The sequence below is a fragment of the Malus domestica genome, chromosome 04, assembly GCF_042453785.1.
Source record: "Malus domestica chromosome 04, GDT2T_hap1".
Classification (NCBI taxonomy): Eukaryota; Viridiplantae; Streptophyta; class Magnoliopsida; order Rosales; family Rosaceae; genus Malus; species Malus domestica.
This window is the reverse complement of record NC_091664.1, coordinates 3,430,636-3,574,814: the sequence shown is the minus strand read 5'-3', so window position 1 is coordinate 3,574,814 and position 144,179 is coordinate 3,430,636. Positions and strand designations below refer to the sequence as shown.

Genomic DNA, 144,179 nt, shown 5'->3' with positions numbered 1-144,179 from the left:
GCCACCAACTATGTGATGAAATGTACAACCCGTACTCTTCTTCATGCCACCAACCAGGTGATGAAATGTACAACCCGTACTCTAATATCATTTGGAAACTTGCCACTCATGCCACCAACCAGGTGAAGAAGGAACTCATCTTCATGCTATCAACCAGGTGATGAAATGTACAACCCGTACTCTCCTTCATGCCACCAACCAAGTGATGAAATGTACAACCCATAGTCTAATATCATTTAGTAACTTGCCATTCATGCCACCAACCATGTGAAGAAGGAACTCATCTTCGTGCCACCAACCAGGTGATGAAATGTGATGAAAGGTGATGAAGGAACTCACATTCGTACCACCAACAAAGTGATGAAAGCAACTCACCATTCATTCCACCTACCAGAAGACAAGTGGTACAACTTGTACATGTGAACTCCTAGCATTCACAAATAATCAAAAACCCTCAAGCTTGACAACTCAACTAGGGGAGCACTTATGCCCAACAAGAGTTATAGTCATCAACAAAGTCTTATTGCAAGCCAACAACAACTTCAGTGCATGGCATACGAAGATCAAGCTATTCAGTTCTCTTGCATTTGCTTCAGACATTTCCCCTCTGTAACAATGCAAACACTACAACTCGTAGAAAACTTCACACACTCTTGATCAAGACAGTGTGAAGCAAAACCAATTTATGGTGCCAACAAGAGCTTCATCAAAGGAGTTCAACCACAATTCTCAAAAGCTTCACACATTCTTGATCAAGACAATGTGAAGCAAAACCAATTTATGGTGCCAACAAGAGCTTTATCAATGAAGGGCAACCACAATTCTCAAAAGCTTCACACACTCTTGATCAAGACAGTGTGAAGCAAAACCAATTTATGGTGCCAACAAGAGCTTCATCAATGGAGGGGAACCACAATTCTCAAAAGCTTCACACACTCTTGATCAAGATAGTGTGAAGAAAATTCAATTCGTGGTACCCAACAAAGTTTCACCACAAAAGCTTCACCAACAAAAGCTTCATCAATGGAGGACAACTAAAAATTCTCAAAAGCTTCACAATATCTTGATCAAGATAGTGTGAAGCAAAATCAATTCATGGTACCCAACAAAAGCTTCAACTCCAAAGCTTCACCTACAAAGCTTCAACTCCAAAGCTTCACCTACAAAAGCTTCACCCACAATAGCTTCACCCACAATAACTTCACCCACAATAGCTTCACCAACAAAAGTTTTACCCACCACAAAAGCTTCACCCATAAGCTTCACCCACAAAAGCTTCACCCACCACAAAAGCTTCACCTACAAAAGCTTTACCCATAAAAGCTTCACCAACAAAAGATTCACCCACAAAAGCTTCCCCCACCACAAAAGCTTCACCCACTACAAAAGCTTCACCCACAAGCTTCACCCACCACAAAAGCTTCACCTACAAAAGCTTCACCCATAATAGCTTCACCTACAAAAGCTTCACCCATAAAAGCTTCACCCATAAAAGCTTCACCAACAAAAGCTTCACCCACCACAAAAGCTTCACCCACCATAAAAGCTTCACCTATAAAAGCTTCACCCATAAAAGCTTCACCAACAAAAGCTTCACCCACCACAAAAGCTTCACCCACCATAAAAGCTTCACCTATAAAAGCTTCACCCATAAAAGCTTCACCACCACAAAATCTTCACCCACAAAAGCTTCACCTACAAAAGCTCCACCTACAAAAGCTTCACCTACAAAGCTTCAACACAAAAGCTTCACTTACAAAAGCTTCACACTATCTTGATCAAGATAGTGTGAAGCAAAATCAATTCATGGTACCCAACAAAACTTCAACCTCAAAGCTTTACCTACAAAGCTTCACCTATAAAGCTTAATATATATATATATATATATATATATATATATTCGGAAATTCAAAAAGTCAAAAATTCGGAAATTCAAAAATTCAGAAATTCGAAAATTCAAAAAAAAAGAAAAAAAAATCGAAAATTCAAAAAAATAAAAAATAAAAAATTTGCCAAGGCCTCATCTTCTTTGGGCCTAACAACTTTCATAACAAATATATATGAAAGAGGAGTTTTGGGCTACCACTTAGAAAGGAAAATGGTTTTGTTACTTTGGAAACTTTGCTACTAGCAAAACACCTCATTCGTCGACTCCCTCGACCGAAGACTTAGGAGACTCCTACCATATGCTACTGGACCTTGATACTCGAAAGTCTCACGACCACTCAGTGACTTGGATTTTTTCAAGTCTCCAACCGAGAAGTTTTCCTCACTCGGGAAATTAAGGGAGCACAACCTCAACCTACATGTTTCACTCACAAATCTTCAACATACAAGCTTCAACAGAAGAAAAAATTCAAAGAATTTAGTGAAGAAGGCCTTGGTGTATTTAACACAATATGTTGAAATGAAGCAAAGCTTGTTTATTGATATCTCCGATAAGTTACAAATGTGTACATATACATGAATCAAAATAAACAAACAAGAGGGAGCCTTCATAAAGGTTGCTCAGGAGAAGTCTCAGCAGTTGGCAGAGCCCCAGAAAGAGGAGGCACCAGAGGGTGATTATTCGGAGCCTCAGTACTAGGTAGAACCCCAGAAGGAGGAGGCACCGAAGGTTGATCATTTGAAGCTTCATTACGTGGTACAGCCCTAGAAGACGAAGGTAATAAATGATTTTGGAACAAACACACAAACCTCTGATGATCAAGTAAAATATGACCATCAGATTCCTGGAGCTGGTCGAGCTTCCTCTTCATATTTGTAGCATAGTCATGTGCGAGCCTATGCAACTGTTTATTCTCATGCTTGAGCCCTTTGATCTCCTGTTTGAGACTTATCACTTCAGCCGCCAATGATTCAACTTGGTGGGTTCGAGCAAATAGGCGCTGGGCCATATTAGACACAGAACTTGCACACTGAACACTGAGAGCCATAGAATCCTTAACAGCCAACTCATCAGACCGTTTGGAAAGTAGTCTGTTATCTTTAGGAGTGAGAAGGTTCCTGGCCACCACCGCAGCGGTCATATCATTCTTTATCATATAGTCCCCAACGGTAAGAGGACTAGTAGGGTATAAGAAGGATGGGCGTCATATGTTGTCTTGAGAAGGCATGGCTGCCTTTACCAAAGTTCAAGTCAAAACGACGGTCGGATGGGCCAGACATTCTCAGAAATGATGAAGGAGAAATGAGATGCAATAAATCTCTGAAGTAAGGGAAAATTCCTACAAGCAATAACTCTTTGAATGTACTTCTTGCACACAATTGGTGCCCTTATAAAAGAAAGGGCAACAGGGTCGTTGGTTCAAAAATCGAAGAGGCACCACTCTCCTGATTCCGAAGAGGCAATACTTTCCACACTCAACATCAGCTCCTCGGGTACCACAGATAACTTTGCCAAAGGTCTCTGACAAAGTTTACACACATAAATTTTGAAGGTCCAGCTACCCTACTATTACCCACAATGGTAAGGGAACAACACCACTGCTTGATAACTAGAAAGTCCATATGTGTGTCAACCTCGGTGCTCCGTGGCAAAGCAAACTGGCAAAAATGTCCAACCTTTACTCACATTTGAGAAAACACTTCCAACAAGATTTCTTACTCAAAAATCGAAGATGCACTGCTTTCCGAATCTCGAGAGCCATACTCCCAACAGGATTACGTGTTCAAAAATCGAAGAGGCATCGCCCTCCGAATCTCGAGAGCCAGACTTCCTACAGGATTTCTTTCTCAAAAATCAAAGAAACACTGTTCTCCGAATCTCAATAGTCAAACTCCCAACAGGATTGCTTTCTCAAAAATCGAAGAGACACCGTTCTCTGAATCTCGAGAGCCAGATCCCCGACATGATTGCTTGTTCGAAAACCGAAGAGGCACCGCTCTCCGAACTTCGAGAGCCAGATTTTCTTGGATAAAGCTTGTCTGCAATCTTTACATGCAACATCAGCTTTCCAGATACCACATACCACTTTTTCAAAGTGCTCTGACAAAGTTAAAACACATGAAGCTTGCAACTCCCACTACATTGCTATGACCAAGAATGGTAAAGGAATAGCACTAATACTTGTTGTTAAGGAGACTCCTATATATGTCGACTTCCATCCTTCATAACCAGGCAGACCTGCAAATAAAAAAAATGCTCAATTTTTCTTCACATCCGAGAGGGCACTTTCAGCAGAGTCTCTCGAAATACTCAGCTTTTTTTCCTACTGATAATACCTCTGCAAACAAGCCACACCAGAACAAGTGTATCTCATATCATTAAGGTTAAAAGCAAGAGTATCCCATATCATGCTTTTTCCCTGTCTTTTCCTTTGGCCTTATTCTTACCTGCAAGACAAAGAGAAAGAGAGCAATCAATCAACACTTGGAATCAAGCTTCCAGTCAGGAACTGACTGCCTGGAACCCCTTGCCTGATTACTTACCTGACATTGCTCTCGAGTACTCATCTTCAACATCTTATGCTTCCAGAGAAGATACCACATCTGCCTGAAGAACAGATATGGCAAGTGAGAAGGATACAAGGAAGCATGTTTAGACAAGCGTCACAGAACATGTGCCGATACATCCACTACTTTGTCAACAGCAAAAGTATCCCATATCATCAGGGTCGAACGTACTCTAGATTTGATGGACTTGTTTTGACCCTCAAATTCTTGAGTCGGCCTTATACTCTGGAGGAAACCAGAAAACCCTCTAGCCCAGTTTAAGAATAAGCATGTGGAAAGTTACTTCTGCAAAAGCAAAAGTATCTCATATTATCTATTCTCCATTTGCTTCTCCTTATCATTGTTGCTGTTTACGACACAAGGAGAAGGAGAACAATCAACCGGAAGCCGAAGTCGAACCTCCGATCCAGGTTGCTTTCTTGGAAGTTTGATTGCTTACCTTGTCTGTTACCTCATTCGGCAAATTTCCTAGCTCGACGACTTGGGGGACTCCTACTATAGGGTTTGTATCGCACTTGACCAAGTCCGAAACTACAAGTAAGCTTCAAGTGAAATTGATACATTACCTTGTGCATCTTCATCGGTTAAAGATATCACCCTTGGATAGAGGAAAAGTGCTTCTAGAGAAGATGCCACATCTACATATGAGACAGATAAGGCAAGTGAAAATGATACCACACTTCGGTACTTAGAAGTTTCATGATTACTCAATGGCTTGGATCTTGCAAGTCCCTAACCGAGAAGTTTCCCTTACTCGGGAACTTAAGGGAGCACTGTTTGTACCATACTTGACCAATCCCGAAACTACTGAGCACCGGTCAACGTTATACAGACAAGGACCCAGAAGAGTTTCCCTCCAACCAGAAGGTTAATCACAACGCGACATGTGTCGACATCAGAAGCCAATCATAGCGCGACACATGTCAACATCAGAAGCCAATCACAACACGACACGTGTCAATGTCAGGATGAAACTAGAAACTCTCTTCTATAAATAGATATCATTCTCCCACAATATTTCATAATATCATTTGTACTAAATCATTCACTAGTACTCACTAAAGGAGAGCTTGAACCTATGTACTTGTGTAAACCCTTCACAATTAATGAGAACTCCTCTACTCCGGGGACATAGCCAATCTAGGTGAATCACGTACATCTTGTGTTTGCTTCCCTGTCCCTATCCATTTACATACTTATCCACACTAGTGACCGAAGCAATCTAGCGAAGGTTACAAACTTAACACTTTCTGTTGTACCAAAGTCCTCACTGATTTTGTGCATCAACAGATTCAAATAAAATCAAATTTGATCACTGCAATATTTTATAACACAAAATGCGATTTTATTCGTGTAAGGTTTTTTTTTTTTAGATCCCGTTTCCATCACTTGCTCCGCTATGTACGCTATAATTTTCTCTTAAAAAAAAGTATACCGGTGCATTCCATGTGCAAATGGTACATAAATGAAGAAATATAATTTAAGATGATCAAAATAGACTATTCTATGCGTACACATTGTGTATCGCATTGGTTTTTTTTTTCAAATAAAGAAAGATTATGTTATATTAACTCTTCGATGATAGTCGCACGTGAGACACTTATTCTTTCTCCAAAGGGAGAAGAAAATTACACCTAGAACCTACCCACCCATCCCTTCTCCACAAAATTTATTGATAACAATGAAACTAAATGAAAAATACAAGCGAGGGACTATGTCGAGACCCGCTGACAAAATGATCCACGAAAACGGTAATAATGACAAAACAACATGTCACAAGTATAGGAAGAAGTTACAAAAATTAAAACGTAGACCACTAATAATAAGCATAACTATCTATCCTGAATAAAGTTTAGGCATCTACAACCTGATTCGTTTGTGTATTGACTTGCTGTTATTCCATTGAACTCGGCGGCAAATTTCAAAGCTAATAAAAAACGTCGCATTCGAATGATATGGATTTTTCCTAAATCAGATTGCATTTGTTGGGAAAAGTCTAATCCGTATTTGAACCCGCAGCTTTCTATCGTTGCCGGAAACTCAAAGATGAAGTAATTAGATGTCTTAATTGATTTAATCATCTAATTTATTTGATTTCTCAATATTTGGTTGACCTAATCATCTAACATTAACTTAATTATATTTGACTTTAAGTATAGCCACCACTTAAACAGTACTAGATTATTTATGGTTAATCGCTTCTCTCTGTCGGGGAAGGATCTTTCTTCTTTAAATCTCATTCCCTTCAGTCACCTCCTCTCTCTCTCTCCCTCTCTCTCTCTCCCTCTCTCTCTCTCTCTCTCTCTCTCTCTCTCTCCCTCTCCTTAAAAAAGCCAATACTAGATGTTGACGCTACTTAATCTTGATCATTCAAATACGAGATAACTAGAAAAAATAAGAAATTAGAGAGAATAGAATAATCATATTTCCTCTCTGTCGGTATGAATTCATGAACACTCTCCCTCTCTCTCTCTCTCTCTCTCTCTCTCTCTCTCTCTCTCTCTCTCTCTCTCTCTCTCTCTCTCTCCCTCCCTCCTCAAAAAAGTCAATACCAGATGTTGACGCTACTTAATCTTGATCATTCAAATACGAGATAACTAGAAAAAATAAGAATTTAGAGAGAATAGAATAATCATTTTTCCTCTCTGTCGGTATGAATTCATGAACAAATCTCTATAGTGTCATGAGAAAATTCTCCACCGAGGTCAAGTCAAGCATAAGTGATCACAATTATTTCAGGAAGTATATCAAAATTTGGGGGCTAAATACTATAATCATACTAAAATAAACGTAAACAAATATTAAAATCTTAGCTTAAAACTTTTGATGACCGCTTAGATTTGTGAGCAATACGTAACTTAGTTATATTATTAAAAAGTGTCATGGATGGAAAATGCTGGTCTTTGAGTGGAGACATATATGTCCTACGTTTGTATAACACTTTTTTTAACTTATTCTAAAGATCAAACAAAGAATTTCAGGTTATTTTCACCGGCACTCGTTCTAAGTTTGAACTTATTTTAAACGATAGTTAAGGCTACTTTTTGGTGCGGTACTTTGTAGTGACGCATTCAAAAATTCATGTTTAAAGAGGCTCTTTCGACTTTGTAAAATAAATGGACATAATAAAGAAAAGTAACATTATAACAGAAAACAAAATGAATGGAATTTCTTTGGATATATAGAGTAGTTTTTTTTTTCTCCTTTTGATTAATAGGTTTACAAATAAAGGGAGGCCAGAAACAGAAGATGAACATGCCCTCGATCAACCTATATTGTAATGATCATAGGTTTTCAATAACTATTTGTAAATGACTCATTCTTAGGTCTTTTTCATATATTTTCGTAATTCTCAAAAAGTGCATTTTTAATCTCCTCATTCTATTTAATATTTTGTAACTCATTCTTTATTGATTTGATATCAATCCTTTAGGACTCAGAAGTAGCCATTGTTCTTTGTTTTATTTTAGTTTTTGTTTTTGTTATAGATAAATGTGACATATGTGGGAGAAAGAAGAGATGCTGAAGAAGGGAGGAAAGAAAACGGGAGGAAACGAAAAAAAATGTATATGAAATGATACACAAAATGAAAAGTTAAAAAACCATTTTCATTACTTTTCTTTTCAAGTTTTTATTTGATAAATAACAACTTGAGATCTCCATTGCAACAAGGTAACAATAAAAATATTAAGAGCGGTTTGAACTTAGATGGACCAAACTAATTTTGATACCATGTTAACAAATTAAAGAACAAGAAAAAAAGAAAAAACTAATTCCAAACGTTGATTTTATTCCTATGACTTAATTCATACGGAGTTTCAATTTTATACAAAGATCTAATCCTATAGCAAATAAGAAAACAATCATAATCTTTATTCTACTAGAAAATCCTACATTAATATAAAAGTTAATCAAACTGCTACCCTATTTGCATTGTTCAAACGCTTTCATACTACGGTCGATGTCGAGCACGCATGTTGGCTTCAATTGATTTAGCTAAACTCAGGTTTGCGAATGTATACATCTTGTTGAACAAGCATTTAACGTATGATAATATCTTAGGACAGTACAATATTATTTAGGGATAACTAGATTTTAATCCTTGAATAAGATTGAAATTCTATTAAAACCTAGTGCAAAATAGAAAATTGATTCTAGTCCTCTGACTACATATCTACACGTCAGCATAAATAATAATAATATCATATTTTATAGTTATTTAACACTTAAATATTTCTTTTCATGCCCTAATTAAATGTCCTCGGATGAGGCCAGAATTGCGAAAAATTCTAAGGTAAGGTGACCGAATCAGATCATTCATACGGTGATAGACACAAAACACCCTCCCTACTTCACCGCCCCCCTGATGTGTCATGTTGATCATGTTCCACTTGTGGTCTCACCTCCTCTCAAACTCTCTTGATCCGACTTCTCCAAAATAGCACCAAAGAATATGAGAGCAACAAGTAACACCCTCCCTACTCCACCGCCCCCCTGATGTGTCATGTTGATCATGGTCCACTTGTGATCTCACCTCCTCTCAAACTCTTGATCCGACTTCTCCAAAATAGCACCAAAGAATATGAGAGCAACAAGTTGCATGTGGATAAAATAATAATAAGTCCAATTGGTACAAGACAACATCCCCGTTATATATAAATTAAGCATTTCTAACGGTCAAAGAAGGGAGATCATCTAGGGTTGACATTCACGTCACGTGTTTCATTCATGCGGTTTTTGGTCGGTTTGCATATGTTTAGACTTCAATTCAAGAGTCCGCGTATCTGAATCTGCTATACGTTTTTTTTATCTCTTTTCCATTTTGCGACCCAAATTTTTGGAGTGCATTTCTTGTCAGATGTCACAATCTTTCACTTTGGTGAATGGTGAGGGACTGAGGAGAATATGGACTGCTACGCTTTCAAAAAATATGTGCTACGTGGATACTTGCAAGTCTCTATCGGTTTCACCAGCTCCCTAGCCCCACCCTACTTTAGTCCATCCATCCAAATGCTTTACCAATAAGATAGAGATAGTTTAAATTCAGAACGCAATAGATTAAAAATGAGAATGCTATATTTATTAAGACAATCGAAAATGGAGAGAGTTTAAACTCGGAACGCAGTAGATTGAAAAGGAAGGCTATATGCACTAAGACAATCCACCCCTTAATGATAATTTGTTTTTACTAATATTTACAATTTGCTTAATGAAAAAGAAGTCACGAATTCAGTAATTAAAAAAAATTACTTTTACAGGATGTGGTTATGGATGAAGAGGCTGCATCAAGGGGTTTAAGTCCACTAGCTGGTTTGGTATTGCTGTGCTTTGAACAAAAAACTGCTTTTGCTGTGCTATGAGAATAAACTCATTTTTTATGCTTCACGTTTTCAGCTTTTTTTCACCCAAAACTGTGAAAATAAGCTGTTTTTAAGTGTTTACCAAAAACATTTTTAAGCTCAGCTTTTTTTTATACCCACTTTTTATAAAAACACCTAGTACCAAACCAATACTTCAATTAGCTCAAATCAGCCGATTTATGCTTCAAAAGGTTCAGGAGGATCCTGGGGATCCTCTAATCACGTCCGTTTATCGTACATCATGTGATAAAAAATTATTGTTAATTTTTTATTTAAAATTGAATATAAATAGTACCTGACAAAAATTGGCCGCATGATGTATAATGAACGGATGTGATTGGAGGATCCAGTGAGGATCCTCTCTCTCAAAAGGTTGTTTCTCCTTCTCAAGTTAAATGCCAGTTTTAATTGTTTGTGCGAATCTTGTCCATTTTAGTTTAGTTTTGCGGAGTTGTTTTACGAGTATATTGGGAGTCGTATCTTATATATGTTTATGATGTACTATTAAAGTTATGTTTAATGTATAAGTTTTTCAATTGTTTGTGTTTTAGATGGAATTTTTGTTCGTTTTCTAACAAGACATTTTATAAGGATTCAAGTTCAGCTTTCGTGGTATTTAAAGTGGCAAAAATACTTTTGAAAAATGCTCATGTGCACATATACATTTTGACTAAGAGGTGGTAAAAGTCGAGAGAGGATCCTCACCGGATTCTTTTTGTGAGGATTTCGGGGATCTTTTAATCACATCCGTTCATTGTACATTGTGCAACCCGTTTTTGTCAGGCACTATTTATATTCAAATTTAAATTAAAAAAATTACAAAGATTTATGACTGCACGATATATGATGAACATATATGATTAGAGGATCCGGCAAGGATCCTCCTTGGTAAAAGTCATACTGAAACATGAAGTTGGATTGTAAGTAAAAAAAAATTAGTTCAACTTTGTTATAATAACGAGTTCAATATCTAATTATTACTGTCTCATTTGACTCAGTTACCATCCCTCACATAATAGAATATCATATCCTTATTAAAAAAACACAATATCAAATCTGCTGTATAAAAAGTACACAATAGTTTTCTGTCACACATATCTTCCCCTTAATCATAATTGCTAGGTTTCTAACCATGATTACCTAGTTTTCGTTTTTCTTTCCTTATTTTTAATCCCAAAAAATACGATGTCTGTGAAATCCTGTCCCCATATTTCACTATTTAAAATTATGTATTTCGTATTTTTAGTTTCGACGCTTTTATAATTACAACATATAGTTTTTTTTCAATAAGTAAAAGGACCAAAACGTCCTTAATGAACTAATCGAACTTTTCGAGGACGTATTTAATTCCTATTTGATTTGTCACTTTTATTTACATATTTGGATAGAGCTTGACCTCATGAGTGCGTAGACGAAAACCATTCGTGAAACAGAGTTTTAACGAATGAGAAATTAGCGGTTAAATGCAAGGGTAAAATAGTAATTAACCAATAATATGGAAGACTCCATATTTGCTGGAGTAGCAATTTGGGTGCCACGTGTACGGCTGAGATGGGAAAAAGAGAAGAGAAAAGAGGGAAAGGAGGGGAGAAACTGTAACATCCCACATCGCCTAGGGGAGGGGATCATGTAAGCTTTATATGTATATTCCCATCTCTACCTAGCACGAGGCCTTTTGGGAGCTCATTAGCTTCGGATTCCGTAGGAACTCCGAAGCTAAGCGAGTTCGCGTGAGAGCAATTCCAGGATGGGTGACCCACTAGGAAGTTCTCATGTAAGTTCTCATAAACAAAACCATGAGGGTGTGGTCGGGCCCAAATCGGACAATATTGTGCTACAGTGGAGTTGAGCCCGGAATGTGGTGTGGGCTCGGGCCGGGATGTGACAATTTGGTATCAGAGCCAATCCCTGGCCAGATGTGTGCCGACGAGGATATCGGGTCCCTAAGGGGGGTGGATTGTAACATCCCACATCGCCCAGGTGAGGGGATCATGTAAGCCTTATATGTATATTCCCATCTCTACCTAGCACGAGGCCTTTTAGGAGCTCACTGGCTTCGGGTTCTATCGAAACTCTGAAGTTAAGCTAGTTCGGGCGAGAGCAATCCCAGGATGGGTGACTCACTGGGAAGTTCTCGTGTGAGTTCCCAAAAACAAAACCGTGAAGGCGTGGTCGGGGCCCAAAGCGGACAATATCGTGCTACGGCAGAGTCGAGTCTAGGATGTGGTGGGGGCCTGGGCCGAGATGTGACAGAAACTGGCCAATCAGAAAGGAGAAGGAAAAGCAAGGAGGGGAAATGAGGGAGGAGAGAATGAGCGAATTGGATCCCTCCCTTTAACTAGAGACGCAACCCGACGGCACCATGTTTTTTTAAGCCTTTTCAAGCAATTTTTCCGACGATTCGTAGCCACCCATCACCTAGAAACAACTCAGCATCAACTCCTCTTCTATTTCCACCAAAAACCCAAGTTGATTTAATATCTTTACATGAGAATCAAAGTCGAGGGCTTTGTGGGTGCAGGCGACAAATCTGCCATTTCTGAAAGGTTTTCCGTCAACCGCCACCACCCTCAGGCATCTCTTGAGTCCAAGAACATAGCCCTAACAAGTCTGGGGGCGACGGAGTTGCGTATTCAACTAATCGAGGAGCACCCATTTATAAGGTTCTGACGAATCAAGGGCATTTTCAAGCATTTCTCGGCTGAGTTGGACTTCAGCCTAGGTATGAAAGTTGTTCCCTTGTTGTGCTCTACAATCTTATAAAATTTGGTAATTTTTGGAGTTAGTTGGAAAATTGGGCTTTCGTTTGCCGGACACCTTCGCATGCGGCGGTGCGGCTCCAATAGGCCAACTTTGTCTTTCTAAACTAAATTCAATATTCTAATTTCATATCTGACATCCGATTGATGAAATTCCATCGTTTGAATCTAGTTCCATTAAGGTCTGCCACTTGACTAATGTAGCAAACGATGATTCAACCGTTAGATCGTTACCAACTTTAATATGTTGTTATACGTAACATTTGAGGACCTCAGAAACTTACAGATTGGGAATCTGACATACAGATCTTCCTGAATTGAATTTCTAGGTTTGTAAAACCAAACGTTAACTGCCACTTAATTTTAGTGATTGGCGAAGATCTGACCATTTGATCATCCCAAAATTTTAGAATATTATTCTATAAAATTGTTATTTTTATATTTGGCCATTTATCTATTTTTATTAAATATGATTTGACTTGTGCATTGAAAATATTTGTGAAATGTGATTTGAAGTGCTTGTTGAATTGTTTGTGAAATGTGAGGGCTAGTAGTGGACCGTTAACCCATTGTTATGGGGATTCGTTGCTTCGATATCGTTTCATTCCTTGCTTCGTTGATCCGTTCTAAATTTAGTACTTGACCTTGTTTCATTTCGTTCAGCCTTCGTGAATTGAGTAACTTGATTCATGTCTTGTTTCTTCGAGCTGTAGTTATGTTTCTTGGACTTCCGCTCAGTTCTGTTAAGTGGTCCGGAACTGGGTTCCGCTGGGGTTCCTTTGAGTGGTCCGGTTCCCTGCTCTGTCTGGATTCTGTTGAGTGGTCTGGAATCCTTCATGCTCCGCGATTCTGTTGAGTGGTCCGAAATCGTATCTTGCTTGGATTTCGTTAAGTGAGTCCGATATCCATTGTACTCCGCGATTCCGTTAAGTGGTCTGGAATTGTATCCTGGTTTGGATTCCGTTGAGTGGTCCAGAATCCCGCTTGGTATTTTGGTTCCGTTGAGTAATCCGGAACCCGATGTTGTTGGATTTCGTTGAGTGGTCCAAAATCACATTCTTGACTTCGTTGATTCGTTGGATTCAATCTAAATTGAGAAAGATTCAGAGATGTAGGCTTCGGCCGAATTGTGTCGCTCTAGCCCTGCATTTTGGTGTATTGTATGATTTATAAATTGATGTGATTGTGGAATGGTGTTAGAAAGCATATGTGTGTGTAAATGGCAAGATGACAACTCTTGTTTGGCTTATGGTTGATGTGTAGTGTGGTACTCTATGTTTTCTGCTAGGATGTGTTTTACGAAAAGTTCAGAGTTTAACAAATGGTGAACTACGAATGACTTGATCCCGTTTGAGGGTACGTAAGCAGTCTAATGAGGAGGTTAGATGCAGCCATAAAGTATACGAAAATTACTATGCAATCCGAATCTTGAGTTGTGCTTTGTTCGTATCCCAGAGACGGGATATGTTAGATATACAGGTACTTGGTGACGTCACATGTTGATCCAGGACATATGTCGGGATCGGGACTTGACAATGTCGGGGGAAGTGGAATTGTTGACATATATGCCACCTTGACTACTTGCATAAAATTAACTACACTACTTGTTAAGAGTATCAATCTCACATCGGCGAAAGAAGAAACAGTGCATGTACTTAAACGTAATCGGACTATATTGCCAATTGGTTTTATGGTGAAACCTCAACTACTTTCTTCATAATATTAGAGCATGTTGTCATGTGTGTGAAGCCTAACAGCCACACGTGCTCCATGACACACGATTTGTTTTGTTCACATGCTAGGCTTGAAAATTCACCACATGTAAATAACCGTATTGAAAGTATCAATCTCACATCGTAAAAAGAAGGAAGCTCAACTTTTTTTCACTACCATCTATTGTAACTTCATACACTAGCTTCATGTAAAACATGAAGAAATTAACAAGACTTCAGTCAAAACTGTCTTCTGCCAATCCAATTAAAGACATATATATGCATGTACTAACACTACTCTTCCCGCGTATATATACTGTTCTACTATTTTGGAATTTAAGAAGTGAAAAACGTTTAAGGAAGAAAAGTTGGACAATTAAGTAGTAGTATGATGGTGTGATTAAGCCTAATTGCTTTTGGACCAAAGGTTTTCACGACAGTATATGCATGGATTTCCGATTCGCATCCTGTAATCTAATTTCTGCAAACAATTAGTTTAGCAATCATTTCTGCGTGTCTATGTTTATTTGTTGATAATTAATATTAGGGGTTAGTGTCACTATTTAAATTCATTGTTTAATCATATATGATAACACTCAGTGAGTCATTATTATGTTCCTAGAATATGTTCCACACCTTAAACACTCACTGAGTCATTATTCAAACTATGTTCCAAGAATATGTTCCACACTTTAAACATGTACAACACAGGAACAGAAATCATCAGACTATTCTCATAGCTATCGAAGACGTTCACTCAAAACTGTTTCCCTTATACCCCGGACTGTATTTCACAATATACCGACAAGACATTCTTAATCCCTCATGAAAGCAATGTCTTTATCCCACAAGCATTATACGTACTAATGTTCTTGTCTTTTACGTGAACACTGGCCAACTAACGAGCAACATTTAAACTTGGTAAAATGACAAAATGTCTTTCCTAAGCACTCATGTCAATACTTGACATGACCGCTTTTTCCAGACACACCCCTTTGAATGGTAATGATTGATGACCACCCTCAGATAAGTATGCTAAACTTGCAATCCTCAAGTACCCTCTTTCTGATAGTCTCTTTCTCTTAATATATGTATGTGAAATTCACCAAACTGCTGATTCAATGAACAGCCTAAAATTCAAGATGAAATGCGAGTAGAGAGCATTTGGGGGAGTCATCATTACACAGTTGAATTCTGATTAGGCACTTAACATAATTTATGTGATTTGAATATGAAGTCACTTCACCCGAAAAGTAAATGGGGAAATTATTCACCTGAAAGTAATGGGGAAATTATTCTGATTGATTGAGAATAACCGAATACAGTACTTTGTTTGCATAGAGAACTCTAAAGCATATCCGAAGGGACAAAAAGTTGAAATTTCCCAATTGAAATAAAATCAAAACTGTTAAATAAAACAAAGTAACAAATTTCAACATCTTCATCATACTCATCGTGACAAACATGAGTTTACTAACAATAAAATCAACAAGTAGACGCGTGCAAATTCCGTTAGGCGGACATGAAACATCAACAACAACGAAGCAATTCAAGCTAGCAAACAAGCGAGCGAGCTAATAAACAAGCGAGCAAACGAGCAATCGATCAATCAATCAAATAATCAACCAAAGCCAACAACCAAGAAAGCAATTTCTGAATCAAAATCTCCAGTCATCTATTTAGGATGTCGAACGAGTTGTGGTAGCCGACACAAGTGGATAAAATTCATCAAACACAACCTTACGTGATTCATTTAATACCTATAGTTATCCATGGACACCGGTATTGAATGATTGGGTCTTTGAAAAGATTGGCGTTGGTTCTAGAGACTGAATACTGACCGATCGGGCTCTAGAAAAAAATTGGTGTTAGCTCTGATATAATGACTTGACCAGTTCATGAATGTGGGAATTGGTTTCCCTTTTGACCTCGTGTGGGCCACTCGTGAGGGATCATGTTGGAGAATACGATCTTATGTCGGTCATATAACAAAATAATATATTTTTAGTGTATGAGAGTTTCCACAGCTAATATCGTTGATGTCTTTTGTGATAAAATCCAACAAATAGAAATAAGTGATTGAGTAGGGACATATCAATGATATTGGTGGTGGACCTAAGCCTACAAAGTTTATCAAACATTTCATGCAATACATCAAATATAGGACCTTGCAAATTAATTTTTTCTTACCTCTATGAGGTTTCTTTTTCCCTCATGTTACAAGCATGTTGAGGGTGGAGGGTTTCTTTTTCCCCTCTATTTTTCCATGATTAATGAGAGAATAAATTACCTTTGTATTTTTGTAACCCAAAATACCCTTCACCCATGTAATGAATTTAAAAAATATATATTATTAAATTTTTTTTGACAAAAAATACTGTATTAAACCACGGGATGTGGATTCGAACACAAAACCTCAAGTGCAAGGGTTAATGTTTTTAATTAACAACTGAGCTCCCAACTGACATACCTCTAGTATCACATATAATGAATTGACCATGTGGGAATTGGCTAACATAACTATTAAGCTGACGTACCTATAGTATCACATAAATTAAAAAAATTCAACCATGATCACCACCTAGTTAAACTGGTGAGCAAATTCACGCTCAAGAATTCTTACATTTTTTTTTTAAGAAAAATTAATGAAAATGATTTGAAAATTTTGAGTTTTAATTAAAATGATAAAAAAGTGTTGTAAGTGAATAGTACTAGGAGTGACTTTTTAGAGTAAAAATGTTCTTTTTCATTAAAATGAATAGTACCGAAAGTGTTTCGTTAAAATTTTTTTTTTTTTTTAATGTCTCATTTTAGTGGGGACTAAAATATTTGCTGTACTTTCTTCATATAATAAACAATCCATTTCTGTGATATATATGCAAAAGGAATATTATTTCACCGTAACTATATTATGGTAAGATAACAGACTTTTCTCGGCTAAAGCTTTAGCACATGAAGTTATAGCGGCCTGTCAATAGCTGTCGCACAAACCAAATCGTACATAGAACGAGGTGAGAAATGACGAAAGTCCAAAATCATTTGATCATGAATCAATAACATAAAAAAAAAAAAAGATGAATATAATATTATTTCTTTTAAAAAGAACCAAATGTTCATTGCGATAATAGAGTGGTTAAATCTGAAATTCAACGTGACCGCTTTACTTTTTGAAATTTCGAAGTCATCATTTTACTTTTTGGAATTTTATTTCGATCTCATTTTGGAGAGATTTTTCAATGTGATTGGTACACGAGATGGTACACCACATGTCACAGTACAAATGGTGGAATATATGTGCTAAAAAGTTAATAACTTAAAAAATGAAATTTTTCACCACTTCTATTAAAACATGTGGTGTACCAAAAGTCATTACTTCACTCCCTGAAACTCTATTCACTCAACTTTGGATTGTTTCTATGTATTCCATTAAATAACCATTAAAATTTACTTATGTGGCATAATTAGGGCCAATTTATAGTTGATGTGGCACAAACAAGTATAAAAAGATCCAACAAGATCCTCTCCGGAGCCTTTTGATGAGGATCTGTGAATCGTATTCGTTCATCGTACATCGTACGATCAATTTTTGTCAGGTACTATTTGTATTTAATTTCAATTTTTATCAGGTATTGCTTGTATTTAATTTTAAATAAAAATATTTAAAATGATTATGACAGTACGATGTATAATGAATAGACAAGATTCACGGATCTCTAGGATCCTCATACAGAGAATCCAAATGCTAAAAAGATCACATATCCAATCAAATTGTGTCATATAGATTGAACAAAAAGAAAAAACTAAAGAAAATTTAATTTTCAAACATTATATAACGTATTAAAAAAAACTAATGAAAATAACTTAAAAACTTTGAGTTTTAACGATAAGGCAAAATAAAGGGTAAAATAAATAGTATCAGGATTTACTTTTTAATATAAAAATATGATTTTTCGTTAAAGTGACACCGAAAACTTTTCTTTAAAGTTCCTTAAAAGAATGAAAAAGTAAGAAAATAGCAAAAACAATTCCTCAGTTTCATATCTTTGACCCCTCGCTCTTTAATCATTGTCTACATTTATCCATTCTCCCTCCATCTCCAGCCACTTTATCATTGGCTCCTTTGATTTCTTATATTCTTAATTGACGTGGCTGGTGAAAAGAGAAGAAGATGGTTCTTTATTTCAAGAGGAAATTTAGCATATTACCATATAACTATGAACTTTTTATAAAAAATGGAAATAAGGAAAATTCAAACAAATTATGAGTTTCAGGATGTAAAGTGGTGAGTTTTGAAGTTTAGGGAGCAAAGTGGGATCAAAATCAAGTTTCAAAAATAAAGTGACTACTTTTGAATTTCAAGGAATAAAATGGAATCAAAAGCGAGTTTTAGGGGAGCGTAGCAAAATACAAGCCTTTTTTTTTTTTTTTTGTGCTGATGAACTAAAATGGTTTGGATTACTCAGGGCTAGCCCTGAGAATTTGGGAGCCTTAGGTGAGTCTTCAAAGTGGAGCTCTAGAGTTCTCTGACTCCGGACCCTTTGTACATTGACATGTGTAAAAAAAAAATTACTAAATACATAAAAAGTCTATTTCTACATCAAATATCTTTAAAAATTAATATTGAAAAAAGAAAGATATACAAACATTACTCAAATATTACTCGTCTCACGTTTTTAGATGCAAATGCACTTATTAGGTTTACATAATCTAATTTTTCAACCAATTCAAACCGAAAGAGAAGTCCCTACCCGGTACGCCAAATTCCAATCATTTTTCTATTGTTACAACATTACTTATTACATTCAATAAATGAATGAATGGTTGAATTACAGAGACAACATCTTACAGCTAGGGAAAATACTATAGTGAAGATGATAGTAATTTTCATATACGCGCCTAGGCGGACGAGGTGGATTTGAATAATTTATTATATATTATATAAACTAATTAATTTGAACATTAAATAATGTCATTTTTCAAAAAGGTGAGTTTTAGCCTTTTAGGTACATAATAAAGATATATATGGTGTGATATTAAAATAGCGTAATAAAATCCCATACAAATAAACATAAATGTGATATTTAAGAGAGAAGCAAAAAAGTAAAAATAAGATGGTGGGGACTATTTAAAAGGGACAAGACGTGCATCTATAAAAAAAGATAGTGGGATCATCGTAAGTAAAATCGTGCAATTAAAATGATGTTGGGAATATGGTTGTCTTCTTTCTCGCGCGAGGCCAACCCTGCAACAAAAGATTTCCAGATTCCAGCGTTTACATATAAGCCTACATAGCTCCCGCCCATCCCCGTCTAAACCTACCTAGCTCCGCCTAAAAATTGGGGGCCCTAGGCGGACGCCTACTCCAGCTACCCTCAGGGCCGACCTGGGATTACTGAACCTTATTCTAGGGAGTACCCCGAACAATAGAACCTTTTCAACCATTCTTCCAAAAAGTTCTTCTTAAGAAGGGATCATATATAACGCATTTTGACATCAGTTTTTGTCGGCCAATTTCATAATGTTTTTAATGATCCAATGGGTTAACTTTTATGTTTTATTTCAAAGACCATGTCTAAAAAAAATCACCCAAATCCAAAACCATATGATTGTTGGATTAATTTAGTTTTTCTTTGTAAAACTATATTCGTCCATTTTCTTCACTTCAAATGAATGTCTTAATGGTTTTGGATTTGTCTAATTTTTTTGCAAGGATGTTCTAAGAATAATGCACTATAATATATATAGTTCAAATCGTTGAAATACATTTTGAAGTGGATTCTACAAAATAAGTGTCAAAAAGCGTATGTTCATGGATGCTAACCCTATATATATTCATATAGTAGTTTCATTTGATAAATCATATAGTAGTTTCATTTGATAGCAAAACTTTTAACCTCTTGATCGATTTCTTTCCAGAGGTTATCAACTATTTCCTAATGTACAAGCTTATGCATTAGATCATGACTATTCTAATCACAAACCCCTTCCTAAACAAAAATTACAAGGGTGGGGATGAAGTTGGTATACATATAAATACCCTAAACTTTATGAACAATTATGTTCTTTGCGATTGAACCTGAAGGTTCACCATGTTGCTGGTGGGACTGCTACCAGAAGCACTTCTCCATGGGATCGGCAGCTGCATGTTGAGATTTCGAGCACTCATATCCATTTTCAAGAGCAGTTCTCTAGCTCTGTTCATCAAATCCGCTCCCTCCTTTTGAATCTGGACTCTCTTTGGACATTTGAGCAAGCTAATATAAGTCCCCAAGTCATGAACACATGAAGGGTTTTGCATGTTGAAGAAATCAAGTACTAGTTCAACTCCCACATGTGCATAACACGAGCAACTCCATGGGAACTCAAATGACCCCTCACCTGCCAAAACCCTAAAATTTTCATGATTGAAAACAACCCCAGGCATCTTGGTAATGGGGTCATTCACATTAACTATTCTCAACACCTTCACACCCAATTCCTCACACCTTTGCTTGAACCCCGAGTTTCCAACCCTTGGGCCTCCGAACGAGAACACTGTAATCGGTGTTTTCGTTCCGGAATTATCTCGGTTTAACCCGAGCTCTGCGATGTCATAACCAAGAAGAAGAGCCAATGAACTCCCCATACTATGTCCTGCCATAGTTATGCTTAACTTCTCACCTTTGTACTTGTTTAGCAACCTCGACACCTCAGAAAGAAGCTGTTCCCGGCAACTTCCTAGTCCAAACTTGCTTTGGCTTTCATCTGACGTGTACAAGCTCAAAAACCCAGATTCCACTTTTACATCATTTCTTGGATTATGAGGATCGAGCCTTGCGGGAGTGAGTGAGCTCATTAGGTTTGCAACCCACTCAGGGTTTGTAACAGTGCCTCTGAAGGTAACAATAATATCTCTTCTTCCAAGCCTCTTAACCGCAGCATCTGATGAGACGGCGACATATCCAATCCAACGGCCGCACGACTCTCCATTTTGGATTGGGATGTTGATGTCTGGAGTGGCGTAGATGTACTTGGTGACTTCATAACCGCAATTTTCCATTCCAACCTCTCTGAACATGTTTTTCTTTCCGTATTTGCAATTGAGGTAGCGTTTGGAGTTGGGGTCGAGATCAAAGCCCTTGTAACACGCTGTGACAAAGTCTCCGTATCTAATGATCTCTTGCCGGAGAAGTGGGTGCAATGGTTCCACCAGGTTTTCCCAGTTGTTTGATCCTTGTATTTCTCTCCATTGATCAGCCAAACTAGTGCTAGAGCTGGTATTGTTAATATTGGCTCCAGTAGTATTTCTTGTTACCACTTCAGCGACTGCTGCTGCGGACATAGAAACTGCGTGTCTCGTGGCAGCTGCCACTTCAGTTTTTTTTGCCAGACAAATTTGCCCAAAAGTAACCGAGCGTATCCCAATGTTTTTGGGAAACGTCACATGTTGGTTCATGTTTGTGGTAGGCATTTGAATCATGGAAGCCATTTCTATAGCTCTACTTCAAAGAATTAGAGAGCTATAGAGAGAGAGAGAGAGAGAGAGAGAGAGAGAGGAAGAGAGAGTGGCTGGCTGAATTATGTTGTGAGATGAGAGGCAGAGGTATATATACAAATGGAGAGAGAGAGAGAGAGAGAGAGAGGTTATGGAGGAGGAGCTGAGAGGGGATGTGTGATAAACTTGTGTCATGTGGGTCATAAGAAAATAATAGTGAAAGAAAAGTAAAAGCATGTTTGGCGAGTATTTGACTGGGAACATCAAAATTCCCAAGGGCTTAATTTAAGTGGTCGGTTGGCTTTTAAGGCCACGTACACTCTGTTTCTCTGTTGCGGCTATGTTAGAAAAAGAGCCCCTTCTTTTATTTTTAGCTGGTTCCCTTGATGTTGACTTCAAAGTTTCAAATATATGGAGTTTTTCTTTTTCTTTTTCTCTTCATTTTTTGGCCGGAAAAAGCAATGTACATATAAATTGACACTAAGGTCAAATCGTGTCATATCATGTTTAGGTTATGTCTCTCTATTCTAAGCCAATTAAAAATTAAATTTCGACAGTTATAATTAATTAAGTTACTATATCGAGAATATAATCTCGTGTTTATAATGTCACTTTAATTTGAAGATAAGATCGTTAATATTCATATTTTTAAATTGTCAACGTTCACTCTGAGACACAACCAATAGTTTAAAATGAGAAGTTGACAATTGTCTTGTGGAACTAGAGATTACATGGATATAAATGGCTAACTTAATCCATTTATTAATTATTTCCTAGTAATTATGGACGTCGTTTGAAGGAATGATATTTTCATTGCATAATGGATGTATGGATTATCAAGGAACATGCATGCTCTTGAAGGGAAAAAGGAGCAAAATTAAAAGGTTTTCAATGTAATACACTCGGTAGACTACGGACTTGGTGAACCAACTTATATCAAATTTAGCTATCAAGTTAGCATTAACATATAAAGTTTTGTCTTTTTAGCTAAAACTCTCTCTAAAATTGATATAGCTCCTTAATTGGTTCTTGAAATTTAAAATCAATATAACTAGTCCCTGACTTTTATTCTGTGAAAATTTTTCGTTGAATAAAGATAAATGACAAAAATTGTTTAGCCCATTGTTTATTAAATTGAGGGTATTTTGTTATTTTGGTCTTTATTTAACAAAGATTTTTCACAGAATGACCAAAATGATCAACGGTGGGCAAACTGAGAAATCACTTCTATCGATTTCAAATCTCAGGCACCAAAATGAATGTCAACCTCAGAGCAATTTTGGCCAAAAATGTTCGGCTTCGATATGTTTGGTTACAAGTATTCATTAAGAACATACAATAATTGAGCTATTAATGTTAGAATCAAAAGGGGACGAATGGTTAGATACTCTTAGATACTACTGAATTAATGATCGATGGTACATATATAGGTGACAATAAAAGGACTAGTTGATTGGTATGTATGAATGCAGAGAGTTCACATGTGTACAGATTAATTAAGCAAACGAGTGAGCAGTTGCTATCTTATGATATGAAGCAAATTTGTATTCAACCACAAAAGAAGAGGCTATAAAACAATCAAAACATACCAGCTAGTCTTTAGTCTAAAGCAATCAAACACACTTAGTTTTAGTCTAATCATACATAGTTGTCTTATGTTTTAAAGAAGATCTTCAGCTCGACTCACATTGATGCGAAAACAATGCAAGAACAGTATATATTTGTGGCTAGCATAAATATAGTGGTACAACTTTATAATGGTACAACTTTGTTGTGGGTGTGTTAGCCCTGCCATATAAAGCGTTGATAAACTACTCGTGTTATGATACCATTAACTTAGGTCACTAAAATATCAAGGGCAACAACAAAAATGTGAATTTTGAGAGATTGCCTTATACCATTTTATTAATAAACATGTGATATACCAATACATAACATCTCAAAATATAGCCTCCTCAGTATTTTTCAAATATCAATCGTGCTATCTACATTATTACCGTACTTCAAAAAGATTAATTATGTTTGAGAAATTCCCCTTTTCACACTACAAAGAATCCTTTGTTGTGTTAGAGCTTGTTGAGAAACCGTTAGCCGTCAGAAACATCAACAAGGTTAATAAACCGCGCCGACTATTTTCTATTTGGTTGTCCATCTTTTGTAAAATTGCATGCAGGCCCCAAATAGAAAAGGCACTCGTACGCGCGCTTCATATTTGACGCACGCCTTGCGCGCTCGAGAATTGAGAATTGAGAATTGAGATGGTTTCTGTGCCGAGTGCCGGACATTCAACGCGGCGATTGACATTTGTACGTGGCCCCCCCCCAGAAATCTATAAATCTGCTCTCTCCTCATTTGCAGACATTGACTGCCCTTTTCCTCTTTCACTCAGCAATAGCCTCTCAACCTTTAAGGGAATTGGAACAACATTCCTTTAATTAAAAATATGTGATTATTGATATTTTAACTCATCAAAGCATGTAATTATAATTTTTTTTGTCAACTTCGTTAGAACTTCTATCAAAATAAGTCACGTGTCACGCACGTGATGCTGAATCAAAAGGCAAATATGAAAAACCAAATGAGAAAATTGTAGGAATGATCTCTTAACTTTAACTCAATTGGATAAATGATCATTCGATTGGAGTAATGATCATTCCACCTTAACCAAATTGTTGCAATGGTTCTTCCAACACCACTCATTTTGGCGGAGTTGACGAAAAAGATTATAGTTGCACGTTTTGATGAGTTAAGGAACCAATGGTTACAGATTTTTAGTTGATGAACCACTGTTCCAATTAGAATAAAGTTAAGGGACTATTGCTACAATTTTCTCATTGAGCTTTAGTTGAGAGATTTCTCAAATTAACGTACTTGAGTGATGACTTTGTAGGATTCACATTCACTTCGTTTCATGTCTATCTTTAGGTCTTTCTTTCATTTACATCGTAAATCTAATAAATCATATGACTGCTAAAATAAATGGTGATTCGTTTAATTTTTCTTTGAATCACCGTTTTCGTCTATTGTCTTTCTTACAATAGGATCCCTTAACGATGTTGGATTTGTCTAGTTTTTTTCCAAAGATAATCTATACATGATGAATTAGAATATACGATGTAGATCATTGAGACTATTTGTACCATACTTGATTAATCCCGAAATTACTGAGCATCAGTCAACGTTATACCGTCAAGGACCCAGAAGAGTTTCCCTCCAACCAGGAGGCCAATCACAGCGCGACACGTGTCGACATCATAAGCCAATCATAGCGCGACACGTGTCAACATCAGAAGCCAATCACAACACGGCACATGTCAATGTCAAAATGAAACTAAAAACTCTCTTCTATAAATAGAGATCATTCTCTCACAATATTTCCTAATGTCATTTGTACTAAATCATTCACTAGTACTCACTAAAGGAAAGCTTGAACATATGTACTTGTGTAAACCCTTCACAATTAATGAGAACTCTTCTACTCCATGGACGTAGCCAATCTAGGTGAACCACGTATATCTTGTGTTTGCTTCCCTATCCCTATCCATTTACTTATTTATCCACACTAGTGACCGGAGCAATCTAACGAAGGTGACAAACTTAACACTTTCTGTTGTACCAAAGTCCTCACTGATTTTGTGCATCAACAGAGACCTTTACAAGGTGTCTTTGGATGATGAAAAACAATTATATGTATGCACCCTAGTGTCAGTTTGATTCTCACCAATCTCTCCCCTTAACAACTAATAATTTAACTCACACTACCGTTTGCCAAAACAATATTATATATATTATCCACACATATGATATACTGCCACTTCGAGTTTTTCTTAAATGCACAGAGCTTTATCCACTTTAAGATACTATTATAATGCTAGTAGCCACGCCTTCTACGGTTGCCATTCTTTGAATGCACACCCTTCCGCTCTACGGTTGCCATTCTTTGAATGCACACCCTTCTGCTCTTTTGTGCCCTTACCAATTTTTTAGTACGGTATGTGCTTTTGAAGCAAGACCAAGAAAACAAAAGTAATTTCAGTATATTAGGGAAAAATCCTATTTCTAAATTTGTATGATCTAAAGAAAATATATAATATTTGTTCAAAAAAGAAAATATATAATAAAAAAACTTTAGAGGAATGACGCTTATACCGTCATGTGATTTACCAATTCAAGTATCAAAATATGAGTAGATTCTATGGTCACTTTTTTTTCACCATGGGATTAGCTTTGATTTTCTCTCCGTAATAAATAAACTATTACTTATTCAAGTCTCCCTTCTGATTTTCTAGGCGAGTATTAGTAATTTAGTATTTCCTAATCAATAATATCCGAACATTTTTTTCTAGAAAAAGAATGATAGTTAGGTAGACTATGCTTTGTAGGTACATCATAAAATTGAACACAAACCTTATTTCTCATAAAAAAAAATTAAACTATTACTGGTGGAAATTTTAATAATAATAATAACAATAATACGTATGCTATTTTTCAGGTAGAATAAGAAGTGGGTTAACTGCCTAGCTAGCTAGTAACATGCATGCTATTGGTTCATGCATGAGATATTTCTTGCTTAGTTTTTTTGGTTTAAAAACGGGGCTAAAATCAAGAGCCCAAAAAACCTTACTCAATAATAAATTTAGACCGGGACATCTCAAATCGATTTTCATGAATAAAATTAACTGAACAAGAATGAGGAGTATCAAAATAAAAAGGAAAACTTTGGATGCGGTCCCTAACTAATATTCTTTGACTAAAACCTTATTGGTTTTCAATTTTTGATCAAAGTCCCTGAAATGAATGTGATCATTTATTTCTATGTACATTACTATATTTTTTAAATTAAAATTTTATATTTATATTTGTTTATATTAATGAGATTTTAAATAAAAAAACCATAATTTGTGGGATTAAAAATATTAAAATATAAATATACTATTGTGTGTGTGTGTGTGTGTGTGTGTATAAATATGGGTACATTCATCAAAATTAACCAAAAAATTATTGTATCAAAACATGAGTACATTCTTCAAAATCACAAAAAAGAAAGAAAGAGATATTAAGCTTAATAATATTAGTAATTTTTTTCGATTAAACTTAACATGGATACATTCTCAAATCAAAGAAAAAAGAATGTACCGATATATGTTTAAAAATGGATTAGAAAAAAATTGAATAGATTTTATATATAAAAAAGTGGTACATTTTACATATAACAAATTGGTACATTTTAAGATTAAAAATTTGAAAAAATTACATGAATGGGTACATATAATTAGCATGGGCACATTTAGCAAAAATAAAAATGGGTACAAATAAATAAAAAAATATGGGTACAAATACAAATAAAACTTTAAAAAATATGGGCACAAAAAGAAATTTATATATGGGTACAAATTAAAACTAAAAAGAAAATTGGTACAAACTAAAAATGGGCACAAACTAAAAATAAAAATATATGATAAAAATATACTAATGGTAACATTTTTAACATTAAATGAATATATTTAGAAATAAAAAATATTTTATTATTGAAATAATTAATGATGTTATTAATACCAAGGACCTTGATCAAAAATTGAAAAAGAATAAGGTTTTAATCAATGGAGTAGCAAAGATAAGGATGAGAACCTAATTTCTCCAAATAAAAATTACCTAAATCTAAATCAAGACTATGGGTTACTAAATTGTCTACCACAAAATTCTTATCTCTATAGACATGCCGAAGTTCGCATTGTCAAGATCTTGAAAGCAATTCTCGGAAGGCCAAAACAAGTGGACCTAAAAAATGATTATTGCCGGCACCTTGCAACACCAAATGAACTGTGAATGGAAAGTCTGATTCTACTAGCAATTTATCAATCTATAATCTCCATGCCAATTATAAGCCCAAGTAAGCACCACATAGCTCAGCAATAAGAATCTCACATGTGCCTAAATTAGCGCAAAACCCATAAATCCATGTATCATCAGAATCTCTTAAAACACCACAAGCTCCAATTGAATTATTATTTCCCTTTCTTGCAACCATCAACATTAAGTTTAAACCAATCCGAAGGAGGAACTTTCCAATGGAGCAAAGATTCAATCCTATGGGGTTTTTCAATCTTGAGAATATTAGCCTTCAACTATTCGCGAACATATATACAATAACATTTGTAGGCTCATAATCATTGCAAAATCCTGCTAAAAAATGAATATAGTTCGCCAATCCATTGAAGGGAATTGAACCTAAACCTGTTCTACCAAGTTTAAGCTCAAGGCTCCTCTTAACGTCCCCTAAGGTCAAATATGTTAGGGAGAGATTTTTTTTTTTTTAATGTATTTATAAACATGAAAATAGGACAGGCTGTTAAATGGAATTTCAACATCTAAAGCAGAAGTCCATTCTCCATTATATTGGATTATTGAATAGTCTTATACAAATTTCCGTGGAAAATATTTGGACATATACATATATACCGGCTCTATAAGGGAAGGGATCTCTATTTTTTTTTTCAGAAAAATAGGAATTAGTTATGGGACCTACTTCACATGGATCTTCAATAATCCGAACCATCTATTTTTACAAGGCTACATATTTCTAGCTTATGCATAAGAGCAATTATCTAAGCTACAAATTTATAAAACTTTGTTTGTCAATAAATAATTAATAAAATTATTACTATACCCTTTTATACATAACTAAAAAAAATATTAGAAAAGAAAAAATATGGGCTTAGAGATTGTCAGAAGAAAGTTGGGGCATTGCGTGTGTAACGATGACAAGAATTATCACATTATGAGTAGACTTCCATAACATTTGATGCTTCATCCCTTGGTTTTGTATTTTGAAATAAATATTCCCTATGTCAAGGAAGTAAGCTTTGGCAAACTCAAAGATATTTTCATGATACATAATTATATATTTAAAATTATTATCATGTTCGCCAGATCAAAAGAATTGAAAAAATAAATCTTGGTTTGCAATCTTGGTTTTGTTGGGGCGCAAGTGATACCACTAAACCTATTAGTTTCTCAAAATGAATCAAATAATATAGGATGATGTAATCCACACACCCATTTTTACTTGTTCAGATCAAAACAAAAGAATTGAAAAAAAATCAAATGACAAAATTTAACAAAAGTGTGTATGAGGTAAAAATAGATGTGTAAATAACACTGCCCATAATATATATATGTCTTCCAGCAAAAAATAAAAAAGCAAATATGTCACCTGTATCTGCAATAATTCTGTATATGCATGCCACACACACGAGCGGCATTATCTGCTGGCAGATTGTCGAGTATAAACACAACTTGTGCATAAAAAAATGGAAATTTGGTGGCAGAAGTTGTTGATTTTATTTTTATGTGGCCTCGGCTGAATGAAAATATATGCATTTTGACAATTATGATATGAATCAAGAGTGTTTCTTGTCAATAAAGCTGCAGAAAAGTCACCTACGACTTGAAAATTAGGGTTTATGTGGAATACATAAACATTGACTAGGGTTTATTTTTCTTGTCAAACATGGAATATTAGGGTTTTTTTTTTTCTCTTTACATGATGTAAAAAGAAAAAAAAAAGGTGTCAAGCAGCTGGGGATGTCTCGGCACTCGTGAATCGTGAGATTTTTAACCCTTGGTGAAATGTGACAGTTAACTAACCTTGAATCCATGGACATAAAAGACGACATGCATAATATTGTGTAATCACTGAGATATTCACATCTTTATATATACTTGAAGATCTCTAATTGCAGTTATTTATAAATTAAATTGCATATATATTATTGATATCAAATCCACTTCTTATTTTTTTAGAACATTTTGGTCATTTTAATAAGAGTTACATTTATACAATCGTTTAGTACCATATCTGAAATTAAGATACAATTAATTTCTTTATTATCTGATGATGTGGGAACGAAAAATGAAAGCCCAACAACTTGTTAATTATTTTGAATGATGCTGAGCTTTCCATGCAATCATGCACAAACCGCCAATTATATTCATTGACCTGGAGCTCGTAAGCTTGAAGGAAATAAATTAGCTTTATCTGTCGACCAATTTCTTTTGAAAAACATCTAAAATATCATCCCTATAAGCTGGCCTCGTTATACTTGTTATATGCAATCTTCTTCAGGTTGATATGTATCAGCTTCTCTTGTTGCATAATTATGCAATTTGCTATATATATCGAATTGTCTAGTTTTAATTGTGCTGGTTTGCTTTGTTAGAGGTTTTTGTGCCAGCCGTTATCTGTTCTAGTTGTGATCTTGCTATTATATTCCTATTTGCTATTGAATAGTCTTTTTTTTTCTTGATTGCCGATTTTTAACTCAGGTGGAGGGGTGCTAGTTGGTTAGGCCAGAAATCAGTCAATTATGACGTGTGTTGGGCTATGGCTTTGATCTCCATGTTATAGTAAGGGGGAATGATCAGTTCATACTTTAAGGTATAATATTGGTTAATTCACGTGTTATAATATAAGTGAACTGGTAATTACTGCATGAATGTTATAATCCCACTCTTCACACATGTTGTACTTGCCTTTGTACGTAGTTTTTCTTTTTTCTTGTATTTAATTTTTTTCATTTTGGGAACTTTTCCATGTAATCTTGTGAATTTAGTTTTTCATTTAGCTTTTACTAAGTGATTTTAATATAGTTTGAGCGTCAAATTTTTAGTACAATTGACTAATATTTTTCTCTAATGTATATGCCACAAAGTTTCCACAAATAAAGTAGCCATGCAAGCTGTAAATATGTTGACACATTTTGAAGTTCGAAAACAAATGCTGATTCGCTGCTGTATCTCAAGAGCACTTTTTTGAATGCTAATGCTGGTCTTCCAATACCAAAGTCTTGGACTTCAATTTGGTATCTGTTTTGCTTTTGGATTTAGCTAGTAGCTCAAAACCTAAACCAAGAGCTTCATACTTTGACCTAAATTTGTGAAGATATATTTATTGAATATGTAGCCTTGAATTGAACTCAGCAAAGACAATGGCTTTACTTTCTGGATGTAGCCTCCTTAATATTGCTTTTTTTTCCCAGTTGACAATGGAATTCGTAGGTTGCATGCATTTCTTTCTACTTTTTCTTTGTTTTTTCAGCACGCATGTATGGTCCCCCACGTATTAAGATGGCAGTTAGAATTTTAATGGCTTTATTACTTGCTTTTGCTCCTTCCTCCCCTTCCTTGTTCTTTGCTATGTAAATTTTGTTAAGGATATTAGTGCAAGGGCCGGCGATTTGGTCATTGGTTTTACATTACCAGGCAACTTGACTTATATATACGTACTGGACCCAAATACTTGCTTAATTAACTAGTTTTGTTGCAATATGACCAAAGCAATATCGTAGGTAAATGCTGTAAAAGTGTAAGACCTTAATATCTTATTTGAAGTCATCACCCACTTACAACGAACGTATTTCAGCTTAACTAAATGAACAGAAAGCATTGATCTAGAACTCATAGTGCTGTAATACATGACATCGTGGACAAAATAATCTGCATGCATAATAACATGTTGAATGTGAACTAGAAACATGCTATGGTTTAAATTTAGGAGATCGAATTTTCTCACCACCCTTACTAGCTAGTTGTGAACGTTACCATCGCCTAATTAAAAGAGTGTCACATGATTCTTTAGGCTCCTGGTAATTCTTGAACTCGTATGATTTTTTTTTTTTTTTAGAATGATTTGTAGTGCTTTTTTGGGGAACGTATTAGCTGCTAAATTATATATGAATGTGGTTAAATCTAATTTGCACGCATATTTACTTCCATACATAATTGAATGTTATAGAGACATATTTAAGAGTCACACAGTGCTAGTTTCATTGATCAGGGATAGAATATCATCCGCATTCGTTACAGTAGAATTATATATGGCATAGCCACCATTACTTGAAATAGTTGCTTCTGTTTAGAATCAATTTCACATTGACGAGAGTATGGACTTTGCATCTGCTTATAAATAATTCGACAACTACTCCCATATTGTTAATTGGTTTTATTTTGAAACTTCAACTTTCTTTATGGTATTATAACATGTTGTCTGGCATGCATGTGAAGCCAAACAGCCACACACATTCTATGTCACCCCATTTGTGTTGTGCACATGTTAGGCTTGGAAATTAGTCATACATTAAGGGCTATGTTGAGAATAAATCACACATTAATAGGAGAATGGATCTTGCATGGGCTTATAAGTATCGTTTCTTCAATTTTAAGTTTTTCCACCATTTTGGATATCCATGCAATTTAAAGCAAGATTCGCATCCATACTTTAGAGCTCCACAGTAAGTGCAACCTCCCTCAGAAGGAGGAGACAATATTTGTCTCAACTCTGAGTTTGGCTTTGCCAGCTGCAGACGAAAGGACAACAACATAGGATGGACCTGCCTGCCAAAAAGAAGTTTGCCAAGTGGGTCTTTTGTGCTAGAATATGATCATGGAGTATGTCTCAATGCAAAGAGATGAAGCCATCTTCTTCGCTGCTGCTGGTTTGTTTTTCTTCTATTTTTGTTGTCAGTTCATCGATTTAGTTATTTGTAGTTTATCGATCTTGTACAGGCTTTTGTATTCTGATATTTTGGGAGTCGACCGGCCGGCCGGCTAACATCTTTAGAAGCAGCGGTTGAAGCATGAGGAACAATCATCGTCAGATTCCTGCTATAGGTGAACTCCAATTAGAAGTAGAAGAATAAGTAGGTGACGACATGACATGGGTTTCATCCCCCATGGCCATGCAGGTGTAGGAGGTATTAGGGTTTGCTAGGTGACGACATGCATGTTGTTAACTTGAGATCAAAGCTCACGAAAGTAAATACAGATCAAGTTTTGAGAGAAAAGGAAGAACGTTAAGGTTTCTGATTCTGTAGATGAAACGGCTAATAACACCGAAAACATGCATAGTTTTAACTGACTTTGTTGAGTCGATAGAAGGGTGAAGCACGCGGAGAGAATCATAAAGTTCAGTTGATGTTTCAGACGTGAACGTAGCCACACTGACGAGCAAATCCCCGAATTTTTAAAATTGATTTAAAGTTAACGTTATTTGTAACACAACCAAATTTTTTGGGTCGCAATATTTACAAGTAGCAAACCTGTGTCGTTAAGCTGTACAACAAGGAGCTTAATGACGAAAGAAACAGGAAAAAATGAGTCTCTGCGGCCAATGTCTAATACTACTGTTAATCAAGCTTCTTCGATTTTCAATAAAATGAGTTTCCGCTGCCTCTAGCTCCAATGCTGCAAAGCTAATAGTCAAAGCTACGAGATATCCAAGCCCCCCGAAGATTTTTGGATGTGAAGCAAAAATTATGGGTTCAGGTGCCGTCGAGTTGAGGTGTGAACAGCCCAGTTCACATAGATGATCAGGGGACATGACGGTTTGTAACAACAGTGATCAAGATATAGCCATGCCAGTTCCAGTTAAGAAAATAAACTCCAACGACAAAAGGGAGCCTTATGTGAATCTCGGGGCACATAAACCAGTCTCAGAAGATTTGATTAGGAAGAACCTGGGAACTTCAAACTGGTGAACTTTGGACCTGAGAACTTTGAGCTTGCAACAACTTTTTCATTGCATCGTGACATCTGAAAATACACAACCAAAACAAGGACATGAGACGCAACTTCATCTCCAATAAGAACTCAAAGAGGAAGATAACTTAAAGGTAACTGTATTTGGATACCTCCAAGGAAGATGGTCAAGAAACATTGACGGTGACACAATAATATCTTTGAAGCTTTCTCTATTTGCAATATAAGCCTTATGACATTGTGTCTTTTTGTGTACTCTCCCGCTTTTAGATGGAGACATATCGAATCTTCTTGGTTGTGGTACTATATGAATTACAAGGCCAGGCAGATACATCTCTGGGGGATCCCTAGCTGTCAAACTTCCAGATTTTGGGACACTTTCCATAAATTGGGACACAAGGTCATGGTCTGAAATAACGTCACTAGCAAAAGGGTTGGTGAATTGATCTTGATCACTTTCAAGAACTCTTTCCTCCATGTCAGCATCATTCCACAGGATGAAATCTTGATGCTGTTCCTGACAAGCTGCAATAGAAAAGTAATTTTTTTCAAGATCCTTCACCCGCTTCATGACAGGAGTCACGCCCATGATTATATGATAACATAAATCATGCGGGCCTTTGTCAGAAAAATTTTTAACCTCATGATACTAAAAAAGTCGATACCTGCCGCATCATCCTCATACTGATTTTCATATATTTGGTGGTTTAGTTTTTCATCTGAAGATGAATCCTTTACGTCAGTCCCATCTTGCTGGCACTTGTTCACATGAAGGAAATGGCGCACAAGCCTTAGTATCATAGCCGTATCAGTTTCTGAATCTTGTGACATTGATGTAATTGCAGCCGCACGAAGCCGCATGATGGATCCAACTGATAAGCGTGCTGAGAATTCATTGTTGTATACAATGCTGCAGAGAAGTCAAGGACTTATTATGTAGAGAGGACAATATAAAAATATGAAAACAAGTCACTCTGTTTTATTTTTTCTTTCAAAAATCAAACTATCAGTGGTGTGAGCGAGAAGCAAATTTACCTTGTAACAAATTCAGAACATGCATTTGCTACAACTGAGTCCACACATGGAAGGGCCCCATATGTATAGACATGCATATCTGGGTATCGGTGGTATAGCTACACAAATATTTTGAGAATAAAATCACAGAAGATTTTCATCAAAATCAAAATGGATAAAATTGAGAATAAAAGAAAAATGACTCGTAAAGATACTCTAATTGCATCAGCTTGTCTATTTGTCACAGTTCATGTGAGCATCCATCAATACCATCGAAGAGTGGTAGATTATCTACAGTACACTCAACAACCCATGGAGCTCGTGAACACTAAGACTCACCTATATGGACTTTCAAATTCTTCAGCCACGAACTAGAAAAAGTATATCAAAGAAATGAATAAACAGTCACATTATACTTGTATACAGGAAAAGGAAAATAATAAGATACTTGCATACAGGAAAAGGAAAACAATCAGGGTACATTCCCAGTAAAAAATGACATACTCTGAGCCCAAGCAATGCAGCAATAGCACCTCCTAGGGAATGGCCTACTATGCGTATGCTGTACCCCTCACACTCACATCCAACTCCGAGCAAAGAAGAAAGAAGGCCACTTGAACCAGATCCTGCAATTCCATCACTATTGACATTGTAAGCGAGTGTATAATTTGCCCTAATTCCAAAATTGATCTGCATAAACTCCTGACTATAAAATCATTTACTTCAAACACTTGAGATATGGAGTATTGGATACTGATGTGCCCCCAGAAAACCTGAATGCATATCCAACACTCAACATGAGTGTCTGATCACTTGTCGTTTTGACTTTCAGAACCGAAAGGACGTGCCAACATGGGAACCGTTTGTAATTTTGAAAACATAAAGGTCAAAATAAAAATAAAACAAAAATGACATAACAGAAAGGAAGAGTGAGAAAGTAAACACTCTCTTCTGTACTTGCTGTGAAAAACAGCAGCAGAGGAGCTATGCTCTTCCTGGTTGTAACCTAAAAAAGAGAATGGCAGAGAAAAAGGAAGTATTTTTGCTCACCACCCTAAAGTGATGGTGATGCTCACCACCTTATTGATTACTGTTGGATGAGTTTGATTTAATCTATCTACTACACAAATCTCGATTCTCTAGAATTAAAGTAACGAAACGGGGATTAATAGGGTGGCGAGCAAAAATGCACTCGTGAAAAAAAAAAGGAATAGATACAAATAACATAAAAGATCGATTGTGGATGTCCATCATCCGACCTGTGGTCTAAGTTTTGTAGGTCACCTTTTAGGGATCATCTCCACAAAAGATCAGCCAGATTAAGAATCATTTAGCCACTTGATTACCAGCACCATCATTAATATTTTATCCAACAAACCACATTTTGCTTCATAATATAGATGATGAAACAGTTTTCAATGATTTTTGTATTGCTTTTGCAAGGGCAATGCTTCAAGGACTGAAAATATGGATGGTTCCAATTATTGAGATGCAGGCAGCCGAACAGTGAAAGTCTGCACTTTTCACGGTTTGGAAACGCCCGCTCTTTAACCTATCTAAAATACATAACTTATAATTTTTTTCAATCCACTTTCTTGGAGAGTTCTTGTATCGTCGTATCCTACAGTGTTTGCATCAAGTATCCTCTATCCTGTATCAGTATCTATGAACACTGCTCTTAACAATATGTAGGAGTAAAATTAATAAACGAAAAGGTTTCAAAGATTTTTATAGTGTAATGTCCACTTGTCAGAATTTTGTTGGCAGATACTTAGTTTCCAGACTGAATCTGGACCACGCATTCAAGCAAAGAATCACCTAACCAATGACCTACATTCATAGTCTAGCAAGGGAACATTTCCCAGGTTTTCTAATATATCTTTAAACTACAGTGTTCCTGCAGCACACAAAAGCTCCAATATCTACATAACGAGTGACATAAAAGTGATAGATAAACAAAAAATAATAAATAAAAAAGTTTTAGCATGTCACAAGTGGGCCTACATATCAAAAAACTGAATTGCCAAATTGTGTTCGCTCATTGATAATAGATATTGATATGGAGACCAACTTATCTAAAGCTTATTGTGCTTAAGTCTATTGGGAAACATCTTATCCCTCAGCTCATTTGATTTAGACATAAAGGACGGTGCTGTAAAACAAAAGCATAAAGAACTCAAAGACAATATTCTGAAAACTAATAAATAGATATCAATTAAAGATAATAGAAGTTCAACGTATACCAAAACAGATTTCAAAATAGCCCAATAAGTTCGAATGGGAGAAAAAACAACAAGAAGGTCATCTAATTACCATCATCTCTAGGGCTGCCTTCAATTTGCATGAAAAGATCTCTAGCAGCCTCAACAATACCAGAGTGCCCATGGTGCGGGAAAGATGAAATCACAGCTTGCCTCACTTCAGGATGAATATTAGTGCTACTGCCAACACAATAGATAATAAAAATCTGAGTGCCAAATGCAAATACAATGTTGATGGTGACAAAACAGAGCTCCAAGTACTAAGGAGATGTTATTACTTTATCTTCATTGACATGTTTTCTTTTCTCCTTTTTTTTTTTTTTTTCGAAGGGGTGGGGGCGTGGCCCGGTGGAAGGGAAAGCAGGGTTTGCGTTATAGACTTTTCAACACTGTAGTTTATAGTTGAACTTCCATGATAAAGTTTTCAGACTCTAAGAAGAACCAAATTATCATACCATAGCACACATAAAAATAACCAACAGAGAGAGAGAGAGAGATACTTTATCAATGCACCCAAGTCTTCTACAGACAGAGCACATTCCCTACATAAACTGTCGGTTATTAGATCTTCAGGGGTCTCAGTTCCCCGAACAGCAATCACCACAGATCTTAGATGATGCAGCACAAGAACAAAGTATGCAGCTTTACACTTTGCCTGAGACAGAAAGTATATATGAGAGATTTTTAGATTATAAGCATGCTCTATACCCCAGATTCCTTTATTTAAGGTTTATGGTGATGGAAGATGCTTTTGTTGCATACAATGAGAAGATGATATGTGCTATTTTATGCAAGACCCATGGCTACAAAATGGGGTATAGTTTTGGAATGGTCATTTTTTCTTGGGAAAATAGATGCAATAAACATATTTTGATATTTAGTTTACAGAAATGCGATAACATATTGATCATATATCGACAACAAAACGATGACATAACAACAACACAACGATGATATAATGAAAACATAATAAACAGTTATCATTTCTGCAAAAAAATGCCAAAATATGCTTATTGTAGCTAATTGCCATTTTTTCTTTTACTGTATAGGATCGGTTGGAGGTACCATAAAACTCACTGCACATGATGCATTTTAAGGTATTAAAAACAACCAGATACAATATAACCTTTTAGGTTTAAAATGACTAAAACTATGTATCACTTGAAAGTTGAAATCCATTGGTCAAATATGTTCTTTAAGGGAAAGAACTCTTTCTTCCCTTCATCTCATATAGATCCTAATTTTCATGTGAGTTTATAATTCATAAGCTATTTTATTAAAATCAACCAAAACATCTTGATCTAATCTCATGATGTAAGTTCATTAATCTAATATGTTCAAGCAATGCCATTAGGATGATCTCACCTGGTTAACACGCCCTTTCCTAAGTACCTCTGGTGACAACTTAACGTATTTTAGAAAAGCTGCTGCATGACCTCGCAACCAATTATCACCATCAAGTACGGGTCGCCTACAAAAGAGAAAAACATAATTACTAAGTAAGATTAAATGGTAGCAAAACTATGTTCTTTTTTTTTTTAACTTTTCATCAACTCAAAAATTCCAAATGTCTACAATTATATTTGCAGAAAAAAATGGTGTATATCTATTATACATGTGCATGAGTAAGATACCCGATTAATTAACGACCTGTTCCGAGTCCATGGGGTCAAAATCCCTTGCCTATAAAGCCACGCACATGGAAATAAGAAAGGATTTCTTCCAAAATCAAGTAATGGTCCCTGCAGCATGCAGTGCCTATAAATATAAAAACCTTTGAATAATGAACCCAATCAAAAAAGAGGAAAAAGTAAAGCTACTTAAGAAAGTACTTTATCATAATACCGTGTACGCAGCTTCTGCAAATTTATGAAGATCAGCAGCCTCCCTGATCTTCTCTTCAGGTATATCCATGCAATCTTCAAAGGATTTAGGTGATTGTGTCTGGTTCCTCAATAGTGCTAGACCTGGAAAAATTATAGCAGTGTCATGCATGCCAAACAAAAGGCATGAAACTGAAACGGGAAAGAGTAAGGTAGGGTACAATCAAGTATAGATGAATTAACAAGTGAAACTATCAGAACAAACCTGCCATGAGTTCCAGATGTCCTGTGCCTGCTGCACGATAGGCAACAAGATCACCGAGTAATCGAGCTACTGAGAAAACCTCATCTTCTTCCAATACACTCCTGGATATATGAGAGACAAGCGAAATAGAAAACAAGTAGATATCTATTTTTAGATATAAAAATAAGCATGTTACTGTCCGTGTTTGTTAAGTATCATGTCTTCAACTAAATATGCAGGACGTACAAGTATTTGACGCGTCCCATACAGCACAAAGCCTCACGAAGGCCATGATCAAATACCTCCCTGTAATGAGCTTTCCATGCATCATCTTCAGTTGCATAAAAAGATCTCCATCTTAAAATATCAGTTCCTGTGAAACACTGTAGCAGTGCGGCAAAACACACCGTGAGCAAAAAAAAGCCCAGTAAATGTTGCTTCCACGAAATATTGTTTGAAGTTGACCCTGCATTATAAGCATTACAAAACTTCTGAAATTCCACACAAAATCAGGAATATGAAGAATTCTTGAAAAACAAGGAAAGTTTTATATTGCCCACGAAAAAGAAATGGAAAACTTCACATTATCTTTTTCTTTTCAAAATTTTATTTATAACCTTAAAATGGAAATCCTTGTCATTTAACAAAAGGAATATGTCTAGAACATGAATGAATTGTGAATACAAGGAGGAAGACGCCTTACCAAAATCACAATGACTTGATGTTCCATTGTCAGACATATGGCTAGCCATATTGTACAGAAGGTAAGATGCACCAATAAATTGCAGTACTGTAATAACTGTGGCAAACCGAGTCCACCAAAGCCATTTTTTGTACCTCACCTGTTCATTCAGAATGTTTTTTTTTTCACTGTTAATACAAGCATTGTGACACAAAGAGGTGTAAAAATAAGAAAATAAAATCACATGCATATATATTATATAGGGCAATTGTAAATCCACTTGCATATCTTCTTGAAGCTTACATAACATTCACAAACTATTTCATTAAAAGACACAGAGCCCATGTATGCAAGGAGTGTAGCAGATTAGGAAAAATGAAAAAAAAGAAAGTAAATCAAGAAACTTATAAAAATTTCCAAAGAAGATGAGATGAAGCTGGATTCTTTCTCTAGCTCACTACTTGGGATTATAATTCGCAGCCCTAGTGCTAACTCATCCAGTTAACGTTAAGCATGACGTGAAATGGCATTTGACAAGGTCGTGGTGGCACCAAGCATCAGGTGGCACACCCCAACCATATCCATAGAGTTCTGATGGCGCACTCCAATTCACCCATTAGGAAGCAGGAGGTGGTGTTAATTTATTTGGAGTGATTTCAAATTTCAATTCTTGGTGCGAGGCCAAGAACTGGTGTGAGGCCCCTAGAGCGATTTCAGTTTTCTGTGTTTACACTTCCACTAATCTTTCTAAGTTCTGCTGCCTTACTCTGCCCTACATCAACATGTGAAGCAAAAGTATAACAATCTGGTATAAGTAACCATCATATTCCTAACTCACATCCATCTAGTTTGCAAGAATTGTCGTCAAGAAATCATCCATATCCAAGAGCCTTATTTCCACTACTTCCTGCCAAAACCTCTTCCTCTTCATAAGCCTATCGACACACTCTATCCTCCACATTAGATCAAGAACAAGGATTAGGCAATGTATAGAGCTTCATGTAAAACCATAAAATTCCTTGACTAATTTCACCCTTTCCAAAATTCGAAAAAACTTTTTGAAGTGTGTATCCTCCTCCTCCTTAGCTAAAGGAAGATTTGGCGCAAAACCGTGCGCAATAGCGTTCTAGATTCATATAGCCAACTCCACTTAGTGGGATAAGGCTTGGTTGTTGTTATTGTATCCTCCTTCTCCTTGAACACTACAAAACTACGCAATGTTTGGAAATGTAGCTGGAGAATACGTTTTCATCGGACCTTATCCCCAAGCACGCATTCAATTCGTTTCACTTTCTCGGCAACCAAACAAGAACAAATAGATAAACAAAATCCAAATGGGGGAAAATGAAATGGTACAATTACCAATACGTACCCGTGTCTCGTGGCGAAAAGCGACGTCGACGGCGGCGGGGCTATTCGCGGGAGAATGCTCGAGAATGGTCATGGCGGTGGCTTCCTGGGCGAGGCCGGTGTTGACCATGGTGAAAATTCTCACAGCGGCCAAACAAGGAACGGCCATGAGAGGAATGGTGACGTGGTGGTCACAGGAAGGCAAAGCCATTAAGAGAAAGAAGCAACCGAGAAGGAAAACCACGGCGTTGGCGACGCCCAGGACGACGGCGGCCGATCGCAGGTTCTTGAACTTTGAGACCCACATCGCCCTCCACTTGAAACGAATTTCATAAATTAAAACAAAGTTGCAAACTTGCAATCAAATAGCATCATCCCCGGAAAATTTTGGATTTCGGATTTGTAATTTGATTAAAAATGTGCCAATTCTTTTGATTCTTAGCCTGAAAAACACACAACCCAACGCAGTGTTTGGGCGGGCTGAAATTCCCAAGTTGGATTCGCAACTTTAGTCCATGGAGAAATGCTGACTCAAGGTGGGACTCTAAATAGATTGTCTGCCTCTGATGTTATTTGCACCATATTTTATAGTTAAGGGTAGAAATTAACGCTAAATTATGAAGTGACAAAGAGCTTATCAAGACTCGAGTCTCATGAGAGCAAGTCCACCTCAAGAAATACCCAGACTATTGGGCAGTCCAATCCCCCTCTCGAAAATCACCCCAAGCCTACCCGATCCACCGTGGGACTGAAGTCAGCTACGTTTTTCTTTTTTTTGGCGTCGAGCGTGTGAAATACACGCATGATCTAAGGCACGTCGCCCGACAGAAACGTGTCAACTTTTGAACTGTTGGTTTTCTGATTAACGTCCTAGATTATTAGGCTTAAAAAAATCATAAAGTTCCAAATGTTTATGTTGGCATACGTGTTAAAATCTGAACTATTAGATTACAATTTCTTTTTATAATTCACCGGTCTGTATTAATTAAGTTAAAAAAAATATTTAAAATATATATAAAAATTAGTCAATGCCACTATTGAGCAATCTATAAAAATTGCACTTTCGAATAATAAAACGTGACGTGACGAAATTGGCTAAAATCCTATCTGAAAATAAAATTATCTTATATTATTTTATAAAAATAATAATAATATTTAAGTACGAATTGCCTGGACTATTAAGGGTGACGATGCACTTATATAGTTACTGTTCACTAAAATGAGTAATTACCTTGCTCAATAGTCTGGGCTGTAATAACCTGAACATATGTTACGGTGGAGTTGCTCTAGAGAGTTTCCTTGGCATTTCTCTGGTCCATATACAACAACACTCTATCCAATGATAAGGTTATCTCTCTAATGCATTTCTCAAAAGTGCTTTCCCCAATAATGTAGCTTTTAAGTACCATGAAACTTAAAACGCACCAGGACATGGCTAAATCAAGTCAAACTTTGGATTTACTCATCCCAAACAAAGATTACTCATAACCAAAACTAAAACTTAAAGTCACGCAAGAGCGGTTTCACACGTAGATATCATATTTACTTATCTAAATTACAGCACTAATGAAAACCAAACATGGCATAAGGCATTTGCATGGCCGAATTTGTAGACGTTCAGTTTTCTAGGATATTAAAAACAAAACATAAAAAGGGGGACTTCAAGCCAACAAGGCTCCCCGCCGCTTTGCAAGGATCGGAAGAGGAATGTCTATCGTACACAACATAATCCTTGCTTTCCAAGAGTTGGTTGGAATTAAGTTTAAAGTGAGTGGAGATATTGGCAGTTGGGGCAACAAGGAGAAGACCTGGAAAGAACAAGAAGGAGATGGCATTTCCTGCAAGCCAAAGCTACCGTGTTATTGTTATTACTATTGTCTCAGCTGCCATCATACTTGCAGTTGTTGTTCTTGTTGGATAGTGGCCAAATTAGTGGCCAAGTGGCCAAAAGTATATAATAAAAAATGAAGGACATAATGATGTGGGAACATCATTATGAATGATGTGGGAACATCATTATGAGGAGAAAAATGAATATGTCTGCTGAAAAGAAAAAGGAAGGTCATGATGATGTTTGTAAATGAATGATTATTCTTTACTTTGGATTTTTTATTGGATGATTTTGTAAGGATAAAGGTTGCAGCCGAATGTGGGAGGTGTGGGGGAGCGGCATCAGATGAGAGCCATACTAGGGAGAGCGTTCGGCTCTCCCATTTGAAATAGTGCTTCTCCTTCCCATTTGTTTGTAATCCCCTTTTGTTAGTAATCCCTCAACCAAAGATGTTGTTGCTACATGTTGTGTAGCTTTTGGGAGAGATGATATTTGATGTGTGTCCATCTTCTCCAATTGTTCTTTGTGAGAGTGAGAGCTATTGGGTGTATGTGAGATTTGGGTTTGAAAGTTAAAACTCTATTTGTAATCTCCTTTTGATATTAGTGGAATTTTCTCGCCGTCTCGGAACTAGACGTAGGCTTACGCCGAACCAGTATAAATCCTTGTGTCATTTGGATTATTTGTCTTATCATATTTTGCCGTTGTAGCTTATTGGTTTCATATTTGACGCTTCCGCACAACAGTTCTTGGCCTCATCGATTGTCTCGGAGCTTCGGTTGAATCGCGAACCAGAACTTGAACCTGAGAGCGTTGAGATGTTGAGCTCAAGGTTCACAGATGCCTGGTTGATAGGCCAGTTCCACCTCTTTCTCGAGGTCTTTCTGTTCAGATAGTACATTTTCCCGGACTGCACCAAACAAGTACGTACCAGACAATAATATCAATTACAACAAATAATTAAGACAAAACCATATCTTAACCTTGATTAATTAAGAACATGTGAAGTTATTAGTTGAAAATAAATAGATCATAATCAAACATATTCTCATGCATGTACATTACTGTTTAAAATGACTAAAGGTGACCCCAAGCCAACAACGCTCCTCGTTCTGCGAGATTCAGGAGGCATCTACAATACACATCCTTACCTTACTTTGCATATAGGTTTTTTCACTCAAACATGTGACCTTTCGGTCACAAAAAAGTAACATTTCCGTTATGCCAAGACTCGCCCTCTATCACACTACTCAAATATGCGGAAAAAAAAATTTCTACTAGGTATTAATCTTTGTATTACTGCACCAAACAAAAATATTAAATTTCTTAATCTGAGATTTAATATTTCTCTTTAAATCAAAATACTCAAACCAAAAAGATTTCAATCTAAGATTATTGCTCAATCAAGATCAAGGCACTGTTCCCAATCCAATGGAAGGGGGTCTTTAAGTTGAGGATCAACGCTTGTTTGAAGTGATGGAGATGGAGCACTACTCTTCAGGTGGTGATCTTGGAAAAACTTCCTCTTCCTACAAGTACCTTTGCTTTCTGCAGATTCCACTGGACTACTGCTACTGCTACTATTTTTATTAAAACCCAACTGTGTTGGACCTAAAGAGAGCTCTGGAATTTCCATTTTCTGGAAACTTTCACAAAGCGGGAACCTTGTTAGGTTGAGGTCGCCCTCTTAAAAAAACCTAGGATTTGATATCACAAGAAAAGAGAAAGTATAAGTATATAAATGGTGGGGTGTGTAGGGCAAAGTATTGCTCTCTACCTATCTGGATTGCAGGAGTCATGCAAAAGGTGCTTCTCTACTTAAAGAGTGCTCTTAAATTGCCCTCATCAAACGTACATTCATTAAAAGGAGGAAGACGGGCAAGCATTTAATGGTGGCAAGTAGATATCACTTTTAATCCATCAAAAACCAACTCTCTCTACCAGCATTTAAGGTCAATCTACACATACCATCTCTCTATCGAGAGTAATGTACTCGGAAGTTGGAACACCGCCGCGTAGCATTACTAGAAGTGGGACACATACAAACCATGTCATCCACTCATATTAGAACATGTGTAATAGTCACGAAACGTGATGGTAATCGAAATACACCTAAAAATTGCTCGTCCGTATCCATCTCTGCGCTAACATTTTCGCTTTTTGTTTTTCGATTTTTTTTTATTGGAAAATAAAGACATCAAATAATCCATCTCACTTGCTCATCTCTCATTTACAACTATTACCAACAGAATCTGAATTCATATGCATTTAAAACTTATTTTGTTACACAACATTTTAAGTGTGATGGATGATATGCTACCCAGTACTACTAGTCTCTTTCTTCTTTTTCACTCATCTGATGATGGAATCTTAAACCCATGAGAAGCCAGTTGCTTAGACCTTGTTCGGCTTCTGAAGAATCAGGAAACCCTGTGAGACACGAGCTGTTATATAAGTAGACGTCAAGCATCACTGCCCTGAAGTTGATCAAGAATCTGCAAGACATTAGAAGATGATATTAAGTTCATGGCAATTCCCATCCACAAACTTTTGGGATTGGATTCTCTGCCTGATTATTCAAGGCTTTCAATCTTCAACCATACATACATACATATATATGCATACAACTATACCAGACCATTCCTTGTCTTGAATCGTCCATCCAAAACTTTTGCAGCGAGATTTCATTTTAACAATCATGTCTGCCATATTTCTTTCATCAGAAAGAGTACATGTGACTCGATGAGAATAGACTGAATAGTCAGTGTATAGTTTGGTAATGTTTAGAGCGGGTAGAGGCTACTGGTCCAAACTTTTAACTTTACAAGCACCTCACCCTTAAAATCCTTAGTCTTACAATGTATTCACTATTAGGAATCGTGAGTACGTGATCAATGTAAATTTACGTACCTGCTGGTCCATAACAATTCTGAAATAACTTTTGTCACAAAATATTTTCCACAAGAACAAGTAGACGCACAAAGATTTTCATTTTTCATGTGTAGTGAGTGGGAGAGAGAGAAGGAAGTATTTGCGAGTCTCAGCTGTCACCAAGTGAAGCTACAAACAATTCTTTTACAGGGTAACAATTGAACTATGGTGCGAGGTCAGAACAACCATTTCAAATAAAACGGTTTGGAGCATTAAGCATCTTGAACAATAAAACAAGACAAGTTCAACTCACCAGAATAGAAACCTTATGATCCATCCCAACATGGGAACTTCATAGAGGAATGCCTTCACAGATGGCCAAAAACGACTGCAAGAAAACAAGAAAAAGTCAATACAACAAAATTAAATATAAAATATAAGAGGATGCAGTTGATTCGATTTTCTGTATAGTGTATATACTTGCAGAGTTCATTAAGTAGGTTGACTCTGGCAAACTTCACGACAGTTTAACGATTCGCAGATTCCATGAAGTTGAGTGAGACACGTGTACACAGTTATATATTGAGTATGACAAAGTTCAACAAACTTCTTGCATGGATTATAGGGACTCGAGGAAGATTTAGGGTTTATACAATTAATACAACAACAACAACAACAAAGCCTTTTCCCACTAAGTGGGGTCGGCTATATGAATCCTAGAACGCCATTGCGCTCGGTTTTGTGTCATGTCCTCCGTTAGATCCAAGTACTCTAAGTCTTTTCTTAGAGTCTCTTCCAAAGTTGTCCTAGGTCTTCCTCTACCCCTTCGGCCCTGAACCTCTGTCCCGTAGTCACATCTTCGAACCGGAGCGTCAGTCGGCCTTCTTTGCACATGTTCAAAATCACCGGAGCCGATTTTCTCTCATCTTTCCTACAATTTCGGCTACTCCTACTTTACCTCGGATATCCTCATTCCCAATCTTATCCTTTCTCGTGTGCCCACACATCCCACGAAGCATCCTCATCTCCGTTACACCCATTTTGTGTACGTGTTGATGCTTCACCACCCAACATTCTGTGCCATACAACATCGCTAGCCTTATTGCCGTCCTATAAAATTTTCCCTTGAGCTTCAGTGGCCTACGACGGTCACACAACACGCCGGATGCACTCTTTCCATCCAGCTCGTATTCTATGGTTGAGATCTCCATCTAATTCTCCGTTCTCTTGCAAGATAGATCCTAGGTAGCGAAAACGATCGCTTTTTATGATCTTCGCTAGATTGCTCCAGTCATTAGTGTGGATAAGTATATAAATGGATAGAGATAGGAAAGCAAACACAAGATGTACGTGGTTCACCCAGATTGGCTACGTCCACGGAATAGAAGAGTTCTCATTAATTGTGAAGGGTTTACACAAGTACATAGGTTCAAGCTCTCATTTAGTGAGTACAAGTGAATGATTTAGTACAAATGACATTAGAAAATATTGTGGTAGAATGATCTCGTAATCACGAAACTTCTAAATATCGGAGTGTGATGTCGTCTTGACTTGCCTTATCTGTCTCATAGGTAGATGTGGCATCTTCTCTGGAAGTACTCTTCCTCCATCCAGGGGTGGTATCTTTAACTGGTGGAGATGCACAAGGTAATGTATCAATTTCACTTGAAGCTTACTTGTAGTTTCAGGCTTGGTCAAGCGCGATACAAACCATGTAGTAGGAGTCCCCCAAGTCGCCGAGCTAGGGGGTCTGCTGAAAGAGGTGACAGACAAGGTAAGCAATCAGAGCTCCGACTGATTGTTCACCTTCTCCCCATCTTGCAGCAGCATGAAGGATAAAGAGAAGAAAAATGAGAAGAGATGATATGAGATACTTTTGCTTTTGAAGAAGTAACTTTCCACAGGCTTATTCTTGAACTGAGCTGGAGGGTTTTCTGGTTTTCTCCAGAGTATAAGGCCGACTGAAGAATTTGAGGGTCAAAACAAGTCCATCAAATCTAGAGTACGTTCCACCCTGCTAATATGGGATACTTTTGCTTTTGACAGAGTAATGAATGTATCGGCACGTGTGCTGTTACGCTTGTCTCCACATGCTTCCTTGTATCCTTCGCACTTGCCCTATCTGTTCCTCAAGCAGATGCGGAATCTTCCCTGGAAACATAAGATGTTGAAGATGAGTACTCGAGAGCAATGCCAGGTAAGTAATAAGGTAAGGGGTTCCAAGCAGTCAGTTCCTGGCTGGAAGCTTGATTCCAAGTGCTGACTGATTGCTCTTTTTCTCCTTGTCTTGCAGGTAAAAACAAGGCCAAAAGAAAAGACAGGGAAAAAGCATGATATGGGATACTCTTGCTTTTAACCCTGATGATATGAGATATTCTTGCTCTAGTATAGCTTGTTTGCAGAGGTATTATCGGGGGGAAAGAAAGCTGAATATTTCGAAAGGCTTCGTTGGGAGTGCCCTCTCAGATATGATGAAGGGTTGAGCATTTTTGCAGGTCTGCCTGTCCGTTGGGGATGGAGGTCGACATATATAGGAGTCTCCCTAACAACAAGTAGTAATGCTATTCCTTTACCCTGCTTGGTCATAGCACGGTAGTGGGAGCTGCCAGTTTCACATGTTTTAACTCTGTCAGAGCACTTTGAAAAAGTGGTCTGTGGTATCTGGCTCTCGAGATTCGGAGAACGATGCCTCTTCGATTTTTGAGAAAGCAATCATGCTGGGGGTATGACTCTCGAGATTCGGAGAGCAGTGTCTCTTCGATTTTTGAGGAAGTAATCATGTTGGGAGTCTGGCTCTCGAGATTCGGAGGGCGGTGCCTCTTCGATTTTGGAGCAAGCAATCTTGTTGGGAGTGTTGTCTCGAATGTGAGTAAAGGTTGGGCATGTTTGCTAGTCTACCTTGCCACGAAGCACAAAGGTTGACACACAGGGACTTTCCAATTATCCAGCAATGGTACTGTTCCTTTACCCTCTCTTCGATTTTGAGAAAGTAGTCATGTTGGGAGTCTGGCTCTCGAGATTCGGAGGACGGTGCCTCTTCGATTTTGGAGCAAGCAATCTTATTGGGAGTGTTTTCTCGAATGTGAGTAAAGGTTGGGCATGTTTGCTAGTCTACCTTGCCACGAAGCACAGAGGTTGACACACAGGGACTTTCCAATTATCCAGCAGTGGTACTGTTCCTTTACAGTTGTGGGTAATAATATGGTAGCTAGACCTTCAAAATTTATGTGTCTAAACTTTTGTTAGTGCTGTTTCTTTGCTATTCTTTTACCTTTCTTGGTCAGAGCGATGTAGTGGGAGCTGCAAGCTTCACGTGCTCAACTTTGGCAGAGAACTTTGGCAAAGTTATTTGTGGTACCCATGAGCTATTGTTGCGTGTGGGAAGTGGGTGATTGAACAGTAAGATTCATGTGCTTTCTACTTCACCAGAAGTCTTCGACATAATGCCCATAATTTCTGCAAAGCTGAGTGTGCGTGTGACAGGTGCTGACAAGGCTAGAAAAGTAGGTGCCTCTTCGATTTCTGAGATCGACCCTCGTGGTCTCTGAGCAGCCCAGCATTTGAGAAAGCGAGCGCCTCTTCGATTGATTCGGAGAACGATGCCTCATCGATTTTTGAAAAAGCAATCATGCTGGGGTCTGGCTCTCGAGATTCGGGGAGCAGTGTCTCTTCGATTTTTGAGAAAGTAATCATGTTGGGAGTCTGGCTCTCGAGATTCGGAGGGCGGTGCCTCTTCGATTTTGGAGCAAGCAATCTTGTTGGGAGTGTTTTCTCGAATGTGAGTAAAGGTTGGGCATGTTTGCTAGTCTACCTTGCCACGAAGCGCAGAGGTTGACACACAGGGACTTTCCAATTATCCAGCAATGGTACTGTTCCTTTACCCTCTCTTCGATTTTTAAGAAAGTAGTCATGTTGGGAGTCTGGCTCTCGAGATTCGGAGGACGGTGCCTCTTCGATTTTGGAGCAAGCAATCTTATTGGGAGTGTTTTCTCGAATGTGAGTAAAGGTTGGGCATGTTTGCTAGTCTACCTTGCCACGAAGCACAGAGGTTAACACACAGGGACTTTCCAATTATCCAGCAGTGGTACTGTTCCTTTACCCTTGTGGGTAATAATATGGTAGCTAGACCTTCAAAATTTATGGGTCTAAACTTTGTTAGTGCTGTTTCTTTGCTATTCTTTTACCCTTCTTGGTCAGAGCGATGTAGTGGGAGCTGCAAGCTTCACGTGCTCAACTTTGGCAGAGAACTTTGGCAAAGTTATCTGTGGTACCCATGAGCTATTGTTGCGTGTGGGAAGTGGGTGATTGAACAGTAAGATTCATGTGTTTTCTACTTCCCCAGAAGTCTTTGACAGAATGCCCATAATTTCCGCAAAACTGAGTGTGCGTGTGACAGGTGCTGACAAGGCTGGAAAAGGCTGGAAAAGTAGGTGCCTCTTCGATTTTTGATATCGGCCCCCGTGGTCTCTGGGGAGCCCAGCTTTTGAGAAAGCGAGCGCCTCTTCGATTATTGAGATCGGCCTTCGTGGTCTTTGAGCAGCCCAACTTTTGAGAAAGCAAATGCCTCTTCGATTTCTGAGATCAACCCTCGTGATCTCTAAGCAGCCCAACTTTTGAGAAAGCAAACGCCTCTTCGATTTCTGAGATCAACCCTCGTGATCTCTAAGCAGCCCAACTTTTGAGAAAGCAAACGCCTCTTCGATTTCTGAAGCTTCGTCGAGTGCAGATTTTTATAGGGGCTGGCATTAAGTTCCAAAGCACACTTGAATCTCCACCAGTAGAAGCTTCATTCTTACACTTCTAAGATCTTGATTTGTCCGACCTCTTCTCTCTTCAACACCTTTGAAAATGTCTGGCCCCTCCGACCGTCGTTTTGACTTGAACCTTGTTGAAGAGGCAGCCCCGCCTTCTCCAGACAACATATGGCGCCCATCCTTCGTCTCCCCTACTGGTCCTCTTACCGTTGGGGATTCCGTGATGAAGAATGATATGACCGCTGCGGTGGTGGCCAGGAACCTTCTCACTCCCAAAGATAACAGACTACTTTCCAAACGGTCTGATGAGTTAGCTGTTAAGGATTCGCTGGCTCTCAGTGTTCAGTGTGCAGGTTCTGTGTCTAATATGGCCCAACGCCTATTTGCTCGAACCCGCCAAGTTGAATCATTGGCGGCTGAAGTGATGAATCTCAAACAGGAGATTAGAGGGCTCAAGCATGAGAATAAACAGTTGCACCGGCTCGCACATGACTATGCTACAAACATGAAGAGGAAGCTTGACCAGATGAAGGAAACTGATGGTCAGGTTTTACTTGATCATCAGAGATTTGTGGGTTTGTTCCAAAGGCATTTATTGCCTTCGTCTTCTGGGGCTGTACCGCGTAATGAAGCTCCAAATGATCAACCTCTGATGCCTCCTCCTTCTAGGGTTCTGTCCAGTACTGAGGCTCCAAATGATCCCCCTCCGGTGCCTTCTCTTTCTGGGGCTCTACCGACTGCTGAGACTTCTCCTAAGCAACCTTTGTGAAGGCTCCCTCTTGTGTGCTTATTTTGACTCATGTATATGTACATATTTGTAGCTTATCGGGGATATCAATAAATAAGCTTTCATTTCAACGTATTGTGTTAAATACACCAAAGCCTTCTACGCTAAGTTCTTTGAATTTTCTTTTGTTAAAGCTTGTATGTTGAAGCTTTCTGAGTGGAGCATGTAGGTTGGGGTAGTGTTCCCTTAATTTCCCGAGTGAGGAAAACTTCTCGGTTGGAGACTTGGAAAATCCAAGTCACTGAGTGGGATCGGCTATATGAATCTTAGAACGCCATTGTGCTCGATCCTGTGTCATGTCCTTCGTTAGATCCAAGTACTCTAAGTCTTTTCTTAGAGTCTCTTCCAAAGTTTTCCTAGGTCTTCCTCTACCCCTTCGGCCCTGAACCTCTGTCCCATAGTCGCATCTTCTAATCGGAACGTCAGTAGGCCTTCTTTGCACATGTCCAAACCACCGTAACCGATTTTCTCTCATCTTTCCTTCAATTTCGGCTACTCCTACTTTACCCCGGATATCCTCATTCCTAATCTTATCCTTTCTCGTGTGCCCACACATCCAACGAAGCATCCTCATCTCCGCTACACCCATTTTGTGTACGTGTTGATGTTTCACCGCCCAACATTCTGTGCCATACAGCATCGCCGGCCTTATTGCCGTCCTATAAAATTTTCCCTTGAGCTTCAGTGGCATACGGCGGTCACACAACACGCCGGATGCACTCTTCCACTTCATCCATCCAGCTTGTATTCTATGGTTGAGATCTCCATCTAATTCTCCGTTCTTTTGCAAGATAGATCCTAGGTAACGAAAACGATCGCTCTTTGGTATTTCTTGATCTCCGATCCTCACCCCTAACTCGTTTTGGCCTCCATTTGCACTGAACTTGCACTCCATATATTCTGTCTTTGATCGGCTTAGGCGAAGACCTTTAGATTCCAACACTTCTCTCCAAAGGTTAAGCTTTGCATTTACCCCTTCCTGAGTTTCATCTATCAACACTATATCGTCTGCGAAAAGCATACACCAAGGAATATCATCTTGAATATGTCGTGTTAACTCATCCATTACCAACGCAAAAAGGTAAGGACTTAAGGATGAGCCTTGATGTAATCCTACAGTTATGGGAAAGCTTTCGGTTTGTCCTTCATGAGTTCTTACGGCAGTCTTTGCTCCTTCATACATATCCTTTATAGCTTGGATATATGCTACTCGTACTCCTTTCTTCTCTAAAATCCTCCAAAGAATGTCTCTTGGGACCCTATCATATGCTTTTTCCAAATCTATAAAGACCATGTGTAAATCCTTTTTCCCATCTCTATATCTTTCCATCAATCTTCGTAAGAGATAGATTGCCTCCATGGTTGAGCGCCCTGGCATGAACCCGAATTGGTTGTCCGAAACCCGTGTCTCTTGCCTCAATCTATGCTCAATGACTCTCTCCCAAAGCTTCATTGTATGACTCATTAGCTTAATACCCCTATAGTTCATGCAATTTTGTACGTCGCCCTTATTCTTGTAGATAGGCACCAAAGTGCTCATTCGCCACTCATTTGGCATCTTCTTCGTTTTCAAAATCCTATTGAAAAGGTCAGTGAGCCATGTTATACCTGTCTCTCCCAAAAGTTTCCACACTTCGATTGGTATATCGTCTGGGCCTATTGCTTTTTTATGCTTCATCTTCTTCAAAGCTACAACCACTTCTTCCTTCCGGATTCGACGATAAAAAGAATAGTTTCTACACTCTTCTGAGTTACTCAACTCCCCTAAAGAAGCACTCATTTCATGTCCTTCATTGAAAAGATTATGAAAATAACCTCTCCATCTGTCTTTAACCGCGTTCTCTGTAGCAAGGACCTTTCCATCCTCATCCTTGATGCACCTCACTTGGTTTAGGTCCCTTGTCTTCTTTTCCCTTACTCTAGATAGTTTATAGATATCCAACTCTCCTTCTTTGGTATCTAGTCGTTTATACATATCGTCGTAAGCCGCTAACTTAGCTTCTCTGACAGCTTTCTTCGCCTCTTGCTTCGCTTTTCTATACCTTTCACCATTTTCATCAGTCCTCTCCTTGTATAAGGCTTTACAACATTCCTTCTTAGCCTTCACCTTTGTTTGTACCTCCTCATTCCACCACCAAGATTCCTTTTGGTGTGGGGCAAAGCCCTTGGACTCTCCTAATACCTCTTTTGCTACTTTTCGGATACAACTAGCCATGGAATCCCATATTTGGCTAGCTTCCCCCTCTCTATCCCACACACATTGGGTGATTACCTTCTCTTTGAAAATGGCTTGTTTTTCTTCTTTTAGATTCCACCATCTAGTCCTTGGGCACTTCCAAGTCTTGTTCTTTTGTCTTACTCTTTTGATATGTACATCCATCACCAACAAGCGATGTTGATTAGCCACGCTCTCTCCTGGTATAACTTTGCAATCCTTACAAGTTATACGATCCCCTTTCCTCATTAGAAGAAAATCTATTTGTGTTTTTGACGACCCACTCTTGTAAGTGATCACATGTTCTTCTCTCTTCTTAAAGAAGGTGTTGGCTAAGAAGAGATCATATGCCATTGCAAAATCCAAGATAGCTTCCCCATCCTCGTTTCTCTCCCCAAAACCATGGCCACCATGAAAACCTCCATAGTTGCCTGTCTCCCTGCCCATGTGTCCATTTAAATCTCCTCCTATAAATAACTTCTCCGTCTGAGCAATTCCTTGCACCAAGTCTCCAAGATCTTCCCAAAATTTCTCCTTCGAACTCGTATCCAACCCTACTTGAGGTGCGTACGCACTAATCACATTGATAAGTTCTTGTCCTATTACAATCTTGATTGCCATGATTCTATCTCCTACCCTCTTGACATCTACAACATCTTGTACCAAGGTCTTGTCCACGATGATGCCAACACCGTTTCTCGTTCTATTTGTGCCCGAATACCAAAGTTTAAACCCTGAGTTTTCTAGATCCTTTGCCTTACTACCAACCCACTTAGTTTCTTGTAGGCACATAATATTTATCCTTCTCCTCACCATAACTTCCACTACTTCCATAGATTTTCCCGTTAAGGTTCCTATATTACACGTTCCTAAACGCATTTTGCTCTCTTGAACTCTACCCTTCTGTCCTAACTTCTTCACCCTCCCCCGTCTAATAGGATCAAAGTACTTCTTTTGTGTGTCCCGGGTAAAGTTGATAGGAGCATATGCTCCCAAACAACTTTGAGTGGAGTCGTTCGAAAAGAAGTTTCTATGGCCCCCTTGCTCATTTAACACTGCATCCGGGTGCCGATGGAGATACAGCGACCCTTGCTCACTTATCACTGTGCTCAGGCCACACAGCGCGCCACTTACGGGTGACGCCCTAGCTTTAGCGCGATTTTGTTCTGGATTCATTTTCATAAGGATTCGACGTGATCATGGAGTGCCGGCTGTCGACTACCTGACGCCCTCCCCCTCCTCCTTTATCCGGGCTTGGGACCGGCCATGTAAGACATAGGCGGAGTTAGGGTTTATACAATTAATAAAACATAAAATAAATTCATAAGGGTCAATTCCATATAAGAAAAACTAGTAATCACAGGATAATTAGTATCCATGAATACATAACATTCAAAACACACATAATACAAACATGCAAATATAACAATTGTTATTACAATAAAAATAATATACCAATTGAGAAAACTAACAAGAACATAGCTTTCAAAAGAAATATACTGTCCATCAACTAAAATGTCTTCAAACTCTATACTCCAATTGGCTGTACCCTTTTTCCCAAACGGCATAACACACAATGATGATTTGATTTCCATTGCAAAATCTTCCTTACATACTCCACAATGAACAAGATATAGGGGGAAAACAATCACTTAAAACCCAGTTCCATTAGACAAATACATTATAAATTTGTTGACAGTGCCATCGGTTGAAAGCTTCTAAACATAAGAGCTACAAACTGAACATGTGTGCAGGACCATCAACTATCAGTACAAACCAAGAAGCTTAGGAAAAGCTATAACATAATCTTAACACCTCTGTCAACAACTTACTATTCGGTTTGTATAAATAAGTTAATGTGATCCAGAGTTGTTCAATAAAGATCTCCTAGCTACTTGTATGAATAAAACAAAGACAACTTATCTCCGAACAACAACTCCGCCATGGCATGTTCATATTTAAGCAAGTTAGTTTGAGCCAGAAACAAGATTCTCACTGAATATGAATAAAATACAATCAGTTCTTCTATCAAACAGTATTTATATGTGTACACTGTAATAGCTAAACGATAAGTTGTAATAATATTTTTTCAATTCTTCATTCCAAAAAATCCTTGCAGACTGCAGGTGATTAGTCTACAACCCATGAAAAACTGGAACAGAATCCCAAGAACAATAACTGTGAAATCAAGATGCTGGCTTGTATATCAAGCTTTTTAAGTTTGTATTTTGTACCTCCACCGGTGAACTAAAACTATCTCTTAAGACAAATCCTAACAGACCCGCCCGTGATGATTTCACTAACTCTAGGTAACTAGAGAGTTTTGTTAATTCCATCAAAACCCAGAACAGTCTAGATATACTACAGACTGAGATATTATTCAGAGCAGAGCACAATGTTAAGAGCAGAAACTAACCCGAACAAGTTAAGGCAGCCATATATTTCCAAGATTATACCAACTATTGGCCACCGAACGAAAAGGAAAAAGAGACCAAGAAGAAAAGATACAGAGCCCTGCAGGAAAAAAATCAACATTAGATCTAACTCACAATAGATAAGTTATATTTGTTCAACACAATGTAGATATCCAGTTCTTCCTCATTAAAAAATGCATAATCAGTTAGTATTCAAAGCTCATCAATGCTTAATTTTGTAAATAAATTAAGGGACAACAAATCAGATTGTCGCTAGACTCACTACTGTATTCCCCCAAACAACTAATGGCTATGTTAAAACAGAGATCTGACCAACAATGAGTGAAGATGGTATCTCAAGAATAAAGAAAACACTAAAATGCATGCTCGAGTAAGTCAAAGGTTTAAAGTTCTAAATCCTCATTTAGAAACTGAACTTAGAAACCTTATATTAATGCATTTTAGGCCGTTGGTTGTCACTTGTATATTTCAGAATATTTTTTTAAGGTGTTTGATTTAAAGCACCAGAAAACATGTTATTGAATCAAAATATCAGAAAAGTGTGTTTCTGTAGAATGTTAACAGGTCATGATACCTAGTCGACCAGTCGAGGCACTCAATGATGTTTTACACTACTTGAAAGTTTTGATTTCTGACAGAACTAGAATGGCAAACTGATCCACTACTAGGGGAGCCACCAATTAGCCCTACTATTGTTTAATAAAATCCTTATTTTGTTTCAATTACCCAGAGAGTTATCCTGTTAGTTTCACGTTTCAGCTGATGAAAACTGCATCAGGATTTTATACTTAATATTTTACACAATTTCTACTTGGTTACGAACTTCCAACACGTTAGTTGATGTTCTGAATGTTTTAGGGATGTCTATGGCTTGTGTACTAGGGTTTCACTAAGTAAATGCTATTACAAGTTGCCTTTAATTAGATACCTTTCCGTGAGTGCACATTCATGCTCTAAAATACCCCCTTTGGTTGGTGGTGTCTCAGAGTAGGGTTTAGTGGGGTTTAAGGCTTAGGGTTTAGGACACTAGGGATAGGAAACCCTAATCCCATAATGGATTCCAAAAACAAAATAAAAAGGAAAATAAATTGTAAAAATCATGGAATTCTTAATCAGTTATATTTCGGGTTTATTTTACTAGCGTTTAGGGTATATGGGTTTAGAGTTTAAGATATTCACAATAACAAATAATTTTGTTGGTCTAATCTTCGCTGAATTGTAGAATGCCAGCTAAATGCAAAAAACGAATGCTGATAAAGTTCTGTTTATGAGTACCTACTGCCCAAAAATTTACTCAGTACTAGAACTTCCCTCATTAAAGAAAAACAATGGATCCGTCACTGATACCGCTACTCTAGCAAAAAACGAATGCTGATAAAGTTCTGTTTATGTGGCATTGGATGAGGAAACGAAAACAAAAAATGAGCATCCTAATAAATGATTCAGTGAAAGCTGGTAATTTCTCATACCTTTAAGTTTGCTTTGCTAGTGAAGAGATTCCATGTAGAACGCCAACCAAGTAAAAGGGCCACCCCAGTCAACCAAAATATCTGAAATGGGAGATACAATAATACAACAAAATACAAGAAAATAAAACACTAGTCCAATTCCACACACAAATATGTAGATATAGATATACATATACATATACATATGCCTGAAAGAAGGATTGGAAATTAAGGAAACCCCTTACATTCCCTAGAGCAAGCAAGCCTCTGTCGAAGAAAAGCATCACACCCAGAAATGTGAAAAGGATGCCAAAGCCAAGGAGACCCAACCCAACCTCTGCAAAGTTTAAGCAAAACTTTTGAGGTTATGAGCCACCCAGATCATTTTCTTTGATCCAAAATTCGAAAATCCAAAACAAAAACAATTCTTACTTTTCTGTTCACTCAATTCATAAGCCATCTCTGGGCAACTTCTAATTGACGGGTTCAATCGAAAACCACAAACTGCAATGTGAATGTTAAGAATACAAGAACCCAATGAAATTTCTACATCAACAGAAACCCAAATGAAGGAATTTTGAAGAGAGAGAGAAGACCTATGTTGCGTATCAACAACGGTGATTTGGAGAGGAGGATACCTCCAAGTTTTATCCTTTTCTTCTGTTTCCTGACCGGAGGAAAGCTTATGAAGGTTATGGCTTCACAGACGGAGTGGAGGACTAGTTGGGATAATAATCATTAGGTTATATTTGCCGGAGTCTACAGGTTTTGTGCAGATTCGCAGGTAACTCATGAGGAAGAAGACGATAATTGTGCCCTAATTTTTTTTTTTTTTAAATTTAAAGTTACACGGCGTCGTTCTGTTAAAAAAAGTACGTTGCGTTGCGTGCAATAGAGTTGCATAATTGCATTTGCTGACAAACTTTTGTTTTTTAAATTTATTTTTATTCTTGACCCACCTTCTTTATCCCACTCAAATTGGCAACTCCAGCTTGAGAAAGGCGGTAGGGCAACTTCCTATTCAATCCTCTCTAATAAAAACAGTAATTATCTTTAATGAATAGTAATTTTCTTTTGCATTTACATCCTTAAACTGAATAGTCATAACAATATACAATAAAATATTAATATTTTTTATTTAATAAAATATAAAAAATAATTTTATTTGTAATTTTGAATAGGATTTTTAATCGATTTCATTGTACCACGTGTCATTAAATAAGAAATTACAATCCAAAATATTTGAGAAAATATAAAATTGTAGTGTAAGTTGGAAGATAGGGATAACATATTTATAAAAAAAAAATTAATTCAATTTTTTCATTATTTTTTTATTAATTTTTTACATTTTTTAATTAATTTTTTAACTTTTTTTATTAATTTTTTTATATTTTTTTATTAATTTTAAAATGGGCCTTGGGCTCTTGGGCCACCAATTCGAGCTGGGCCTCTCACTCGGGCCCCTCTCAGTCCACACACTGGCTAGAGCTTGCAGCTCTGGCTATTCAGTTGGAAAAATGACCAGTTCATCAGGCTATTCCCTTCGCTATAGTTGCTCTGATATATGCTAAAGCCCTACGGCAAAAATCATTGTTCATAAGGACAATGTAAAGACGGAAATACCCCCCACATTTGGGAATTTTTTATAACTAGCCATATTTTGCACCACAAAATGATTTTTAACCAACATTTTATTATTCTTACAAATTTAACCAAAAACTCATGCAAAAGTACTAAATTACCCGCTCCTTTCTTCTTTTATCTCTTCCCCCTCTCGAATCCCATCAGTCCACCATACCCCACCCCAACCCAACTCAACCTGGCTTTTCTCCCAAATCCGCCACCACTAGCTAGCACCCACTACGACCGGCGCCGCCATCATATCTTGCTCTGTTACTCAATTTGGAAGTCAAATTAAAGTTTAATATTTCTATGCTTGCATTTTGATGGTTGGTTGTTGTATTCAATTTCGACTCTGTTACTCTTTTGCGGTAGAGTAAACTCTATGAATATCATTTTTCCTCTTCATGTTTGTCATTCTTCTCCGGTTTGTGAATATGCTATTAGTTTTGTTGGTGATGAGGACAATTATGATGTTTCTTGCCACTGCTTCTATGGCTTTTGTTGGAATGGTTTACAAAAAATGAGAACTCAAAGTATGCATAAATGCTTTAATGGAGGCAAATTTGAACAACCTATTATTCTTATTTATTCCACATATCATATAAAATGATGAGATGAGAAATTGCAAATTTAGATGCATTTTCAAAAATCTTCTATCGTACGGAGCGAGCGAGATGTGGTGGCAACGTCAGTAGTGCCGCGATGGTGGTGATGGATTTGGGAAAAGGGATGGAGTAGGGTGGAGCAACTGCTCCACCAGGTGGTGAAACCGCTCCACCAGGTGGTGAAACCACTCTTTGCCTCTGAGTATATTTGTATTGAACCATAGGAAAGGTAAGGGAAAAAAAGTGGGTCTTTCTTTTTTACTACTTCCCTTTGATCTCTGCAAAAGCATACTGAAGTTTTGATATTTGTTATTTAGATCCTTGATGATTTTGTGGTGATTTAGGGATATTGAAATCGGCAGTCCTCATCTCCCCGCCCCTACTCCTCCACTCTCCTCTGTACGCACGCTCATTTTTCTTTATTCTTCTTATTTCTTCTCTTTAATTTGTAATTTTTTTTTTTTAAACTTACGAGTTTTTTTTTATGTGATTGAATCAAGAAACTCCACATGGTTGCAGAAAAAAAATTTCTTTTGTTTGTTGTAAGTTCATATAAAAACTTCAAACTCTGTTTTCCTTTTTTTTTTTTTTTTGGGTTTTATTAGTTTATATGAATTTTATTATATTTTGTAAATGAGTAATGAGAAGAATTTATTTATTTATTTTTAAATTACCAGGTTAATGCTAGGTTTTATGTTCTAATTTATTGGTTTTGATCAAAAGGGGTTTAGATATTTAGGTTTGATTGCTCTGTTTTATTTGCTTTTAGGGTTTTGGAGAGTTTGAATTTGGGGCAATGGGGTTCAAGGTTTGCATGAATCATTCATGCAAAACAGCCAATACACACAAATGAAAGAAAGGCTGATCTTTGCGGTTCGATGGATTTGCCAGTCTCTGCTCCAAGTGCAGTTAATTTATTAGCCCTCTTAGATTTTGCTTACCAACTTTTAATTTTTCAACCATTTTTAAGTTGTGATTTTTTCAATGATGTGTTTTATGGTGTTTGAGTTTGGAGACTTTGGACCCAGGGTGCTTCTAGACATCTTGAAAAAGCGCAACGAAAATATTTCAATCAAGGTAAACGTCTCCAAGTCTTTAGTTAAACCAAGGGCTGTCCACCGACTGTGTAATTGTTGATTAACTCTATGCTGATAACGTTTAAAGTGTTTTGCACATCGCATGATTAAACCAACAATTATCCACATTCTCTAAATAGGATTTCACACAATATGAAGTAAACCCAATACTTAGAATTGTATAACTCTCGGACAAATTAAGCACCCTTTAGTGTGGGTTTGTATATGGGATTTATCTTTTCTGTGTTTGATGATTGTAAATTGCCATGTATGCTTGAGATATGGTGTTGAAGAAGAGGCTAAATTTTGGATTTAATGGCTTCCAATTCAATCAGTTATTTCACTTCGTAATTATCTCAACTTTATTCTAAAGTATTTCTCTTTATTTCTACAACAATGGTTTAAGGGTTTCAGTCGGTACTCATTTAGGTTGTTAATATAAAGTTAGTATAATCAAGTGCAAATTGATGATGGGAACAATTTATTTACTTTGTGATTTGTACTTAGAAAGCTGCCATTTTAGTTGTACATAATCTCTGTAAATTCAATAGAACATACATACAAAGTGAAGACTTATTTCTACTATTTGGGTTCAACTGCTTTGATCGGTTTCTAAATTATTTGGAGATAGGTGTTTTAAATTGTGTGTACGGTTTCAAAACCTGCAGTAAAGCACGTGCATCTTTGCTTGTATTTACTTAAGGGTAAACTGTCATTTCCCCCCTTAAACTATCACCATATTGTCAATTTACCCCCTAAATTATTTTTTCAGCCAATTTACCCCATGAACTATAAAAATTGGCCAATGTACTCCTTACAGTTAAATTTTTTAAATGCCATCCATGTAGATGTTAAAAATAAGGGTGATTTTGTCATTTCCAACGCAAAATAGTAAGAGTGCTACTAAACCCAACCCAGTGTCCTATTTTCCCACCCACATGATAATCCCACCCACCATAGAAAATTAAAAAAGTAAAATGTTATTTCCCCATCCACCATTATTCCTAAAATAACCATAATATTTTTTTTAAATAACTCTGATATATCTTTAAATAATATTATAAATAAATAAATAAAAATATAAAAAATGAAAGAAAATGCAAGACCTAAGACCTAGACATTCATCATCTCCTTCACACCTAATGCCGCAAAAACCCCGGATCCCCAAACCACTCTTCTTCCTCTCTTTTTTTGTCAAAACCGCAGATCTCACACCCAATTCTCTTTTTTCTCCATTGAAGTTTCTCGCCTTCATCTAACACATGCCCATTCCTTCCTCCAACCTTTCCGTCGATTCTAAATATTTCCCAACCTCTTTTCACCAAAGATATCACACCCCACCCACCATTATTTATTTATTATTTTAGTACCGAATTAAATAGGGGTTTAAGAGTCTTCTTTTAAAGGGATAAATATGTTATTAACATTTTCATTAAATGGTGGGTGGGGAAATAAGACACCGGCGTGGGAATATCACCACTCAATAGTAATTAATAAAAAATAATAAAGAAATTAATAAAAAACCAAAAAAAATATCCCTGCAAATAGCAAACGGAGGATTGGTTCATAGAGAGAGAGAGAGAGAAAGAGAACGGCCTCCCAGACTCCCAGTGATTGGAGTGGAATCAGTGATGTGGATTCTAAGGTGCAAATGATCAGCAGTGGTGGCATGGCAGAATCGGAACCGGCTCGGTGGAGTTGAATCGGAATCGGCGCGGTGGAGTCGAATCGTTAGCCGCCCCTCCACCTTGGGCTGCCTGAATATGGACTTTAAATCTACCGCTAACCCCACAATTTTTTTAGAGAGGGAGAGAAAGAGAGAGAGAGAATCGTGATGAAGGTGGCGGGTTGGGTGGGGGTGGAGTTCGAGCATGGAAGGATATGGAATTGCTGGGTTGAAGGAATGTGGGCTGGAGAATACAGTCTCCTTTTATTTTCTTTTCAAGTTTTAGTATTTTTTTACTTTAATAGTTTAAAGTGATTTTCGTTTTTAAATTAAAGAATTGATTTTTTTAACAAAAATTGGAAGCAAGTTTAAACAGTAAGGTGTAAATTGGCACATTATATATAGTTCAGGGGTTAATTGGCTGAAAGAATAGTTTAGGGGCCAAAATTAAAAGCAAACTGAAATTACAGTTCGGTTCTGTTTGGTTTTTTCAATTCGGTTTTACTTCGGTTCGATTTTTTTGATCCAGTTTGACTTCGATTTTGTTGTTGGAGACGCCAAAGGTGGACATGCGGACGAGAAGGCCCAATTGCTGGGGGATGATGTTGAGGTAGGCTCACAATATGAGTTGCGACGAAATTGGGCGGTTAACTAGTTGGAGGAGAGGTTGAGGACGGTGAGGTTGACAAGGTAGCGGAGGTCAGAGGTGATGGGGCCGGTGAGGAAGTTTGAGGAGAGGTCGAGGAAAGGGGGAGATGGAGCCGCGGAAGGAGAGGTTGGCGAGGGAGATGGTGAGGAAGCTATGAAATCGAGGCAATTGGAATTGAAATTTGGCTTTCAGCATATTTGAGCCTAGAATTAGGTTAATTTCTTATAGGCTTTACGTCAAGTCACTTTAATTTTTGTGTTCTTATTTTAAGATTTTTTGTTTCTTCATTTGCTATATCTTTGATATTTGATATTTTGTTAAAATTCACTTATATTTGCATAGAAAACTACAACAGACTCCTAATACCAATGTTAAAAATTTTTGATTTCAACTTTGATGAAGTTTTTTAATATTACTTGATCTAGAACTTTTGAGGAAGAAGAAGAAGAAAGGAGAGGCAACATAGAGACAATTTCTCTATAATTTTGCAGGATGTCCCCTGCTGGCTAATCATTGCGGCATCAGGGAATATTTCATTCACTTGATCCCGCACACATAAGGAGAATGAGAATGTGGACAATGAAAGTTATTCCCATATATGATAAATCCTTCGTTTTTTTTCTTAAGTACATCGATATTTTTACATTAGAGAAAGGGAAGTTCGGCTAAACCACACAATGGAAAACTTAATTAGGCATCGAACTTGTCATCCACAAGATTTGAACTTAAGACCTCCTACTTCAAATAAAGAAGAAAACTACCAGACCGTACCACTGAATGATATAAATCTTTCGTTTACTTACCCAAAAGAATGAAAAGTGTTGCAGTTACCACCCGAAACCAGGAACCACATTTTTGATATTCAAGGAATTGAATTACGGTGGGAAAGGTCGGGTTGGGCAAGGTGGAATGGCAATGAAAAAATTCCTACTCAAACTGCCCTCACATATATTTTTGAATCACGAAAATACCCTTTTTGCTTGGAGAAAAGGACAAGACGGTTGCTTAGGCCTGACAATTCATGACACGACCCGATAACTTGACACGACACGACACGAAATTAACAGGTGTTCGGGTCGACACGATAATGAATCGGGTTGTTATCGGGTAATCCAATAAACACCTGTGAAGATAACGGGTTGGTTCGGGTATACACGTGGGTAACACGAAACACGATAAGCAGAATATTAATTTTATAATTTATAACCCTAAAAAAATACTATAAAATTATATATATAATTTAACAATTTTATACCCTTAAAAACTATAATATATATATATATATATATATATATTAAATTAACTATAATAATTATATATACTCGAATAATTATACCCCCAAAATATGATGGAATATGGATGTGCATTAAGGCGCGACATCAGATGATGTAGTAGGATGGGATGATTATCACATGAATACAAATGGTGTATGCCTTTTGATTCTTGCCATGTGGAATGCATCAGTAGGAGATTTTGACTCCTTATGCAAGTATGGGTTTGATAAAATAAAGGACATAATTATATCTCCAAGCAAACAGTACAATTCAAATTGATTTGGGATGTGTGGTGTAAGATCCCACATCGCCCAGGGGTGTGAATCTTGTAAGCCTTATATGTATATTCACATCTCTACCTAACACGAGGCATTTTGGGAGCTCACTGGCTTCGTGTTCCGTAGGAACTCCGAAGTTAAGCGAGAATGGCGCGAGGTCAATCCTATGATGGGTGACCAACTGGGAAGTTCTCGCGTGAGTTCCCATAAACAAAACCGTCAGGGCGTGGTCGAAGTCCAAAGCGGACAATATCGTGCTACAATGGAGTCGAGCCCAGGGTGTGGTGGAACCCGAGCCGGGATCTGACAATTTGGTATCAGAGCCAATCGCTCATTGGCTTCGGGTTAAGTGAGAATGGTGCAAGAGCAATCCCAAGATGGGTGACCCACTAGAAGTTCTCTCGTGAGTTCCCAGAAACAAAATCGTGAGGGCGTGGTCGGGGCCAAAAGCGGACAATATCGTGCTAAGGCGGAGTCGAGCTCGGGCTGGGATGTGACATGTGGTGTGTAGACGTGTGGATTTGATTAGTTTAGTTGACAGATTCAAGTGTGGATGTGTGGCTTTTATCTTGTTTGAAAAGCCAGCCATCTGGAAGATAGGCTTTAGCCTATGCCACGAATCAGCCTCTCATTCTACGTGTGGATTTGATCAGTTTGGTTGACAGATTCAAGTGTGGACGTGTGGATTTAATTAGTTTGGTTGATAGATTCAAGTGTGGACGTGTGGCTTTTATCTTGTTTGAAAAGCCAGCCATCTGGAAGATAAGCTTTAGCCTATGCCACGAATCAGCCTCTCATTCTACGTGTGGATTTGATCAGTTTGGTTGACAGATTCAAGTGTGGACGTGTGGCTTTTATTTTGCTTGAAAAGTCATCCATATGGAAGATAGGCTTTAGCCTATGCCACATATTAGTCTCTAAATCTACGTGTGGATTAGATCAGTTTGGTTGACAGATTCAAGTGTGGACGTATGGACGTGTGGCTTTTATCTTGTTTGAAAAGTCAGTAATCTAGAAGATATGCTTTAGCCTATGCCACAGATCAGCCGCTCATTCTCCGTGTGGATTTGATCAATTTGGTTGACAGATTCAAGTGTGGACGTGTGGCTTTTATTTTGTTTGAAAAGTCAGTCATCTGGAAGATAGGGTTTAGCCTATGCCAAATATTAGTCTCTCATTCTACGTGTGGATTGGATCAGTTTGGTTGACAAATTCTGACACGCCCCGACCCTAGGCCTGACAATTCCTGACACGACCCGATAACTCGACCCGACACGACATGAAATTAACAGATGTTCGGATCGACACGATAACGAATCGGGTCATTATCGGGTAATCCGATAAGCACCTGTTAAGATAACGGGTTGGTTTGGGTATACTCGTGGTTAACACGATACACTAGGCCTGGCAATTCCTGACACGATCAGATAACTCGACCCGACACAACACGAAATTAACAGGTGTTCGGATCGACACGATAACGAATCGGGGTCGTTATCGGGTAACCCGATAAGCACCTGTTAAGATAACGAGTTGGTTTGGGTATACACGTGGTTAACATGATACACGATAAGCAAAATATTAATTTTATAATTTTATAACCCTAAAAAAATACTATAATAATTATATATATTAATTCAACAATTTTATACCCCTAAAAACTATAATAGTTATATATATAAATTAAATTAAATTTTAAAATTTGGTGACTATTGGATCGGCTTAAATATACATATCATTTTATTTCTTAAGTGTTATACGTACAAAATAAATAAATTCAAATCTACTTAATAAATATATATATATATATATACCATTGAACTTGATGAGATACGAATTCTACGAAACTAATTTCAACAATCCAACCGCCGAACTTGCTTGTATATGCTTCGAGATCGCATACCCCAAAAATCGCAAAAAACAAAATTCAGAGATCAAGCAACGGGACAAAAATTTTCAACGGTTATAAACGAAAAATCACGATTTAACGGTTATTTTAACTCCGATTTTGATGATTTTTTACAGCTACACTCCTTGTCCCTATATAAATACAATGAATCAATTCGATCTTCAATTTAAAATATTTATACAAGTGGATACCACAAAATCTTATGTTATACTTAATAAAAGGATAAATAAACTCTTAAGTGTTAATGAATATATCGTTTTGATGAGATACGTATTCTACAAAACTAATTTCAATGATCCAACCGTCAAACTTGTTTTTACATGCTTTGAGATTGCATATACCAAAAATCGTAAAAAAAAAAACATTCAGAGATCAAGTAACGGGACAAAACTTTTCGACGGTTATAAACGAAAAATCATGATTTAACAGTTATTTTAACTCCGATTTTGATGATTTTTTACAGCTACACTGCTTGACCCTATATGAATACAATGATTGAATTTGATCTTCAATTTAAAATATTTACACAAGTGGATACCACAAAAACTTATGTTATGATTAATGAAAGTATAAATAAACTCTAAGTGCTAGTGAATCTATCATTTTGATGGGATACGCATCCTATGAAACTAATTTCAACGATCCAACCATCAAAATTGTTTGTATATGCTTCGAGATCGCATACTCCAAAAATCGCAAAAAACAAACATTCAGAGATCAAGTAACGGGACAAAACTTTTCGACGGTTATAAACAAAAAATCACGATTTAACGGTTATTTTAACTTCGATTTTGATGATTTTTTACAGCTACACTTCTTGTCCCTATATGAATACAATGAATCAATTCGATTTTCAATTTAAAATATTTATACAAGTGGATACCACAAAAATCTTATGTTATACTTAATAAAATGATAAATAAACTCTTTAGTGTTAGTGAATATATCGTTTTGATGAGATACATATTCTACAAAACTAATGTCAATGATCCAACTGTCAAACTTGTTTGTATATGCTTCGAGATCACATATGCCAAAAATCGTAAAAAACAAACATTTAGAGATCAAGTAACGGGACAAAACTTTTTGACGGTTATAAACAAAAAATCACGATTTAAGGGTTATTTTAACTCCGATTTTGATGATTTTTTTACAGCTACCATCCTTGACCCTATACGAATACAAGGATTGACTTTATTTTCAATTTAAAATATTTACACAAGTGGATACCACAAAAACTTATGTTATGCTTAATAAAAGTATAAATAAACTCGAAGTGTTAGTAAATCTATCATTTTGATGGGATACGCATCCTACGAAACTAATTTCAACAATCCAACCGTCAAAATTGTTTGTATATGCTTCGAGATCGCATACGCCAAAAATCACAAAAAACAAACATTCAGAGATCAAGTAACAAGAATAAACTTTTCGACGATTATAAACGAAAAATCACGATTTAACGGTTATTTTAACTCCGATTTTGATGATTTTTTACAGTTACACTCGTTGACCCTATATGAATATAATGAATGAATTCAATCTTCAACTTAAAATATTTATATAAGTGGATACCACAAAATCTTATGTTATACTTAATAAAAAGATAAATAAACTCTTAAGTGTTAGTGAATTTATCATTTTGATGGGATACGCATCCTACGAAACTAATTTCAACTATCCAACCGTCAAAATTGTTTGTATATGCTTTGAGATCGCATATGCCAAAAATCGTAAAAAATAAACATTCAGATATCAAGTAACGGGACAAAACTTTTTGATGGTTATAAACAAAAAAAATCACGATTTAACGGTTATTTTAACTTTGATTTGGATGATTTTTTACAGCTACACTCATTGACCCTATATGAATACAATGAATGAATTCGATCTTCAATTTAAAATATTTACACAAGTGGATATCACAAAATCTTATGTTATACTTAATGAAAGGATAAATAAAACTCTATGTGTTAGTGAATCTATCGTTTTGATGAGATACGCATTCTACGAAACTAATTTCAACGATCAAACCGTCAAATTTTTTTGTATATGCTTCGAGATCGCATACGCCAAAAATTGCAAAAAGCAAACATTCAAAGATCAAGTAACGGGACAAAACTTTTCGACGGTTGTCAACGCAAAATCATGATTTAACGGTTATTTTAACTCCGATTTTGATGATTTTTTATACAGCTACACTCTTTGACCCTATATGAATACAATGAATGAACTTGATCTTCAATTTAAAATATTTACACTAGTGGATACCACAAAATCTTATGTTATACTTAATGAAAGGCTTCACAACCTTGAAAACAAAAACTCTTTCATTTTGCATATCCTTGCACATTTAATATTTTGTAATAGACTATTAGTGTTTGAATGTTTTTTTTATTAGGATCTTATTTTCAAGTGTAGATGTAGTACTTAAACGATAAATCTGTTTTAATGTTTTGAAGTAATATTTAAGTGGCAATGTGTAGTATGTGCAAATTTAAGGAAAAAATATATTTTTCTTAACGGGTCATAACGGGTCGGGTCACTTTACCCGTTGGGTAAGGTGACCCGACCTGTTAAGGACCTGTTAAGATAACAGGTGTGACACGACACGATCCGTTAAAATAACAGGTGTTACACGAAAACGACACGAACATGACAGACACGACCCGTTTGCCAGGCCTAAGTAAATCAATTCCTCTACCCTATTTCTTCCACTTCTTAGTAGTTATTTTTTAATGTGGTCCACCTTTACTAAAGGTGTGGCTTACAATATGGTGAGTAAGTAGAATCCAAGATCTATTATATAGGATGGGATTGCAAGTAACGACATACACAATATATAATAGTAACGAATGAGAAGAGTAAGGGTGGAAGCTTAGTGAATTTTAATAGGATTGAGATATTCTCTAACAAACTAGCAGTGACAAAATGTCAATTTTGCACAATTATCGTTTGTTGTCCGAGTATATATATTGTATTGTTGAAATTTGAATCACCTTACCTAACAACAAAATCATATGTATGTCAACTAATTTTGGGACTTGGTGCGTTTTCATTTTTAATGACCATGTGATGCTTCAAAACAAGTCGTAATAACAATAATTAATTACGAATAACATATTAACTAGTGATGACTGATTTAGTGATGCTTTGCTTGATGAGTAGAGAAATTTTGTATCCATGGTTATCACATAGTTTATGATCTAGTACTGCTTTTGTTTAATTAATGTTGAAAAAAGTCTTATAAGTTTGTGTCTCAATACCCTTTAATAAAAGAAAATGTAAATATTTCGTTTCACTTGTTGGATGTGTACATTTAAATTTCAGATTATACATTGAGTTTTTTATTTTAGACAAAACAACAATATTCATTACGAGAACGTGTAAAAGATACGAACCTTAATATGACTGCAAAAGCCACGTACCCAAATTAAAAGCAACAAAATCTCCACTAACAACTAAAAACAAACAACACCACAATCTAGCATAATTTGTATCCAAGCTCATGCTGCTCAAAACAACGAAAAATTCAAATTAAACCATAAGCCTAAATCATAATTACCACCATGAGTCAAAGCCACTCCGCCAATCAACCCACCAAATTTAACCCATCTAACCAAGAACAATCTATAGAACAATGTGTGGAGCTAGGGGAACCCCAATGATCCGATAGCGTAGAATGGTGAATAAAAATCGCACAATAACGAGTGAGAGTCTTGAGTTGATGATTAAAAGCACATGGGGGAATCGTAACAAAGGCCTTGAAATCTAGAGTAGAGATAAAGTTAAGGAAAAATTGAAAGTTTAAAGAAAGAGTTTGGGGGAAGGATTGGAATGAAGGATGAGCATAAAAAATAGAGTACTCAAATCCAGTCACCACAAGAGACTTACTATTCGTTAGTACGAAAATATAAAACAATGAAAGGACAGGAGACTTGTTCTTCCCCCTCCCCTATAGTGTGTGACTTCTCTAGGGTTCTGTATTTTGTTTTCTCTAGGTTATTTTTTTAAATGTTAAGGAAATTATTTCTTTAGACCATATTTATAAATCACATGATATAACAATTGATGGTTAAAATTTATTTTTAATGATTTAAAGAAGGAATTCATTATTAGCCCCCAGATCATATGGTCTACAAAAATATGTTCTAAAAAGATGGTCTCTCTAGCATTACCCTTTGGGGGAAGGGCAATTAAACTTAGAACATCACGTACAAACTCTTAACCATTTAAGCTATAAACTCCTTGCGACAGAACCGACCCTGAGAATTTGGGGGCTCTGTAGGGGAGCTTTCAAAGTGGGACTTAGAGTTTGGTGTTTGTTTGGGGAATGCGACAAAGGCCAAAGGGTTTAGCCGTTTAGGGTTTGGTGTCTAGTAGTCTAGGAAGTGTAACAAAAGAAGTAAATATTTTTGTTTTTCAAGTCAATAAGAACAAATTTAAGTTGCTTGACGGTTCACCTTTCACGTACGTACAAAACAGATTTGATGTTTTTTATTCAATTAACTATATACCACAATTAATTTATACAAATGTTGAGCTCGCTCAACCTAATTGGCTATTATATTTAAACGAAGACTTCTCTTTTATTTTCATTTCTTGTTGAAAAGATAATTTCATAAGAACCAAGCAAAACATAAATCTTTTAAAACAGCATAGAAAACGTATCTCACACCATGCAACCGACCTATTACATTACATTGACATGCCAGCTTATCCAGCTCGAGCTGCAACATTAAAGAATAAATAAAAACTTTGCAGATGATGCCTTCCTCACTCTATTTCTTCTCTTTTCTTTCCACCTGCTCTACCAAATACCAATCAATTAAGGATAAATAAATAAATAAATAAATAAATAAATAAATATATATATATATATATCCTTGATTGGTATATGGAATTGACTTTGCAGGCTTGGGATCGGATTCAAACTCGATTTGTGCAGGCATTTATATATATAATAGTGATGATGAATATTATAACACCATAACTACTTGTATGATTCAGTACTCATTAATGATAAGATCGATCGCGATTTGTCACACTAAAGTTTGGTCTCTCATTGAATATATGTGTACCACAAATATATATAAGTGGATGCAATATTTATGTACTACAAATATATAAGTTGATGTACATAATGATGATCATTTAGTACTACAGCATAATATTATTATTTTTCTTTAATTTTAGGTGAAAGATTTTAAATTTGAATCTCGTCATTCGAAAATATAATAATTTATGATAATTTATGGTACCTATTAAGAATCAAAATGTTATTTGTATTTTATGTTTTAATAAATTATTAGTGGAGAATCGTTATTCACTTTTGGACTTTCATGAATCTTCATATTTAACTGTTTTATAAAATGACAATAACATTAAGCGTCTTAATTACAAAAAATTCTTATTAGTGTAACAAGGTTAATTAGTGTTGATATAGTGAATATGATATTACGCAATTAAAGTAAATTATTATGTGTAAACTTGATTACACTATAAAATCATCGTTCAACTTAAAAGGTATTCTACTCTTCTTTTCTAAAAGGATATGAGGGCAGGGTAGACAATGGAATGGAGTACGTGTTCACAACATGTACCAAAAGTCTCCTTAAATTAAGGAGTTAAGTGTTGTGATGGGTGTCGGATTTGTATGTCCTCTTCTAGAAGACAGTGATCATCATACTTTGTCTTCGGGAGCTCAAATATATATATTTTTTAATTTATTATTATTAAAGGAGGAAAGAGGATTCAAAACTATTACGATAATTTAGAAGATGGAGAATTTCAAACCCTGAACGTATGAGTGGAAACCCAATATCATATCCAATATCATGCTAAAGTTAATTATAGACATTCTAGCATAGGCAAACTTTATAAATTTATGGTCTTCTCAATCAAAATATATGTTCTCCCAAAACGAACTAATGCACGGAGTTCATTGAAACCATTAAATTTAGAATATGGTAAAATGGCTCTTGGATGGGGAATTACTCTTTCGATGGGTCTCACAATGATTCTATTCATGATATTCCTATTTGTTGTTTTTAAGGTTTATAATTCTTTTATTTTACCGGACGGAATTTCAATGAATTCGATTTAAAAGAACCCAATGACTGACTTAAAAGACATTTAGCTTTCACATAGTTGGAGAGTCTTAAGCTTGACTCAAATTGTATTGTTCAATACGTAGTTTTAGTTTTAGTTTTAGTCCACTGTGACTTTATGGCTTAGTTACCGCTTGTTGTAAAAGTATTATTTAGGAGTATCCTTATCAAAATTTCTTATTCTAATTCCTTAATACAGAATTGTTCATGTGAGACGTGTGAGAGGGTATCAAAATTTCGATCATTTCGATCATTAGTTAGTGATGAGATGCCAGCACGCATATATTAGCGAGGATTAAATAAATTTTAGACTATATATTTGTAATGACTTTTAAAAATATAAAATTGAGTAAATAAGCTAAAAAGGGGGAGATGCTCATGAATATAGTACCATATATTTCCTCGCATCGATGACCCAACGAATGTTAATAATTACGAAATATAGTACCATATATTTCCTCGCATCGATGACCCAACGAATGTTAATAATTTTTTGTAATGTACACATATTTATAGAAAAGGAAATCAGGTTACAAATGATTAAGCTTCATCTTGGCTAGATAGTTATGCTTATTATTGATGGTCTATAGTTTCAAATTTTGTAGCCTTTACTTATGCTCGTGACATTTCGTTTTGTCTTTACTATTATTTTTGTTTTTGCGAGTCTTGGCATAGTCCCCCTTTGGGAGGAGGGTAACGGTCCTCATCTCTTCGGGGAAGGGTAGGTGCCGCACGGCGGCTCACACGACCATTGCTGAAGAACTAATCTCGTCTAATTTTTCTTCATTTGAAAAAAAAAAAAAAAAAAACCAAAGTGTAGAGTTCGAACCTAGCTTCTGTTATTCATTTATCCTCTGCCAAAGAAAGGACGGTTTTACAAGAACACGAACTCTTCTCCCCCTCCAAATATGTTTCATTCATCATCCGGTTTAGATGTATAGGTCAAAGTTTTGTTCGTATATACAATAATATAATGCGAATTAGTGAAAGTTGTTCGCTTAATCATGATAAAAGGACAAAAAAAATCAGTAGTTAATTAAGAGAAAACTATGGGCTCCAAGTTTGGAAACGAATATTAGTTACGCATTTCTCCTTGCGTGTTTATGAACTAGAGGAAGAAGGCGTATTAAGAAGAAGCATATGTGTACTTTTATGTTTGGACAGATCGCACATGAAATCACATATTCTTTTCAGTTCAAATAACAAGTAATATTAAATCAAACATATGCTTTCTTTACAGTTAATGAACAAGAGGAAATAAGAACAAGAGGACCTACTTAAATTTCTTGAATTATTTTGTTGAATTGGAATAAAATTAAGGGTTTGCTTCAACCACTATCTACCAAACCAAATTAGCGGTGGCATTTTCGATTGGGCAAGCAACAATACAACAGCCCAGAATTGGCTCAGTTGGTAGAGAGATAGAGAGCGGCCGGATCACAATTTGTCGATTTTGGAGTTTAACTTAGCGTTAAGTTGCTGATTCTTCGAATCCGTTAGGTCGGATTTGTTTTAAACTCTTTCTCTTTAAACATTGCAATATAAATATACCAATGAAAATAATTATGTATCTTAAATTATCCTTAACAATTTACTAATTTCAAAGATAATGAATGAGAGGAACTTGTGGAGCCTCCTCCATGTTTAGTTTAAACTCATTTTGATGACTATTTTGCAATCGCTAGAGCTTGACTAATTGTTCCTTAGTGTTTTTTTTTTTCTCTTCTTCTTCCATGTTTCCGGAAAAAATTTGAGAGCAACTTGAAGTTTTTTTATTATATCGTATAATGACCAGGTGGTTGTGATATTAATTTGCAAGGTAAGGAATTCTATCAAGTTTACTATAAATAAAATCACCAGGTATGAGGGAATAACACACATTTTTCATCTTTCTCTCTGATGCACCCTTTCTCTCTAACTTCGGTAAAATAGGCCACAACACAAGTGTTGTTATTGGGACTAAGTTTTGTGTTGGCTTATAAGAGTGTAGGGTTGCCACTTTGTACAACGGTGTAGTGGTATTCCTCTTCGCTTATAAGTAGGAGGTCATAGGTTCGATTCTCACCAAAGGCGAATTCGAACTACATTATTGCTAACACATTGTGAGGCAAGGTTCACCCCTCTCCCTTAGTATAGATAATGTCGTTTGTTCAAAAAAAAAATGTAAGACTTTTATTGGAGAAATGGATTATATTGGCATAGATTCGGATATTCGACAGATCTAAAACTTTCTTGAAAGCTACATAAGCTATCTGGCCAATTAATAAAACAAAAAAAATTGTTGAATTTTCATATTTTATGCCACTTATCTATTATTAAATGGTGTTCTTAAAGTGGAAATTGAATGCATTCTTATATGGTAAAACTATCAATCTTGACTATTGATCAATTAAACTTTCATTTAGATGAGCAATGTGACAAACCATGCTAAATTGTTTGATAATAAAATGTTAGACACATTTAACTCTCTAATGAATCATCATCCAAAGTTTGAAAATCTATTAGTACAACATCACAATTGTGTTAAAACCTTGACGCATTCCTTTGATTGGTACCACGTGTCGATAAATTTTCAATAACTATACTATACGTATCTTTGTACAGTATTAACCCAAAGCTTGAAGCAAAACACAAAAGATGCGATATAGAGAGTAAGACGAACAGCGAGCCACATCACAATACAAAAGGAAGTTTCATGATTTGTTCAGTATCATGAACTCTTTCCATGAACTACTTCGGTAATGTGACTTTATTCAGACATTGTATTATTTAGTTTCAACTATGATAGGTGATTTAGTTGGGTTTTTTAGGTGATTTAGTTTCTAATGTTACAGATGTCATATCAACCATGACAGGTGAACTATTTCAGTAGCCCCTCCACAAAGTCCCATTTATCTTATTTGGTTTTAGCACTTAAATTAATTAAACTCGATCGGTACTTATTCCTTGAATGATTTCTTAATGATACGGTAAAGGTTGAACTACTTTTACGTCAATCAAATCCCATAAATTAATCAATAAAAAAAAAGGGGGTATGGTGATATGATGCCACTCTAATAACCTTTCTTGAGTGCATGAATAATATACCCTAATTTACACAAACGTACAGCTTCTGGCACCTTCGTGTAGCTCAGATTCCTCTTTCAATCAATCCATATAGGTTGTGATGGCCAAACTAAAACCTATATAATGAAATAAGAATCTCACTTTTCCAAGATTTTCGCATCCTTTAACTGTCTTGATAAACCATATATTTAGACATGCATGCATGATATTATCTGTTAAGTGTGTTTGTGACAACTTCGCTCGTCATACCACCCTGACTATTGAACGTGAACAAAACTATATATATAATAAGGTGATGGCATTGGAATAAAAGTGTGTGACAGCAAGTTTTGCCTTGAAATTGATAGGATAAGTAGTATAAGTCATAACCATTTGTCTCATCATTGCTGCTAATTCGTACGTACAAACTCTCCATGCAGTTGCTAAAAACTAGTAAGACGTACGAAAGTGGCTCACCCGATCCCTCCCAACAGATTTCCTCGCTAGCTTATTGTGTGTGGAAGCTGGTTTCTCTTTAGATTTTCTGTCTAGTTACCCCTCTATATTTTTCCCCCAATAAAGCAATCTGTTTCTGCTTGTTGTAAAAGAAATAAAAAATCATATTAACTTTGAGAGAAATTATGACAAACATCACTTGGAACCAAAAAAACATAGTTGTATAATTTATAGTCTGGCAACATACCTGATTGACTTTTGCATGAAACAGTGTGGTAAGAATTAGTATCACAATATAAACATTTATTTGACAAATATGTACGTTCAAGCTAAGATTTATTTATTTATTTTTAATATAGTGATTTATTTACACTAAGTATAACAAAATAAATTGGTACCATGTCATTGATTAATAGAACCTACAACATCTCATTTACAAGTAAAAAAAAAATGGGAGACTTTGGATGTAGTCCCTAGCTATCAATATTTTTATACTGAAGCCTTGTTGATTTTCAATTTTTTATTGAAGTCTCTGAAATTAATGTGATAAATTATTTCTATGTACGTTACTATATTTTTTTAAAATTAAAATTTGAAATTTATAGTTGTTTATATTAATGAGATTTTAAATAAAAATCCAAAATTTGTGGGATTAAAAATATTAAAATATAAAATTATACTATTGCGTGTGTATGTGTGTGTGTGTGTGTGTGTGTGTGTGTAAACATGGGTACATTCATCAAAATCAACAAAAAAATATTGTATCAAAACATGAATACATTCTTCAAAACCACACAAAAAAAGTAATAGATATTATGCTTAATAACATTAGTAAATTTCTTCGATTAAACTTGATATGGATACATTCTCAAATCAGAAGAAAAAAATGTACCCTTATAAGTTTAAAAATGGATTAGAAAAAAATTTAATAGATTTTATATAAAAAAAAATGGTACATTTTACATATAACAAATTGGTATATTTAAGAATGGGTACATTTTATGTAAGATCTCACATCGACCAACGGAGAGGGGGTGATATGCCTTATATGTACATGCTCCCCTCCCTATAGCACGAGGTCTTTTGGGAACTCACTGGCTTCGGATTCCATTGGAACTCCGAAGTTAAGCAAGTTCGAGCAATTCTAGGATGGGTGACCCACTGGGAAGTTCTAGTCTAAGTTCCAAAAAACAAATCCGTGAGGGAATGGTAAGCCCAAATAGTAAAATATCGTGTTACAGCGAAGTCGAAACTGGGATGTGACATTTTAAGATTAAAATTTTGAGAAAAATTACATGAATGGGTGCATATAAGATTAAAGAATTGAAAACATTTTATAAAAAGGAAAACTAATGAAAATGGCTTGAAAACTTTGAGTTTTAACGATAAGGATAAAATAAAGGGTAAAGTGAATAGTACCAGGTTTGACTTTTTAGTGTAAAAATGTGGTTTTTCATTAAAGTGAACAGTACCGCAGACTTTTCATTAAAACTCCCTATTAAAAGAGGGTATAAAGTATTGGCAAGTCTCCTATGAAAGGATCCCGTGATCTCACCAGTTCATCGTATATCGTGCGATCAGTTTTCGTTAGGTATTATTCATATTTAATTTTAAAATTTAAATTTTGAAATGATTTTTTACTGTACGATATACGATGAACGGGTGAGATCAAAGGATCCTTAAGAAAAGGATCCGGTTTCCTATAACCATCGTGCAGGGCCAATGGAAATATGTTATATATATATATATATATATATATATATATATATATATATATATATATATATATATATATCCCCCCCATCACAACAGTGTGGAGTATATATAATTTTCATAAAAGGAGACAAGGAAAGTTACTATGAAATTTTGAAAATATGGTTCTAGTCAAATTTACATGTTACTGAAAAAAGGAAAAAATTTAGTGGGAATTTTTTTTTTTTGACAATGATGGAATAATTTACATTAATATATGGGAGTGGAATTTGTACATGAAATTTCGGGTGCAAAGAGCGAATGCCACTCGCCTAGTAAACTTAAGATTATTTGAAGTATTTGATAAAGAAACTATTTTTTAATTTGTCTTACTATTACAGTGCAAGTTAAACAACCTTAAATAAAGGGTTAAACTCTGTTTACTACCCTCATGTTTTGTGGTTTTCAATATTTAGTATATCAAGTTTTTTTTCGTCCCAGAGTCATACCTAAAGTGTTAATTTTGGGACAGTCTCATACATCCATTAGTCATGTGTCCTTAAAATATTAAAATAATTAATTAAATAAAAGTTAAAAAAAAAACCCATCCCTTCTTCCCCCACGCCCCCAACCCAGAAGAAGAACAAGAACAAGAACCTAGAAGAAGAAGAAGAAGGAGGAAAAAAAAACCTAGTCCCGCCCCTAACACAGACGAAGAAGAACCCAGAAGAAGAAGAACAAAAAACTCAGTTCGTCATTTCCAAATTAATGGAGATCTACCACAAAACCAGTCTCAAAATCATCTCAAACTCAAACTCCCCATCTCAAAGTATTTTCGAAATTCACCCACATTGAAAATCCCAAAAATATGGAGTTCATGGTCTGGGTTCGCGTTCGCGGTAGCGGGGCGGGGATGAATTGGGTTTGGGGTGCTATTTTTTTTTTCTTCTTTTTCCCCATCTCAAAGTATTTTCGAAATTCACCCACACTGAAAATCCCAAAAATATGGAGTTCATGGTTTGGGTTCGCGTTCACGGTCGAGGGGCAGAGGGGGATGAAATGGGTTTGGGCTGCTTTTTTTTTTTTTTTCTTCTTCTTCTTCTAGGTTGCAGATTAGGTTTTTCTTTTTTTTTTCTTCTTCTTCTTCTTGGTTGGAGATTCGGTTTTTCTTCTTCTTCTTCTTCTTCTTCTGGGTTGGGGGCGCGGGGGGGGGGGGGGAAAGGATGGGTTTTTATTTTTTAATAACTTTTATTTAATTAATTATTTTAATGACATGTGGTTTTCAGTCATTGTCCACAAGGACACCACATCATCACTTAACGGGAGAATTAACAGTTTGACTAACAGATAAATGAGACTATCCCAAAATTAACACTTTAGGTATGACTTTGGAACGAAAAAAAACTTGATATACTAAATGTTGAAAACCACGAAACATGAGGATAGTAAATAGAGTTTAACCCTTAAATAAAATAATATTGTATGAAATTGATAATATATTCGAATCTAAGACTTTTGACTTCTAAATGAAGAAAAATGCCACTAAATCATAATACTAAGTACGTAGTGAGAAATATTGTGATTAATATTATTCAGCTTTTTAGTCAAAATGGTCACTGAGATTTGCATAACACATCACTTTGGTGCTTGAGATTTGAAATCAATAGAAGTGGTCCCTAAGATTTGAAATCAATAGAAGTGGTCCCTGAGATTGTCCATCATCAATCATTTTGGTCATTCAATGCAAAATTATGTTAAATAAGGATCAAAATGACAAATATACCCTCAATTTAATAAACAATGGACCAAAATAATTTGACAAAAATTAAGGGTATTTTGGTCATTCTATTCTTATTTAATGGAGATTTTTCAAGGAATGACCAAAATGATTTATGGTGGACAAATTCAGGGACCAATTCTATTGATTTCAAATCTCAAGAACCAAAGTGAGGAGTTATGCAAATTTTAAAGACCATTTTGGATAAAAACAATAATATATAGTCTGAGATTGTAAAGGCAGAGATTGAAGGGATTTCTCAAAAATCCCCTGTCCATAAAAGTGGCTTGTAATAATATCCAAAGAATAATATGGACAAAAGTTGAGGAAACTTTTACATAAGGATTAATTGAACGCATGATTGGAAGAATGTGAGAGAAAGATGTACCATGATTGAATAATAAAAAGATTGGAATAATGTTTGGGACAAGATTAATATCAACCATAGATGACTAATATTGATATTAATTATATATATCCAAGCAAACCAAAAGTCTCTTGCATGATTTTGATACAAAGAAGATACAATATACTGCAGCAAGAGCTAGATTACTGGTAAGGAATAATGAAATAGCTAGGCAACACTACTTGATTATATCTAAACTTACCTAATTAAGATAATCAAAAGTCAAGGGCCTTAACACATGAGCAGCCTCTTTCTCCATCAACTCCATCTGCCCTTTCATCATGTGCATGTACACAATCCAGTCACCATTACCAACTGGACTTGGCATTGGCATAACATACCCAGCACTGCCTCCCCACGGGAAATGGTACGACCCAAAAACAGGCGAGCCCCACCCGAAATCCACCTTGGAGCTGGGGAACCGTTGGCCGGACGACACAACAAATGCTGGCCCCTCCTTGCTCCCACTGTAGTATATTTTGGCCAAGCCTGGCACTGGTCTATGAGATTCAACCCAATCTATCAACCCCAAAAAATGTTCCTTGGTCACAGCACATTCCAAAAAATCATGGACTTCCTCAGCTACCCAACTCAGTGGCTTCTCTGTTAGGTCTTCAATATTTTCCCCACCAAATGGAATAGACAGCACATTTCCAAAGTATGCAGCCATTTGAGTTGCATGGTCGTTTTGGTAATTTCCCTCACTTAATCTTGTTCGTCCATCAACAACAATGCCCATTTTACATAATTTTTGGGCACGATCATTACTAGTGTCACTTTTTGCTACCATTTTCCACAAGAATGCACAGAAGGACTCGAGCTTGGTCCTTTTGTAGCCATTGGAGGTAGCTAGGGCTTGGAGATTTTCAAGCTGCTCGGATGTGATATAGTATATGCGGCTGATGAGATGGTCATGATCATCAGTAGTACGGCCTTTACTGGGAGGCGGCAACGCCGTGACGGGCACGTACATGTCGTTTAGGGAGGTGTCGATGTGACCAGGACGACGAGGGTTAAGCAAAGAACGACGAAAAGTTGGTTGGATAGTGAGGGATTTGGACTGAGCCATCTCAGCCCATGAGACCAGAAACATGTTGGTTGAGTAGGCATCTGCTATGCGATGATCAAACGTGCATGCCACCACCACACCACCACAGTTGAGCTCAGTTACCTGTAATTTATTTTGTTTCCATAATGTTAGGAATTTCTTTTTTAAATAAAAAATATATAATTATTTTTAACTGAAAAAATGTTGTTTTTTTTTGTTGGGGGGGGGGGGTCGGTGTTCAATACTCGGAGTATTTTATAACCCGAAGCACCATAGAGTTTTTTACGGTAAGTAATTCGAAAAAGAAGTCGTGGTATTCACACACTTTTTAACTTTCCACGCGCTTTTGTTAACTTTTGTCTATTAATCTTCTTCAATTCATTCGATTTGAAGATCGAAAACTGCAAAAAGTGTGTGAGAAGTAAAAATAGATGAGTTGATCACACCACTTTCAAAAAAATTGTCCTTCTCGCATGGTGTTGGAAATATTTTATCAAAGCGAATCATCCGTACTTAGGAAAAAAGAAAAACTTGGTCAGTTAAAAACTTGGTGAGTGGATTCAAGTGACAGGTACTGTTCCTTTAAAATATGTTACGTGTTACAAGTTCATATTCATAATTACATTCCGTAATACATGCACATTTCAACTACACAGTAGAAACGTTCGAAACATGTAACAGGAAATGACATGATAGTAGCTAGGTACAAACCTGGACAGCCAAGACGCCATGCTTCTTCTTGGGCACCAGTTTGCCCTCAATGCTCTGATCAGGGTCATAAAAGTTGAGCTCCTTAAGCTCAATATCTGCAAACGCTTCGGTGAAATCAACGCCACGGTTGTTGCATAGAATCTCAGGCTCCCCGTCAGAGTTCGGCACCACCTCACCAGAGAAGGCGTAGAAAGTCACAAGAGCTTGAGACATGGCCTTCTTCAGAACCCCAACCATGGACCCAAAGCTCATGCTTTGCTTATTTTTGTAGCAAAAGAAAACTCCCACGTCCAAAGGTGGCAAAAGCAAGTCAAGGTTGGAGAGTGGTAGCCAATACTCTTGCAGTGGCAAGGCAGCTGCCACCACTTCTTGGTTGGTCATCGTCACCTTGAACTCTCCTCTCCCCATGTTTTTAAGTGATTATTTAACTGCTATATGGTTTAGTTTTTGTGAGGAAAAGACTAGAAGAGAATGACTGAATTTATAAGGAGGAGTTGGAGAGTGAAGTGACGTTATAGCCGATAGGATATTAAGGGGACGTTTGGAAGGAGAAATTTTTAGTTGTGATAAGAACACGGATGGTATATCACGTATTTCTATGTAAGTGGAGGAAAATTTTAATTTTTAAATTATTAACCTTTTAATATATATATCCCACAATTTATATAAAGACACGTTATGTACCATCTCGTATGACGATTACACTGAAAAATCTCTCGTTTGAAAGGAGGAAAAGTAAGAGCTAGCTAGGTAGCCAAGCCAACATCCCTCCACAATTTTTCTTACTTTTCTTAGGGGTAGTATAAAGACAAAAAACCCCTGAAGTACGTGGAATATTTTGGAGTATGTGGCGTAAATGGTTCAAGTTTTAGATAGGAGTCCAACATAATCTACGGACCAGGATCCTCTCCTGAGCTAAGGATGAGGATCCTACTGATTAAGGAGTGTGAGTCGTTAGATGAAAATCCAATAACTATAATTATTATAACTCTAAAGTGATCTCCTGTTTGTAGCCGTTGGATTTTCATTCAACGGGTCACACTCCTTGGTCAATAGGATCCTTATCCTTAGCTCAGGAGAGGATCCTGGTCCATAAACTACTACTAGAAAATATCATTTTGCCAACAAATATAAAGCTGACAAAAATTCACAAAAGCTTTCCTCGCCCGACGAAAATTTTAAGGGTAAATCGTCAAAATGGTCATTGAGATTTACATAATTCATCACTTTAGTTCCTGAGATTCCAAATCGATGAAAGTGGTCCTGAGATTTTCCATCATTTTGGTCCTTCTGTTAAGTGTCCAGGAGCTCTTGCGGAAGTTTGGGGCAATTTTCAAAGCTTCGTAACTCAATCGTTTCTTAACCAAATTCGACTCATAATATATCAAAATGAAGATGGGAAACTGTAGAATAAGATTATACCTATTACAAAGTCCAATCGTTGCCGGAGATGGCCTAAAAAATAGCCTCAAAATTGACTGGTTCGAGTGAAAACTTGCAAACTTGCCGGAAACTAGGTAAACTTTAAACGTTCATAACTTCTTCAATACTCAACGAAATGAAGCGATTCAAAAACAAAAACCATACTTCTCGACGAGACAAAGAGAATGGTATTTTTTCGACCGATAAATAGCCATGGTTTGGTCAGAAAACTGCTCGAAATACTAAAACTCAGTTGAGTTTTAGCACTGTTCAGCAATAGTAAAAGGGCGGAAATGCCCTTGATTTGTTTGGGGTTTAGGTGCTGCTGAATTGCTTTATACAGTTAAATGTCATTTTTGGCCCCTCTAGGTGGGCTGTCTTCAGCTGCCTGAAAAGTCCTACACCTTTTTTATCTCGCCTGTTGAGGGATTTGGTTTATTTTCTCGCCGTTCTCATCAATTTTCTACCTACCTCAAACTGCTCTCTCATCTTTTCATCTCTCTCCCAAATTATCTGTGCGAAATCAGTGAGCCTGTTTTTGGTTGCTGGAAAAAAGTTTGGTTGATACAAATTTCTTGCGTTCAAAATCCCTCAATCGCTACGAATTTTGTTCATTTTTTGGATTTATCAGAATCAATTTTTTGGGTTAGAGGTCTACAGTTCCTGGGTGAGTGTTTTTTTTCTTTTTACTTCTTTGGTATCGTTGTTTTAAATTTTTCTTGGTGGTTTTCGATGTTCAGATGCTTTTTGCATATGAATTTTGGATGGTTTTTGTATATGAATTTTGTTTTTATAATATTAGGTATTTTGTTTCTATGCTTAGATTTTAATCTTTTTGGGGGTAAAATATTTAAATATGGGTTTAATTGGCAGTTTTGATTTTCTTTCTCTTTTCTTTCCATTCCACTGCTGTCTCTCAATTTGTGTTGCCTTTCTGATTCTGGCTTCCGCATGTGTCAAATGATAGAAACCGGCTGAAGGCAATTTTCTGAGGCTTGGTTCTGCTCCATGGGTCACTGCCCTGTAGATTAAATTATCAAAATTCGGTGTTTCCACGTTGCCGATTCCAATTAGTCGTTGCTAAGAGGATCAAATTGGTGAATTTCGAAACGAAAACGTTTTTTCCTAATTGATTTCCTTGCTTTTGCCGATTATTGTTGGCTTTAATGCATGTTGATTTTTTATTTTCAATAATTTTGCTAATGTGGTTTGCGATTTTTGTTCTTCATTTTGTTCAGATTTTGTTGTTTTTAGGTTTTTTTGCTTTCCTAATTTTGAGTGAGTTATTTGTGATCATTTTGCATTTATCAAAATTAAACTAGGGGAAATTGGTCTCTATGTTGTACCAAATCTTTACAGATTACATTTGGCTTAGTTTTGTTGATTTTATTTGGTCTATGTAACTATTTTTTGCCTGATTTTTCTTAATCTTATATGCTTGGGTTGTAAATTGTGGCTTTCCAGTATTTTGATTTTGTGGTCTTTAACTAATACACAATTTGCTCTGAGGTAGAACGAAAAGAAAGTCAAGTATACGAGTGAGTTAGAAAGTAAGGTGTGACTATTTTGAAGCACTTGTGATGCTGCTGTTATATTTTCTGTCCTGCTTTTTTCCAGTTTGGAGATGCACTGATAATTGTTGGATTAAAATGGATTTGTATTTTTTGGGAAGAAATGAGAGGAGTCGTTGGAATTTTAGAAAGCTTTGTGTTTCTACCTTTTATGTGACAGAGGGAATACAAACAGGGAGAGGAAGAGGGAAAACATTAGTTTAGATTGCAATTTTAAAAGTTTTTATGTTGTTAGTGTTGGAACCAATGTATTTTGTTGGGAAATTGATAATATGTAAAGTTCTTAAGAGCCTGTTTGGTATCCTATTTGAAAATTTTTATCATTTCTCAAAACATTTCTTAAGAATATTTCTTGAAAACAATTTTTTTTAAGACTCAAAAACTTGATTGGTTTGCGATTTAAATTTTTTAAATCTTATGACTTAAACTTGATTGGATTGGAGGAGAGACGAAAAAGGTTAAAAAAAAGAAAGAAAGAAGAAAAGAGAGATAGATTTGGAGTGAGATGAAAGAAATGAGTGAGTTTAAGTTTAAAAACTCACTTTTTATGTTTTTAGAGACTACATTTTTGAGTTAGTCTTGAGTTCAGTTTTTGAAAATAGTCCTACCAAACAAATTTTTAAGGCCTGAAACTTAAAAAGTGTTTTTGAATTTAAAAAAATTAGATTTAAGTACAGTACCAAACATGCCTTAAGATTTTAGAAAGATTTTTCTTTCTCAGTTTTATCTGCCGAAGGGAACACAACTCTTACATATATGATTTCAAGTTGTCCCTTTAGAAATTCAAGCTCTATTAAATACATGAGGTGTAAAAAACTGTTTGTTATATTTTCAAGTTTTTCTGATTCCTGAAAAAAAAAAGCATGCTTAAGAGTAATTATATTTTAATTTTTATTGAATTCAGGTAACCATCTTTAGGTTTTTTGCTTTGATTTGAAGAATTTCTTACCCAGGAAAGCCAGGGCTTCCTGATGAGTTCCATATATGGCATCTTTGTTTTATTCAAATTTGGGGCGTTTGTGATTTTGGATTTATGTGCTGTCTTATCAACTCTTAATGTTGAATTAGGTAGCTATTAATGTTGGATTAATCAAAGTTGGGCATCAGTTCATATGTTTTTCAATGTTTCTATTCCGATTTAATAGTGTGATGCTGATTTAGGCTATAAATTCAGAGGCTTTTGAATAGCCAAATTTGCAACACGGATTTCAGAGGTTGTTGTATCATTAGCTGAAATATGCTACATATAATCCTTAGACATCATTTTTCACTTTGATTAAGATGTGTGCCTACCTTCTCAGTTTTTACCATTGTAGATGCGGGTGGTATAAATTTTTATTTAAAAAATTGAACTCGAAATGAAAACCCAGGTGAAAAAGCATGGAAACAATTCTTGCGTAGAAATGACTTCTGGGAATGAATTTTGTTGAGATTTAATCCCAGCTATTTGATAAGAGTCAGGTTTTATAACTTAAACCATTTCCAATAACTATTTGGTAATAGGATGAATAATTAATCGTCAAAAAGTGAGTTCATACATATGAAATCCTGTTTAAGCTTACTTTTTCCCTTATGAATATTTCTTAATCTGATAGGTTGATGCTTGGGTTATTGAGAATTTTGCCTCGGTAGCAAAATATCTATCTGCCCAAATTATGGGACACGGCTGTAGTTCTTATTTTGATAATTTTTTCTTCTTTGATACTTTTCATGTGTATTCACTTGGGAAAAGTACTTAAGTCTTAATGATATTAATGCTGCAGGATATAATTTCTTCTGCAGCCATAAAATCTATAAACAGATTTCCAAGTTTACAAGGAGGTTGCTGGGTTGAGTTTAGTTACACAGATAACGCTGCAGTATACCATACAAAGGCTTTTTTTCTTTCCTTTTCCCCATTCTTGGGATATTGGTTACAAAATCCGTTTTTAGCATAGGTGTGAAATTTACAGTAGGGGTTAGTAAGTTAATTAGTTAATTTCATTCTCAATGTGCACAAATGTTGTTCTTGCATTAATTCATTTTCTTTGTATCGAAATTGAATAAATCTAATTCTCCTTGATATCCACTCATTCTGCTAAGATATTTATGTTGTTTCTCTCATGCTCTATCACAATATATCAGTTACTTTAATAAATTTAGTTCTAAACGTTTTCTCAACATTGATGATCTTACAAAGCTCAGTGATGTACTCATCTAATTTTGAAGTCTTTTTAATGAATAGTTTGGTATTTAGGCAGCTTTGATCTTTGATTTTAAATATAAGATTTTGTTTGATTCTTTCTGATCCTCAGTTTCTATTGTCATTTACGGTTTAATGGACATTCTTGAATCACATTGGTTAACACCAAACAAATGGTATGTGTCATATTTCTCTTTTTCTATTCCTTTTCTTTCATACAGAGTTTTGTTTGAATGCCATCATTTTCACAGCCCCTTATACACCTTTGATTCAAACTTCATCGTTCTTTAAATATCTGTATATATTATGCTCACACTTTTGTAATCCTGCAGCAACGCGCGGGTACTATTTCTAGTTGTATCTAGATTTAAGGGGAAGATTCTTTCGACGAAAAAATTAAAGGGGGAAATCCAAAAGACAAAAAATAAAGGGGCGGCAATGAATTAATAATTTGCGTCACTCCCTTTACAACGAACCAGGATGACTTTAGCTTATTCGTCGGCTTGAATGTTCTCAGCCAACAAAATTTTGGTAGGCATAGGTCCAGATGTTTGGAGCCGACAAAGAAAATTTGGGTAAATCGCTAAAATGGTCCCTGAGATTTGCATAACTCAATCATTTTGGTCCCTGAGATTCCAAATCGATAAAAGTGGTCCCTTAGATTGTCCACTATCTATCATTTTGGTCATTCCGTTAAAAACTCCGTCAAGTGTCCCGGAACTCTTGACAGAAAGTTTGGGCAATTTTCAAAACTTCGTAACTTAATCGTTTCTTAACCAAATTCGATCCATGATATATCAAAATGCAAATAGGAAAGTGTAGAATAAGATTATACCTATTTCGAAGCCCAATGGTTGCCGGATATGGTCGGAAAATAGCCTCAAAGTTGACCGATCCGAGTGAAAACTTGAAAACTCGCCAAAAACTTTTAAATGTTCATAATTTCTTCAATACTCAACGAAATGAAGTGATTCAAAAACAAAAACCATACTTCTCGACGAGACAAAGAGAATGATACTTTGTTGGACTGATAAATAGCCATGGTTTGATCGGAAAACTCTCGAAATTGGATTACTCGAAACCAAGACAGCCACTTTCGAGACTTTTTCCGGCCAAAACATGGAGATTTAGCCGTAAAAAAAGGACCATTCTCTTTGTCTCGTCAAGAAGTATGATTTTCATTTTTGAATCGCTTGATTTCGTTGAGTATTGAAGAAGTTATGAACGTTTAAAGTTTACTCTGGAGAGTTTGCAAGTTTTCACTCGGACCAGTCAAGTTTGAGGCTATTTTTTAGGACATCTCCGACAACCATTGGACTTCGAAATAGGTATAATCTTATTCTACAGTTTCCCATCTTCATTTTGATATATCATGGATCAAATTTGGTTAAGAAACGATTAAGTTACGATGCTTTGAAAATTGCCCAAACTTTCTGCCAAGAGTTCCGGGACACTTGACGGAGTTTTTAACGGAATGACCAAAATGATAAATAGTGGACAATCTAAGGGACCACTTTTATCGATTTGGAATCTCAGGGACCAAACTGATGAGTTATGCAAATCTCAGGGACCATTTTAGCGATTTACCCAAATGTTCTTTGTCGGCTCCAAACATCTAGACCTATACCTACCAAAATTTTGTTGGCTGAGAACATTCAAGCCGACGAATAAACTAAAGTTTGGTGAAAACATCCTGGTTCGTTGTAAAGGGAGTGACCCAAATTATTAATTCCTTCCCGCCCCTTTATTTTTTGTCTTTTGCATTTCCCCCTTTAATTTTTTCGTCGAAAGAATCTTCCCCTTAAATCTAGATACAACTAGAAATAGTGCCCGCGCGTTGCTGCGGGATTACAAAAGTGTGAGCATAATATATACAGATATTTAAAGAACGATGAAGTTTAAATCAAAGGTGTATAAGGGGCTGTGAAAATGATGGCATTCAAACAAAACTCTGTATGAAAGAAAAGGAATAGAAAAAGAGAAATATGACACATACCATTTGTTTGGTGTTAACCAATGTGATTCAAGAATGTCCATTAAACCGTAAATGACAATAGAAACTGAGGATCAGAAATAATCAGACAAAATCTTATATTTAAAATCAAAGATCAAAGCTGCCTAAATACCAAACTATTCATTAAAAAGACTTAAAACTTAAAAATTAGATGAGTACATCACTGAGTTTTGTAAGATCATCAATGTTGAGAAAACGTTTAGAACTAAATTTATTAAAGTAACTGATATATTGTGATAGAGCATGAGAGAAACAACATAAATATCTTAGCAGAATGAGTGGATATCAAGGAGAATTAGATTTATTCAATTTCGATACAAAGAAAATGAATTAATGCAAGAACAACATTTGTGCACATTGAGAATGAAATTAACTAATTAACTTACTAACCCTACTGTAAATTTCACACCTATGCTAAAAATGGATTTTGTAACCAAAATCCCAAAAATGGGACAAAAGGAAAGAAAAAAAGCCTTTGCATGGTATACTGCAGCGTTATCTGTGTAACCAAACTCAACCCAACAACCTCCTTGTAAACTTGGAAATCTGTTTATAGATTTTATGGCTGCAGAAGAAATTATATCCTGCAGCATTAATATCATTAAGACTTAAGTACTTTTCCCAAGTGAATACACATGAAAAGTATCAAAGAGAGAAAGAAGAAAAAATTATCAAAATAAGAACTACAGCCGTGTCCCATAATTTGGGCAAGATAGATATTTTGCTACCGATGCTAAATTCTCAATAACCCAAGCATCAACCTATCAAAATAAGAAATATTCATAAGGGAAAAAGTAAGCTTAAACATGATTTCATATGTATGAACTCACTTTTTGACGATTAATTATTCATCCTATTTCCAAATAGTTATTGGAAATGGTTTAAGTTATAAAACCCGACTCTTATCAAATAGCTGGGATCAAATCTCAAGAAAATTCATTCCCAGAAGTCATTTCTACGCAAGAGTTGTTTCCATGCTTTTTCACCTGGGTTTTCATTTCGAGTTCAATTTTTTAAGTAAAAATTTATACCACCCGCATCTACAATGGTAAAAACTGAGAAGGTAGGCACACATCTTAATCAAAGTGAAAAATGATGTCTAAGGATTATACGTAGTATATTTCAGCTAATGATACAACAGCCTCTGAAATTCGTGTTGCAAATTTGGCTATTCAAAAGCCTCTGAATTTATAGCCTAAGTCAGCATCACACTATTAAATCACGTTATTAAATCAGAATAGAAACATTGAAAAACATATGAACTGATGCCCAACTTTGATTAATCCAACATTAATAGCTACCTAATTCAACATTAAGAGTTGATAAGACAGCACATAAATCCCAAATCACAAACGCCCCAAATTTGAACAAAACAAAGATGCCAGATATGGAACCCAAAGAACTCATCAGGAAGCCCTGGCTTTCCTGGGTAAGAAATTCTTCAAATCAAAGCAAAAAACCTAAAGATGGTTACCTGAATTCAATAAAAATTAAAATATAATTACTCTTAAGCATGCTTTTTTTTTTTTTCAGGAATCGGAAAAACTTGAAAATATCCCAAACAGTTTCTTACACCTCATGTATTCAATAAAGCTTGAATTTCTAAAGGGACAACTTGAAATCATATATGTAAGAGTTGTGTTCCCTCCGACAGATAAAACTGAGAAAGACAAATCTTTCCAAAATCTTAATAACTTTACATATTATCAATTTCCCAACAAAATACATTGGTTCCAACACTAACATAAAAACTCATAAAATTGCAATCTAAACTAATGTTTTCTCTCTTCCTCTCCCTGTCTGTATTCCCTCTGTCACATAAAAGGTAGAAACACAAAGCTTTCTAAAATTCCAACGACTCCTCTCATTTCTTCCCAAAAAATACAAATCCATTTTAATCCAACAATTATCAGTGCATCTCCAAACTGGAAAAAAGCAGGACAGAAAACGTACCCAAAATATAACAGCAGCATCACAGGTGCTTCAAAATAGTCACACCTTACTTTCTAACTCATTTGTATACTTGACTTTATTTTCCTTCTACCTTAGAGCAAATTGTGTATTAGTTAAAGACCACAAAATCAAAATACTGGAAAGCCACAATTTACAACCTAAGCATATAAGATTAAGAAAAATCAGGCAAAAAATAGCTACATAGACCAAATAAAATCAACAAAACTAAGCCAAATGTAATCTGTAAAGATTTGGCACAACATAGAGACCAATTTCCCCTAGTTTAATTTTGATAAATGCAAAATGATCACAAATAACTCACTCAAAATTAGGAAAGCAAAAAAACCTAAAAACAACAAAATCTGAACAAAATGAAGAACAAAAATCGCAAACCACATTAGCAAAATTATTGAAAATAAAAAATCAACATGCATTAAAGCCAACAATAATCGGCAAAAGCAAGGAAATCAATTAGGAAAAAACGTTTTCGTTTTGAAATTCACCAATTTGATCCTCTTAGCAACGACTAATTGGAATCGGCAACGTGGAAACACCGAATTTTGATAATTTAATCTCCAGGGCAGTGGCCCAAGGAGCAAAACCAAGCCTCAGAAAATTGACTTCAGCCGGTTTCTATCGTTTGACACACGCGGAAGCCAGAATCAGAGAGGCAACACAAATTGAGAGACAGTAGTGGAATGGAAACAAAATAGAAAGAAAAGAGAAAGAAAATCAAAACTGCCAATTGAACCCATAAAAACCCATGACATGATGTAATTAAATATTTTACCCCAAAAAAGTTTAAAATCTAAGCATAGAAACAAAATACCTAATATTATAAAAACAAAATTCATATACAAAAACCATCCAAAATTCATATGCAAAAAGCATCTGAACATCGAAAACCACCAAGAAAAATTTAAAACAACTATACCAAAGAAGTAAAAAAAAAAAAAAAAACTCACCCAGGAACTGTAGACCTTTGACCCAAAAAAGGAACAAAATTCGTAGCGATTGAGGGATTTTGAACGCAGGAAATTTGTATCAACCAAACTTTTTTCTAGCAACCAAAAACAGGCTCACTGATTTCGCACAGATAATTTGGGGGAGAGATGAAAAGATGAGAGGGCAGTTTGAGGTAGGTAGAAAATTGATGAGAACGGCGAGAAAATAAACCAAATCCCTCAACAGGTGAGATAAAAAAGGCATAGGACTTTTCGGGTAGCTGAAGACAGCCCACCTAGCGGGGGCAAAAATTACATTTAACTGTACAAAGCAATTCAGCAGCACCTAAACCCCAAACAAATCAAGGGCATTTCCGCCCTTTTACTATTGCTGAACAGTGCTAAAACTCAACTGAGTTTTAGTATATATAACTAGAAATTGTACCCGCGCGTTGCTGCGGGATGGAAAACTGTATGAAAAATATGCAACTTTATTCTCTCCATAAAACAAATACAGTAAATTTTTTATAATTAGATAATAGAATACAAAAATATCAATGTGGCAACGTAAATGTAAGCGGTGAGAGAAGCTATCCTAATTATAACCCTATTTGTTTTTATTCAGGCTTGAACAAAGAAGCAATCATTTTTACTTTCTATATTCCCAAATTCGATTACCCTTACCCAACATCGTTTGTATTAAAAAGAAAGGGTTGGTTCATACATAACAATCAATTGTTCATTGTCTGTAAGAAAGAGGAACTTGTGTGTTATGCAATTGGAGGAGAGGGGTTTTGAACTTGGGTCATTTTCCTAAATTGTAACCAAACAATGTTTTCGTATTAGTTAGTAAATATTTGGCCTTAATCACTAACTTGGCCTTAATCCCCATGAATTAAATACTAAAATGAATTATGCTAAATACGTGACGAATGCAAAAACAAATGTTAATTGAATTAATAATTAGTGACTTACTCAATAAGCTCAAAGTCCTTTTCGCGTAGGCTAGAGTAATGGCTTGCATGAGGAAAGTTGAAGATGACATCAAATTTTCACCTGCCAAAAGCAGGTGGCAATCATTAAACTAATAGCTTATTGTTTAATAGAGTTGAACTTCTGAGACACTTACACTTTCAGAAAATTTTGGGCTGGGAATTCCTGCTGCGAAGGATCTGAACAATGGGGTACATTTAATAGGAGAAGTGAGCTATGTACTTCACGATGCAACTGCGTAGTCTTTTTGTTGCTTCAACACATGATGAAAATATTTCTGGGAAAAGAAAGATTAGATAGGTCATCAGGAAAGATTCAATAGGAAATGTAATGTATAATTTAAAAACAGTTAGCTATTATCAGCCAACATATCTTATTTGTTAATCCATTACTTTGCTTTTCGGAAACAATCCCTTTTTCACAATCACCAACATGATTTTGTTGTTCAATAGGAATTGAATGTGACCCTGGTCGAATCTCCTAAATCAAAACTCTAAAGTACAAAGATTCATCATATATAGGACTTTATCCCGAGAATCGAGGACACCTCCCTGTGTCTGGTTTCATGTGAACACCTTACCTTATATTGCATCCCATTAAACTACCGCAACAACATACTGACACAATGAACATGGAAATCCATATACTATTTGACAATACCAAATCAAGCAGTCTCTAAAGATTAGAAACGGACCCTAGAAAGCAGAAACCCTATCTCATATGCATTAAAACAATTAGCAAATTCTTAGTGAATCATCACAAAAAAGGTATAGAAGAGTAACCCAATTTCTTATTTCAAATTTAATCAATATTTTATCATTAATGAAAGCAGAGTCTTTCCATTTAAACCAAACCCATCAAATTAAACGAACAATTAAATCCAACCCACACTTCAAAATCCAAACTTTATATCAAATTAAGAAAAGAAAAAAATCAATTTTTTTTTGTGCTCACCAGTCGCCAGTTTTTGGGTGCCTGCTCATGGGAGGAACCTCAAAAGTGGGAGCCAAATGCATCCCTTTGTACTTCCTCTTGTCATCCATGCAGCTGAGGAGAGATATAGAGAGAGAAGAAACTATAAATTTGGTGAAAATAAGCAATTGGGTAGTAAAAAACAAAGATGCTTTAGCCTAGCCTTTTAAGAAGCTGAAAATTGAACCAAACTATATGCACTGGGCAATTGAGACTCATCCAAAACAAAGGAAATACCTGCATAGAAGTATTAACACATTAAGTAAAAATTAAAATTATCTCAATTTGAAGCTCATCATGCGCAGAAAACGAAACCAAAACAAACAATCTAACTGAAAATTTGAAATTTAGACCAACTGAGACGAACAAAAGTCATTTACCATGGAAGATTATCACAAAATCACAGGACTCAGACAATCTAAAATCGAGCGGATTCTACGGGATAGAAGAAAACACAAAAGTTATTGCGGCGGTGGAGCAAATAGCAGAAGGCAGAGTAGAAAACCCCATTTCAGATACCTCTCAAAAATCAAAACCCAATTGAGATTTTGCTGTTTTCATTCAAATTCAATAATTAAAAAATAAATTAAAAAAAAATCATTAAAATTTAATAATGGTCACAAATATAAGTAAAATTAAAATTAGTAACTAACAAAAAATAAATACCCACGTCAATGAATATTGCATATGGAGGGTCCTGGAGAAAGCTTTACCTCTATCGTCTTTAGAAATCGCCCCCTGAAAGCACAAAAGAAGCAAATCAAACAGCCATGCAGAGCATCCAAACGCACAGACAAAATTACAAAAGGAAAATTTAAACACAAAATTCATATGTTAATCGAAAACCACATAAAAAAAAAAAATAATCAGGCACACTGAGAAAGACACAAAACTCACCAGAGTATGTGGGTAAACCCGAACTAAATCTCTGCAGGTTGTGCCAAAAAGCTTCTCACCAGATTTGCCAATAATTAAAGCATTCATTTCATTGGTTTCGTCCTCAAGGACCAAGTTTAGTTTGTACCTGCGTATAAAAGTTTAAATTAGATAAGATTGATCATCAAAAATATATTTCTTAAACAAAGCCAAAGAAAACACGTTAAGAAAAATTGTTTAGTGTTTACTCTTTCTGATCAAGACATTTTGAAGATCAATTGATATGAAGTACGTGAAAAAGAAGAATGAAAACTTACGGAAGAAAAGAATTTGAACAAATTATTTGACATAGTGGATAACCATTTGAGTAAATAATGAATGTCAAATATTTTTAATGAAATTAGTTTTTTAGCAGTATTGTTTACATTTATTTATTTTGATTTAATATTTTTCATTTATATATTGACTACTTGAATCGGGATTTTGAGCATAAATATTCAACTGACCTGTAAAAAGTGGACCTAATCCTTGGGGATGTGGCAATACATCTAAGAAATTATTCCATCGAACATTTTCTCCCCTAGATCCAGGAACAGACTGATTAATTAACATATACATAGGCAATGAAAGACAAATGCAGAATCTAGATTTTTAAACCCATCATATGATGAAAACTTTGATTGACTAATATCAATTTAGAATTTTCCAATACCACTTAAGTGGGAAGCATAGATTTTTCATTTGTATATAACTATAATTAAACTGTTTCTATGAAAGACACCATTATGACAACAATAATTTTAACCAATAAGATGGAATGGATTTCTAATTGCATAACATTAAAAAGGTCGTACCCAGTGCACAAGGCTCCCGCTTTACGCAGGGTCTGGGAGAGGTAAATGTCGGCTAGCCTTACCCCCATTTATGGAGAGGCTGCTCCCAAGTCTCGAACCCGAGACCTACCGCTCATGGGCGAAGGCACTTGCCATCGCACCAAGTGCGACCTCTTTCTAATTGCATAACATTGAGATTTAAAAATTATTAGAACACCAATAATTGTAGGCAGTAAATTGTAACATGAGGCATAGGCAAAAAAGAAGAAATGCAAGAAATATTTTGTGCAATTGGTGATAAAAGTTAATCATAACATGTTAAAAATTACCTAGGAGTTGGTAGCTGGTTTGCATGTTTTTGACAAATCCATTGCCCAATTGTTCGATATTTGTGCATTTGTTTGGCACTGTTTAGGCAAGCACTGTACCACCAATCGTAGTGTGCGTCAAACTGCTTGACAGATTCTTTGCGGAGAAAGGTTTCGTTCTGTAAAACAATTTAACAAAGACTTGTATAAGCAGGATTAATAATATTGATATTTTTAACCAAATGTGTCAACATGCATTCAACATTTTTAACAAAAGATAAACAGATTTAATACCTTGTACAAATTTGGATCTAAAAAAGCCAACTCTTCAATTGTTACCTTCTTTGCTGTCTGCAATATTTGAGCTTTACTGGCTTGTTTTGTAGAGGGTAGCAGTATTTTTAAAAGGCTCTGTGCATTTGGAAAAGCTGCAGAGTTTAAAATAGCACATTAGTTGATACATTTTGTGAGAGTAGCCTTTCTTGTATTGTAAGAGCATATAACATTTTTTTTAAATAAATTGTAAACGAACTTACACTGATTTTATGAATTTACTTCCGGAATATCTGGATCAATGAATAAAAGCGAAGAACCAGTGGTGTTCAAGACTATCTTATTTGTGTGTTAAAAAATTATTGAAAAAATGCTTGTTAAAAAATAGTTTGAATATATTTAGCCAAAAAATTATTGAAAAAATGTTTGTTAAAAAATAGTTTGATATATTTAGCCAATTTAAAATCAAACATAAAATTGCATCTATGAAAAGGCTAAATTTGTGTAAATAATCTCGGTATAGCATATAATAGTTAATTTGGTTGTCAGCGTTGGTATTTGTATAGATGTGCAGGAAAAAAAATTAAATGAAGAAAATGTAATAGTTAATCTGGAAATCACCAACCTCAACATGCACCAATTCTCTCAGAAGAGAGATCACCCAAATTGGAGCGAAAATCTGCGAACAAATTGATGGGCAAGACAACCAAAAATGAAATAAAACTGGAAAGCAAAACTAAAAAAATCTGAATATCACCAACCTTAATATGCACCGATCCTCTCAAAAGAGAGGCTTGAAACAAAACGGCGAAAAAGACAAAATCGATGCAACGCACAGATCGCAGCCAAAAATAGAGAAGAACAGCGAACAATGATTGCAAAAAATCAAAGATCGTGTCTCGCCGGAGATAAAATTGCGAAACAAAAAGGAAGAAATCGAGAGAATTGAAGGCACACAACGACAATGGCCGAGGAAAGCAGAAGCCCTAAAGCAGAAAATGGAGAAAGGTAAAGTGAAACACATGAACGGAAGGAGAGAAAGAAACGACAGAACACCTTTGGGATGAATGGGTAGAACTGGGAATTCACTGCACACATAAGGAAAAGCACGGCAAAGATAAGAAAAATTGGAGGGTATTTCCGACATTTTACTGTTCACGAACAGTGAAAAGCCCTATTATTTTTGGATAACCGTCCCTCTTCTCTCTCTCTCACAAGCCACAAAGCGCCGCTCTTCGCTTTCCGTCGACATTGTTTTTTTTTCTTTCTAGGCGTCGCCGTCGCTTCATCTACTCTCCGTTGCTGTTGCCGTTGCCGTCGAAGGGCCCCTGCTATTCTAGCTTAGAAATCTCCAATACAGAGTGTTTCTCTTAAACGTTTGGGTAATGTTTTCAACCCTATCTATTCTAATTTTTCCCTCAACTCTCTATTTAATCTCAATTTTATGGTTCCTTCCTTAGACTGTTTTCCACTGTAATTTTGAGGGGTTTTCGGCAATGATTTGATTGAGGATCCTTAGTTAGGGTTTGTAGTTTATCTTTCTGGGTTTCCTGGGATTGAGGATGCTTAATCCATGTTCTGGAAATTACTTTTAACTTCAATTTCTGGGGAACTTCAATCAATCTGCAGTAATAATTTTATAGTTGAAATTGATTGTGAGTCTTTGCAGCATAATAATCAATTCCTCTGTGTAATCATTTGAAATTCGGTCATGGTACTTGTGAGATTGTCATTCTCTGTATATTTTACTGTTTCAGTTAATAAACAGTTTTTATTTTATTTTAATTCCAAGCTTGACTGTGAAACTGAATTAGCAAGAAAAATGGTCTCAAGATGTTAAGAGCAATGAAATTACGTTGATGGGGGTGGTGTGAGTAATGGCAACCATATACTTGATAACAGCTTCTTACATTTACAAGTGCCTTGTGATGGTGAATTCTGATTTTAAAGTATGTTGTAGTTTGTGTTCTTGTTTGTGCTGGCCATTTGATCTAAAACTGGGAATGCTACCTTTTTGGTTTCTGAATTCTTAACCAATTTGAGCAGGCTGTAGTGTCATGCCTATTCAAAAGTGAACAAAGGTAAGGTTGTGATTTTATTATCAATTTAAAAAATGTGGTTTAGTATTGTTTTGGCATTTTGGTGAAATGAGTTTGTTTGTACCTAACTGCAAACCTTTTAATTGTTTGCTCATGATTTAATAGTTGACTTAGTATCCATTACTTACTTTAATCATTTTTTTTAATTTATTTTTTGCAACATGTGTTCACGTGGCTGAAATTCTGTGATTAGTTTTCTTCCTTGAAACTTTTGGAATCAGTTTAATCCTATCCAAATATGAATTATTTCTTTATGCAACATAGATACCTTTTGGTTTGTTGGCGAGGCATTATTTACTAAAGGTGGTTTTATAGGAACTGCTTATGAAGAGAATGAAGTAGCAAATTTTTAATACAATTGTCAACCCTAAAGTTGCAGAATGAATCTAAGGGTGTAAGTTTCCTTACAAACTTAGTTAGACTTGAAAGTGTTTATTTGAAAGTTTGCAAGTTTTATTTCTCTTCATTGACAAAAATTCATAGATTGGCAGCTTGTGACATGCTAACTTGTAGTAGTAGAGGGAAAGGCCTGTTATCATGGACAAAGAATGCGTTCACTAGTCAAGGTTAATTTCAAATCCCTGAACCCTTAAATGTTATTGTACAATTGTATGTGTCGGTTTGGAGCATGTTGTTACAACTACTACTTTGTGCTGAAAGCCTTCATTCACCATGTAGTCATTCAGTAAATTTATCTTTATTTAACTTCATCACAAATAGCTAAGCCATATACATTTTGAATTTTAAATAGAGTGGATGGTTCACATTTAGGATTGTCAATATGAGCTACAGCTGCATGAAAGGATTTATAAGGTTTTGGTGGAATAAGTGAAGATTCATTTGGGTAATTGATGACTAGTAACTTGAAATGATCTTCAAATTATACACAGCAGAGATATTATTAATTGTAGACGGTACTTTTCTTAGTATATTGGCAATGTGTTTGTTGGCTAGGAAGTTGTGTCATATGTGATATAGGTATTAATCTTCTCTGTTGGGTATTTTGTTACAGGTTCTTTGCTCTCAAGTATGCTGCAGGTGCAAGATGGTTGTGATTGTGCAGGTGCTAGTGCTAGATGGTTGTGATTATGCAGGGGCAAGATGCAAGATGTGTTGTGATGCTACATGGCAGCCAATTTTGAGGAATGACAGTAGGATAATTTTATTATGTGACATGCTTTTGTATAATTACTCTAGATGTACGTTCCAAACTTATCGATCAATAAAGTATTATTTTTTAACAATTTTTGTGTATTGTATTTTGATGTGCATATGTAGTGGCTGAGCATTAAAGCATCTTTTTTATTTTTTTTATTTTATAAATTAATTGTCTTCCTGACGAAACTAATTTTGTTAGGAGAGAGAAGACTTTGCCGACGAAATATTCATGGCGACAAACACATATTGTTGGGTGAAAAGTATTATTTGTCGGCTTAAAAGGCCTTTATCGATGAAAATATTTGTCGGGAAAAATGTAAATGATGACAAAAGTTGAACCTTAGCCGATGAAATACCCAAATTCGTCGGGAAAGTTTTTGCACGATATGCTTTGCGCAACAAAATAGCCGATGAAAATTTTTGTCGAAAAAGACTCTTTGCTAACAAATTTTGACTTTTGCTGACAAACAAATTTTGTCTGTAAAGCCGAAATTTCTAGTAGTGGTACCATGCAATAATTTTAGATATATGAATATATGATACTTTTGGTTATTTATAGTGGAAGTACAATGATTTACATTTCTGTCTAGTCCCTTTACGTTACAAATCCACTGCTCCCAAACGTGCAAGCTCCAGTCCAACGCCAAAATCATACTTACGCAAGTCGAAAAATCAAATTGAAAGATTCAAACTTGTATCAATTCCTTGATTAGTATTTTGTGTTTGATGTTGGTAAACTAAAAGAATAACGGAATAATAACTCTATACACTTTGAATAGTTTCTCAACAGAGATAGGTTTGATCATCGGAATAAGTGAATCTATGTTCTAGGTTTGTTTCATTAGTGAACCTGGGCTGTAGGTTCTTAAAACTAGTGTTTACCCAACCCTGCAGGTTCATAATATCAACAAATGATGTAGGTTCATTTTCTTACCCTAAACCCTGAGCCTAAGACCTCTCACATACAAGTGAAGATGAATACTGCTAGACTATAGTACTAAGTGATGTAAATGATCAATCTTAAAATTAAAGAAATGATATCTCAATTAATTAGCTATTAGTTTATTTTTATTTTTATAGATACTAGAATTCATTAGCCAGGGCACGAAATGGCCAGAACGGAGTACACAGGGCCAACTAAGGCAAACGCATAAACATAAATGCATAAAACAGGGATTAAAAGAAGGGAAATTTAACGAAAAGCTCCCGGTACTGTTCATTTTAACGAAAAACCACATTTTTACACTAAAAAGTCAATCCTAGTACTATTCATTTTACCCTTTATTTTGTCCTTATCGTTAAAACTCAAAATTTTCAAGTTATTTTCATTAGTTTTTCTTTAAAAGAATGTTGCCACAAGAGGCCCAGACGTCATCCCACCAAAAGCAAACAGACATCCCTACTGTTTTGGAGGAGAAGGGAGGTCATCCTTGTTCAGGCTACATACAAAAGAAGATGAAGGCTTGTGTGCCCAGACTAAGTCACTGTTTTGAAGGACAAGGAAGGTCATCCTTGTTTAGGCTACATACAAAAGAAGATGCAGACTTGTGTGCCCAAACTAAGTCACTGCTTCAGAGGACAAGGAAGGTCATCCTTGTTCAGGCTACGTGCAAAAGAAGATGGAGGCCTGTACGCCTAGACTAAGTCACAAATGAGTGACTGGCCCTAACTTAGTAACGGACATTATGTTTGGACTATAAGTGCTCATGAAATTGGATGTATATCTAATTTTCTATTGATAAAATCTATGAATTTCTACTTCTAGGAAAGGACCCAAGCAATTTCGATAATACGAGCTCTATTTTATGAGAAATAAATTAAAAATAAGTGAAACAATCATTTAGTACTACGGTCTAGTGATATTCATCTTCACTCATAAATGAGATGTTTTAGATTTGATTCTCGCCAAATACGAAGTTGAACCATATTATTATGACAAACTCATTATAAGGTTTAACCCAATCCTCCACCATCTTAAAGTAGATACTATTATTTATTAAAAAAAAAATTATTATTGTTGGAAATCTCCGATATTTTAGTATAAACCACACACATACAAGCTACATGTGATTAACGTAACAACAATAATGATGTTTGCATTATATTTGCCCAGTTCGCGTTATGTACCCTACTATGACAAAGCATGTCCTAGTTTATTGGACCACCATAATAAAGTCGATGAACCGTCTATTTTTGCTCGGTATGATGGGGTCTCCATACACTGTACCCGATAGGCTCACCAAATATAAATAATACTTGACTATTCAAATAAGAAGTAGAAGGGGATTTATAAAACTTCAGTTTTATAATCAGTACCGGTCATATTATAAATTATTCTATAAAGATTTTATCTGTAAAAAATTTAGTTAAAACCAAGGTCATTTAGTAATTGAACTGTATAAAAACAAATGAACAGAATTTGTAAAAGCATTACGAACTTAAACATGACTTTCCATAATTACCCCTAACGGAAAGAGAGGAAGAATATAAGTTTCTCTCTTCATTCTCATCCCACGTGATCTCAACATTTCATATTTAAAAACCACCCCACGTGATCTCACCCTTTCATACTTAATGTTTTATTAATTTGCTTTCCAATGTAATTTGGACATCTAGTATTTAGGGATGGGCAAAATACCCATGAATTTGGGTAATTTAAAGTTCACGGTTACTGTTATGGGTAACCGTTTAGAGGAACAAACGATTATGGGTATAACCGTTTATCTGTGAAATTTAAATGGGCGGTTATCGGTATTACCCGCTATTATAACGTGTATCCATCGATTATGGGTATTACCTGCTATTATAACGGGTATTCATTTACCCATTTAATTTAATATATGTAAAATTTAAAAAAAGGAAAACTAATGAAAAGGGCTTGAAAACTTTGAATTTTAATGAAAAGGACAAAATAAAAGGTAAAATGAATAGTACCAGGATTGACTTTTTAGTGTAAAAATGTGGTTTTTCGTTAAAGTGAACAGTACCGGAAGCTTTTCGTTAAAGTTCCCTTTAAAAAACTAATCTTTATTTTTGTTTTTCTTTTTACTTTTGTAACGAATGTCATCTTTGTTTATATATTGTAATGTTCAATATATGACGGTTATAACTGCTTATAACGGATACTATATCTGCCACATACTGTATTCCATTGCCGCGGTATGTGCTTATCAGTGACTTCAATTCATCTTTGTTTATATATTTTGTATTGAGATCATAGAGCCTTCCCGGCATGTATCCGTAGAAAGGAAAGCTATGAGGTGAAGCCTCAGTATGGACGGAGAGGGGTAAGACCCAATGGGGGCACATGCCCGCTCTCATCCCATTTTTTCTGCATTACAAATTATTCAATTAATCATTTTCATGTTTTTTGCTTTGCAGATTATTCAATTAATTGTATTTAAATAGTGAAAATTCTCTTTTAGTTTTTAAATGCGTCTCCCTCATGTATATTTTTCTCACGCACTAATGTCTAAACCTTGTTGAGTTGCATGTATTTGGTTAATTAGTATAAAGGAGCATTAGATTGTCAACAATTAAAGACAAAATTAGACAATAGAGTAATAAAATTAGGCATTTTGAAATTAATTTTTTCAGCATTTGTAAAAGAACTAGCTTTATTTGTCCAAAAAAAAAACTCAAATTTTTTAAGGTGCCCCTCATAGTTAAATTTCTAGCTTCGTTCATGAGCCTCAATACAAGAATTGTCGTATAACACAAAAACTTAAAAGAAAATCTGGTCTAGACTAATGACAAGGTTCGAAAGAGAGTTTAGGACGGATACATACCATCATCTAAAATAGCATGAGAGGGTGGAGAAAGCCGAGCATTTGTGATTCCAGAACTAGCTAGGTTTTGTACAGACTGCTTTAAATTGATACCCATTATAACGATGTACTGTTAAGCACATACCGCAGTTATAACGAAAATTATGACAAATTTTTCTTTTGTAATTTTCAAGTTGTTAAAAAAAACATGTAGATGGGTGAAAAAATGGGTAAACGGGTAAAAAAAATGATAAACGGTTATGGTTAAATAAGTAAACAGTTATGGTTAAATAGGTACACGATTATGGGAATGGGTATAATCGTTTATAAACGGTTTACCTAACCGGTAAACGGTTATACGGGTACGAACATAAACTGTTATAGGTAAATATCCGCGGTTACCCGCCCATCAACCGTTACTCATCCCTACTAGTATCTCAACATGTTCTCTCTTCATTCCCACCCCACACGATCTCACCCTTTCATATTTAATGTTTTATTAATGGGAGCTGATTTTCACACACCTTTTATAGCTTTTCTCACACCCGTCTTTGTTCTAGGCCATCAGATTGAATAAATTAAACGAAAACAACAAACATGATTAATCAGGGGTGTGTAGGAAGCTATAAAAGGTGTGTGTTTATCATTTCTCTTATTAATTTGCTTTCCATAACACCTCCCTTCTTTGAGGCGTCACATCATGGTGCTCCCTCCCTTTTTTATTTAATTTTTTTTTCTTAAATTGTTGTCCAAATGCGTTTTTTTCATGTTCAAATGCTTTTTACATCACATGTTTAACACTTTTATTTTGTTTTAAATTTACAATAAATTCATAAGATTTTTAAAAAATATTTTGTAAAGTTCCATGGAGTTGTAATTATTTAAACATTCATCTCATTCTATAAAAATTTACCAAAGCACAAAGATAGATAATAAATTTACTTTACATCTGTCTAGTCCTCCTAAGCTCCAGTCTGCTATCCGAATAATACCTAACGACTTTTATAACCATGAGAAAGTGTGTTTTCTTCAGTTTCATAAATAATTATAATTTTGCAATAGTTTCGGCAATAGTGTGAATTATTTTTGGTTCAAAACCATAATTAGTGTGAGTTATTTTGTTCTAATTTCAGAAATGATGTTTATTTTGTTATCATTCATAAATAGTGTGAGTTATTTTGGATCAATTTCAGAAATAGTGTGAGTTATTATATTGTAGTTCCTGAAATAGTGTGGTTCATATGTTGTAGTTCCAGAAAAAGTGTGGGTTTTTATGTTGTAGTTTCATAAATAATGTAGGTTATTTTGGTTCACTTTCAGAAATATTTTAGTTTATTATGTTATAGTTCTAGAAAAAAATGTGGGTTATTATGTTTGAGTTTCATAAATAGTGAAGTTGTTTTGGCTCACTTTCAGAAATATTGTGGGTTATTATGCTGTAGATCCATAAATAGTGTGTGTTATTATGCTGTAGTTTCAAAAATAGTGTATGTTATTTTGGTTCACTTTCAAAAATAGTGTGGGTGATTATAATGTAGTTTCAAAAATAGTATGGATTATTATGTTATAGTTCCAGCAATAGTGTAAGTTATTTTGTTTTACTTTCAGAAATAGTGTGAGTTATTTTGTTATAGATCTATAAATAGTGTGAGTGACACACCCTGATAGCGATTTTACCACTTGTAAAACAAAGGGTTAAACCATAGAAAATTCTTGCAAGAGAACAAGTGTTGTAGTATAGAATGACTCAAGCAAGGTCGATTTCCTCAGGGACTGGTATAAACAATTTATGAGCTTTTGTGTATTTAACTTAGTTAACTCTAAGAACTACACTAATTCAACAAAACTAAATAATATTGGATGTGACTTAAACAAATATCTAAAATGGGAATTGGTTTATAGAAATAATGATTCAACTAAACAAAACAAGTAAATGAGAAAATTCAAGATAAAATAAATGATTGAAGAAAAATAGATTGACAATATGCTAGAGTTCAACCTTTACCAACAACACTCCTACGTAGCTATTCCAATTGCTTAAATAATTGAAAACACACATGCTTTGAAGGTTGGATTTTCCTTGTGTATGTTTTACTTGTGACATTCAAGCTAAAACGCATACCACTACATGCAACTTATCCATGATATTTGGATTAAATATAAACATGAGTGATTCATTAATCTTGGTGAAAATCCTTTTGTTAAACCATATAATCCCTAAGAGCATGATATTTACCTTAGGAGAGTACAATCCTCAATCACAAGAAGCACAACCAATTTTAACGTGACATTCATTCAAAATTGCATCCGATAACTTTTCTAAGCATCCTAATGGTGATCAAGCATCAAGGTACATAGATAGTTTAATTCAGTGATTGAAAATATCAAAGCAAGCATGTAACAACACTTAAGCAATTGAAAAATAAAACTACGTATTCATGTTGCGGCTCATGGCCTCACTCTAGCATAATAAATTAGTTACACATAATTATGTTCATACATAAAAATTTATCCATAAAACAAAATAACAAAGAAAGAAAACACCCGTTTTTGGTTCCTCCTCTGCTCCTGACTTTTTTTCCTCTGCCTGCTGCCCTCTCCTTCTCTGCGTCTGCTGCGTGTCTTCCTCTTGCTGCACACTGTCTTCTCCGTCCGTGTCTCCCTCTGTCGCGTCAGTCTCCCCCCATTTCTTTCTGCACTCTACCTTCTGTCTTCTGCCTCCGTTCCCCTCTATTTTTCTTTGCTTTTATCCCGTCAGTCTCCCTCTCTTTTCGTCCGTGTCTCTCCCACTTCTCTCTTATTATTCTTCTTTTTGTCAGTGTGCACTCCACTTCCTTCCTGCTTTCTTTTCTTTTATTCTTTCTGTCAGTGTGCCATCCTCTCTGTCTTTGTTTATGCTGTGTCCCTCTCCCACTGTCTTTCTTTTTTTTCTTTTTTTCTTTTTTATTCCACCCGTGCTCTCCCCACTTAAGCCTTAAGATGTAGTGGTATTGTAGTGGTCTGCAACTTTGGATAAGGATAATTGAAACCGGTATATTCTGGACCCATCTGCACATAATAACAGACTGGATTAGGTTCAATTAGACAAAACACAAAGTGTCCTGTCTCTTTCTTTTTATTTTTCTCCACTTTGCTTGAAATTAATCTTAAAGCAAATTTAATTGCACACTAACACAAGGTAAGGTAAAATGCCACCATTTTAACACAAAAACATAACAAAGACTTTAGAAATGGATGGTATAAATGCATGAAATATATGAGTGATCAAATACCCCCAAACTTGCATTTTTGCTAGTCCTCTAGTAAAACAAAACACAAAACAAAACCACTCATCTAAAACTAGACTCAACAACTTAATAGCCAACTTCTAAATTTCGATTTCAGAGATAAGTGCTAATCATGATACAAACAACCAAGAACTAATCAAGAGCTCAAAACATCATCCAATAATTAACCAAATTTCCTTCAAACAAAACGTTGAAATGCCATGTGTGAGCTAGCCATGTCAATGCAATTCCAAACTCCTTTAAATCATCATATGCAAACATGTGAGCTTCTCACAAGACATACGCTCATTCACTCATAAGTTTTGGTTAATGTGTTTCACTCAAGTGATCTCATTGTACATGCCACCATAAGCTTGATTGTCCACCTAACTCGCTTATCAATATTTAAGTAATACCTTGGATCAATAGGACTTTATTACGGTTGTAATGGGGCTAAAGGTGATAGGCTAATGAAAGAAAGGATATGGAAATCAAAAATTTTGAGAAAGTACACTTTGGTAATTTTCCAACACCTCAATATCACACCACCTCAAATTGAAAGCAAAATAATAAAACCTCGAGCACCTGTTACTCCCCAAATTCAACTTCAAAAGGAAGTTTATACTATGCAGACACATTTTTAACAAATCAACACTCTCCAATTTTCTTATATTTCGTTTTTTCTTTTTTCTTTTTTTTTCTTTTTTTTTAATTTTTTTATTTTTTATTTTTTATGAAAGAAACAAATCTGCAAAAGCTACATCACCCATCAAATTCACATTTCATTGTAATACACATGCTTTCATCCATCTTTCTACATAAATGAAACCCCCAAGAGCACAACCCATGTAATACTTTCTCAAAACAATAAGGAATCGATTTCTGTGTATGGGCTCAACTCCAATATTGGAGCAAGGTAAACAGATGTGGCTAACAAAGAAATGGCTTAGTTAAAGGCTCAACGGGCTACTACGGATAAACATAGCATATAAGGTAGGCATGAAAGGCTCAAACGATCCAAAGATGGCTTATATCACTTCCAAGTTATTACATGAATTGATTAATGAATCGAGTAGTATAAAGCAAGTTCTAGAGATACATGTACAGTGAGATCATACGCACAAGAAGGAATGAGATTGATGCATAATGGTTCATTCATGTATAGGCTCAAAAACTCACAAGGTTTACATAATCTCCCAATTATGCTCAAGTTTCACATTGACAAGACTAGGCACATTTATTTTTCAAGTTTATTTCTGGAAATCACAGTTAACACAAAGACAACGAAAAGAACTTAGACTTCTTGAAAGTAAGAAGGAAATTAAAATCAAATCTCATCATTGAATTGAGAAGTAGCTACAAACAACAATAAAAATGCAAAAACTTTTTTATTTTATTTTATTTTATTTTTTATTATTATTTTTTTTTTGAAAGAGAAATAAACTAACAAAATATATTTCCACCCCTAAACTTAATTATAGCATTGTCCCCAATGATAATGAAAGGAATTTTTGAACAATAAGACATAAAAATGGAAGGAAAGAAATATAAAATGAAATAAAGACACATAAAGAAAAGGAAAGAACACACCAATTTGTGTAGGCGAGGAGAGCAAATGTGTAAGTCATTCTTCTCTGCTTGTTTCTTCTGCATCGCGGGCTGGCACAAGGTAGCTGTGTTGGTCTGTTTCTTTCTTCAATCTTTCCAAGTGCCCACCTCTTGCTTTCTTTCTCCTTGTCCCTAGCTGAGGATGAATTGGTAAATTGTCTCCACATGCTTCGAGGCATCATTTTCACTTCCCTTATCTGTTCCCTAGGCAGATGTGGTAGACGAAGCGGAAGCATAAAAGGATGAAGATGAGTACTCGAGAGCAAGGCTAGGTAAGCAATCAGGAAGGGGTTCCAGGCAGTTGGCTCCAGATCGGAAGATTGATACCAAGTGCTGGCTGATTACTCTCTTTCTCCTTGTCGTAAAACAAAGACAAGGAGAAGGACAGGGAGAAAGCATGATATGAGATACTCTTGCTTTCAACCTTCATGATATGAAATACTTTTGCTTTGGATGGGTTGTTTTCAGAGGTACCCCAAGGAATAAGGAACACTGAGTGACTCGAGAGGGTGTGTTGGAAAGGCATTCTCTGAGAAGAAGAAGGTTATGTATGTCTGCCTTGCCATGGAGGGTGAAGGTCAACATTTATAGGAAATAATAACTGGTACTGTTCTTTCACTTTTGTCGGCAACCGTTGGATGATTGAACAGTAAACTTCACGTGCCTTCTACTTTACCAGAAATCGTCGACAGACTGCCCGTGATTTCCGTAAGCTGAGTGTGCATGTGACAGATGCTGACACGTCTGGAAAAGCAGATGCCTCTCCGATTTCTGAGCTTGCCTCTTCAATTTCTGAGCTTGCCTCTTCGATCTCTGAAATCCGTCGAGTGCAGAGGTTGCATGTGACGAGTGCGGACAAATCTGGAAAAGAAGATTGGCCGTGGTTTCTAAGCAAGCCCAACTTTTGAGAAAGCGAATGCCTCTTTGATTTTTTTAGTTGGCCTCTTCGATATCTGGAATTGCCTTTTCGATCTCTGAAATCCCATCGCGTGCTGATTTTTATAGAGGTATGCAGGACGTTCAAAGCACACTTGAATTTCTGCCTGTAAAAACTCCCTCTTTGCATTTCTACGATCTTGACTTGTCCGACCTCTGCTTTCCTTAACACCTCTGAAAAATGTTTGGCCCTTCCGACCGTCGTTTTGACTTGAACCTTGGTGAAGAGGCAGCTCCGCCTTCTCCATACAACATATGGCGCCCATCTTTCATATCTCCTATTGGTCCCCTTACCGTTGGGGATTCGGTGATGAAGAATGATATGATAGCTGCGGTGGTGGCTAGGAACCTTGTCACCCCCAAAGATAACAAATTACTTGCCAAACGGTCTGATGAGTTGGCTGTTAAGGAATCTCTGGCTCTCAGTGTGCAGTGTGCAGGTTCCGTGTCCAATATGGCCCAACGCCTATTTGCCCGAACCCGTCAAGTTGAATCGTTGGCGGCTGAAGTGATGAGTCTCAAACAGGATATTAGAGGGCTCAAGCATGAGAATAAACAATTGCACAGGCTCGCACATAACTATGTCACAAACATGAAGAGGAAAATTGACCAGATGCAGGAATCTGATGGTCAGATTTTACTTGATCATCAGCGGTTTGTAGGTTTGTTCCAACAGCATTTGCCTTCGTCTTCTGGGGCTGTACCGCGTAGTGAAGCTCCAAATTATCAACCTCTGATGCCTCCTCCTTCTGGGGCTCCGCCGACTGCTGAAGCTCTGCCGACTACTGAGACTTCTCCTAAGCAGCCTTTGTGAAGGCTCATTCTTGTATTTATCTGTTTAATGTTCCTTTCGTTTTTATGAATGAAAAAAATACCTTGCAAGAAGTTGTGGTAGAGATTGCAAAATCATTACCTGCATAAAGGAACAAAAGTAGGACTTAAACACACAAACCAGAAAACAAGAGAAAAACAGAACAAGTACATTTAAAATTATTCAAAATAAAGATGAAAGATAGAAAGCTTGGGTTGCCTCCCAAGAAGCGCTTTAGTTACTGTCTAGAGCTAGACATTCTGTTGGCAGTTTGATTCAAATAACAGGTTCCTTCAAAGTGATGGAATCCTTAGCAAGATCATATGGAGACTCTTTGTATAACTTCAAGCGATGTCCATTAACTTTGAAGACAAAATCAGTTTGCATGTTTTGGATATCCACAGCCCCATGAAGATGGACCTGTACAACATGATATGGAACATTCCAACGTGATTTGAGCTTTCCTGGAAATAGTTTCAATCTTGAATTAAAAAGTAAAACCTTTTGACCTGGTTGAAACTCTTTACGCAGGATGTGAGCATCATGAAATTTCTTGGTCTTATCCTTGTAAATCTTTGCATTCTCATAAGCATCATTCCTTATTTCTTCCAGTTCATTCAACTGCAGCTTCTGCTTCTCTCCCGCTGCTTGGTAGTCAAAATTGAGGTGCTTAATAGCCCAATATGCTTTGTGCTCAAGTTCCATAGGCAGATGGCAAGCTTTCCCATACACCAAACGAAAAGGAGACATCCCAATTGGTGTCTTATAAGCTGTCCTATATGCCCACAAAGCATCAGTAAGCTTTAAACTCCAATCCTTTCGAGATGAACTGACCGTTTTCTCAAGAATCCTCTTGAGCTCCCGATTAGATACTTCAACTTGTCCAGATGTCTGTGGATGGTATGGAGTGGCTATGCGATGGTGAATATGATACTTGGCACAAAGGGAAGCCATGGTGCGGTTTAAGAAATGCGTACCTTCGTCACTGATGATAGCACGAGGTACTCCAAATCGGGGAAAAATAGTATTCTACAAGAAACCTAACACCACATAACTTTTGCATGTTGGAGAAGCTATTGCCTCCACCCACTTAGATACATAATCAATCGCCACCAAGATGTAGAGATTGCCATGTGAAGAAGGGAAAGGTCCCATGAAGTCTATACCCCAAACATCAAATAATTCAATCACCAAAATACTTTGTTGGGGCATCTCATTTCTCTGAGAAAGATTTCCAACTTGTTGACACTTATCACAAGCCTGGCAGCATATGTATGCATCTTTGAATAAAGATGGCCAAAAGAAACCACTCTGTAAGATCTTGGCCGCTGTCCTTCTTGGTCCAAAATGACCACCACATGCATAATGGTGAGCAAACTTCAAAATGCTTTCTTGTTCTTCTAAGGGGACACACCGACGAATGATTTGATCTTGGCAATGCTTGAAAAGGTATGGCTCATCCCAAAAGTAGTGTTTTACAGTGGAGAGGAACTTCTTCCTTTGTTGGTAGCTGAACTCTGATGGTATTTCTCCAGATGCCAAATAATTTGCGATGTCAGCATACCATGGTACTTGATGAGTAACTGCTAGAAGTTGCTCGTCTGGAAAGCTCTCTTGCAGGGGCAATGAATATGCCTCATCAGTGCTTGCATTTACTAATCTTGAGAGATGATCCGCCACAACATTCTCACGTCCCTTTTTATCTAGGATCTCCAAATCAAACTCTTGCAAGAGAAGGACCCATCGAATCAATCGTGGTTTGGCCTCTTTTTTAGACAATAAGTACTTGAGAGCAGAATGATCAGAATACACAACGACTTTTGCACCAATTAAGTACGATCAAAACTTTTCAAGAGTAAATACCACTGCAAGTAATTCTTTTTCCGTCGTGGCATAATTCAGCTGAGCATCATTCAAAGTGCGGCTGGCATAATATATAACATAGGGGAGCTTGTCACGTCGCTGACCAAGAACAGCACCCACAGCGTAATCGGAAGCATCGCACATGAGCTCAAAAGGAAGGGTCCAATCTGGAGCTGTTATAATTGGGGCTGATGTGAGAAGATCCTTCAATTTGTTGAAAGCATCATGACAATCTGCATTAAAATCAAAACAAGCATCTTTAGCAAGTAAATTACAAAGAGGACGACTAATTTTGGAAAAATCTTTAATGAATCTTCGATAAAAACCAGCATGTCCCAAGAAAGATCTCACATTCTTCACAGAAGTTGGTGGTGGTAATTTGGCGATCACCTCAATCTTTGCCTTGTCGACCTCTATTCCTTTGCTTGAAATTAGATGTCCTAGCACAATGCCATGCTTAACCATAAAATGGCATTTCTCCCAATTTAACACAAGATTAGTCTCCCTGCATCTTTCCAAAACCAAAGACAAGTTATCCAAACATATATCGAAAGAATTACCAAAAACAGAAAAGTCATCCATAAAAACCTCAACAATATTTTCAACCATTCCAGAAAAAATACTCATCATGCATCGTTGGAAAGTGGTAGGGGCATTGCACAATCCAAATGGCATTCGTCTGTATGCAAATGTACCAAAAGGGCATGTAAACGTTGTCTTCTCTTGATCTTCAGGGGAAATTGGAATTTGGTTGTATCCTGAATAACCATCTAAGAAACAATAGAAAGAATGACCAGCTAGTCTCTTGAGCATCTGATCAATGAATGGCAGCGGAAAATGATCCTTTATAGTGCTGTTATTGGGCTTTCTATAGTCAATACACATTCGCCATCCGGTGGTCATCCTTGTAGGCACAAGCTCGTTGTTATCATTCTTCACGACAGTAATACCAGCTTTCTTTGGAACCACCTGAGTCGGGCTCACCCATTTACTATCCGAGATTGGATAAATAATACCTGCATCAAGCATCTTCATCACCTCAACTCTTACAACTTCCTTCATGATCGGATTTAGACGTCTTTGAGCTTCAACAATTCGTTTAGTCCCAACTTCCATAAAAATTCTATGCATGCACAAAGCTAGACTAATGCCCTTTATGTCAGCAAGTGTCCACCCCAGAGCATCTTGATACTTGCGAAGAACTCTTAGTAATTTTTCTTCCTCCGTGTCATTAAGATCAGCAGCAATAATAACAGGCAAGGTCTCGCTCACCCCGAGATGAGCATACTTGAGGTGGCTCGGCAGTAGCTTGAGCTCTAACTTCGGAGCTTGCTCACTTGAAGGAAAAAGGGGCTGCTTAGGCACTCCAAGGCTTTCATAAACATGTCGCCACTTTGGATTATGAATTGGTGTACTATCCAATGCAGCGATGACGTCCACCACATTTTCTTCCATAGATAAAGTAGCATCATGGTTGGTGAGGCAAGTTAACAACTCATCATTAGATGATCGTGAGGCAAAGTTTGCATGCACAATCCCATCCACAACATCAACACGAAAACACTCTTCAGGTTCGAAAGGACGCTTGACAGCTTCAAAGAGTTTGAATACAATTGACTCTCCTTGCACTCTTAAGGTTAAAGTACCTGCTTCCACATCAATAAGTGTCCGGGCGGTGGCCATGAACGGTCGGCCTAAAATGAGAGGCACTTCCTTGTCTTCCTCCATGTCAAGTACAATGAAATCAGCTGGGAGATAGAATTTATCCACTTTAATAATCACATCTTCCAGAATACCCAAAGGATATGTCACATACCTATCTGCCAATTGAAGACTCACATATGTGGGCTTGAGTTCTCCTTCACCTAATTTTTGAAAAACAGAATAAGGCATAAGGTTAACACTTGCTCCTAAATCAATCAATACTTTATGAAAATCAAGACTACCAATAGTACAAGAGATAGTGAAACTCCCCGGATCTTTCTTCTTGGGTGGTAGCTTATGTAAGAGGACAGCACTGCATTGCTCAGTTAAAATCACCTTTTCGTATTCCAAGAACTTTTTCTTTCTAGAACATAGCTCATTCAGAAATTTGGCATATGATGGGATCTGTTTAATAGCATCTAATAGAGGCAAATTAATTTGAACCTTAGCCAACGTCTTCATGAATTCAATGCATTGTTGATCCTTGGAACGTTGTTGCTGCCTTTGTGGAAATGGCAGAGGTGGCTTGTATGGTGGCTTGTCAGAAGGTGCAAATAAACTACCAAGGCCTTTTTCCTTGTTTGCATCAGAGTTGGGTCGAGATTGCACTTTGTCACTTGCATTTGGATCTGGAATACCTGCTACAGAAATAGCCTCTAACCGAGACTTTGCAGCTAACGGTGCACTTTCAGTAAACTCTTCTTCTTCCACTTCGGCTTCATGGTGCACCACTTCTCTGTTGTCATAACTCTTGCCACTTCTCAATGTCCGTATTACTTTGCAATGCTCCATCCCTCTTGGATTTTGCTCAGATTGGCTCGGGAACTTTCCTTTCTCTCTTTCATTAAACATGGTAGCAAGCTGTCCAACTTGAGTCTCCAAATTCCCTACTGATGCCGTCAGATTCTGAATGCTAGTTTGTGTGGATTGGACAAAATTGTTGGTGGTATTAGAGAGAGCAGACATATGTTGAGCTAGCTGTGACATTTGATCTTCAAGAGATGGTTTCTTAGTCTCACTAATTGATTGGTAAGACTATTGGTATTGACGTGGCTGTTGGTTGCCACCCCAACTGAGATTGGGATGGTTCTTCCACCCAGGATTATATGTATTGGAATAAGGGTCACTTCTGGGTCTAATGAAATTATTCACCATATTCACATGCTCTTGCACAAGCTCAGGATAGCTATCCTTGTTGGGGGCATTGAGTGATGTCATGAGTTGTCTCACTACAAATGATGCAAGCTTCCTGGGCATTGGGCATGGAAGAGACCTGCATTAAGGCAGCAAACTTAGCATTAAAATTCTTTTCCATTTTAGCAATTTGAGCAGAAACATTAGGAGAACTTTGAGAAATCTCAAAAACTCCCCTCTTTTGTGTTTGTTCTTCTGTCCATTGTTGGGATTCAGAAGCCATCATATCAAACAACTCAAATGCTTCCCTTGCAGATTTTGACATTAACGACCCTCCAGCAGATGCATTCACTTGACTTTTGGTGGTGGCATTGAGACCATCATAAAATATGTTCATTTCAAGGTTAGAATCAAACCCAGCATGAGGACATTTTGTGTACATCTCATTATACCTTTCCCAAGCTTCATGGAAAGACTCGTTTGGTTTTTGAGCGAAAACCAATATCTCTTTCTTAAGTGCAAGAGTCTTGGAAGAAGGAAAAAATTTATTGAGAAATTTTTCTTGCAATTTTATCCATGTTGTAATGTTATTGGCAGGCAGAGAATGCAGCCACGCCTTGGCTTTGTCCTTCAAAGAGAACGGGAACAAGCGTAACTTGATAGCTTCAGAAGAGAAACCTCTGATTATGGTGTTGTCACATGCCTCAATAAAATCAACCAAATGCATGTTGGGATCACTGTTTGGCAACCCATGAAAGGATGGCAATATGTTGAGGATGTGAGGTTTGATTTCAAAGGTTGTCCCATCTTCCACATCTGGATATATAATGCACCTTGGCACTGCATTGATTCTCGCTGCCAATGAATTCCTTAAAGGTTGACCTGCTGCAGGTAAGGCTAGGGCCATGTGTGCAACTGGTGTCAAAGGTTGGAAAATAGATGTGATGCTCTCAGGATCACGGAACAAATCCTTAAGAAAAGTATCACCAATGTTGGAATCTTGTGCTAAATATTTTTCTCTAGCTAACTTCCTTGCACTTCTCTCTGGTTCAGGGTCGTAAGGAATAAACACTTGATTCTTGGACCTTGTTCCAATCACCATTTACTACACCTGAACAAACAACAGAAATATTAAGCCATAATAAAAATAAAAGTAAAATAAAATAAAATAAAACTTAACAGAAACTAACTAAACAACAAAAAGAAAAAGAAAGTAAGTAAACCTAGATGAATTAAAAACACAATTTATGCAAATTGGCAACCACTAGTTAATTAAACGAAGACAAAAATCTCACACCACACATCCACTGCACTTAAGCAAAGATCAAAACTCAACTAAACTAATTGCTGTTTTATTTTTATTTTTTTTAATTAATTTAATAATACGTGATTTAGAACAGAAATTTGTGAAGGGGATACATAAACAGATTTCTAACGCAAATATACAACATTATTACGGTACCAAAGTTAAATTCACCATTAATGGGCTTAATCAAAGAGGATTCTTTCAATTTTTTTTAATGATTAATAAAAATAAGACATAAATATAAGCATAAGAAAAATAAACACAAAAGCTCGGGAACTGTTGGCACAGTCCCCGGCAACGGCGCCAATTTCTTGATAGCGATTTTACCACTTGTAAAACAAAGGGTTAAACCATAGAAAATTCTTGCAAGAGAACAAGTGTTGTAGTATAGAATGGCTCAAGCAAGGTCGATTTCCTCAGGGACTGGTATAAACAATTTATGAGCTTTTGTGTATTTAACTTAGTTAACTCTAAGAACTACACTAATTCAACAAAACTAAATAATATTGGATGTGACTTAAACAAATATCTAAAATGGGAATTGGTTTATAGAAATAATGATTCAACTAAACAAAACAAGTAAATGAGAAAATTCAAGATAAAATTAATGATTGAAGAAAAATAGATTGACAATATGCTAGAGTTCAACCTTTACCAACAACACTCCTACGTAGCTATTCCAATTGCTTAAATAATTGAAAACACACATGCTTTAAAGGTTGGATTTTCCTTGTGTATGTTTTACTTGTGACATTCAAGCTAAAACGCATACCACTACATGCAACTTATCCATGACATTTGGATTAAATATAAACATGAGTGATTCATTAATCTTGGTGAAAATCCTTTTGTTAAACCATATAATCCCTAAGAGCATGATATTTACCTTAGGAGAGTACAATCCTCAATCACAAGAAGCACAACCAATTTTAACATGACATTCATTCAAAATTGCATCCGATAACTTTTCTAAGCATCCTAATGGTGATCAAGCATCAAGGTACATAGATAGTTTAATTCAGTGATTGAAAATATCAAAGCAAGCATGTAACAACACTTAAGCAATTGAAAAATAAAACTACGTATTCATGTTGCGGCTCATGGCCTCACTCTAGCATAATAAATTAGTTACACATAATTATGTTCATACATAAAAATTTATCCATAAAACAAAATAACAAAGAAAGAAAACACCCGTTTTTGGTTCCTCCTCTGCTCCTGACTTTTTTTCCTCTGCCTGCTGCCCTCTCCTTCTCTGCGTCTGCTGCGTGTCTTCCTCTTGCTGCACACTGTCTTCTCCGTCCGTGTCTCCCTCTGTCGCGTCAGTCTCCCCCCATTTCTTTCTGCGCTCTACCTTCTGTCTTCTGCCTTTGTTCCCCTTTCTTTTTCTTTGCTTTTATCCCGTCAGTCTCCCTCTCTTTTCGTTCGTGTCTCTCCCACTTCTCTCTTATTATTCTTCTTTTTGTCAGTGTGCACTCCACTTCCTTCCTGCTTTCTTTTCTTTTATTCTTTCTGTCAGTGTGCCATCCTCTCTGTCTTTGTTTATGACGTGTCCCTCTCCCACTGTCTTTCTTTTTTTTCTTTTTTTTTATTCCCCCCGTGCTCTCCCCACTTAAGCCTTAAGATGTAGTGGTATTGTAGTGGTCTGCAACTTTGGATAAGGATAATTGAAACCGGTATATTCTGGACCCATCTGCACATAATAACGGATTGGATTAGGTTCAATTAGACAAAACACAAAGTGTCCTGTCTCTTTCTTTTTATTTTTCTCCACTTTGCTTGAAATTAATCTTAAAGCAAATTTAATTGCACACTAACACAAGGTAAGGTAAAATGCCACCATTTTAACACAAAAACATAACAAAGACTTTAGAAATGGATGGTATAAATGCATGAAATATATGAGTGATCACACCCCAACCCGGAATGTCCACTAGGACTCTGAGTCGAGCTGTGCTGGTCGACACCTGGAAGGTGACAAAGCCATAAAGTGTGATGATGTGGAAAAATTGTGAACAAATTTAAACATAAGAGTGCCTAAATACCAGAATGCACTGGTGAGCAGTTATGAACCTACTTCACACGTGACGTTAGAGTATAAGCAAGTACAGAAGAGTGAAGAATCGTACCCTCAAAACAATCTCCAATACTCAGGATTTCCACGAATCTTCGACGATAAGAAAGCTCAGTTAATAAAACCTAGAGGGTGAAGACAAGACAAGGGTGAGTGGCCATGTAATAAAATTTTAATAGAAACCATATCAAACATTACAACCCCTCGCTACAACACCTGTATAATTTCAAAAAATCATAATATACCACAACACAACATCTGATCAATAATATCAATTAATCATGCGATTAATAACTCATACTAGTACGCAAGTCGGAGTCACCTAGGGTGACCTGTACAACTTGCCCATATCTTATCACATATACTAGTTCATTACATATTTTATCACATATACTAGCTCATCACATATTCATTACATATGCTAGCTCATCACATTTTCATTACATATGCTAGCTCGTCTCATATTCCATTACATATGCTAGCTCATCACATTTTCATTACATATGCTAGCTCATCACATTTTCATGACATATGCTAGCTCATCTCATATTCATCACATATGCTAGCTCATCTCATGTTCATCACATATGCTAGCTCATCACATTTTCATCACATATGCTAGCTCGTCACATTTTCATCACGTATGCTAGCTCGTCACATTTTCATCACATATGCTAGCTCATCACATTTTCATTACATATGCTAGCTCATCTCATATTCATTACATATGTTGGCTCATCACATTTTCATCATATATGCTAGCTCGTCACATATTCATTACATATCTCATCAATCATGGCTAGCATATAAGTCGGAGTCACCTCTAGTGACCTATACGATTGTACTCATATCTCATTAATCATTGCTAACACATAAGACAGAGTCATCTCTAGTGACTTGTACGGCACTACGCCTGCACACGAGTCAGAACCACAGTGGTGGTCTGTACGACAGGACTGAGTGTAAATGAATACGCTTAAGTGCTACGATCACGTGAAGAGTCACATACGAGTCAGAACCACCTATAGTGGTCTGTATGACAGGCCTGTGCACTTACCTTGAATTCAAGGTGAGCGTATGGTGCATGAGGTTAACATTACGTGAAGGACTGTGCCTTGGCCACGGGCGGAAGCACTAACACCGGGGTGCAGGTTTATGAGCTTAATTGCATTTAATACGACATGTACGACTCATAAGCAACCTGTACGACAATGCCAGAGTTGCTTATTATTGCAACCTGTACGACAGTGTCGGAGTTGCTTAAAACATAAATGTAGTCATACCATAACCCCATCAATTCAACTAATACCGTATACTTACCTGAACTTACCTGTGTTTACCTTTGCACTTCAGAGCGTTCACAATAATTATGTGCAAGGAATATACATATGGATATACCAGAATGTAAGTCTGAACTTTAACCATATCATAATATTTCCAGATATATAAACATATAAACGAATGGCCTAGAATGCATAAACTGTAATGCCCCATTCCCAAACTATTTATTTTTTAGAGTAATCATCGATGATAAGCCTAATTAAACACTAGATAATTTAACTATCAATTAATTCCCTTTCCTTACTTCAATTTCTTGATTATTCACGCAATGATTTATGATCGACATTTAGCCACTAAAACATAGGGTCAAATCTTATAATCTTTCCACCAATGTCCCTCAAACTACTCAATTTCCCAAACTAGACTATTGTCTCAATTATTCGTTCTCATTTATTATATGGCTGCATCTAACGACTCGTTAGATTGCCTACGTACCCTAAGCAGGGATCAAGCCATTCGTAGTTCACATTAATTTTTCAAAGCATTCGTAGTAATTATAAGCAATAATCAATTTATAAAAATTTATGGAATTATCAATCATATGTGTGTGTGTGTGTGTGTGTGTGTATACAGTAGAAGAGAAAAGACCCACTCACCTGAGGTCTGCGCTACGATTTCCTAGCATGCATATCGAGACATCACGAACCATCGTCGCCTATAACCAATTATCGAATCACATCTCAAAGTTCTAACCAATAAAATACATAATTTACATAAAACATATCCTCAAGGACCTTCAAGAATAATTTGAGACCTATTGACCAAGAGTCAACCATCCGTCGAAGATCGACGGTTGGATCCACAACCCTGTGTAATCCGATCTGGAAGATCCGCACATCAGATTTCCACTCCGCAATTCCAAAGATACAGATTATGCTTCTAGAATAACATACTAAAATTTCATTAATATCCAACGGTCGGATCTCCGTCAATTGCCCAAAACTAAGTGACGGTTAACATTTATATTATAAACTTACAAATACAATTCAGGAAGATACGTATGTTAGATTCCCGATCTGTAAGTTCCCGATCCGTAAGTTCCTATGATCCTCAAATATAATGCACCATAATGTATTAAAGTTTGGTGACGATCCAACGGTCGGATCGTCGATTCATATTTTGGCCTATTCACGTGTTGAAATGAAACTAAACCCAAATAATGAAATTACATCATACAGATATCAATTATGAACCCAGGGCATCTAATAGCGCTTAAATAAAACATCATTGGCCCACAGGTCACGTGCCGCTGCACGCGCCGTCCCGACTCGTGGAAAATTTAACTATTTTTAAAAATTCTCAAAAATTACAGAATTGAAGATCTCAAAGAGTAGAACAAACTTTATACATGTGGCCAAGTCCAATTTGGCCGGGAAACACTTCAATTTCACTCAAACCTGCCGAAACCCTAGAAAAGGGTGTGCTTTGATTCGGCTTCCAATCGAACCCCGACGCCTCTAACACTGCTTGGGCTTTGTTCCTGGGGTTGAGGGAAGTCTTTTGGTGGTGGTCATGGACGGTGAAACTTGCCGGAGCCACCGGGAAAAGGGACAAAGCCGCCGAAACACCTGTGGGTTTGTGGCTTCGAACTGGAAAATAGGGAAAGAAATTGGGAAATCTAATACTACCAGGATGTAGGGCCCATCAAGGGCTTTCCATGGACACCATGATCACCCAAAACGGAGTTCGTATGAAGGAGATATGGCCGGGTAAAAAATGGTGGTTCGCGGGTCAAAAATGACCCATTTCGGGTCCCTCCTTTCCCCTCCTTCTCCTTCTCCTGATTGGGCAGCTCCTAACCTTTTAAAAATCTGATTGGTTCCCTTCTCCCCGATTCCCTCTTTGAAAATAATTAACTAATAAATAATATCAACATTATAAAATATATAAAAATATAATTAGTGACTAAAACAAAGTACTTCACGAGTTTACAGTTCCGTAATGTCGAGTACTTCAGGAAAATGCTAAAGGATTAATTCATACACCTCACTATACACTGATCAACGAAAGTCAATACCCTCGCCTCTAAGGGCATCTTCGTAAAATCACGCCTTTAAAATTAATAGAATTGTAAAATTTGGGACAGGTTGTCACAGTGAGTTATTATGCTGGAGTTCCAAAAATAGTGTAGCTTATTTTGGTTCACTTTCAAAAATAGTGTGGGTGATTATACTGTAGTTTCATAAATAATGAGAATTATTATGTTGTAGTTCTAGCAATAGTGTAGGTTATTTTGGTTTACATTCAGAAATAGTGTGGATTATTACATTGTAGTTTCAGAAATAATGTGAGTTATTTTGGTTCACTTTCATAAATAGTGTGGGTTATTTTGTTGTGGTTCAAGAAATAGTGGTTCACTTCATAAATAGTATTGGTTATTTTATTGTAGTTCAATAAATAATGTTTGTATTTCTCTCTTCCATAAACATTATGGGTTATTTTGGTTCAGTTTCATAAATATTTTTTATATTGATTACATAGTGTTCTACCATCATTGTTAATCACACTCCATATTATCATTAATCATAATTTGCTCACATAAATTGTTAAGGACTTGCAGCGTAAGTGGTTTGATTCTCAACATTCCCTCTATGTAAACCTCATGCCTTTGTTAGACAAAAGTAAAATATGGTTGCTTCTTTTAAAATTGACTGAATGAGTTTAAAATAAAGGAAAAGAAGAAACAACAAAATTGGACATTGCTTATGAAAAAAAAAGTTATGGATCTATTGAATTTACAATTAGGACAACATATTGTTTGAAGAAAATAAAAGAATGATAATAATTAAGCATCTTGATCTTAATCAACAAGCATACTGTGATAATAATCTTGGAAGTAGGGTCAACATAATCAAGAAATGACTTTACAGGGACCCTCGTTCCATTCAGCTCTACCTTCATTGTCTTTCCAAGGCAACGTTTTCGCATCGACCTGATTTCAATCCGGCTGAAAGTACTCCAGGTGCTGTTGAATTCGCAACTGCATCATAGTGGGTTGTAGCACCTCTAATCTACTGACACAGTCGATAAATTAGCTTTCATGGAGACAATGTATTATTTTATGAGGATAAACAAAATGCATGAGAGTACCACATGATAAAAAGTGCCACTTGCAAACGAAGGCCCTGAGTTTTGGTGACGGAACTTAATAAAAAATGCATACATTTGTAACCTCGTCCAAAAGTCCAAAAACAAAACTTAATAACAAAATAATTAACCAACTATATATGATGTTATTCTTTATTATGAATTTATAAATGGAGAATGTTTGTACGAAACACTCAATGCATCAATATAATGGGAAGCCTAAGCCTAAGCCTTCGGTATCTTCAAAATATGCGGCAATGTCCAAGTCTTGGTAATCCGTGAAATTTCAAGATTGTGCTTAAGTCTCTTTCATCCTCCTTATATGCTTGTAAACTTTACGATTGTGTTCAAGAGGTCTAAGGTAATCAATTAAATGGTTAAGATGATATGATGAGAGTACAGATGAACCTAATTCGGAGTGCGTGAGGTTACATCTTGGGTTGTTGAGCACTTTGACCATTAGCCCCATCAAATTCACCAGTCTTTTGTGCCTAAACTTTGCAACCATAGCCGCCTGCGCCTACTTCCAGATACAATACAAACAACTCCATCAACTCAGAAACTCACAATTTCCCCTAATTATAAAACCAAGAATTGAAACGAAAAGAAAGGGAAAAAAAGAAGAAGCAGAACACTTAGTACCCACAAATCACAATGTAATATAAAACCAAAATGCACATCAATATTCTAATTTTCTTAGCAAAGACTGTGACCTTGACCAAAATTTCCAAGTTAACCTTCCAAATGAATGTCAGCAACATTGACAAAGTAATGAGGTTCTCCATCTTCTCCACTAATAACACCAACATCAATCCGTGATCTCTGCCCTGCAGAAGACAATAATATAAATGACAAATTAAATGCAAAACCGAAAGAGAAAAAAAAAAAAATTATATCTATATGTGTCAATTGATTTCTCAGTAAGCGAATTTATATATATGTATCTGTATATATTTGAACATGAACAAGCCGGTTTTCATCGTGTCAAAATATACACACCCACAATTAGAGCTATTAGCTTAGCTAGAGTTTTGCTTGGTCCGCTATTGTTACATGTTAAAAAGCGAGACATGATATTAGTTTTGCTACTAATTGATTAGTTTCAAATGGAAGAAAGGATTAAGGAACAAACTACTTGACTTTTGATCAACCCGTAGCTTGCATATATGACTAAAAATCTAAATTTCTTTATTCTTCTAATGAATGCATATAGGCTTTGTTTGGGATAAAACTTGAACTTTGGGCTCAAAAGGAGGCTAGCCCAACAGAAGGTCTAGAAGGAAAGAAGCCCAAGGCTCAGCCGAAGCCTAGAAGGCGGAAGAGACCCTTTTTCGACTAAGTGCAGATCACTTGAACCACTTGCTTACCTACCTAGAGATCAAGTGGTGTAGACCAGCCAGCTAATCAGCCCAAAAGTACTTTACAATGGCAATACAAGTAAATAGCTAATGAGTCACTACCTTTCAGCTACATTCGAGCAAGATTAATGCTATAGGCGGCCAAGCCAAATCGTCTATAAAAGAGGAAAGAGAAATCAGAGATAATGACACTCAATCAAACAAACAAATACACAAACTCTGCTCAAGTCAGATTTGCATACAAAGCTGTAGTCAGTACCAAACCTTCATCCTTTTCAGGATCAACCTTCACCAAAAGCCTTTGTAAAAGCTCTGCTACCTTGTCTGAATCTTGCTGTAGTATCGATTCCCTCCTGTAAACTCATCTCCCAATCTCCCTTTCTAGCTCTCAAACCCTTTGTAAATCACAAAGAGAGGAAGTTGTAAGACGATCAGCCTTGCCCAACAAGGTGAAACCTTGCCCGACCCTCTTTGTTTTGTCTTTTCATTCATAAATCTAGTAATATGATGTATATTTCCATCTGCATCCAAGTTATTTCTAGCAACTTTATGATTAAAAGACTTATGGGTTCTTAAATCTGGTCGGTTTAATGGTGCCCAACCATGCAAAAGATAAGTTGGAATTCACACTCATAACTTGACCAGGTCTAAGTTCTAACCTCTCGGGCATATAAGATTGATCAATCCAAAAGTGCTTGGTCTCAAGGCATAAAAAAGAACTTTATGTGGACTTAACCCATCCACGACAATCCTTGATAACAAAAAGTCCGAAGTTACTTGGGGCGCAAGTAATCAACCTATTTCTTAGTTTTACTTCTGTTATATTATGATTGCCATAGAACGCTTGAGTATAGAATTAATTCTGATGGGAAGTCTCAAGGCCTATACCTAAGGCCCTACAAAGGCACCTATCTGGGTTCGTTCTGCTCTTCGGGCTTGGGTAATTAAAGTATAACAGTTATAATACTTCTGCAACAATGAAACAACCACTATATGTTCGAGTACTTGGTAAGTTCTTGATTACGAGCCTTAAGGCCTACACCTAAGGCCCTACAAAGGCACTTTTCATAGCTAACTCGGTCTTTTGGGCATATACAATTAAACTCAACATCTTTTTTACATCTGCCCTGCTAAAGATGGCAGTGGCACGCCTGAACACCTAAAGTTAATTTTGATTGTGAGCCTCAAGGCCTACAACTAAGGCCCCACAAAGGCACATTTCAGAATTAACTCTGTCATTCTCTTACAGCCCGCCAATAAGCAGAAGCCCGATAGACAATATCAACTGGCGCCAACCTCTCGGGGAGCTGTGTGGTTGTCAGCCAGGAAACTTCCCCATCGGAAATTCCAGTGACGAACATAGTTTTGGCATGCCCAGTGGGACTCTTTGATCAAATCTTACTTGCCAAAGAAGTATGTCAAAAATACCTGAAGATTTAAAAAAGCCAGCTGTTCCAGAAAAAATAATTAATAAAGATTTACAAACTACCTTGTTGCAAATGTTGCAAAGACTGGAAAACGCCTCCACAGGCTTCAGAGGGAAAGCAGACCTGGTTATGGGACCAACTATTCCCATATCTTTACCTCTACCTGGGGAAAAAGATGATAGGGAAGAAGAAAGAGAAAAACTTGAGGCCAGCCAGCCAGATGAAGCAATGGTGGACAAACACACAAATCCCTTCTCAGAGGCCCCAGTAAATATGATTAATTTAGCATGGGCCGAGAAGGGGAAAGCAAAAGTTGCAAGGGAGACAGAAAAAGGAAAGCCGGCTGACAAATCCACAAAAGGGGTGATCAAATTGCCTGAACATCCAAAAGCAGCCATAATCAAATAGATGGTTCTGTGCGGTAAATGCTAATGCGAGTGTGATCTTGAAATACCGCCAACAAAAGTCCTCATTGATCATTAGCTGATTAGGAGGAAAGAAGAAGAAGAAGAAAGAAAAGAAGCCCGCGAGAAAGCTAGGCGGACAACAGGAAGAGATACTTCCCGAAATGTTTTTCAGCGGTTAGGGTGGGGACTCTCAACCTAGAGCTTTATCAGAAGTGTTTCGAAATCATGAAGCTTCTGAGGAGGCGGAAGACAAGGAGGCCAAAAATCCAAAAAAAAGGGATATATGACATCCTCAATATGGCCATATGGGAAGAGAAGTCAAGAGGAATAATAGGATAACAAATCCTGTCAAAAAAGATAATCCTACCCGCCTTGGGCGAAAATGGTACGTGGTTGGAAAAAATGGGCAACCCGCCAAACAAATGGGAGCCTCCATGGTTAGAAGGGTCTAGAGACAGCACAAAGCCTACATAAACTCTTTAAAGACTCCCGCGACGTCTAAAGCTTCCAAGAATCAAAAGTTTGAAAAAACATCATCTGGGGGAAGTAGTCAGTTCCACTGGAGGAGTAAAAAATAGGTAGAGAGGGCTAATAGCAAGACAAAAGGCGAAGGAGACCATGTACCACAAAGCCTACACCCTGGGAAGTACAGGATCTTGAGGAAAGCTCAAGAAGATATGATAATGATGCCAACTCCCGGATGGAGAACATAACTTATTTGTTTTAGAACTGTTTCGCACGAAAGGAGACCACATTCTCTATCAATGGTGGATCCTTTCGGCGAAGTTCCAAAGCAGACACCGCATTCGGGCATAAATCAACATGAGGGGGCACCAGAACCACTACTCTCAGAAGATGCGATGGCCTGGTTAGATGAGTTCATGGGCCAAATCGGGAGCAAGAAAGTAAACATTCCAGAGCCTAGTAATTTTCATATCAACATGACGTATGTGTTATCTGCCATGTTTGGTGCCGAGCCTAATCAGCCCGCTACTATAGAAGGTGACTATTTGGCAGCGGAGCTAATGATGGCCCATGTCAGTGTTAAAGTAGCCGGAGAAGGGGAGTTTGGAAAAGCTGAATCATCCGAGACATTTAAGGATGGTCCATTAAGGATCTATAAAGATAAAATGGTGTTTAGACGCCCAAACATTTTGATAGCCAACCATCTTAAACCAATATATGTTGCAGCTCATTTGGAGGGGGTGCCCTTCAAAAGGATTTTGATTGATGGTGGATCGGCTGTTAACGTACTGCCAGCCAAGCAAATGAAGAAGATGGGGAGACGTATAGAAGATCTCATTCCCACAGACCTCATGGTTTCGAGCTTCTCGGGCGCTATCACCAAAACTCATGGGATATTGCCCATAGAAGTGGACTTGGGGTCCAAGCAAATCATGCTGGCGTTCTTTGTGGTGGATTGCACTTCCACCTATGGAGCATTACTTGGAAGGGACTGGATCCACCAAAGTTTCGCCATACCCTCCACTCTACATCAACAAGTTGCTGTTTACCATGAGGCAGGGACGGGGGGACCAAGATTTTGGGAGATGGTGGAGGCCGAATCACGACCATTTCTCCCTACAGCGAATGTTACGGAGGCAAGTTTCTACAATCCCAATGTAGGAATTCTGAAATGTTCAGGAGCAGATGAGAACGGCCAGTCTACCAAGGTGACGCCCCAAAAGCTCTTAGAACAAGGAATGCTCCTCACTAAAGAGGAATGGGATAGACCCTGCATCATCCCAACACCCCTACACCATCAATGACAGAACAAAAGAGAAAGGATCAGGTAATGGCAGTCAGGTCATTGATAAAAAAACTGTTGGTATATGGGAGAAGAAGAAAGCAAGAAAGAAAGCTATTAGAAAAAGAAGAACATGAATGGCAACTAGGAATTCCGACCAGCCAGGATAAAAGCAGAGAAAAACTTTGCGGAGAAGAATTGGATGCGGCTATATGAATGGTTGAGTGCATATATGACTTGGATGGGCCAGACGACTTGCCCAAAAGCCCGAAGTTAGTTGAATTTTTATGTGTAGAGCTTGACAAGCCACCACCAGAGGTTTATGATCCTTTAGAAGTCATTGATTTAGGGACAGAAGGAGATCCGAGACCTATACAACCAAGTGGTTTATTAGAGATTGATGATCGAGCAAAGATTGTCTGTCTTCTGCAAGAATTTAAAGATTGTTTTGCTTGGCATTATACTGAGATGCCAGGTTTAGATTCAACCTTGGTGGAACATAGAATGCCCATCAAGGAAGGATATAAACCTGTTAAGCAAGCGCCACGAAAGATGTCAAAGGAAATAGAAGAAAAGGTCAAAGAAGAAATTGAAAGACTAGTAAAAGTTGGATTCATTAGACCTGCCAAATATGTAGAGTAGTTGGCCAACATTGTACCCGTTTTAAAAGCCATAACAAAAGCAGTATGATGTTGTGTTGATTATAGAAATATTAATGGCGCTACACCAAAAGATGAATATCCCATGCCCATGGTTGATCTATCCATAGATGCAGTGGCAAAACACAAAGTCTTATCTTTTATGGATGGAAATGCCGGGTATAATCAGATAAAGATGGCCCAGGAAGATATACATAAAACAACTTTTAGGTGTCCCGGGCATGTGGGGGCATATGAACACCTGGTCATGCCATTCGGGCTCAAGAATGCTGGTGCAATCTATCAAAGGGCAATGAATGCCATCTTTCACAACTTGATTGGCCAGAACATGGAGGTATACATTGATGACATCATGGTGAAATCCAAAACAGAAGAGCAGCATCTAACAGACCTCAGACAAGCTTTGACAAGGATGAGGCTCCATAAACTAAAAATGAATCCAAAGAAGTGCGCGTTTAAAGTGAGAGCGGGCAACTTCTTGGGATTCCTGGTTCATCAAAGAGGTGTAGAAGTGGACAAGAACAAATCTCGGGCAATAATGGAGTCGCATTCGCCCACCAACAAAGTGCAACTTCAGAGGTTGCTAGGTAAAATTAATTTCTTGAGGAGATTCATTGCCAATTTAACGGGCAAGATCCAGCCGCTGACTCCTCTGCTGAGACTGAAGGATAAAGAAACTTTTGAATGGGAACCCCCACACCAAAAGGCTTTTAACAACATCAAAGCCTATTTGACTTCTCCACCAATGTTGGTACCACCTCAAAGGGGAAAACCCTTAAAGCTATATATCTCTGCTTCAGAGAAATCAATCGGGAGTTTACTAGCCCAAAACAATGAAGGCGAGAAAGAGCAGGTGGTGTACTACCTCAATAGAATTCTGACTGAGTAGAAACAAGATATTCCCAGTAGAAAGATTGTGCCTAGCTTTGTATTTCATTGCCAGTAAGTTAAGGCATTACATGTTACCTTGTCACGTGCACATTATTGCCAAAACAGATGTGATAAAGTATATGTTATCAAAACCAATGCTAACAAGAAGGATTGGGAATTGGATTCTAGCATTATCCGAGTTCAGCTTTCAATATGTACCCTAAAGAACGGTCAAAGGCCAAGCAATTGCCGACTTCTTGACAGAGCATCAAGAGTCTCAAGATGAGATTATCAATATCCCGGGGACCCTGGAAGTTACTAGTGTTTGGATCCCGCAAGGCAAGGGCATTTCGGACAAAGAAGAGTGGGTCCAACAAGAAATAAAAAGAGTAACTGGCCTCTGGATCACTCCGTGGAAGCTGTATTTTGATGGTTCTTACACTCAGAAGGCTTCTGGAGCTGGGATTGTTATCATAGATCCCCAAGGGGTTCACTATTATTACTCGTTCCTTTTGGATAACGAAGGAAGCACCAACAATCGGGCAGAATATGAAGCCTTAATAATTGGCTTGGAAATCTTGATAGATCTAAGGGCAATGGAAGTAGAGGTGTTCGGTGATTCAGAGTTAGTAATAAACCAGCTAAATGGAGAATACAAGTGCAGACATATCACCATGGCTAGGTATTACTTGGCGGCCATGCAATTGTTGAGCTATTGGGATTCTGAGATATTAGTTAATCATGTCCCCAGGGGATCTAATCTGGCAGCCAACAAGATGGCGCAAGTAGCCTCAGGAGTACCAACCCAGGAAAGGAAATATGAAGTAGATATTGAGGTTCAAAGAAGAAATCTTCCTTCTATCCTAGATAGGGGATTCAGTCTAGATGTAATGGTTCTAGAAACCGAGATAGAAGACTGGAGATCGCCTATCATTCATCATTTAAAAAAATCCTTCTTCACCCACAAGCAAGAAGAATAGACAGCAAGCAACCAACTATGTCTTATGGGTGAAGAACTTGCTAAGGAAAACTCCAGATGGGCTACTATTGAAATGCATAGGCCAAGAGGAATTTATAAGAGTAATGGCTGAAGTACATGAAGGAATATGCAGGGCACATCAAGCTGGAACGAAGATGAGGTGGTTGCTTAGGAGGAATGGGTATTTCTGGCCCGACATGGAAAAAGATTGCAAGTCATATGCCCAAGGCTGTGAAGAATGTCAAAGGCATGGACCCCTCCAACATGTGCCTTCAGTACCTTTAAATCCAGTGGTCAAACCTTGGCCCTTCCGAGGGTGGGCAATGGACTTCATCGGGCAAATTTATCCAGCTTCTAGCAAGAGGCATACTTTCATAATTGTGGCGACGAATTCCTTCACCAAATAGGTAGAAGCCTCGACCGTAAAGTCCATAACCTCAGTAGCAGTAAAGAAATTTATTGAGACCAATATTCTGCATAGGTTTGGGGTGCCCGAAACTATAGTCGCGGATCGTGGGCCATCTTTTATTTCAAAAGAGGTTGAAGAATTTGCAAACAAATACAGAATAAAGATGATCCAGTCCAGTCCTTACTACCCTCAGTCAAATGGCCAGGCAGAGGCCAACAACAAGATTTTGATAAACATTATCAAAAGAATGGTGACAGATAGTCCGGAAAAGTGGCATGAAAAGCTAGGGAATACTTTGTGGGCATACCGAACCTCTAAGAGGACAGGAACGGGGACAACTCCTTATGCTTTGACTTTCGGGCAAGATGCAGTGCTTCCCATGGAAATTAATGTAAGTTCTGTTAGAATTCAAAATCAATTCGGGTTACACAGTGAAGAGTACATCGAAGCCATGTGTCAAGGGATTGAAAACTTAGACGTAGCCCGAATTGAGGCCTTGAACCAGATTCAGCAAGGGAAAAGAGTTGTTGCCCGATCTTACAACAAGAAGGTAAAGGTGAAGTCTTTCAAGGAATAAGATTTAGAATGGAAGGCAGTCTTCCCCCCAGGAGCTCAGTTTAGGGGCTTTAGGAAATGGAGCCCAACACGGGAAGGTCCCTTCATTATTAGTCAAATATTAGACAAGGGAGGATACTACTTGGCGGATATCGAAAGAAATTGGCAGAAACATCCCATCAATGTCAAATTCTTAAAAAAGTATTGTCCTACATTATGGGATGTTAAGGATTGTTATATTGAAGAAGATGTAAGATAAAGAAGGCTTCGGGGTGCCAGAGTGCAGTGTTTATTCATCAACCATTCAAGAAGACAGAAAGATAAAAGTTGTTAAAATGATGTTTTATTCATTTCGACAGATTGGTGAAATTTACATCAAATTCAGCTTCGAGGTGCTATGTGCGATTCCTTCTAGTTGCAGTGGTGTCTCGACCAGTTTTCCGGTGTCTTCATGGATAAAAACCCGATTAGGTGATTGGGTTGTGCGGCCAAGATAAGCTTAGTAGAGGAACCTCCATGCAAGCCTTCACCAGGTATGATGGTGAAGTTCGACTTATCAGGGTAACTCAGCATGGCGATCCCTCGACCGAACTTGTAAAGTTTAAACAAGCTCAGAACGAGGAAACCGCCTGACCAAATGCGTTGGGGATAGCGGGGTGTTTGACCAAAGGTGTTGGAGATGGTAGTAATTTGATGAAAATCATTTTTCTCACGAAAAAGGAGTTTTAGAAAACTCCATGTGGATCCTGAAGAGCCCATTTCGCTAGTTTTAGAAGAAAACTTAGAAAGCAGAAACGCCTGAGGGTGATAAAAGGGAAGGTTGATGATGATCTGCTGGTTGGACATGAGAAGTTTTTGGTTTAAAGTTGTTTGTTCAAAAATGAAGATTCGAGCCAGAATTTGTAGGAACATCAGAGGGTAGCTCAATAGTCGTAGGAAGAGCAAGAGATGAAATGTCGCATTAATCCCATCCAGAAGACATAAGTTCTGAGAGCAAGCATACATGCGCATATAGGTATTCAACTAATATTGGTGCCTGGAATTCCAGCTTGAATATTAATTGAAGGGGGCACTGTTTGGGATAAAACTTGAACTTTGAGCTCAAAAGGAGGTTAGCCCAACAGAAGGTCAAGAAAGAAAGAAGCCCAAGGCTCAGCCAAAGCTCAGAAGGCGGAAGATGCCATTTTCCGACTAAGTGTAGAGCACTTGAACCACTTGCTTACCTACCTAGAGATCAAGTAGTGTAGACTAGCCAGCTAATCAGCCCAAAAGTATTTTACAATGGCAGTACAAGTAAATAGCTGATGAGTCACTACCCTTCAGCTACATTCGGGCAAGATTAATGCTACAGGAAACCAAGCCAAATCGTCTATAAAAGAGGAAAGAGAAATCAGAGATAAGGGCACTCAATCAAACAAACAAATACACAAACTCTGCTCAAGTCAGATTTGCATATGAAGATGTAGTCAGCACCAAGCCTTCATCATTTTCAGGATCAACATTCACCAAAAGCCTTTGTAAAAGCTCTGCTACCTTGTCTGAATCTTGTTGTAGTATCGATTCCCTCCTATAAACTCATCTCCTAATCTCCCTTTCTAGCTCTCAAACCCTTTGTAAATCACAAAGAGAGGAAGTTGTAAGACGATCAGCCTTGCCCGACAAGGTGAAACCTTGCCCGACCCTCTTTGTTTTGTCTTTTCATTCATAAATCTAGTAATATGATGTATATTTCCATCTGCATCCAAGTTATTTCTAGTAACTTTATGATTAAAAGACTTCTGGGTTCTTAAATCTGGTCGGTTTAATGGTACCCAACCATGCAAAAGATAAGTTGGAATTCACACTCATAACTTGACCAGGTTTAAGTTCTAACCTCTCGGGCATATAAGATTGATCAATCCAAAAGTCCTTGGTCTCAAGGCATAAAAAAGAACTTTATGTAAACTTAACCCATCCACGACAATCCTTGATAACAAGAAGTCCGAAGTCACGTGAGGCGCAAGTAATCAACCTATTTCTTAGTTTTACTTCTGTATTATGATTGCCATAGAACGCTTGAGTATATAATTAATTCTGATGGAAAGCCTCAAGGCCTATACCTCAGGCTCTACAAATGCACCTATCTGGGTTCATTCTGCTCTTCGGGCTCAGGTGATTGAAGTATAATAGTTATAATACTTCTGCAACAATGAAACAACCACTATATGTTCTAGTACTTGGTTAGTTCTTGATTGCGAGCCTCAAGGCTTACACCTAAGGCCCTACAAAGGCATCTTTCATAGCTAACTCGGTCTCTCGGGCATATACAATTAAACTCAACATCTGTTTTACATCTGCCATGCTAAAGATGGCAGTGGCACGCCTGAACACCTAAAGTTAATTTTGATTGTGAGCCTCAATGCCTACACCGAAGGCCCCACAAAGGCACATTTCAGAATTAACTCTGTCATTCTCTTACAGCCTGCCAATAAGCAGAAGCCCGACAGACAATATCAACCGGCGCCAACCTCTCGGGGAGCTGTGTGCTCGTCGGCCAGGAAACTTCCCCATCGGAAATTCTAGTGACGAACATGTGTCTATTTATAGAATTAATATGGTTTACGATTCAGAAAAGTATGAAGCAGAAATTTTAAGCATCATTGTAAGTAGAGGTCAACATAATCAAGAAATGACTTTACAAGGACCCTCGTTCCATTCAAGATCAACCCAACATTCTTTGAGCCTCACCCAAACCTCTGCATCATTAAAATGAAATCTCAAAATTCTCTTCGGTTGGCTTTCAATGCCATTTCCATGTTCATCATCTTCTTCCCCTGCTTTTTTACTATGGTGCATGTTGAGGCCTCAAGACCTCTTATAAGGTGCACAAGATAAACGTACTTCTTAAGTCCATAAAATGAACAATCACAAATTACTCAAATATTGAAACCCTAATTCTGCAATTCCTCAATAAATCACAGATTACAAAACGAAATTACATCAAATTTCAAATGAACAATCACAAATAGAAGACCAAATCCTAATTTTGCAATTCCACCAAACATTGAAACCCTAAAATACACAATTTTATACCTACCAAACCCTAAACTAGAAGGTTTCGACAAAAAAAAAAACCCTAAAATAGAATACCAAATCCTAATTCCTAAATTCCATAAAACAGTAAAACCCTATCTTACACATGCTTATACTTCTTCTATCACATTCCGTCCGCCATCTCGATGATGAACTTGGTGGAGAAGATGTTCATAAGCTTGGTGCCATAGCCTTTGCGTCCACCGACGGTCTTCTTCACTGTATTATCATAGTTGCTACTCATCAGGACGGTGTTCGAAGATCAACTACGGGACATAGACCTCCATTCCTGGTGAATCTCGACGGGGAACTCCAGCGTCGTTGTTGTAGATGCTGATGCATACGTTAATGGAATGAGACAATGAGGAGATGAGTGAAAGTAGTACCTGATGATATTGAGATGGTTGAGATGATGAAGGCGGTCACTGTTGGGGCGACGGAGCAACTATAGAGGAGACAGAGAGAGGAGACATAACATAGCCTACAGATCAGGGATATTGGACGGACAAAAGACTTACCGTTAGGGGTAAAATTGGAAACTCACTGTTTAGAACATTTTAATTGGATTGGTTTAATGTTGGACTTTGTTTTAACTATTAAATAAAGTTATTATATGGTTTGTGGTGAAAATTCAAAGTATTGAAGCCATTTTCATTAGTTTTCTTTTAATTTTTTTGCAGTAAAGCGGTGAGCGACGGAAAAAGGTAGAGGAAGTTGGGAGTCCCACGTGTCACCATCTCCAATTAACAGCAAGATAAATGGGTAAAGTTGGAATAACAGCAAAATAATCGGGGGTAAAACCGGAAATCAACTGTAGCTAACCTATAGTGATTTCTCCACCGGTTTTAGTATATACTGGTAATTGTGCCCACGCGTTGCTGCGGATTTTAAAATAAATAAAAAATTCACAATAATTAACCCATTTCAACCAAGAAGAAAAAATTTAGTTTGATAATTTTAAACTACTAGAAAACTTTAATACTATAGCCATAGTATTTAATCTCACTTATGTGAGATTAAAAAATCCCAAAGCACATAAAAAATACCAAAGAACATAAAAAATTTCATAATAATTAATTTACACGTGTGAAAAATATGCAAACGCTCATGATTGTAGTGACACACCCCGACCCGGAATATCCACTAGGATTTCGAATCGAGCTGTGCTGGTCGACACCTGGAAGGTGATGAAGCCATAAAGTATGGTGATGTGGAAAATGTGATTAAATTTAAACCTAAAAGTGCCTAAAGACAAGAGTGTGCTATAAGCGGGAATGAACCTATTTCACACGCGACGACAGAGCATAAGTAAAGTACAGTAGTGTGGGTAAGGATCCTCAGAGGTAGCCACCTATACTGAGATTTGCCAAGAATCCTTGTCGATATGAACTTTCAGCAGCTAAAACCTGGAGGGGCGAAAAATGAGGATGAGTGGGTCTGAAAATAAAATTTTAATAAAAACCTTTTGAAAACGTCATAACCCCTCACCATAAAACCTGTATAGTTTTCAAAAAATAATACTACGTATATGCATACGAAAACCAATGCACAAGGCCAGTAAAAACTAAAGTATGCCATGTTGTAACGTTTCTGCACTAAAAGATGTAAGCCAGGTGAAATCAATATAAAATAGTGTCAATCGAAGTCACCTAATGTGACTTGTACGACTGAACTCATAGCTCATCAGTAAGATGAAATCGATATAAAATAATATGTTAGTCGGAGTCACCTATTGTGACCTGTATGACTGAACCAATAGCTCATCAGTATATGTTAGCACACGAGTCAGAACCATCTATTGTGGTATGTACGGCAGAGCTGGGTGTAATTATGTACGCTCAAGTGCTACAATCAAGGTTCTAAAAAATGCTAGGTGCTAGTTGGGCGACGGACTAGCGCCTAGCGCCTAGGCGGATTTGGGTAAATTTCTTATATATTTTATGAATGAATTAAATTTACTGTATCAAATGTAAATAATTATTGACTAATATGCTATTTCTTATAGCAGAACATACATATGTGAATGTTTTATGTACTGTAAACACGGAAATTCCTGCGATGAACGAGACAAGAACACGTGTATAAAATAATATTTGTATTAATGATTTAGGGGTTACAATATCTTCTAACTTGATCATCTGATTCGGTCTTCGTAAGGTGTAAATTTATGGATTGTGTTGTTGATCCAATGGTCGTTGGGGCTTGATCCTGGATGAACAGTTGTGCGGATTTGTTGATGTCGTTGATCTAAAGGGCCGTCGGGGCTTGATCTTGGGATGAACGGATGATGAACACTTTCTTCAAGGACCGTCGGGGCTTGATCTTGAATTGGTGGAAGTTCTTCAAGGGCCATCGGGGCTTAATCTTGAAGAAGGATTTGACGAAGAACGAAGAGAGCTTTCTTGATCCTTCAAGATTTGCTTGAAAGCTTTAGAGTTTCAAAGCTTCAAGGTTTTGGTGTAATGTCAATTGGTCCCTCAAAATGAATGCATTGGCTTCCTATTTATAGAATTTTCCAAGGCCTAATTTTGAATATAATATGCAGATGAAATAAATCGTTTCTGCCAGGTGTTGACACGTGTCCTATTTGATTACTTTTCCGATTTATTTTGATTTTTCGTTTAGTCACACGCTATGTGTAAAATTTATGCGACACGTGAACGTTGAAATTATAACTATTGGTCAACATTTATTTCAACTAAATTTCGATGTCTACAAATGCCCCCACTTCAAGGCGCGTCGTATACATATGTTTGTCCCATGTAGGAGATGCGTTTTGAAGTCCCTTAATGTAGATGTCGATCCAAGGGCCATCGAGGCTTGATCTTGAATTGGGCTGGAAGTTTCTTCAATGGCCGTTGAGGCTTGATCTTGAACTTCGTTTGAAATTTCTTCAAGGGCCGTTAAGGCTTGATCTTGAATTGGGCTGGAGATTTCTTCAAGGGCCGTTGAGGCTTGATCTTGAATTGGGTTGGAAGTTTCTTCAAAGGCCATTGAGGCTTGATCTTGAATTGGGCTGGAAATTTCTTCAAGGGCCGTTGAGGCTTGATCTTGAACTTCGTTTGAAATTTCTTCAAGGGCCGTTGAGGCATGGGCCGTTGAGGCTTGATCTTGAATTGGGCTGGAGATTTCTTCAAGGGCCGTTGAGGCTTGATCTTGAATTGGGCTGGAAGTTCTGAGCAAGGAATAGGAGAGTTCCTTGGTGGTGGTGATTTGGTGCATTGTACGACGAGGCTTTGCTTTTTGATCTCGAGTTCTTCAACTTAGACTCCTTCTGCTAGGTTAATTGATAGCGCATGCTGCATTCTTCTCTGCTTGTTTCTTCTACACGGTAGGCAGGCACGAGGTAGAGGTGATGGTCTGTTTCTTTGTTCAATCTTTCCAAGTGCCGACCGATTGCTTTCTTTCTACTTATCCCGCAGGAAAAAACAAGGGTAAAGGAAAAGCATGCCATAAGATATCTTTGCCTTTGACTCTGATGATATGAGGTACTTTTGCTTTTGAAGAAGTTGCGAATGAATCGACACGTGCTTTGTTGTGCTTGTCTCCACATGCTTCAATGTATCATTTTCACTTCCCTTATCTGTTCTTCAGACAGATGTGGTATATTCTCTGGAAGCACAAGATGTTGAAACAATGGGTACTTCGAGAGCAGTGCTAGGTAAGCAATCAGGGAAGGGTTCTAGGCAATCAGCTCCAGATCGGAAGTTTGAGTGGAGGTTCCGACATATTGCTTTCTTTATCCTTGTCTTTGCAGGTAAAAACAAGGACAAAGGAAAGGACAAGGAGATTGCATGATAATAGATACTCTTGCTTTTTATGCTGATAATATGAGATACTTTTGCTTTTGAAGACTTGTTGGCAGAGGTATCCCAAGGGATGAGGAATACTGAGTGACTCGAAAGGCTTCATTGGGAATGCATTCTCGGAGATGAAGAAATGTTGAGTATATTTGCCTTGCTCTAGAGGGTGAAGGTTGACATTTATAGGATTTTCTTCATAGCCGGTAGAGGTACTATTCTTTCAATCGTGTCGGCAACCGTTGGGTGATTTGAACAGTATGGCTCACGCGCTTTCTACTTCATCGGAAATCTTCAACAGATTGCTCGTGATTTCCGCAAAGCCGAGTGTGCATGTGACACGTGCTGACGAGGCTGAAAAAGCTGGGGCTTCTTCGATATTTGAGATCAACGCTTCGACAAATTGCCTGTGATTTCTGTAAAGCTTAGTTTGCGTGTGACAGGTGCTGACGAGGCTGAAAAAGCTGGCGCCTCTTCGATATCTGAGATCAGCGCTTCGACAAATTGCCTGTGATTTCCGTAAAGTTGAGTTTGGGTGTGATAGGTGCTGACGAGGCTGAAAAAGCTGACGCCTCTTCGATATCTGACATCGGCGCTTCGACAAATTACCCGTGATTTCCACAAAGCTGAGTTTGCGTGTGACAGGTGCTGACACTTTTGGAAAAGCAAGCGCCTCTTTGATTTCTGAGATCGGCCCGTGGTTTCTGAGCAGGCCTAGCTTTTGAGAAAATAGACGCCTCTTCGATTTCTAAGCCGGTTCCTCTTCGATTTCTGAGTTTTTATAGAGGCACGCATTACGTTCCAAAGCACACTTGAATTGCCACCTGTGGAAGCTCCATTCTTGCATATCTGAGATCTTGATCTGTCCGACCTCTTCTTTTTCTTCAACACCTTAGGAAATGTCTTGCCCATCTAACCGTCGTCTTGACTTGAATGTCGGGGAATATATTGACATTTCTTCTCCACACAACATTTGATATCTGTCCTTCTTATCCTCTAATGGTCCTCTTACAGTTGGGGACTCTGTGATGAAGAACGATACAACGGCTATGTGGTTGCTAGAAATATTCTCACTCTAAGAGACAGTAAGATGCTTTCCAAGCGGTCCGACAAGATGGCTGTTCAAGATTCTTTGGCCTTCAGCGTCCAATGTGCAGGCTCAGTATCAAACATGGGCCAACGCCTTCTTGCTCGATCTTGTTAGGTTGAGTCTTTGATGGCCGAGGTGGCTAGTCTTCGGCAAGAGATCAGAGGGCTCATGCACGAGAATAAAGAGTTGTACATGCTCACAACTAGTTACTCAACTAGTATGAGAATGAAGCTTGACCAACTGGCGGAGTCCGAAGTTCGGGTTCGGAGTGATCATCAAAGGTTTGTAGCGTTACTCTCGAGGCAACTTTTGCCTTCGTCATCTGGCGTTTCACCAAGTGTTGAGGTTTCGAAAAATCAAACGCTGGCGCTTCGTCTTTCTGGAGCTCCGTCGAGTGATGAGGCACCTCCTGATCAACCTTTGTAAAGGCTCCCTATTGTTTTTTTTTTTAAAAAACTCATGTAAAATGTACATTTCTGTAAATCAAATAAATGAGTTTTGCTTCATTCAGATGGTTTTTATCTTTTGGCACAACTATGCTAAATGGGTATGAAATTTGTTAGTGAGTATTTATTTATTTATTTATTTTTTAACAAAATAATATTACTATACAATAATTGCTCCAGTTTGCAGAAGCCAACTTAAAAAAATATTCATCAATGACAATGGGTATGGGTGTGCCATGCTTTCCACTTCCTCGGTTGTTCTCCATCTCCAGACAACATTTCCTTTTCTTTTTTTCATTATTTTCCTCCCTTTATTCCTTGCTTTTGCTTTCTACTTTTACTTTTGTTTCCCACTCCCTTTCCTGCAACTTTCAAAACGTCAGGGGATTTTTGGTTGAACACTGCAACTTTCAAAACGTCATGGTTGGCAGAGCCCATATGCACAAAGGGAATTTGAGCTTTTGCTATTGCTTTTACTTTCTCTTTTCTTTCTTTTCCATTGTGCCTTCCTCTCTATCTCTGTCTCTGCACTGCTGTCCATTTGTAAAAAAAAACATCTTTGGAGGTCATCACTCATGAGCTCCGCGACCACTTTCTTTGGAGGTCATCAAACTGCATGTGCTTGCATGCATCTTGATCCATTTAATCACAGAGAATTAATGGAAAGCATCGCCAGGCAAAAGCAAAAGCATACCAAATATCAGTCTCATTTTTTTCTTTTTCTTTTTCTATTCTTTTCCCACATGTGCTCCCCCGTGATTCTTCTTCCCGTTCAAATGATTCTCTTCGTTGGATACTGGAGTGCCTTGTTCTTGGGATTTTTTGTCGAAGTTGTATGATTCTCCTCGCTGTGCACGGCCCTCTATTCATGTGCCTCTTTGGAGACCATTATATATATATATATATATATATATATATATATATATATATATATATATATATATATATATATATATTGGATAACAGCAACTGCACCATTGCTCAACCATTTCAAAGCTATTGGGCAGCCACTGCATTCTTGTTGCTTTGCACTGCCATTGCACAACTATCTGCACTGCCTGCCGTCTTTGCTGCCCTGCCTTGTCATTCTTGCTGCACTGCCTTACGTCCTTGTTGCACTGTGTTCTTCGTGCTGTTTGTGGGAGTTTGGTTGCAGTGTAGACGAGGCACAAATCGTCACGAGTGAGCTGCTTGTGGCGGAAGGAGAGTTACTGCCGTGGTCAGGAAGAAGAGAAGGCAGTCACTTGGTAAGTTCCTTCGCGCGACCTTCACTCTGAGGCTCTGTCGTTTTACGTTAAAGGTGAATCTTACATGCACATATATATATATATATATATATGTGTGTGTGTAAGGAATCAATTGAATGTTCTGACATGTACATATATATATATATATATATATATGTAAGGACATTGATTGAACCATCCCAATACCGTGTGCATATTCTATATATATATATATATATATATATATATATATGAAAGTTGGTTGTGATTGATACCGTGCACACATGTGTATATATAGATGGAAACTGATTTGTCCCATCACCAAACTGTGCGCTTGTCTATATATATATATAACATAATATAATATGTCCTTCCTTTTTTTTTTAATGCACAATGTGTGTGTCCACTGATGGATTTCTTTGTTCGTAATGTCAGGAATCTTTAATCTTGAGAAGGCAGAGCTTGACGCCAAGATCTTCACGAAGCTTTTAGAGTCGTGGTAGCAAGCCGTGGGTGTGCCAGGGATTGCAAGGTAGGCTTCGCTGTGAAGTGCCTTTGGATCATAGTTTTCCCTCGATGGTACGCTGTCGTGTGGTGCTGTGCCAGAGACTACAGTAGGGTTGCGTAGTACGATTTGCGTAGCATTTTGGTTTTCTTCGCCAGTGTAGCGTGCTTTGAAGGACCGCTCTATAGATGCCCTATTTGCCGTGCTGCTCAAGTTTTGTGGCTGAAATTTTTTCTTGCAGTCATGGTATTTTTCAAGTGTTTTGAGAGCAACACTATCACCATTCTTACGAAGGACGGCGATTCGCAAGATAAGGGAACAACGTTGAAGCTTTACGCGCCACTGACTGGTTCTAAGGCGCTTGCTCGTCTTGCGAAAGATAACTCCATGCATATTAAGTCGTGGTCTTCTGAAGTATCTTGGGAGGTGGTAGACTCTGTTCGAACAAATACGAAGAAGACGTGCTTATCGAGGGTTCTTATCTTGAATCCTTCGCACCATGCTCGTGACAATCATCCGGCTTCGTTTAAGCTTCTTAGTGATCACATCCGCAGCGGAGCTATGGCTTGGAATGGTACCCTGTCGACTACTGGAGAGGCCGCTCTTCTGATGAGTTGAGAGCATTTGAAGATCTTGGCATAGCATCAAAGCATGTGGATGAGTCTTACCTAGCTACTTTCTTAGCTTGTTGGCTTTGTAAGTTTGTTTTCCCAACAGGCGACGTCAACTTAGTTCGTCCTGGAGTTTTCAAAGTTGCTAGCAAGATGGCTGCATGCGAGTCTTTTAGCCTTGCTATTCCGGCCTTAGCCAACATTTATAATGGCTTGAGCATTGTTTCGAACTCGGGAAGCACTGAAGATCGTGCTGCGGTGCTTCCTTACCACTACGTGCATGGTTGGTTGGGTGAATATTTTTTGGCACTCATTTTTCTTTGTCGACTCTAGACAAGTCAAGACCTTATTCATCGACTGCAGCCAAGTTAGGGCCTTTGATGACGAAGTATTCTAGCATGCTTTCCGTGAAGAGCCTTAATAATTTGCAGGCACGAGCGCTGTTTAAAAGTTGTGAAGATTTAAGGATGGACTCCTTAGCAAGAGTTGGCTCGGTGCGGTGAGGCATCGTAGACAATTTGCATCTCCTCTTTTCAGACTTGTCTTATCTTATAAGTCTTCGCTCGGGGTTTGTTTCTTTGTGGCAAGAAGACCAATGCATTGTTCCCCCACCGTTTCAACAGGCAATTTGGTTTTGTCCAAAACGTGCCAGACAAGCTGAAGGAAAAGAACCAATCGGCATCCTTGCAAGCCGTGTATATGCATTGGGAGTCTTGTACCCGTGCATGTACAAATGCTATTATCACGATGCCAGCCAAGGACGAGTTCAAGAGTAATCCAATGACCCGTGCTTACGTACGTTGGTGGTCTAAGGTACATTATAAGAACTTGGGGATGGCAAGTGGTATTAATTCTTCTTACTCAGGCAATGATATGTCGAGAGAGGGCCATAATGTGGTTCCTATGCAACTGGTACCTCTTGATTGCGTGAGTGTGGCTCCCTTGCAAGATAGACCTGTAGTTGTAGCCCATCAATGACCATACTTGTCTCATCGACATCAGGATGCTTCTGAAGAGGCTGGAGATGAAGTTGATTCGCACGAAGATGGATTTATTTTGCAGCAGCGTCAACAAGTTTCAAACAAGCGATCACTTGAGGGTGCTCAGGTTGACAGCAATGTCAATTTTCGTCATAAGAAGAAAGAAGTGTTTAGGTATTCTCAATTCCAGGACCGTGTGCCATTAGAGAGAGATGTATGTATTTCCTTTTTCTCTCGTGATTTCTTCTGCTTTCACCATTTTGGCTTTCGTTTCTAACATCTTTCTTTTTCTTCTTTAGGTTGGGCCTTCTTGTTCTTTTGGTTTGGCAACTACAGAGGTTTGTTCCTATACGGAGATGCTATTTGGAGGCGACCTACCTACAGACAGGGAGATCGGGGATCTACTTGGTGCAGAGCTTGTTCGAAATCCGCCGAACTTCCCAAGTTTGCCTAGTGTACTGAGCAAGTCATCCATCGCATTCGTCTTGGTGCGGCAATGGATATCAAGATCCATATAGAGAAGAGGATTTCTAAGTGCCACTTGGAAGACCTTACGTTGCTCAAAGAGGATTTGTCGAAGCTTGTTTTGTGATTAACAACCTTAACGTTGATTCTTCATCGTTGAAGATCAAGATTGCCGAACTTATGGCCGCATCGACTGAGTATTCTTCCTTGCGTGCTATTTCTTTGGAAAAGTTGAGTCCAAATACTAAAGCTTATCAGCTAGCAACAATAAACTTGTCACTGCCTCAAGTCCGGTCTTCTTAGCAAGCTGCTTCAGGAGATTATCAAGTCACAGAGACTTCAACTTCTGTCCAGGTGCGTCTAGATGCGTTAGTGCGAGAGCGAGAGCAGCTGGTAATCGAAGCATCGTAACTTGAACGTGTTCTTGCATAGCAGGGAACTACACTTTCTCAGTACCAAGAGGAGATTTCACGCCTAGAACGAGAGAAATGCATGACTATGGAGTTGCCCATCTTGTCTCCTACCGAGGTAGAGACTTTGAAGACTTTGGAAGACTTGCTTGAAGATCGCCTTCATAGTTTTAAGGACATAGTTTTCAAGTAGTATCTTCTGTTTTTCTTGTAATAAGGCTTTGGAGCCGACTCCTTCTTTTAAAGAAACAAAGTATTTAAATTCTTGAATTTTGCTCTTCATTCTTCGAAGTGTGTCTTTTTTTTTCTTGGTGTGGCTGTACTTGAAGTTTTGACGTTTCAAGTTACCTACGTACCCTCGGTTGAGGAGGGATCAAGTCATAACGTAGTTCAAATGCATTATATATATATATATATATATATATATATTCGTGTGTGTCGTACGCAGTTTATGCTCTTGCGGGCCAGGAGTGCTTGTTGTCGCCTTTTTAGGAGTAATAACGCTTGAAGAATCTTCCATTGATAGGGCCGATCTTCAAGCCGTCTTCTGCCATGATTAAGTAGGCGCCGTTGGTGTAGACCTCTTGTATTACGTATGGTCCATCCCACTTTAATGTGAACTTGCTTTTTGTCTTGTGAGTTGTGATGATAGGCCTACGCAATGCGAGGACGAGATCTCCAGTTGGAAAGACCTTGGGATGACCTTCTTGTTGAATGCCTTGGATAGCCGTGCTTGGTAGCATTCCAAGTGTTGTTGAGCTTCGAGCTTTTTTTCGTCGAGTGCTTCCAACTCTTGAAGGCGTAACTTTGCATTCTCTTCATCGGTCAAGCATTCTTGTATAGACATTCTTAGTGAGAGGATTTGACTTTCGAATGGTAAAACAACTTCCACGCCATACACAAGAGAATAAGGCGTAGCTTGGGTAGGATTCCTATGTGTCATACTATATGCCCAAAATGATTCGTTTATCCTTTCGTACCAGTCTCTCTTTGTTCGGCCAATCACCTTCTTTAGGAGATTACACAATGTTTTGTTGAATGCTTTTGCAAGACCGTTGGCCGGAGCATGATACATGGAAGACTTGTGCTGCTTGAACTTGTATTTCTCGCAAAGCTCATCCACGAGTCGGTTGGAGGATTGTTTTCCGCTGTCAATGATGATGTAGCGAGGCACACCATATCTATGAATGATATGCTCCTTGATGAAACGGACGACAGTTTCCTTCTTTACTTACCTTAGGGGTATGGCTTCAGCCCACTTAGAGAAGTAATCTGTTGCAGCTAGGATGTAACCTTCTCCTGCATATGACTTTGGAGCAACTGATCCTACGAA

At 37.0% G+C, this 144,179-nt stretch overlaps 5 protein-coding genes, 2 long non-coding RNA genes, 1 other non-coding gene and 1 pseudogene across 40 annotated transcripts in view; 2 read left to right on the top strand and 7 right to left on the bottom strand.

Annotated features, from left to right (window-relative positions):
* Positions 1 to 20,129: 20,129 nt before the first annotated feature.
* Positions 20,130 to 21,841, bottom strand: LOC103443599 (galactolipase DONGLE, chloroplastic). The gene has a single exon (XM_008382474.4). The coding sequence runs from the start codon at positions 21,752 to 21,754 to the stop codon at positions 20,342 to 20,344; it is 1,413 nt and encodes a 470-aa protein (XP_008380696.1). The 5' UTR covers positions 21,755 to 21,841; the 3' UTR covers positions 20,130 to 20,341.
* A 10,917-nt stretch (positions 21,842 to 32,758) lies between these two features.
* LOC103443598 (uncharacterized) lies at positions 32,759 to 41,420 on the bottom strand. Of its 2 annotated transcripts, none has more exons than XM_008382471.4 (14): positions 40,692 to 41,420; positions 39,341 to 39,479; positions 38,884 to 39,103; positions 38,659 to 38,759; positions 38,416 to 38,537; positions 38,221 to 38,312; positions 37,936 to 38,041; positions 37,071 to 37,225; positions 36,623 to 36,750; positions 34,814 to 34,935; positions 34,331 to 34,428; positions 33,961 to 34,205; positions 33,448 to 33,820; positions 32,759 to 33,349 (listed from the first exon to the last, which is right to left on the bottom strand). In XM_008382471.4, the coding sequence occupies exons 1-14, from the start codon at positions 40,974 to 40,976 to the stop codon at positions 33,283 to 33,285; spliced, it is 2,253 nt and encodes a 750-aa protein (XP_008380693.1). In that variant the 5' UTR covers positions 40,977 to 41,420; the 3' UTR covers positions 32,759 to 33,282. The 2 variants fall into 2 exon arrangements, with proteins under 2 accessions (XP_008380693.1, XP_008380694.1); XM_008382472.4 differs by having other exon boundaries at positions 36,623 to 36,747.
* A 3,220-nt stretch (positions 41,421 to 44,640) lies between these two features.
* LOC103411614 (vesicle transport protein GOT1) lies at positions 44,641 to 57,962 on the bottom strand. Of its 4 annotated transcripts, none has more exons than XR_003772554.2 (8): positions 57,607 to 57,846; positions 57,443 to 57,514; positions 57,256 to 57,347; positions 57,032 to 57,112; positions 55,544 to 55,641; positions 45,685 to 45,759; positions 45,134 to 45,202; positions 44,641 to 44,995 (listed from the first exon to the last, which is right to left on the bottom strand). XR_003772554.2 is itself a non-coding variant. In XM_029100872.2 (7 exons), coding segments are annotated over exons 2-7 (375 nt in total). In that variant the 5' UTR covers positions 57,471 to 57,514; positions 57,649 to 57,962; the 3' UTR covers positions 44,641 to 44,994. The 4 variants fall into 4 exon arrangements, 2 of the variants coding, with proteins under 2 accessions (XP_028956705.1, XP_028956704.1); XR_011579901.1 differs by having other exon boundaries at positions 57,649 to 57,842; XM_029100872.2 differs by lacking the exon at positions 45,134 to 45,202 and having other exon boundaries at positions 57,649 to 57,962.
* Positions 57,963 to 79,602: 21,640 nt separating this feature from the next.
* On the bottom strand, positions 79,603 to 82,226 carry LOC103411615 (coniferyl alcohol acyltransferase-like). Its single transcript, XM_008350246.4, has 2 exons — positions 81,336 to 82,226; positions 79,603 to 80,747 (listed from the first exon to the last, which is right to left on the bottom strand). Exons 1-2 carry the CDS (start codon positions 81,741 to 81,743, stop codon positions 79,779 to 79,781), a joined length of 1,377 nt encoding a protein of 458 aa, XP_008348468.2. The 5' UTR covers positions 81,744 to 82,226; the 3' UTR covers positions 79,603 to 79,778.
* Positions 82,227 to 88,786: 6,560 nt separating this feature from the next.
* LOC103450400 (uncharacterized) lies at positions 88,787 to 96,755 on the bottom strand. Of its 29 annotated transcripts, none has more exons than XR_011579891.1 (13): positions 96,438 to 96,755; positions 96,302 to 96,355; positions 95,698 to 95,831; positions 95,425 to 95,582; positions 94,769 to 94,842; positions 94,284 to 94,410; positions 94,057 to 94,124; positions 93,767 to 93,821; positions 93,550 to 93,623; positions 93,369 to 93,461; positions 92,551 to 92,691; positions 92,397 to 92,477; positions 88,787 to 89,108 (listed from the first exon to the last, which is right to left on the bottom strand). It is a non-coding gene; the product is annotated as an uncharacterized lncRNA (long non-coding RNA). The 29 variants fall into 29 exon arrangements; XR_011579889.1 differs by having other exon boundaries at positions 94,100 to 94,124; XR_003772544.2 differs by lacking the exon at positions 93,550 to 93,623.
* A 116-nt stretch (positions 96,756 to 96,871) lies between these two features.
* Positions 96,872 to 99,019, top strand: LOC103450305 (uncharacterized). The gene is made up of 4 exons (XR_531541.4): positions 96,872 to 97,058; positions 98,091 to 98,169; positions 98,259 to 98,341; positions 98,788 to 99,019. It is a non-coding gene; the product is annotated as an uncharacterized lncRNA (long non-coding RNA).
* A 10,578-nt stretch (positions 99,020 to 109,597) lies between these two features.
* Positions 109,598 to 113,854, bottom strand: LOC139195405 (uncharacterized; annotated as a pseudogene).
* Positions 113,855 to 114,435: 581 nt separating this feature from the next.
* Positions 114,436 to 114,542, top strand: LOC114824677 (small nucleolar RNA R71). Its single transcript, XR_003772949.1, has one exon. It is a non-coding gene; the product is annotated as a small nucleolar RNA R71 (small nucleolar RNA).
* Positions 114,543 to 144,077: 29,535 nt separating this feature from the next.
* The window catches only part of LOC139195404 (uncharacterized), a 1,209-nt gene continuing 1,107 nt past the window's right edge, over positions 144,078 to 144,179 (bottom strand). Inside the window, exon 1 of the mRNA XM_070820937.1 lies at positions 144,078 to 144,179. This exon is cut by the window's right edge and continues 1,107 nt beyond it. Within this exon, the coding sequence (XP_070677038.1) occupies positions 144,078 to 144,179 (102 nt within the window).

Coding starts and splice junctions, on each gene's coding strand:
- LOC103443599 (XM_008382474.4), bottom strand. CDS start 21,754: ATGGCTTCCATGATTCAAATGCCTACCACAAACATGAACCAACATGTG.
- LOC103443598 (XM_008382471.4), bottom strand. CDS start 40,976: ATGTGGGTCTCAAAGTTCAAGAACCTGCGATCGGCCGCCGTCGTCCTG. Junction 38,313..38,415: donor TTGCAGAAGCTGCGTACACG/GTATTATGATAA, acceptor TGCATGCTGCAG/GGACCATTACTTGATTTTGG. Junction 33,350..33,447: donor CTTGACCATCTTCCTTGGAG/GTATCCAAATAC, acceptor GTGTATTTTCAG/ATGTCACGATGCAATGAAAA.
- LOC103411614 (XM_029100872.2), bottom strand. CDS start 57,470: ATGGCTTATGAATTGAGTGAACAGAAAA. Junction 55,642..57,031: donor CTAGCAAAGCAAACTTAAAG/GTATGAGAAATT, acceptor TTTTTCCTGCAG/GGCTCTGTATCTTTTCTTCT. Junction 45,760..55,543: donor GGCTGCCTTAACTTGTTCGG/GTTAGTTTCTGC, acceptor GTTTTCTTGCAG/TCGTTTTTGGCCATCTGTGA.
- LOC103411615 (XM_008350246.4), bottom strand. CDS start 81,743: ATGGGGAGAGGAGAGTTCAAGGTGACGATGACCAACCAAGAAGTGGTG. Junction 80,748..81,335: donor ATGGCGTCTTGGCTGTCCAG/GTTTGTACCTAG, acceptor AATAAATTACAG/GTAACTGAGCTCAACTGTGG.